The sequence below is a fragment of the Centruroides vittatus genome, unplaced genomic scaffold, assembly GCF_030686945.1.
Source record: "Centruroides vittatus isolate TY-2023 unplaced genomic scaffold, ASM3068694v2 contig_634, whole genome shotgun sequence".
In the NCBI taxonomy this organism is placed as follows: domain Eukaryota; kingdom Metazoa; phylum Arthropoda; class Arachnida; order Scorpiones; family Buthidae; genus Centruroides; species Centruroides vittatus.
Window position 1 is genome coordinate 438,940 of NW_027122389.1, and position 112,145 is coordinate 551,084.

The following is a 112,145-nucleotide window of genomic DNA, read 5'->3' on the forward strand; positions in this document are numbered from 1 at the left end:
ACAGCTGAATTCACAATTAATGCAATATGTAATAATTACGTTTATAGACTATGTTTGTAAGCAGAATTTATTATATATATAAAAATTATAGTAATTGGTTTTTATAACAAGTTAACAAATACAAATAACATAAACATAAATACAAAAATATATAAAAATAAATAAAGGTGTATTCATTGTCTAAAAATAATTATTTTTATTGTGTACCAGACAGAATTAGTATATGGGAGTACTAATAGTGCTTTCATTGTTAAATTATGTACAGTACAGTTGCTACAAAATGTTAACAAGCACAAAAGTAATTGTAATAGGCTAATGGCTTTAGGCAGCTATTAATAATGCATGAATGCTTATTTTCACACACACAACTTCCATCTCTTATTTGTTTCTTCTATCTTGTTTGAGAATCAAACTGAACATACAGAAACTATAATCTATTTCTTGTAAAGCATAATCAAGAATTGTCAAATATATTCTCTTATATGAAAATAAATATTAAAAATTGAACAATTTTTGCAAAGATTTTCTTACCATATTGATTAAACAAATAGAATGTTTGACAATATCAAATTTATATAAAGTTTTGTGCCTATAAGAAACATGCTAATAAAATTGTTAAATTATTACTGGTAAATGAAATTGTCAGACATAATAACTGATGCTTTTGGGCATTCAATGTTTATGTAGGAAAGAAACTGTTTTTAAAATTTTTCATTTGTAAAATTTTCAGGTTTTGATAAATCGATAAACAAAACAACTGTTTAGTACAAGCCAACAGTTTTATTGAAAACCAAGAATGAAAAACTAACAATCCTTGGCTTCCAACAACTAAACTGATACCGAAAAGCATTTCTGAAATTAGGGATAAAACATATATAGTAGAATTTCTTAAAATAACTAAATTTAAATTAAAAATAGATAAAATAATTATAACACAAATAAAGTTTTTAAACGTATAAATATACTGTAAAATTTAAAAAAATAATAATAATAATAAATGTTCATTATGTAAATTTTGAAACAGTTTTTTATAGAAAGAAAAAAATAAGCAAGATGTGTATGACATGAACAATGCTTGGGTATAGTTACCAAGTTTATTTCATTTCTCTTCTTTCTGTAAGAGATTATTTTCAAAATTTGCATAATGGATATTTATTATTTTTTTTAAAATTGCTTACTTTATTTATTTTTGTATTTTAGATGATTTTTTCATATTCTTTCTATTGATATAGAAATTTATTCTGATATAGCATATTCTGTTGAAATTGTTTTGTGTATTTGAATTTATTTGTTCTATTGTAAGAATTTCTGTTGTATGTAATTTAAAATATTTTCTGCATTACTCTAATCTGTTAATTGACTTATTGGAAACTGGTTAGCTACATATTTGGCTGAAATTTTTTATTAAGTGTTGGTAATCTAAACTAAGTACTTAATGTGGTGAAATGTTTTTACTTTATCATTATATTTGATATGTCTTTTTAATCTTATCATAATATAAAATATTCAAATTACACTAGACAATGCAACTTGGTACATTTATGTCTGTTTTCCGTTTTTATTCTCTCGTTTTCCAACAAGTATATCGTGTCTCAAAAATCAAGAAACACATTTAATGAAGCTAAGTTACTGTATATTTCTTAAACTGGTGCTAATCTGATCGGGAGGTAAAAAAATTCAATCTTAACCAGTAGAGACTGCAGCGAAGAGGTCCTCACACGTTTAGTTAGTAGATACAATTAATTTACATTATTATTATTTTTTGTGCTGTGTCTGTTCTATACAATTTATAGTTTGTGATGTGCTAATGTTTCAATGTTTAACTTGAAATTTGAATATTGTAATTTGATTTATATGCTCGGATACATTCCCTCTTACTTTCCCAATCATTATTTGCAAGTATGGGCTGCTGGCTAGTCTTTTAAAGAGCAGAGTACACTGTATGTCACATATTGATCAGAAATCTGCATTGAGTGGTTAAATGAGTATAAAGAAACTATATTTTCTATGAAGTGAAACTACTTAGGAGAGAAATGTTCAGGAATATAGAAATCTATAGTCCTAAATATCCTTTTGAAAACTACTCATTAATAAAATAGTTATTGATGTTAAAAATATTTATTATTATACTGAACTTTAACCAGCAAATTGTTTATTCTTTCTAACATTTTGAGCCATCTTCAGGATATCATACAACTGAACAAATAGACTATTGGAATATAGAACATTATTTTTTACATAAAATACAGGCCTATGTTCAAATTTGTAAATTCAGACACGTAGGAAGGTTATATTACATTTTTAAAAATAAATGTATACATTCTAAAAAGAAAATAATTACATAAAACACATAATTAATACAAGTTTGTATGTTTCATGGACAGTATTACGGTTTTAGGATTGAATGTTACTATGCTAGATACCTGCCATCAATAAGCAATTAGTGTCCTTGTGGTTGATGCATTGGCAGTTCTTCATATGATTGTAGATGGTTTTCTCAATTAATTTTTCCTGTGGATTTATGGTGGTGCGTAGGAACTTTGCCTTCTCAAAATGCCATGCAATTTTGGATACCAAGGATTCCAACATTGTATTCATTTCTATTCTGTAAAGATAATACACTCTTGTATTAGTAATATGGCATTAAATTGTCACAAAATTACTTCAGAATTAAAATATAAGCATTAACTAAGTTTGCAAATGAATGTTTAAATATTTTGGTTATGTAAATATTCAATTTACTAAAAATTTACTGAAAAATTAATGCAACTAATTAAGATTATGCATAAAAAGGTTATTCGTTTTTGTATTAATTATGACGATAAATATCCAAATGTGAATTTATTAGAAAATTGTTCAAGGCAGCCATCGAGTTGTCACTATATAAATAATCTAACTTTTACGTAACTGGAAAGCTTACAAAAATCTGGCAAAACTAAATATTTTTTTTCATTTGATATATTAATATGTAATTATAAATATCTAAATCAATTCAATTTAAAACCTTATAACTGAGTAATAAGTCTGAAAATTTTTTGTTATCCGGGTGATTTAGAATTATTTGTATCATAAACTTAATACGAATTCTTCCATTTTAAATGCCAAAAAGGAACGATGCATAAACGGAGAGAACTTCTCATATATTTAATTAAATTTCGCACCGTACGTTATCGCATCTTTTGCAGTACTTGGCAATTATAATCAAAGTTCTGCTCGAGAAAACGTCAAAAATTTTCGTCCTCACACGCGGGCGTAGCCAGGAAGGGGCACGGGTGGGCATGGCCCCCCCAGTTAACCCGGTGCCCCTCCCCAGAAAATTACAGCCTCTACTAGGTTCCCCCATAAGAAAACCCCGACTACGCCAATGTCCTCACATCCATTTTTATTTAAATCCCAACGAGACAGTCCGCACTAACAAAGTATTTTTGTCCAACTACCTGACAAACGAAAGAAGACCGACCGACGCAGACGGTACGAAGTTTCAAAAGATTTCGGTCGTCGGCACTCTTCACTTTCCCACAATTTTGCCACAAATCAAAAGAACGATCTCGATAATATTACTTTACACCACGCAAACCTCCATCTACGAGACTGTTCGCGGATATTAGATTTCGTAGAAACGCCCAAACTAGAATAAAAAGTCCGAACGGTTCCGCAAGTCCAGATTTCGCTCGTTCTTTCGGTAAACACAGAAGACATTCGTACAGAATCCAATTCGACAACATTGGAACAACAACAAAAGTTAAGCCAGCGGGGGATGACGGCAACCATTGCAATCTACAGTCGTGGGTAGACATCCTTTACCAGTTTAACATCTTAGCACGGAACAAGAAAATTATACGTAAGTGTTTCGCAGTTGCAATAAGTTTAGACGGTCGACAACCCAACGGAAGGAAAGGTGTTTGGGACGTTCACGCGGAATCCTTTTACCGTTTTCCTATGTAATTTAAATATGAATCGATAAGCGAGTTATCGGATAATCGACCAATTAAAAATCTCTTTACGTTATTAATCGATTAATTACCGGTAATCGAATAACGAGTCGTCAATGGGGATCGATTTAAGAATCCGGAAACGGACACGTCACACGGGTCGGAGAGAATTTGCAGCGCGCCACCCGGAAGACGAAACGGAAGGTGGGAAACGGAAGAGAAAAGGCGTCGTTTCGGAGATTTAATCTTATAAAAAAAGAAAAAGAGGAGAAACGGAAACGACTTCGCGCGTCGGAGCCGGTGCTGCCGCGTAGGAGTGTCGGGGGCGCCATGCGCGCCGGGTGTTCGGCGAGGCATGTTGGGTGCGAGAGACCGGTCGTCCCGGAGCGACGAGTTTGGTTTGGATTGAAAACGATCGCCTGTACCGACCGCCGGATTTTTTAAATCGCACCGATCGTTTCCTTTTCTTTTGTTTTTTCTACGTTATCGAGCGCGTTCGACGACGTTACCCGACGAGACGACATTCGAAAAGTATCGGCACGTGTGAATGGATCCCACCATCGGTTGGTACCAACCCGAACAGTACGGACCGGCCTTGGAACTGTGGACGAGAATTTGGGAAACACAACGGGGCCTGGAAAACGTCGATCTGAACGAATTGCTGGACGGCAACGGGGCGATGGAGGTGGACAACGGCAAGAACTCGGCCAATAAGTCGGAGGCCAACGCGTCGGACAATTCCTACTTCAACCGGGCCAAGAGAAAAAGAGACAATCGCGCCAGCACCTACGACTTGAATCGGAATGTCCATCTGATCGAGAAATATGGCGGAACCCCTTGGAGGGTGGAAGGAAAGAAGTACGTCGGAGGAATCCTCGGGTAAGTCGCTCGCCGTCCCATCTTCTGGCCCACCCGCTTCCGTCCTTCCCACCATTTTACTTCCAATTCGGCCTTCCCCCTTTTATCTGCCTTCTCTCCGCTCGCCGGCTTCGTCTTCCGCCGCTTTCTCTCCCTTCTCCCGTCGTCAGCCACGGGTTCGATTTCCTTCCGATTAATTAATTATCGTCTCTCCTCCGCGATAAAAGTTTCCAACCAATTCGAATCGATTCGATGACAGATTAATAGACCAGAAATAGAAATGTGGCAGCCGTTTGCCCCGGGCGATGTGCCTCCTGTGCCTACCGATAACGTTATTACGGATGCCGGTTTCTCCCTTTACCGTTTTCTCCTGCCTTTTTTTCTTTTGTCCCGCTCCTCCGGAAATTCTCTCGAATTTTATTTTTACGCCCAATTCCGAAAATTTTACCGATAGACGTATACGTTTTGTTTGTTTGTTAGTTTTCCGTTTTGACCCTTTTGGATTTTAAATGCTACTCCGTTGTCCGGAGGGAAAGCCGGCCTCTCCGGGGTTCGTCCCGCTCTCCGTCCCGACGGTCCGCAGGGGATCTTCTCGCCGGGTCTGCCAGAACCCGGGGCAACGGTTACCTCACCCGGACTGTGGGATTCGACTTTCTCGCCCTCTCGCCTGCGGCCGGCCGACCGCTCCGTCGGTCTTTCCGGCACTTCGGATTCCATTTGGAGATTACCGTGACCGGCTTTTCGGAAAGTTACGGAATGCAAAATTATTTACGGATTACGTCGGTTCTTACGGGCCGAGTAGAAAAAGTTCTAGACCGTGCCCGTGGCGGTTCCGTCATTTTCGAGTTAAAAATTTCTCTCGGTTTGTTTGTTTCTTCCCGGAATGCTTTTTATCTTAGTTTACGTTTGTCGAGGACGAGGTTTTGCGTCGATTCTACGGAATCCTTGCGTTGCGTGACGACGACGGATTAAATTTATAAGAATGCGAGGCCGGCGGTTTGCGGCGTGTTTAAAAATCGAGTCGGTTTTGTAAGTTTACAAGTTTTTAAATATTGTCTCGGGTTCGGACGGAGCGGGAGCGGCAAACCTCTTGCCGGTTGGCCCGAAAAGCGGCATCCGAGGAAAAATCGTCCTCGGGCGTTTAAATGTCTAAAGGTGAGCGTGCTCGTCGTGTGGCACGTCGGCTCGGAAAGGTTTACCGTTCCCGAGACAGAGCATTTCTCTTCGTCCGAAAGTTAGAATTCAATAATGCATAATAATTTTGGAATTTGTAACGTTTAAATGTGTGGGACTCTGTGCCGAAAATGTTAAATATAACAAAATTATTGCTTTAATTGTGTTGCACTTTGATGTAACGTGTTTTATTAATGCCCTTATGAGATAGGTTTAAGGAATTTTTTAAGTTTTTAACAGTACTGCAACATAATTACAATGTACAGTACATGCTTTATCTAAGTACCTTATCTGTTTATAATTTCTCTTCATTATTTTATATATATATATATAATAAATATAAATGAAATATTTAAAATGTAGAGTTTATTTTATAAATATTATTGTGAAATTGGATTCTAGTTAACAACTAAAAAGGATTTTAAAATAATGGCAGTTATTTGAAGCCAAATATTTACTATAAGCTTATCAGCTGTCAGAATTTTCTAGAATTGTAGCACTGTTTTTAAGTTTCATTAATTTAGTATTATCTCTTTATGTATGTATACAATTTTTATAAGCTAAATAGGCTTAATTGCATATTTTCAGCAATTAATTCTGTTATCTAAAGATATCACATTGACAATTGACATATGTGATTGATAATTTTTTGATTAAAAAATAAGTATTATAGATTAAACCTGTAATTTTAATTGTTAATGTTAATATTTTGTTATATTCATTCAGTAAGTTTTGGTTTGATTAGATATATTTTTTTTTATTGCATAAATTGATAAATTTAATCTACATTAAGCCTACTATTTTTTCAAAATATACATATAACACACTGTTATTTTCCGATAAATTTTATATTGTGATTAATTATAATTTATAAGTTGATTAATTTTTAAACTTTAATATGGAATGTATAGATAAATATAAAAATGTTGATTATGTTCGTAAAATTCACTTCTAGGCCTGATTATAAATTCAAAAATAGTTAATTGAGATGACAGAGTTAAAATTTAATCACTTAATGGAAGATATTATGATTTTTAAAATGATAACAAGACATGATTTTAAGTGTAGTAAACATGAAGCAATGATAACATAATTACTACCTGTTTTTTTAGGACTAGACACACCAAACTGATGTATTTAGTAGGTTTGAGTTTGATGCTAATTATTTCGTGTGTATTTCTTGTTCATAAATATCAAACTATTTTAACGTTCAGTTTCTTTATTTTGTTTAGTTTTTTCTGTATAATTGATACGTCAATATCTTTAGCCTCTGCTCGTTGCCTTAGAGGAAACGTGTATCAAATACTTTTAATTGATTGATTGACCCAAAATAGACTGTTTTCCTATTTGATAGAAAGTAAAACTTGTTATTGTTTTTTCTTCAATTTTTATTTTATAGGAATTTTTAAAAATATTTCCATATTCTGCTTTTAAATGTGCTGCGGAGTTTATTTCTCGATAAATTAATCCTACGCGTATTGTAATATTGTTTGACAATAAAGTTGTAGGTATACATACTAATTAAGTAACCCACTTTCTTAGTTTATATTCGTTTCACTTCGTGTTTGTTTCTTCACTATCTATTATTTTTAAGAAAGGAATACGAATTATAAGATAATTATTTTATATAATTTTTGTGCGGCTAAAATAAAACGGCATTTTTCTAACCAAATTAACCGATTTAAGCAAATTATTAATTAACGTAATCTTTTTTACCTATTATTATTTGAGAAATTAATATTATCAGTAATCTTTTAGTGTGTTGTCTTACTTTTATAAATTATCTAATAATTGTAAGCGAATATGTTAATTATTACTTTCTTCAAATCATACAATTAACAAGCATAAATGTGCATTTGTTTACTTCTTTCCTGCATTTAGTGCAACTTTTCGTCGTTACGAATAACTTCTCTCCGTTATATGGAAATAATTCGTATTAATCCTACGGGAAATATTGCGATCGCACACCTATCAATTTATATGTGAAAAATTGAATTTGATGATGATTATATTTTCTTTATTAATATGAATTAGATTTATTTATGTTATAATAATTTTTATTTAACAAATTATGTAATATTCAGTTACTTTTGTAGGATTATAATAGAAGTGAAGTGTGATTAGAAAAAAAAAACACCTTTCCAACCATGTTAGGGTGATTACCCTAAGTTGCAGGTTAAAATAATTTTCTTCTCTTACTAAGTGTTGTTTTTGGGTAGTTGACTGTTAACTATTGTCAATTGCATCAGAGGCCATAGCTTTTACCATATTGAAAGGGATTTGTCATTTATGCTTAGGTTTAGTTTTGTAATCCTTTTGGAAAGAGTAATTTTCAGCTTTGAAGTGTGTTATCTCTTAAAAATATTATGTAAAAGTACCGGTTTCATATAAGTAATAGAAAATTTATTATGAAGATCTTTGAGTCGACAAAAACAAATGCATTTTATTAAATTTGAAAATGTTGAGAAAGTGATGTTTACAAAAGTCACTATTTTATTAATTTAGTTTTAATTGCATTTTTTGATGATGGGTTTGTTGATGCTTATATGTTATCGAATAAAACAAATATGCTTTTTGGACCGGTGTTTTTAAATATAGTTTTTATATTCTTATTACTTAATTAAATTTATGAAAATATCTAATATTAATTTTTACTTCTTAAAATAAACTATTTCTTTCAAAAAGTAATTTTGTGAGATAAATATATTTTTAATAATAAAAACCTTAGTCAGAATGTTTAATGTTATAAAGAAATGTATCCATATAGGAAATGTTTTTAATGATGCATGCGATGCGATAGGATTCGAATATCTATTTTAAGAAAGTCGAAATGCTTATAACAGAACATCATTATTGGCTAATATTAACCAACCTAATTTTTTTTTAAAGAACATTTAAAGATTTGACCTCAGTCTGCAACTTGTGCTTTTGAGTCTCAAAATCCTTTACTGTGATTTTTTTAATAAAAATTTACACAGTAGCAATGATGCAATTATTGCATTTTTAAATTATAGCATATATGACACGAATTAATTGTTACAGAAAGATTTTCTGTTGCATTTTTATAAAATAGTTATCTTTATACATGTTTGTTGTTATTATTTATAGGAATTGTATTCCTTACATGTTCTCTCTTGGATCATTGAACAAGATTATATTTAAATATAATAATAAAAATGAAGTTTATAATAAGTTTTTGTTTAAATTTAAGAAGAATGTCATAATATTGAGAGAGATTTATATTTTTATGTTTTTAAAATTTTAAAATTAAAATACTAATTTACTTTATTTTGTAATAAAATTGTAGCAAAATGACATTTTATGGATACAAACACTTGTTTTGCAATACAGTATTTGTTTGTGGCAAATGACTTTATCTTTTCTTTTATTACTAAGAGAATTGTTTGTGATCTATAGGCTAATTATCATTATGTATGATTCTTCTAGCAACAAAAAAGAAAAAATTACATTATTGTAAGTTAATATTGGATGCTCCAAAAGTGAAGATGGCGAACGAGAATTTGAAGAAAGTATTTAGTGGTCGAGTATAACGACTAGTAATACCGAGATATGTTAGAACAAATGATTTTATTCGGTAGGAATCTTTTGATGCCTATTTCTTAATCAAAAATACTTAAGCAAAGTCAAAGTATTTTAGTGGTGATTATTTTGCATTTGTGACATCTTTTGAAAGTTTGTTTTTTATGTTAATGGTATTTAAATTTTTGATTCCATATCAGATATTTTGAAATAATATCCATTTGATAACTAAAACCTTCAAAGTTTTGAAAACTTCTTAAGCAGTTTTAAAGAGAATTTTTGCATCAGTATTTTGAATTTCTGCAAATCTTATATGTTTAACTCAAACTAATGCCAATATTTTTTGAAATTAAAATAAAAAAAATATCATGCAATCATTCTTCTTGCATAATTAATTAAAGATTTCTCAATAGAATAATGCTAATATTTATAATTCTAACTCTTTTAATTCTTTTATGAAATTCTGCTGAATAAATTCTAAATAAAAGCATTTATCACCTTTAAACTAAATCTTAGTTTATTATAATAACTTTTCTGTTAAAAGCCATTTTTGAGTTATTGATTATTATGTTTGAAAGGAGTAATTTTAGAGACTGATTTTACTTAGTTAATGAAAGAATTTAATAATGATAGCTTAAAATTATTTTAAAAATCATTTGTTTCCATGTTATGTTACATTATCTACAAAAGAAGAAATCTATACTTTAATTATGATGAAAGCTTATTTGTTTTTTCTAATTTTGTAATTAATATAGCTTGCTTGTATAGAAATTCAAATTTTATTTTATTAGGAACATAAATTTTAGCAATTGTTAAAAAATTATCTTCATAATTATGTTTTCTGTTTGATTTGAAAGACTTTAAATTAGTATATTGCATGAAAAACATTTTTGATTTAAAAAAAAGTCAATAAAAAATAGAGAGATATTGAATTCTGCCGAACAATCTGACACTGATAATTTTCCAAGTGATTCAATACCAATAATTGTTTTTATCCGTAGTCTGAAAGTGTCAATGATAAATGTAACCTGAAAGCTGATTGGTTTAGAGAATATTCACTTTCTTTACTAATCATTTAAATTAAAATGTAAAGAAATAAAAGTATACAGATAGATCTATAGGATTTTTTGGATTCGGATCCTGGGCAGTTATAATTGTCAGGTCTGTCTAGCCCGGACTCTACCTCTGTTTAAAAAAAATTTAAACATATCTTGAATAAATTTATAATAGTACAGAAAAATCTCCAGATTGGAAAAAAATTTCCAACTGGCTTGAAATATCATACAACCTGTCAACATTGTTTTGACGTTGCCCGTCGTTTGCCGAAAACATGTCTGGTTTGAGAATTTTTTTATACAAGCAGATTAAGCAAAAGCATCATTACACTGCTGTGTGATTGGTCAAAATAAGATTGTGCTAAGAATTTTTTATTATGGTTTTTGGATCTGAACTTTTCAATAAATATCTTTATTAATTATAATAAAAATTGATTTTTGTTTATAAACAAATGAATATTTACTATCATCATTACTTATGCAAAATTTCATTTCACTTTCTAGAGAAAAATTATTAGCATTTGGTAGCTTCACAAAGCATTTCTAGCATCAGAGAATATATAGAGAACTTACCTGAACAATGCACTAACTCTAATTCAAAGTCCTATATACAAATTTAAGAACAAAATATCAATGCCTACTGTCGTATGTTACGTATCTTATGAATACGCATAACAATAATCATATCATTTTGCTTGAGCAACAACATGGAGCCTAAAAACACAATATAAATCAGATGATTAGACAAACTTAGAAAATGTACTTTGGTTGTGACAAATTTTAACCAATCATAATGTAAACTGAAGGTGATTTTGCTTATTCTTGTTGTATAAAAAGATATTTGTGTTCAGTTTCTTACAAGCAGCAAACCTACCAAGTTGGCACTTGCCAAAAGTGAGAACAACTATACATCATGTGGTTGTTGGTGGCAAATCACATACTCTCTCTACCATGGGTTAGACTGTTTTGCAGTACAGTATATCCATCACCATGTTTGAATGCCTGACATAGCAAAACAATGTGAAGGATATGCATCAAAAAAAAGGAGAGAGGGTATCAGTTTGCAAAATGAACTGATACTGGTATATCAGGAACATTTCAATATACGATATATCAGATAATAGTCAGTTACATATCTAAAAAAATAAAAAAGCAGCTAAATGATGTTAAAAACACAGTTAAGGAAACTTCTCAAACATCCAGTTAGGCTACAAAAGGTACTTTTCTTAGAGTGAAAACTTAGAAAATCCTAGCATTTTCATGCTGTAGGTTCATATCAAAAGTCTTCCAACAGCCTTTTGTTGAGTCCTGATGATGGGTATACAGCTCAAAAGTGCAAAAATTTTACAAGAAGTAACCATACTAAAATAAACTCGTTTATAAATTTTTTCTAACACCTTGAATGTTTTTGAGATTGACACTCATATTTAGATCTTATCATTAAAAAAAAGACCCTTAGAAAAACTTCTACTTCCACAAAACACTGGGATGAAATCAAAATGCACCCAAACCTGTTACCGGTGTTGTCGAAAAGATGAAAAAACGAAAAATCGTGAATGTTTTCGAACTTAATAGTTCTTCAGATGAAAAACGGAAATGACGAAATGCAGAAAATTAGAACATCAAAGTTTAAACGGAATTTGAACAGATGTCTCGTTAAAATCGTTGTGTTGGACATGCGCATTCGATTCTATTTTTCTGTGTTTTGTCACTTCCGTTTTTCGTCTGAAGAACTATTAAGTTCGAAAACATTCACGATTTTTCATTTTTTCAACAACATGGTAACAGGTTCAGGTGCATTTTGATTTAAGACCCTTAGAGTCTGGAATATTTAGAATAGATTTGAAAGAAGTTTGTTTTATGATCACTGGGGTTGAAAGGTTTTTTGAATGATAAAATCTGAAAATGCGAATTAATCTTGATAATATTAAGGTATGCAAAAACTTCTAAATTTAATAAGTTTTAGGTAAGGAATTATATAGTGGTGTTACATTGTTTTATAAGAAGATTTTACTCTTAGAAAAGCTGCTTGAATTGTATTTATAGTAATATAAATTAACAAATCTGTCTGTAATTGATTATAAATTTGAGTTGTAAAGTTCAAAGTAGTAAAGTATTTAGTAGAAAATTTATAACTAGTTATCAATTGGTAATTAAGCAGCTTGCATGTCATTCATTAGTTTCTTTAATTACATTTTTTATTTATTAAGTTATAACTATAATCAGTTATCAGATATGACCTATTAGATCTTATTTTCAGTTTACATATTCTACAAATTTATTTCATTTTCACACATTAAAATTGCTGATTAAGCTTTTAATAATTGGTATATAAAGCAAAATGATATAACAGCATTATAAAGCAACGATAATAAATTGCAAATGACAACTGGATAATTGTAAAAGTTCAGATTTTATATTGTTTTTAAATTAAAGTGATTGCGTCATTCTGGAAAGGAGGAATTTTGTTCTAAATACTTTTATATAAGGATTCGATGTTTCATCATACATAGCCTAAGGCGCTCTAAATTCGCGTCTGCGACTATGCAGACGCGAATTTAGAGCGATTTAGTTTTTGCAAAGGTAAATGTGCACAAGCGAGAAGCGAGAAATAATGCTGGCGAGAGCGAATTTCTGGTTCTCGCACATATCTGACAGGTTTTGATATTTATCGCGTCTCGCTTCTTCTCGCCACACATTCTCGCTCGCTCGGAAAATTCGCTCTCTTGCGTCTGCATAGTCGCACCCGTAGAGAGTTTTCGGTAGCAGAGATGTTTGTGTATAACATAAGCCTCAATTGCTAGATCATTTGTGGTCTACACAGATAGGATTGCCATACATTCCAAGTTTTTGGGGTTTGTCTGATTTGGAATACGTTTTCCCAATTTAAAACTTTATCCTGGAATATCCCAATTTGTCTATTTCTATCTGAAAATGTTCGGATATATTAAAAGCAATCAAGAGTTATAGTTGGTATGTGTTGTACATGCATACTGCATACATTATCTACCCTTATATACACACCTTTAGGAATCTGTGGCACAAACACAGATTAGTAAATGTTCATATACTGTTGACCTTGTGTAGTGCTGTGTGATAGCTTCAATATTATCGATTCAAATCAACCGAAAATCAAACAAATGCAGAAATCAATCTTTAATAAAATTATTTGTGAAAGAATGATATTTGACAGAACATGAATTTTTGTTTCTTTTCACAAGTTTTGGTTCTTCTGGTCATGTCAACATGTCCACTTGTGAAAGATGTGTTAAGGATTCATAGTGAGAGTCTATATTGGTGATGTCAAGGAAGAATCAAAAAGTACCACTGCAGGCTAATCTAATTTGAATCTGGTGACACATTAAGGCATTGGAATTGGATATTGCTATGTTAAATGAGTGGATGAAAGTCAAATTCTGTATTTGCTCCGAGAACTTTAATCTGTGCGGGTTATTTAGGCAAAGCCAGGTCATGCGTAAAAGTTTTAGTCAGAATTCCACAATTGTTATAGACAGCCCTGATCATCAGTTAAAATGTTTTTGGAAAGAATGTGTTTTGATAGACATTTTATTTCCCTGTTTGAAACATTTGTCTAAAGATTTTTTAAAGAACTTGGCTTTTAATTGTATTGACAGTAAAATTTTAATATTCAAAATAACAACTTTACAGAATTTTAATGTTGTAAATGAAATTATTAATTATCTTAACTATACCAGTGTTCCTTAAATTTTTCTAGTCTACACATGTTCATGAAAATGGAAAATTTCATATATCCCTAAAAATTTATAAATTAAAAAGATACTAAGAATGCCGACAAACCATTTACAATGATTGATAACCATTGATTTTAATTAATTTGCAATTTAAAGTACCATCATTTTTATTTTAGTAATATAAATATGATGTTGGCCAATAGAAAAGAAAGATTAAATTAAAAAAACTGAACTCAGACCTTCAGAAATATATTGTAATATGTAAAAAAAAATTCAAGTTAACAGTTTTATAGACTCGGATTTGGAAATTTCCGAATTGCCTATACACGAGCTTTTAAGTTGCAGATTTAAAATGAATTTTGTAGCAAAATTGAATAATTTGTAAACTGTGTCGTTGCATGTATGGAACGTCTTATTTTGTAAATATTCCGTATCTTGTTCGACACACAAAAACGGCTTTCTTGCCCGACGAAGGCCCCTTAAAGTGGCCAAAACATTTGTGCATTCATTAAATTTTATGTGCTGGAGTAAGTATAAGAGGTGTGAAATGTTTTTAATCAACAGTTCCAGTTTTTGAGTGTGTTTAGAATTTTGTAGCTATTTCTGATTTTTTCTCTTGCGTCTTGGAAATGCTTTCTGTATCTCCGATTGGGAAGATTTATTACATAATTTGTTTTTTTTTTACAAGAAATAATTTCTATTGAAAGTATTGATTTTCCATGCTACTGAATTATAAATAGCAATTAAAGTAAGGCCTTTCGTGGAAACTTTTATGGGTTAGGAATTAAAATGTCTGGATTGTCTGCAGTTGAGTAAATTTAAAATTTTGATTATCTAAGTAAGGTGTTTAGAATTAATTGTTATAGTGTTTTGATTTTATAGATTAAGGACAATCTTTTTACTTTTATTATTCAACTTCATTAATGAACTACAAAAAAGGGCCAACTTCGAGATTGTTTTTAATTGTGTGTAAGTTTTTTGATTGTATTCATCTGTTATTTTTAGAAGTTTTACTTCGAGTTGCCGGCTGTTTTTGTGGTTTTTGGACTGGAATAAAAAGGATAAAAATAGGCAAAAGGACTCAAACTTTGTATAGTCTTAATTTTCATTAATGAAATTGGTCAATATAATCCTGGGCTTGGGTGTACTTTTATTATTGTTTAATAGATTTTTGTTTCATATTGTAAAAATAAAGAAATAATATTTTTGATGTTAAAAAAGTAATATTGCTTATTGTCGATATTTCTTTTGAATACTCTTGTTAGAATAACTGAAAATTTTTTAGAATTACCGTATTTTACGGACTATAAGACGCACCTGAATTTTGGAGGCAATTTTTCAAAGAAAAAAGTGCACCTTATAGTCCGTAAAATACGGTATATGTATTTAAATTCTGTGTTTAATTTGTCAGTATGAAGAATAACCATATACATGCATGTATACTATTAATTACAATTACATACTATTTAACTAATTTTTGGGTATTAAATTAGAAAAAAGACAATGAAAGAAATTTAAATTCAAACATTCTTCTTTTATTTTGTTATTAATGTCTTTGAATATTGTCTGTATCCTTTAAATGCTCTAATTGTTTTAATTTTGTGTTCTTCAGTAATCATATTTCTAACGATGATACTAAAATCAACTAAACTATTTGAATTTAAGCAAGCTTTATTTAGTTTTAATTTAATATTTATGTTTAAGATTTTTTAATTGAAATTTAATCAAAACCAGAATTCATTAAAATTGTAAATATTTTTAAATTCATAAGAATATTTTATTTTCCATTTTAATTTTATAAATTATAGACTACATTTTATATTATTTTTCTTTATTTATTCTTTCCTCTTTCTTGCTGTTGTTTTTATTTTCCCCTAATATAATTTGTATAAACTCATACAAATTTTATTAGTAGAATTATTATTGTACTGTTTATTTCTTTCAATATCTGAAATGCATTGAAATTTTGTTTTTTGCATATATTCTAAATGATCTTTTTTTACAAATATAAACACCTTTACGAAATTTGATACATTACAGTAAAGTTACAACTGCCATACGACGTCGGGCTAAATAGTGACTATAATAATTATAAATTACTGATAAATTTGACCCTATGGGGTGGCATTAGGTGCCGTCTCATATTAAATTTAATAATTATACAGGTACTCCTCACTTTACGACCTATCTGCTTAACGACCGTTTGCACTTACGACCGATCGAGTTTCGACCTGCAATTCGGGGAATCCCCTTTCTCTGCTCGAGTGTCGGTCGGTGGCGAATGGTGACATGCACACTAAGCGTACTATAATAGGCTTGTGCGTACTATAATAGTCTTTTTATGAATAAATTTGAAGTTTGTTGCATAATTGTATAATTTTACGACGATCCTACATTCCCGGCGCAAGCTCCTCGCTTATCGACCAATTCGCTTAACGACGTAGTCGTCGGAACAGAACTCGGTCATAAAGTGAGGAGTACCTGTAATTTAATTGAATAATTTTATAAATCAATTGAAGACACAGTCTGTCCGAAATATCTTTGGTAACCACCATTTATTAACTTCACGTGTTCCAGAATATAAACCTTTGACAACCAGACCTTCCAGACTGTATCTTCAATTGATTTACAAAAAATTACCATTCGACAAAATTATACAATGAATAGCGAGGTTGAGGCCGAAGTTTTAAATGCGAAAACGTGTACGTCGAACGTCGAGCGTTGCTTTCCCGTAAGCCTAGAAGTTTGACAATGGCATTTGGAATGTTCGAGCATGATTGCACTGACTTTCCAAATGCCATTGTCAAACTTCTAGGCTTACAGGAAAGAGGCGCCAAACATCTGCCGTACACATTTTCGTGCTTAAAACGTCGGCCTCAACCTCGCTAATAATTTTATATTAAACTGGAAGAAAAGAATCGTCCCAGCCCGGATGCCGCTTTCTGCGTGGATGCATTGCCAATTATGCTAGTGTCTAATATATCAGTAATTTATAAGTATTATAGCCATGATCTTTTTTTTATATCCTAACTAGTTTGCAAGTTTTATGCAATTTATTAGATTCATTCATTTCCTCATTACCTATGTTTTCTTCATCGTAAGTCTAGTTGTTGTTGTTTTAATAAATGTTTTCAATACTAGCTCTTATTTTCAGTTTTGTTTTTTTGCTTAAAATCAACATTTAGTCAAATGAAGATTGAAAAATTCTATTGTTGAATATTCCATTGTTTTAATCTTTCAAATTTTAGAAAGCCAGAAATTGGTACATTAATTTAAATTATCAGTAAAACATGAACATCTTTTTGTAATCAAACCCAACACATAAGATGAATAATCAGTTCTTTTTGCTTCGAAAATTTTTCTCAAACATATAATGGAGCTTCATTTCATATATCAAACTATCTGCACTTCAAAAAGATGTTTAACCCTCCTACTTAATTTATCATTAACAGTGCATTAAAGTGTAAAAATACAGTTCTTTTATCTTAATTCATCATTTACAAACAAGTGCATTATAGTCTGAATTCTATGGTTTGTTTTCTTGCATTTTATTTTCATTAGATAGCATTTATAAAGGAGTTTCAATGTATCATCATGTTCAAAATTAATTTCAAATCTCCTTCAAATTTATTATTTAAATTTTTTTTAATTCCCTGACAATAACTGTTATTTACTCTGGCTTCACTGATTTTTTTTTTTCCTTTTGAAATGATCATTATTTTATTTTGTTATAGGTTTTGATTTCTAATAGTAGTCTAGAATGTCTTTATATTCTCTCTCTTTTTTTTTTTTAAATTAATGTATATTCAAAATAGATGAAGTTTCTCTTTGTGGTAATGATATATAGCAGGGATGGGCAACCTGCGGCCCTGGGGGCCGCATGCGGCCCGCATTCATGTATTTTGCCGCCCGCGACGCATAAAATGTGAATAAATATATCAATTTCCCAGCTGAAGGAAGTATGCAACTAAATTCAAACGTTATTTTTATAACTTATGTATGTGAATAGTTTTTCCCGCAATGAATTTAGTAAAAATTAAAACAAGAAACCGGCTAACAGACACATCGGAACTAGTTTAAAACTAGCAGTGACGAATATTTAACCAAATATTTCCAATATATTACGTTTACATCAGTTCTAGAAGGTAAATTAAGTATACCTATGCTAATTTCTAATTATATACGAATAAATAATTCTGATTTACCAACATTTCTTCTCTTTCTCTTGTATGCGGCCCGCATCAATTCAAAAGTCTTAAAATGCGGCCCTTACATAGAAAAAGGTTGCCCATCCCTGATATATAGGATAAGCAAAATAAATTTTAATCAAAGTGTAAAGTGATTTAATAATTCAATAGTAGTAATAAAGTACTGTTCAAGTAAAATATATTTATAAAAGAGCTGAATAGAATTCCTAGGGGTTTTTTTTTTTTTTTTTTTGTAGTTTTAGGCCCTTTACCGCTCTGAGAGCACAAAAAGGCCAGAATTCCTAGGGGTTGATTATTAGTTTTCACTAGAGGAAACAAATAGCCTACAAGAAAAGAAATAAAAAGAAATGAATTGACTAACAAACGAAAATTAAATTAGAGTTATATATAACAGATTATAATGAAATTTTAAGCTATGGAAATTTTTCATGAAGAATGGGAATGGAAGTTTGATGCTATATAAAAGCATATCCCACAAAATGGAATCAACCCATGAAAAAACCACCAGATTGCAGAAAAATCAAAAGATAAAACAGCAATTAATAAAGTTTCAATTAGAATAAGTTTGAGGTTTCTAAAATTTTATTACTTTAAATATCTTTTTACATAATATTTGCATAACAGTAATGAACTTAGTAAGACTGATGAGAAATTATTGTGTGTGCATCATGCATCATCCATTATATTGGAAGTGAGTCTCAAAAAAATTGATAAAAGTTGGTAGTCTTTAGCTAGAAAAGTTTGACAACACTGTTGTAAAGCTGAGTTTCTGATTTCAGGATTTCTGTTTCCAGTTAGGAAGAAACAAAAATAGGAACTATACTCAAACATGTTTTGTGTATATGAATTTCAATCAAATTGGCATACTGCACAAAAATAATTGCACGAAACACATTGCACATATAAAAAATCGCACAAAAAAGACCACACAAAAACAAGTTTGAGTGTATTCATTTAGTCTTAATCAAAGACTAGTAATTAATGAAAACAAAATACAGTAAGACTTCTCTGACTGAAATGTCTGTAACTGATATTTTGTTAACAAAGAAAATGAAGCATTCGATAGGTCTCAATGAAACAGCATAGAGATTTAACGTCTCCAACTTGAATTTCTTAACTCAAATTTTCTCTAAGTTGAAATTTTTCGTGGTTTCCTGACACCAATTTATGTTACTTTCAACTCCCCTGACTCAAATTTTAATGTTTATTCTATCCAAAGTGATCCTAATTATAAGATATCCATGAAATTATTAGACAGTTAGGATATCTATTTTCCAATACCAATTTTCAGATAGTGTTTCAGTCCAAAACAAGAGGTCTTCTCTCTCTTTACCTCAACAAGATGTATTGGTACCCGCAAAACTGTTTGATTCCATTGGTTTCTGTGAATGTTTTGCTGAAAGGTATTACAGGGCTGTTTAAAACAAAAGAAAAACTATCAAAGATTCTTTATATAATACAAAAGAAGTAAAAGTACAAATCTATCCAGAATCGACATTTTTTACTCTGTTGTTTTCTAACTCGAATCATCTGTAAGTTGGAAGTTTTTTCTTTCCCCTTGGAGCATTGAGTTAGAGAATTTTTATTGTGTATAAAAGTATTGAGAAAAATGAAAACCAGAATGAGATTATAGCAAAGGAATATATCTTACATAAGTTGGTAACGGTATATATCACAAATGATAAATAAATCAAAAACAAACGATGAAATCATTTATGTAGCCCAAAAAGTAGTCAATGTGCCAAATGATTTTTTACATGCCAAATTAAAAACAGGTAGCCTATTTTGGCACAAATTAGTCAAATCTTTTTATTTGAGGTATAGTACATAATATGCATATAATTTACGGTGGCAGCCATCTTAACTTCTGTCTTCAGCCATTATGAATCTTGCTGCACTAGTGCTATAGTGGCTACCTTAAAGTATCAATAGCTTAGCTTAGCTGTCTTTTCACAAAGTGACTTTACAGGAAATGTGTTCAATGTATATTTTTAAAGATTATAAGTGTATAATAATGGCATCTTGTGACAGTTCTTTTAATAGAAAAGCTTTACAACATTGCACAAATTTCAAAATATTAAAAAAATAAATACATAAAGATCTCAATGTTTTAAGGAAGTTTATGATTTTACATTCATAAACGTCCTTACATTCATTACAATGTAAAAACTCACTACCTTGATTTTCACTCAACTGATTTTTTAGAAAAATGAACGTTTTTGGTCTACTAAGACTTGCTTCAGGTGAAAAATTTTAAACAGATGGAACTTCTAAAGTTTTGATGTTCTAATATGTGAAACACAGAAAAGCTGTCACGTAAATTCGAATTTAAAACTTCCAAAATCTACCAATAGGATGCTCCAAGTGTAGAAGTCCTAAAACCTTTTTTCATAATTACATATCAAAGAGGGCCTGCCACACTTGTGAAATGCACCTTTCCTCTTCAAAGTTTATACATTGTTCCTGCTTCTCTGCTTTAAAAATCTCAAGTGTTGCTAGTACTTTGAGTTGGTCCATGTTTGCTGTTGTTTGCCATTCTAATTAATGTAGCACGTTGTAAATCAGATTTAACTTTTTTGTACTTCTCATATCGAGAGGGCAGTAGGTCTCCCTGTATCTATATCGGCTCCATGTTTTGTTAAGCATTTTCTGAGTGATCTCCAGTTTGCATTGGTACGTTCATTTTTCTGGAAAATCAGCTGGATGAGTATCAAGGTAGTGAGTTTTTGCATTATAGTATAGCCCAGTTTCTGGAGAAGTTTTGTTTTATTTATTACAGTTCTGGGCCACATGTGGGTTGTGGGTTGGACAGCCCTGCCTTAGGAGAACCACCTAGATCCCAGATTTTTCATGTGTAAGAAGGAGATCTCTATCATTGGAAAGAATAGATTGAAAGTGGTGAAGATATGGATAAAAATTAATTGAGTAAAGAGAGTAATTTTTAAAGAGATATTTTCAATAAATGGTATGGATACCTTAGTGAACAGTTTTTTGGATACTGTACATATATTGCGAAGAGGAAATTGGAAAATTCTGGTTAGTATAAATTCAAAGTTGTTGCTAGGATATTCTACCTGTGACAAAGCACGTTTTACAATGTCAAGTTCATTGTTTAGAGTCATAATAGAGTTCATTGAGCTGTAAGCTCTATAGATGTATTAACTAATGGTTTGATTTTTGTATCCATCAGTGTGGTATAACCAGAATGGAATAATAAAAGTTGCTAACCCAAACTTGGGTAGATATTAAAGTGAAGCATGTCATCAACCTATTTATTTACATATCTATTAAAAAACATAATGAAACTAGACTTTGAAGAGAACATGATTTGAAAAAAACAAAATTAACCAAACCAGAGAGAAAGTTAATGAATTTATGTAAAATATAATCTCTAAAAGCAATTATAAGTCACTTGTCATTTTTATTTGAATGGTGCTTAAATTATTTATAATATGAAACCTTAAGTTTTGTTTGTTGTATTATTTAATAACATATTCATAAATAAATTTAAAATTACTCATTTAATTGTAATTAGCTGATATTAAGTAGAGAAAACACTTATATGGACTAGACTTTCAGACTAGAATTTACTATTTCTCTATACATACATAGTGTGTAATGTTTTTGTCATTTTTTATGTAGTTGTAAATCTGTTCTGATGAGACATCACATTATAATGAAACTAGAATTTATTACAGTTTAAATCTTGAATAGTACTTTAATTTTGCAACAGAGTTATTAATAGGTTTACCAGACGTCCCGTTTTGACCGGGATTGTCCCGGTTTGACAATAGTCGTCCCGGCCAGTTTGTCATTTTGTCCCGGTTATTTGGTAAAATTTTAAAAGTGCCAAATATACAAGAAGCAAAAATAGCGCAGTTTCGAGTAAAATGGCGATTTGGCAATTACCACTCTGTTACACTCACTGTTGCCAATCTGAATATTTCGTATCTACATTTAAGTACTTTTAATGTTGTCTAGATGTTTTTCCCAAATTGATAGCATATGGCCCAATGGATTTAGTTGTTTCGTTTTTTCACAGAATTTATAATAGACGTAGCCTAGGAGATCCAGATATTTTTATTTTTATTTCATTTTTTTGGATATTTTGTTTCAATTAGAGTTGGCAACATTGAAACTTACACTAGCCACGTCATTGCTGCGTGTGTCATATCTTAGTCGAGTTCAGATTGCTGGTCGGCATTTTGCAATTATTTCGTACTTTACATTAAGTTCATTTAATCTCTAAAATGCCAAAAAGAAACCATGTTTTTACTGATGATTGAAAAAAGGCTGTGGTCATATTGACCAAGTGAAATATGAACTGTGCTTTTGAGAATTTTCAGTAACTCATGGTGGGCATTCAAACATTAAAAATCACTCAAAATGTGCAAAACATAAGGCAAGCAATAGGAACTTCCTCAAATGTATTGTCATATTTTAAATTTACCAAATTAAGTGACAAAGAATTTTTAAAAAGTTCACACTAGTAATAAATATTAATAACTTAACTGAACTAAACATATATTATTATTATTAAAAATTGCTTTTAACTTGTTTTTGTTAACAACTACTTTATTTAGCCTTTTCAATCAGATATTTATCCCAGTAGGCTTAATTTTCTGTTCAGAGTATTTTCTCAAAATTGTCCCGGTTTGAGAAAAATATATTATGGTAAGCCTAGTTATTAAAAATAGTACAATGGAATTTTTGATTAATTTTAAAATTGACTTACAGAGTTAAAAAGACTTACTAAGGTACACGGTCTTCTCCTGAGGGAAGCATTTTTTTACTCGATCCCAGCAAATCAAGTACCAATATGGCACTTGCACTCCCTGGAATAGAGTAAAAAAAATGCTTCAAATTACAATTGTAAAAGTAATAGAGATATGTTATCTTACACAACAGACCATGGAATGCTTTGATTTTGTACTGTATTCTATAATCTACTTATTTAAAAAAAAACCCAAAAAATTAAATAGTTAAATAATTAAATAGTAAAATTTTTTCACGCAAATTACACCGGTAACAGGTTCGGTATTTAGTATTTCATCCCCGGTGTCAGAGTGAAGAGTAATTTTAGTTAAATAACAGTTTATTGATATAGTTATTTCCTCTCCTGGAAATTTTTCTGCAGATGCCCATGCTGAGGTAAATTAATTTTACTGCTTATTTCAAATTTTGTTCTGATATAATATCAATTCAAGCTTTTAAAAAGAATTATCTTTTGAAATTTTCCCATATACAGTAGAATCTCATTTTAATGGATTTTTTTCTCCAGGTCCCACCAAATCAATGCAATTGATTCTCTTTTTAGCAGATCTGTAACTCAGAATAATGGATTTTTTTCCCTAGCTCCATCTTTAGTAAACATCATATTTTTTTCAACCTTTATTAATTAATAATTGGATGTTTCTGGATATTGAATTCAAAAAATACATTGCCACTGTGCAAACTAAGCACATAATTGTCACGGTTCTCAAAGCTAACATTGCAGCCATGCGTTTATGCCCTCCCGTAGATCATCGATTAGTGGAAGGAAACTACTGGCTTAACACTTCCAGATATGCATGTACAGTACATGCAACGAAGGTGTGCTGCACCTTTGTTGAGACACATGTTCAGAAATAATGCACCTTGAAATCATGCTCACCTAACAATAACATTTTGTACTGATGATGCCACCAAAAGCTCAGAAACATTGCATCATCAAAGCAAACCAAGATGGACAAAGTTTTTTTTAACATATGGTGAAGTGCTAATGATCATATGTACTTTGTTGCCTTTTGGCCTATAATGTATACGGTTTCTGTCAGCTTTGTTATGGCATAATGTATGATCTTGTAATATACAGGGTGTCCCAAAAAGATGTACTCAGTCTTTGATTGTCAAATATATAAATGTTTTTTTGTAAATAGACGTGTGTTGACAAACACACAGTCCTAAGAAGTTAAATCAATAGACAAATAAATAAATACATTAATTTAAAACCTATTACTAAATTAAAAAAACATATTATTAATTGTCTATCAAAGAGTGAGTACATCTTTTTGGGACACCCTGTACAGGTTTATATAAAATAAAGAACAGAAATCTCAAGAGACTGAATAATTTTAAGTACAGGTGTTTCTTACGTAGGGGGTTTAAAAACCGAAAATTTTTCAAAAAATGGATATTTTCCCGGTAGTGCAAGAAATCCGTTGTTTGCGATATAACGGATTTTTAGAACAACGGACAATTTTCGGTGCCCCGAGCGATCCATTAAAACAAAATTCTAATGTAATTATATCATTAATATTTAATTTACAATTTAAACTGCATCCTCCTTATTGTTGCAAAATTTTGTGTTTGTATTTGATCAAATCCAGTGCATTTTTTATAGTCTACTTATAAGTTCAGTTTAACTTACTACAGTCCAAAAAATATTGACACCTGCTTAGACATTCATACAAGACAATCTTTTAACATTTATTGTTGTATCAGTTTTTAATCATCATGTAACGTAGTGATAAAAACTTCTGGTTAAATTTTTAAATTGATATATTATAATTCTTTCTATAATTGCTATCTATTTTTCCTTTTGTCCCATCTCCATGGCAACATATATTTTTATTGTTAGATATATTCTTGAAGACAGACAAAAGCCAGAAAATGTTAAAATTCATTACTTTTTTCATTATTTAGCTGAAATAAGCATATTTCATTTTTCATGGAGTACATTTAGAAAAAAATTAAAAACTGTAATTTTAAAACTTTAATAATGGTGATAATTTGTTAGAAAATTTCTTTACATAAACATAAAAAATAATGTTGAGTAAAATTTTCAGTTTTGGTCTAATTGTTTATTACTTAACTTAATCTCTAAATTTCTTTGTTGATTTGTTACTTCGAAAATTTGATAAAATTAAGAATAAAATTAAAATATTCAGTTTATTTTTTCATATAAATGAATAAGTATTTACAAAAATATGCTAATGAATCAAAATATTGTTTGTTGTAAATCTCAAAAGTATTATTTACTACAACTGATTGTTTATTAAATTGACTTCAAAAGTACAAAATTATTATAAGAGACAAATGTCTTTTTTTGTTTGAATCTCCTTTTCCTAAATACATGTGCCAAAGTTAAATCAGATTTGAACCAGAAAACATCTAAACTTTTAATATAAATTTTTTCAAGCCAGTTTTTAATTTATGATTACTTTGTTTTTTAGTCTTTTTCCATTTTTAACAAATTTAAGTAGAAGTCAGTTATACTGAATTTTTCTATTTATTCTGTATTTGTTTATAGTTTTTGCACTAGTATTCAGCATAATTTTAATATCAATACATCTTTATCTCTTTCAAATTTGTTTATATTATCAACACAGGCTTTTATTATCTCATCATTAATTTGATTACAATCATTTATAAACAATATTTTAGATTTGTTTCATAGATTTAATGTTTCTGGAATAATTTGTTCATAGAGCAATATCTTGCAGTCATTGAAATGATTTACACAAAATTCAGCAATTCGTGTTACAATTACATAATTGTTTAAGAAATAATTAGTTTTAATGATTGAATATTAAAATAATCTAAACTGATGATCTTAAAAGAATCTAAATAGAATAGTGGTTCTCAACTCTTCTGAGAACATAGAACACTGTTCATATACTTTTTAGTATATGAAGCATTCTTCTCTGTACACCATATCATCTGGTTAAATGAAAGAGGGGGGAGGACTCCTGGTATCACTCAGAGGTACGACCAGGAGGGGGAAAAGAGATGAAGGAAGAGGGAGAGTGTTGAAGGCAAGGGGATGAGATTGGGTCAGGAGAAAGATGAGTTCATGGGCACCTGCATTGCATTTATTAAAGCAAAAAACAATTACAAAGTTGAAAACAGTGGTGGTTATGAGTTCAAAATATGTATAAGTACAAAAATACATAGGATAGGCACGACAAAGTAAACAACAATACCCGGTTCAGAAGCGTACACTGCGAGTGATGTGGTAGCTCTGTTGTATCTTATATCCGCCTTGTGCTCTTTAACCTTGGCTTCCATAGAGCGTTTCGTTGATCCTATGTATGATCTTGTAATATACAGGGCACAAAGTAACAACCAAAGTACGGAGGTGGAGAGAATACCCATCACATATAACCCGACCTTGAAATCCATATACGAGTCTATCGCCAGGAGACGTAAGGTCACCGTTGCTTACAGGAGAGGCCCAACTGTTTACAGTTTGTTACGTAACGGAAAGGACCCATCTGACCCGAATAGAATGGCAGGCGTATACCGAATCCTGATAAAGGACGAGAGATTTAATAGGGATCTGATCTACATAGGATCAACGAAACGCTCTATGGAAGCCAGGGTTAAAGAGCACAAGGCGGATATAAGATACAACAGAGCTACTACGTCTCTCGCAGTGTACGCTTCTGAACCGGGCATTAATGTGGACTTTGAGGGGGCCACGCTAATAACCAAAACAACTCAGATGGAACACCTCAAATGGCTGGAAGCGATAGAGATAAACAACTATACATAGTAAACCGCGTACCATCATGAATACTGATTACATAGAGAATACAGTTTGGAATACAATAATGGAACTACAATGGCAAATATAAATAACATTAGTAATGAACTAAACAGCAAAGGGGTGAATACATTAGAGCAAAAATTGACAAATATAGAATGTAGAACTACAGATATGACATTACAACGGGGAATGTAATATAAGTGGGCTGAAATGGTGAACAGAAGGCCATGAGCAGGACATGAAGACAAAACAAAGTGGCCACAAGAACCCGAACAGGCGGATAAACGCTGTGGTGTGGGATACAACTAGGTGGGATGATGGTCATCATTGTTGATTGTGCGTCTGCTGCCTGATGAGTTGAGAACCACAGTCTTTGAGAGAAAGCTCTCCAGTTTATGGTAAATGTCCTTGTTCTCGAGGAGAACGTTGGGGGCGCATGGTCAGTTGAACTCAGCATGCAGTACACTTCCGATGAGAAAGTCCCTGGTGTGATCAAAGATCTTGCAGTCAAAGAGGAATCTTGTCCTAGATCGAGGTGTTGTCACAATGGCAGACATCGTTGCCTTGGATGTGGAACCATTTTAAATAAGCACCAAAGTTGCCATGACCAGTGAGTAACTGAGTCAGAGCAAAGTAGGGAATGAAGTACTTCCATTGGAGGTGATGATGAACACTGGGAATAAAGTTGTAGGTCGTCCTACCACTATTGCCTTCGTCCCATTCTTGCTGCCCTTGCTGCAAGGCGAGCTGATAGTTCCAGAGTTTGATTGAGGATAGCGGGATCCTATTGTAGCTTGTTGGGAGAGAGGAGGTGGCTGCAGACTTAGCAAGACAGTCCGCTGCCTCGTTGCCGGCAACACCTGAGTGACCCCTCACCCACTTGAAGTGAACGTTGTGGCCATGAGTGTTAGAAGAAAGATGACGGTGAATCCGAAGGACGTTGTTGTTATAATGTTGGATCTTGGTTGTCTTTAAGACTAGTAAAGTTTAAGAACTATTTATTATAAACTATTAATTAAATACATTACAAGTGGACATACACGTGGTGAGTTATATGACAGAGGACTGACAACCGATGCTCTTGTTGGCCGCTGGTGTCACCACCAGTACATATCGTAACACGCCCCCTTTTTTTGAAAATACAAACATTAACAATATAGTGTGTTTACAAATTTTATGGACTTTCATCATTCTCACTAAAGGTAAATCTGGGAGGCTTATTTATCTGCCTGCCAGAGCAGGTTCTCAGAACTTGGGGTTGTGCTGAGACAGGTTCAGTTATTTTGTCAGGTTCTGCTTGACTGTTTGCCTGCTCAAGAGTAATTGTACTAGATATAGGCATGCTGTTAACTGTATCTTTTATTTTCCAAGTTGGCATTTCTGTTGTTCTGGGAGTCTTCAATAAATGATGTCTGTTTCTTCTATAGTGAATTCCATCTGGTGTTGTAATGACGTATGTTCTAGGCATTGGACCAACTTTGACAACAGAAGCAGGTGACCAAGGTTCTTTCTATAGTATACTTCATCAACTTCCTTTAAAGGAGATAAGACTTTAGTGTGCTGGTCATAATAGGTTTTTGCTTTACTCACTTCTTCTGCACGGATTTTATTGTAATGTTGTATATCTATGACTCTTGGCCTCAACACAGTTTCACTGACAGGGAGTTTCATTCTCAGTGCTCTAGACATCAGAAGTTGTACTGCAGAATATCCACAAGGCAAAGGCGTATTTCTACATTGGAGCATTGCAATGTATGGATCCGAATTATTTTCACGACACTTATTAAAAAGATGTTTTAATAGTGCCAACAGCTCTTTCGACAAGACCATTGCTCTTGGGATAGTGTGGACTTTACGTTCTGTGAGTTATGTCCCAACACTTTAGGAAAAACCTAAATTCTTCCGAATTGAAAGGTGGACCATTATCAGAAACGATGACTGCAGGAATTCCATGACGTGAAAAGATTGCTTTTAGATTTGTTATGACCAGTTTAGCATTATTAGAACTGACTGAGACTAATTCAAAATATTTAGAAAAATAGTGTATGACTAGCAAATAAATAATAATATTATAATAAAAAAAATCTATGCCTACTTTTTGCCATGGCAAGTCGACATGCTCATGTGGAATAAGAGGCTTTTTATTGTTTGCTCTTCTAAATTTAATGCAGGCGTGACATTGCTCTACTTTGTTTTTTATATCGACATTTAAGTTTGGCCAATATACAACACTTCTTGCTTGTCTTTGGCATTTTTCGATGCCTAAATGATCTTCATGAATAATGTCTACTATTTTGGGAACGAAGACTTAAAAGAATTACAAGTAGACGACCTTTAAACATAAGTTAGTATTAATCCTCATAGGAGGACGTGGGTTCAAACCCCACTTCTGACACCACGTTATAATGTTGGATCTTGGTTGTCTTTAAGACTAGTAAAGTTTAAGAACTATTTATTATAAACTATTAATTGAATACATTACAAGTGGACATACACATGGTGAGTTATATGACAGACGACTGACGACCAATGCTCTTGTTGGCCGCTGGTGTTGCCACCGATACACATCGTAACAGTTGTCTCCTCTGTTTCAGAGTCCAGTAATAGAGCGGATGGCGGTAATGTTGTCAGAGTAAACAGAAATAGTCTTATTACGCGGGAACCAGTCAACAAAAATATAGTCAATAGCCTTGGTAATAGCAAGGATTTTAGCCTGTGAGACTGAACAGTAAGGTCCCAGCTTGAAGATAGACCTGTGAGAGTCTCCAGTTTGATAGTTGTAAAGCACAAAAGCTGCTCCCACCTTATCATCGTCTTTGGATCCATCTGTATAGATGGAGATGTCACAGTTTCCTTCATGAAGTAAGATGTCACTATTTAGAGTGGGGTAGTCTTGAATCGTATTAGGTTCAGTGTTCTTTAAGTCAATTCCAAAGGTGAGGATGTCGTTCTTTAAGTGGTTAAGATCCACAACGATGATGTTTCTGTTGTCGTTGCAAGAGTGATCGTTGATGAACAGATTGTTAATTTTCCAGATCCTAGAGGCCATTCTAGCCTTGATGTACACTGGGAGTAGGCCAGCGATGACCAGTAGGGCAGAGGTAGGGCCATCCAGTAGGCTCTACAGTTTCTGTACACCATATCAGATTCCTGATGTCGATGACACCTGGCGTAGGTTAGTAAATAAATAGTAATGTGCCGAGGTGTATCTAGGGAAAGTTACATCCAGAATGGTTTCCCATTGTCTTCTCTGGGGCGCAAGGTTACGCGAGGGGAAATGCTTTCCAGGAGGGAGTAAGAGAAACTGGCCCTTATTCAGGTGTTACAAACATGGAGAAAACATGGAAAACTCCACATGTCCAGCCCGTCCTAGTGCAGCACGAACCCACGACCGAACTCCCAGTGTTTAGTGACAGAACTGCTCGGCCACTGGTGGGCTATATGAAGCATTAGCATCAATATACTCAAAAATTGATAATTAATTAAAAGTTTACTATACTCACAAAACAATGAAGCAATAAAGTAACATGTTATAGTATTACTTGTAGACAATTTGAATTTGACATTTGAATAAATTTATAATAAAAAAGAAATTTTAAAGTTTTATCTGGAACACTTGTGTTCTGTGGAATATGGGTTGAGAGCCACTGAAATAGAGGATTGAACACAATGTATGGCTTTTCTCCATCTGTCTATAGCTAACATAGCATCTATCTATCTACTGAATTTTGTTCAGTTGTTTTATATTTTCAAACTATTTCTTCTTTATTCACCTATTTTCCTATTTGGATGTTCGAGAGAGTTATCGAGAGAAAAGAATACAGTAGAGTGTCGTTAATTGGAACCCCGGTAATCGGAACGATTTTCAGTCGGATTGTGTCGTGCCGAATCGAACGTTTTTGATACTAGATTTACTTCTAAAGTATAATTTTCATGTTTTTATATTCTTCAATATATTTATTTTGTTCGTACAAAATGAAGAAATAATTTTTAACGATACGATAGCCTCGATTATTATTATAAAAATTTTCATTGGGCTTAAAATCGACGAAAATTCAACACGAAGCGACACGCAACGAAGAAAAATTTGAACATCGGACAGGTTAATATATTTTTTTGTACATAATCGGTAATCCAAACAAATCACTAATCTGAACAACCCCAGTCCCAAATTGATTCCGATTAACGACTCTCTACTGTATCTTCTTTTATCTCAATAATTCTCTAAGCAAAGGAAAATATAAAATTCAACATATTATAAAATAATCAACCAACAGCCAAATTAATCGGGCAGAAATTATGCTACAATTTGTAGAAATTTGTAGCATAATTTTTGCCCGATTAATTCGCCTGTTGGTTGGTTTATTATTAATACATCAGGTTCTTGGGATGTTTATATATTATAAAATATATTTATTTATTTTATTTTGATTTGAAGACAATGTTTATGTCAAAGGAAAGTTTGTTTTCGGTAAAGCATATCTGTATATATTGTATGTCAAATTTAGGTTACTGCAATATGAGAGATACAAGGAGTATCACACTTCTTTATTACTTTTTATTAGAATATAATCAAAAATAAATTGAATACATATGAATTTCCTTAATGTATCATTTTCAATAATTTGCTAATAATTGTTTGCTTTATGAACTTGGGTTTGATTTATGTTTAAGTGGAAGTTAAGAAGTTATTTTTGATTAATGAATGTATTTCTTCTCATTAGGGTTTTGTTATTTTGATAAAAAATATATCGTTTCTTGACAATTTTTAAATTGTAAACTATAGAATATAAGAATTATGAAGTTTATAAGAACATAAATTATTTTTGATTTGAATTGTAATAAATTGTTTATCTGTTCTAACAGAAATGAACATTTTTTTACAAATACAGTTTTTTGATACACATTAAATCAAATTCTTGTTTTATGAAAAAATTAATTTCAAATGAAGAATATATTGAAAGGTTGTTAATGTTAGGTAATAGTCAAATATTTTAGTTTGTCTTTTTTATTATGTAAATAAATATTCATAAAACTAAAGTAAATCCAAAATTATGAAGTAAAAATGTGATATTACTTATTTATGTTAATAAGAATACTTTCCTTATCTTGTTTACTTAGATACTGAAATGTGTGTGTTTTTTGAACTTGACCTTATATTTAGTGACAAGTTTGCATGTTCTATATATCATACTGTATTTAATTAATGAAATTTGATCTGATTACGAGTTCCCCCGTATATTTAAATCTGAAAATGCTTTGAATTGAAAAGATAAGTTACACATAGATTTAAAATGAACTTTACTTAAACCAAATAACCGGAGCAAAAATGTTCTACTATTGCAAACGTTTTCGACATCCCTTCTGGGCTCTTCTTTGGGCTTTTACGTAAATCTGTTGCAAGCTGTTCATTCAGTTTTCAAATTTCAATTTAGAAGGCATTTGATTTCTGATTCAAAATGCGCACGTATTCCAAGATATTTCAAATATCGTATATTATATTGACATGACCACCTTATGTATCCGAGAACTAATATTTATTATCCTACAAACGTTTTCTACCTGCTCCACAGATCATCCTCAGGTATTTTTGAAATGTTTGGAATGTTTCTTTGTATCAGTTCTAGTTTGAATGTTTATTATATGGACCGAGTGCATGCTGTATAACGTATGCTGGGTTATTATCAATCATATACTTCCATGCTGTTGGTAAATTTCTGGCATCTTTATAGTTCAAACATTTTCCTGTACTGCCAGATCTATATATTTCAAATTTTTCTAAAGTCATTGTTACAGATAGTGAGTGCACTTGTCTAATAATCCTAGCTTCATTCCAATCAATCACCGAACCTTCAGTTTGTGCTATTTTGGATAGTGCTGTATTGTAGTGCCCTTTACTTATATCATACACATGTTCCTTAAGCCTTTTATTCAACTTCCTGGTGGTGACACCAATATATTCTTTATTTAGCCCTAGTTGATCATTTTTGTATGGTATTCTGTACACTCCAGACTGCTGCTCCTATTTTATCCTAGCCTTGTCGTTTCTAAGTAGACTATAAATCATGGGAGCCTGTTTATATATTAATCTTATACTCTTGTAGTTGGCTGCTTCCTTTATGATACTGGACATTCTTCTGCTATATGTGAATTTAGTAATTTCTTTGTTTGTATTCTCTTTTGCCTTCTTTTTATTAGGTACCGAGTACGATCTTATTAACTTTTCGACGATCTCTGTTTTAAATCCTAAGGATCCAGCAATGATTCTGATCCTATTTAACTTTTACTACCTGTTGTATATGTTAGAGCAGTAATTAAATGCTCTTCTAATAAGAGCCCTAAATGCTGACAGTTTGTAAATAGGGGATCATTGTATAAAGAAGGAATGTACAATGGGTCGTGTGTAGGTTTAATGTATACCTTAGTTGTCAAGGAACCATTTTCAAATGTAATGTTAATGTCTAAAAAATGCACTCCATTTACTAAGTTGTTCTAATTTTAGTTTTAAGCCATCCTCATTGGAATTTATCTCATTCAAAAAACGCTGTATTCTTCTGTCATTCTTCCATAAAATGAATACATCATCTACGTATCTTTTGTATAAGATTATTTCATCTTTAAAATTTCTAACTGTAATCTGTTCTAATCTATGTAGAACTAATTCACAAAGTAACCCGGACATAGGGCTGCCCACGGGCACACCTTTCCTTTGTTTATATATTTTGCCTTCAAAGCTGAAGAATGACTGGAAACATATCAAGTCAGCAAGCATCCTCATATCTTCAGGGTAGGCCATCACACCTGGGTTTAATATGCATAAGGTGTCCATTAAGGCATGATAACACGTATTTAGTTTTATTGACGGATATAGATTTTCAAAGTCCACGATTGTACCAATCTCTTCATCTATTAAATATATGTTTTGGAGTTCATTAACGAAGCTTAGTGGGTTCTTCGTGACAAAATGTTTATTTTCCATGCATTCCGATAAATGTCCACGGAGGTGCTTTTCAAGTTTATATGTTGGTCCTTTACACTTTTCGACTGCAGATCCGATCTGCTTGTTACTCTTGTGCGTTTTTGCGAATCCGAACAGTCTAGGTACACTTGGGCCTGCGATACTGGTTCCTTTGAGAAATGGAAAGATAGCGGTAATGGGTGATCTCTCTAATTTTTTGACCTTCTTGTCCAATTTATCAACTATGCCGTGATCTACTCTGAATTTATTATGTCTATCTGATCATTGACCACCGTGGTTTCAAAAATTTGCAATAAAACACTTTTTTATAATAAAAATATAAAATAAAAAGATAATAATATAATAAAATAAAAGATGAAGATCTGATTTGGAAATCGTGTTTTCTTATTAACTCGACAACTGCTTTAACATTAAGGATGATGACTCAGCCAAACATTTCGATAGATTTTTGTTTTAAAAAAATCGTAATGGTTTAAAGATGCTATAGGGAAAATAATTAATATAATTTTTTGTGATGAATTCACAAACAAACAACAATATGAAGCTGAATTTAGCATTTAAAGATGTCATTACTAAATTTTTAGAGAATTATAGTAAAATCTTGAAGCCTGTGAATGTTTAAATTAATTAAATTCCCACAGGCTTCAAGTAATCATCTCAGATACTAGAATTATCTAATGCATATTAAATCATTTTTCCAAGCAATGAATAAATCTTTTATAAGATTTTGGAGAATTTTGATTTTAATTTTCAGAAATGCATTATTTGCTTGCCTATGAAAATTAGTTTTAAAGTTTAAAATTGATCTATTAATGCATAGAAGAATAATAAAGCTGCATTTATTAAAACACTAGCAGATTTTACTTTTTAATGCATGTTTCAAGCATAAGTTGGATTCAAAATTACGAAAAAAATCAAGTTTCATGTTTCTTTAAATATTAATTCGTCGTGTAAAAGTTTAGTAAATTATAGTACTTCCTGTATTAAAGTGATCAGCTTTCGGGCCGTGAAAAGTTGAAAAATCTGAAAAAATGATAAAATATGTTATGAAATAGAATAATAATTGCTGTATGTAACTACCCTAATGAACAGGTGAGATTATGTTAAATTTAAAGAATTAAGTTTATTAAACAAGCTTTTCACTTAGGGAAATAAGCTTTACCAATACAGATAAAAATAAAATCTAATCTGATATCAGCAAAATAAGAAGCCTTTGTTTGTTCTGAACAAGTGAGCACCTGAATAGCCTAAGGCTGAACTGGTAGCCAGTATATAACAAACTGGTTACCAATATAGAAAGAACAATACTAAATGGAAAAGATAAGCTTTTAACTTTTCAAAATATGTAAATATAATGAAGGATGTGAAAGTTATGTTATAATTTTTTTTCTGTAATAAAGGCACAAGTAATGATGTATTTAACAAAGTTTTCATTTTTAAAATGCCAAGAAAGACAAACATCACCAGTAACAATATTTAAAAGTTAATGGAACTTTTATTGTAAATAAAAACAAAGTATGAAAACTGAATTCAAATGTTATTTTTCTGTTTTTATTATTTTTAAACATAATACTTTCTTTGTTTAAACTGTCTAGTATAGTGCACACAATAAGTATATTATAGTATAGTGTCTATAATATGTATCATGATATAAAATAAATTTTTTGTAAGTTTTGTATTTTAAATTTGAACAGTTGAAGCAGTCTGTGAGCAACTACAAATAGCACATAGAGTTCATGATATAAATATTTAGTAAAAATGTTTTAGAATGAAGTAATATATAGAAATGTTTGTTTTACAGAAATTACATTTCAGAGTGAAATTTTTAAATATTTAAAGATTTCATTTCAATAAGTCAATTTTCTTTATAATTTTGACTTTTTGTTTACAGATTTCAGTCTACAAATTTACAATCAAGTCATGAAAGCATTGGGCTTTATTAATTTGAATTGAAAAATTTGACAAAACAAATCAGTAAATCAATAACTTATAAAAGAAAAAATTGTATTATTCTTAAAAATCATGGCAGAAAACAATTTGTATACTTTCTCCTTGTAATTGTTGATTTATCTGCCCAGAAAAATTTTAAAAACCATAAAGGAGCAAAACAGTTAAAGAATAACAAATTAGAACATTTAAAGATCTCAAAGCATTTTTGTTACTTATCGTTTCTTCTGAATTGATTGTATTAATGCCATATTTTGTTTGACAGTATATTTTTAGTAGCTATTTTGATACATAAAGAAACAGGCATTTAAATGTATATAAGCAAATTAAAATTTTATTAAAACACTACACTCATGACACCTTATAAATTTGCAGCCGTGTTTATTCGGTACAAACGAACGTTTTCGGTCGTGTTTAACGACCTTCTTCAGGAAATATCCAAAAAAATCGAACACAATGAAAATCTGCAAAAACAAACAAACTTCGGAACGTTTTTAAAAATATTCTAAAGAGAATTGCGTGCAGGCTTCCGCATATCTGCTTTTCTGAGGTTTACATGTCGCCTGAGCGCCAAGCTGCAGATATTTTACTAGCCTCTCTGAAGTTGATAGATTGTCCTTTCTGGCTTGCTTTGCAGATATGCCAAGCTTCTGTATAACAGAGGTGCTTTATGTTGCGAACTGTTTGTACTAATCTTGCTTGGGCCCATTCAGCTTGGACTTCTTGGGGATCTGCCAGGACGTAAGTCGCCAACGCTGTGCATGGTTGTTCGCTTCTTATATTTCTCTGATGTTCCGCCAGCCTTTCCTTGAGTGATCTTCTGGTGGCTCTGATGTAAAATAGCTTATTTTGCCTCTGTGTGTCCGTAATAGGGATCCTGTAAACCCCCGGAAGGGAGTTAGTGTCCATGGCGTCTTTATCCGCTCTTAGCAGCTGGTATATAGTGGGATTCCGTTTATATATTATTCTTTTGTTTGTGGCAGTTCCTATACGCCTATAGATGCTGCCCAGTTCCGCCCTGTATTCCATCAATGTAAACTCCTCTGTATTTAGGAGGTTTTGCTCCTTATTGCGTGTCGTAATCTTGCTAGTAAAAGCCATAGGACTGATCCCGTTCTTCTGAGCTAGCTTAATGATGTAGTTCATCTCTTCGTTTTTGTCTTGGGTACTACTACAGTGTGTGTGCGCTCGTGCAGCGAGCGCTCGGAATGCTGCGAGTTTGTACGCCGGTGGGTCGTGCGAGTTCCATGGGATAAAGATTGGGTTGTAAGTAGGCTTTCTGTATACCTTAGTACGGAAAGCTCCTTGGCTGTCGAGCTGTATAGATAAATCTAGAAAGTGTATAAGCCTATCATTTTCTTGCTCGAGTTCGATCTCGAGGCCGAATTTGTTATCGTTGATGTCCGTTATGAATTGGTGTAAGTTGGGTTTGACATTCCAGAAAACAACCACATCATCAACGTACCTTGCATATGTTAGGATTTGCGTTGCATATTTTGGCAGGAGTGCATTCTCCAGAGTTCTTAGGACCATCTAGCATAAAGTACCTGCCAGGGGGCTACCCATGGCTACACCCTTCTGTTGCGTGTAAGTGATGCCATTAAAGCTAAAGATGGATGAGAATGTGGTTAGGTGCGCCATCTCTAGTATTTGTTTTCTCTTCTTTTCTGGGGACTTGATCACGGTTAACAGGAAATCCCTTAGATGACAGAAGCATGGTTCCAGCTTGACAGAGGGATACAGAGCCTTGAAGTCTAATACGGTCATATATTTAATTTCTTGCGGGTTCATGTTAGCTATTTTCTGTAGAAGGTCTAGAGGTTGTTTTATGCTGTAAGGGCTCTGGGGTAAATATTTATTAACGAAGCCGTTAACCAACCTTTCTAGTAAGATTGTGGGTGCGCATCCTTTATCTACCACATATTTACAAATATTTATTAACGAAGCCGTTAACCAACCTTTCTAGTAAAATTGTGGGTGCGCATCCTTTATCTACCACATATTTACCCCAGAGCCCTTACAGCATAAAACAACCTCTAGGCCTTCTACAGAAAATGGCTAATATGAACCCGCAAGAAATTAAATATATGACCGTATTAGACTTCAAGGCTCTGTATCCCTCTGTCAAGCTGGAACCATGCTTCTGTCATCTAAGGGATTTCCTGTTAACCGTGATCAAGTCCCCAGAAAAGAAGAGAAAACAAATACTAGAGATGGCGCACCTAACCACATTCTCATCCATCTTTAGCTTTAATGGCATCACTTACACGCAACAGAAGGGTGTAGCCATGGGTAGCCCCCTGGCAGGTACTTTATGCTAGATGGTCCTAAGAACTCTGGAGAATGCACTCCTGCCAAAATATGCAACGCAAATCCTAACATATGCAAGGTACGTTGATGATGTGGTTGTTTTCTGGAATGTCAAACCCAACTTACACCAATTCATAACGGACATCAACGATAACAAATTCGGCCTCGAGATCGAACTCGAGCAAGAAAATGATAAGCTTATACACTTTCTAGATTTATCTATACAGCTCGACAGCCAAGGAGCTTTCCGTACTAAGGTATACAGAAAGCCTACTTACAACCCAATCTTTATCCCATGGAACTCGCACGACCCACCGGCGTACAAACTCGCAGCATTCCGAGCGCTCGCTGCACGAGCGCACACACACTGTAGTAGTACCCAAGACAAAAACGAAGAGATGAACTACATCATTAAGCTAGCTCAGAAGAACGGGATCAGTCCTATGGCTTTTACTAGCAAGATTACGACACGCAATAAGGAGCAAAACCTCCTAAATACAGAGGAGTTTACATTGATGGAATACAGGGCGGAACTGGGCAGCATCTATAGGCGTATAGGAACTGCCACAAACAAAAGAATAATATATAAACGGAATCCCACTATATACCAGCTGCTAAGAGCGGATAAAGACGCCATGGACACTAACTCCCTTCCGGGGGTTTACAGGATCCCTATTACGGACACACAGAGGCAAAATAAGCTATTTTACATCAGAGCCACCAGAAGATCACTCAAGGAAAGGCTGGCGGAACATCAGAGAAATATAAGAAGCGAACAACCATGCACAGCGTTGGCGACTTACGTCCTGGCAGATCCCCAAGAAGTCCAAGCTGAATGGGCCCAAGCAAGATTAGTACAAACAGTTCGCAACATAAAGCACCTCTGTTATACAGAAGCTTGGCATATCTGCAAAGCAAGCCAGAAAGGACAATCTATCAACTTCAGAGAGGCTAGTAAAATATCTGCAGCTTGGCGCTCAGGCGACATGTAAACCTCAGAAAAGCAGATATGCGGAAGCCTGCACGCAATTCTCTTTAGAATATTTTTAAAAACGTTCCGAAGTTTGTTTGTTTTTGCAGATTTTCATTGTGTTCGATTTTTTTGGATATTTCCTGAAGAAGGTCGTTAAACACGACCGAAAACGTTCGTTTGTACCGAATAAACACGGCTGCAAATTTATAAGGTGTCATGAGTGTAGTGTTTTAGTAAGATATGCAGTCTACGATGAGTTAAAATTTTATAGCAAATAAAAGGAAATGCAAAAAATAACACTTGTTCACAGTTAACTTCTACTTTGGCCATCTAGCCATCAAATAGCTAAGGTGGCAACCTACCACTCTGTGGATCCCAGGATCAAATCCAGATGGATTGAAAAACTGTAGGAATTTTTTGGTGGGTCTGTTTGGATATGTCAGGCCCTGTCTCTCACCACCTTTTTGCCCCACTGTTAACTTGCTAAAAAGAGACCTCCTTAGTGTCCATAGGGGGGAAAGAGTTTAAAAAAATCTATTTTTTCACTTTCAAATTTATCATTGCAAATTGTTTTTGTTTCCGGTTAATGTTACCTATGGTTCCGAGATGGCGGCTCGTCTCTGATTCCAGCAAATAGAAGAAGGGAAACAGTGGGGATGCACGTTCTAACCTAATCTAACCTATTCTAATAAATTACCATAATTATTACAAACAAAATTATTAGAATAGGTTAGGTTAGGTTAGGTTAGAATGTGCGTCCCCACTGTTTCCTTGCTGGAATCAGACGAGCTGCCATCTTGGAACCATAGGTAACATTAACCTTGTTTCCTGTTATACTTACTTTTGCACAAGTGGGTTTTGACTTTTATCATCATGACAACTCTAAAATTTGACAAAGATGAATCTTGCAATTATTATGATGATGGTGGAATTCAAACCCAAGTTGTGCTGACAAAAACAAAGATTACTGCCCAAAACTGCTGTAGCGTTTGAAGGTTTTAATAAGTTTCTTTTTTTAATAGTATCCTCTAAGGCAGGGATTATCAACCTTTTTTTCAGTATACTTTTAATAATTTAAAAATTTGGCGGCACACACGGTTACTTCGGGAAGTACTGCAGGACAACCGGTGACGTCATAACAGTGATTTTTAAATGCAGTTGGTTATTTAGGTCACATTTTCTAAACGCCTTGGTAACTACTGGCAGTTATCGGTAACACCAGTTACAATTTCCAACTCACTCTAGGGAGGTAGAACTGATTAAACTACTTGTCTGACATCGCTCACGTATGGATATTTGCAGTGGCAGCACACCTCAAAACTCTCGCGACACAGTGGTTGAGAATCACTGCTCCAAGGTTATATGCCTATGTAGAAGAACTAAATTGGAATTTCTCAATTAGTACCACCTTAATAAAGTATTTCTGATGTCAGTTTATCATATTCATTTACCAGTAAGCTTTGACTCATTACTTCCACATTTACGACATCTTTGTCGTAGAAAAGCAATCAGGAATGTATGACTACAGATTTTTTTTATATTGGTAGTTTTCGGCAAATCACGAAATTCCTGTAAAATAATATCTATTGTTATTTTATAAATAGGATCAATTAAAAGGCAAATTTACTAATAATTAATGTTTTGCATAAATATGAAAACCATTTTTGTTTAATTGGAAATTTTTTAATATGTATAATCTGTATTTAATTAAACAGTTATTTGCAGAAAATACAGTTGTTAGTAATGTTATTTGATTGATAGGAAATGCAGTTTTTAGATTACATTAATTAATAAAGTAGGGTAGATGTACCAGTTCTGGCCAGAAAACAAATTTAACTTAAAAATATAATCACCACATATTCAAATCTGTCCAATGAAACAAACTTTTATTGTTAACTGCGTGAACAGTTAACAATAAAAGTTTGTTTCATTTGTGATTATATTTTTAAGTTAAATTTGTTTTCTGGCCAGAACTGGTACTACACTGGCCAAAACTGGTACATCTACCCTACTTATGATAAAATTACTGCATTTATTGTAATAAACAGTACAGTTGTAAGATGAAAAAGTTAGACATCATCGTCTACAAGTCTTACTGTAAACTGAAAAATTGCATGTTCTATTTTGCATTGTCACTCTTACCTTGTGTTAAAATAAAGTGTATGTTGAGTGTTGCTGTTTTGTTCAAATTATTATAAAGTGAAAAATGTTAGATTTTTTCCATTAATAGTTGTCTTTAAATAATTGCGTCCAATTCATGAAGAATGGAAATAATAGTAGCCCTGTAATAAGCAGTGCAGCTGTAAACGGAGAAAAGTTAGTGTGCAGTTTATTAGAATAAATACAGTAAATATATAACATCATTCAAATTCATTTTGTTGATTCGTGTTCAAATATGATTTTTCTCAAATTTTGTCTTATTATATCAATTTCACGAATAATATTGGGTTGGCTGAAAAGTTTGTTCAATTTTTAAATAAAAGTAAGACACATTTTTCATTTCCACTTATTTTCATCTCTATGCCAAATTACTTAACGTTTAATTATTAGTAGTGGCATTAATGTAGCCCAATATAATTCAGCAATTGTTTGGTATATAACCTATATGCTGCCGTATATGTGTGTATATATTAATATATAGAGGAATAGCACTAAAGTTGGACCCCTGCTCCTTATTATTTAGGAGCAGGGGTCTGAAATACAATATATGGGAGCTGCATTAAGCATCTAGAAGAGCCAGTTTGGCCATCACAGTATTTTAGTATGAATTAAAGAATCCTAAATTTTGCCTTTTTATTAATATGATATTTTAAATTTAAATGTTATACAAATTGATATTTAGAAATATTCATAAATTTAAATAAAAAAGAAAGCATCTTTTAAAAAATGATTTATGTGAATATTTATTAAAATTTTTATAGAAAATTTAATTTCTGTTTGTTTTAAAACAGGTTTCTCAAAACTATTTTTTAATAAAAAACAATTAAATTCTCTTTTTAAATGTTTTACTAAACATGAAACAGATTTTTTACAAATGTAACTTTTCAAAATATTGAAATGGCTGTCAATTATCACTGAACAGTAACTTATTTTCTAAAAACATAGCTTGTGTGTCATTATATTAGCAATTGTTTGTTTCCTCTGGATGTCTTATGGTTAAAATTATATATATAATAAACGTATACCTGCTTACTGAAGAATCAATAAAATAAAACATAAAACCATTAAAACTTCAGCACAAATTCTTTAATATTAAGAAGTTTGTTAAGAGGATTTCCGAAAGTAAGAATTTGCAAATCGTTTATCGACACAATCCAACTATATACAAGCTATTAAGAAATGACAAGATGAATTATGATCGTAACTCCTTAACAGGAATATACTCTATACCGTTAAAGGACCATAGGTTCGACTCTAAACTAGTATATATAGAGGCAACGTTGAGGAATTTAAAAAAGAGGATTAATGAACGTAAGCAGTCGGTGAACAAAACAGTTGATAGTACAGCCCTTGCTAATTATGCCAAGCAACAGGGTATCACAGTTTTTTGGGACCAAGCCTCTATCATCAAAGCTACTAGATCAAAACACGCAATAAAGTTTTTGGAAAAATCGGAAATCCACAGGGTGCAGAAGAGCGCGCATTGCATCAATTATAGGGATGCCGACGGGCTTTCCACTGCTTGGAAGTCTTTTTGTGGCGTGTTGACATAATTGTAGAGTTGCGATAATTCTTGGATCATTTTGTTTACTTTAAGCGTACCGTTAATTTTTTGTATTTATCGCATTTATTAATTTTTGTAGTTTTCGCACTTATTGATTTTTATTGTATAACCAATTATTTAAAATTTAGTTTACGTAATTTTTGTTCAAATTTCACATTCGATTTAAGGAAAGTAACTGATGATAGATGCTCAATGCGTTTGAAAACGTTCTTAACATTAAAGAATTTGTGCTGAAGTTTTAGTGGTTTTTTATTTTATTATATGTATATGTGGTGATAGTTGGTTTTTGCAAGACAAATATCAAATTAAATGTATGGTGTGATTTGGATAAAATGTGCATTTTACTTTCTTAAATTTTTAGGACAACAAATCTGTTTTTATTATTCCAGGATTGTGTCTGTTTCTATGTTAATTGCCACTGCAGATTTCTCAGTTCCGGATATGTTTATGTAAATTTTTACCAGTCCTTACATTTTGGCTATTGGTTTTTCCTTTTATCTTCATTTTTTTTTTTTCTGTCCTCTCCATTAAGTAAAGATTTCGGAGATTGAAGATTTAACCATCCATACCTGGATTGGGATATTTACAATTGTCTGTAATTCTTTGTTTTCTAAACAAACTGTCACATCTGGTGACACTTTTCAGCTGCCAGTATGTCAGTTTCACCATGCTGACTTTCTTTAACTGAATTATAATATAGTATGAAATGTTTTATGCATAGTGTTAATATATTTATTATATTTAAATTTTTATAGGTAAGTTGATTATCTGTGAATACTAATTTATCAAATTATTTCTAATTTCAGTTTGCATGAAGAAATAGAAGATTTCTATAAATACATGACTCCGACTCCGGAAGAACATCAAATGAGGCTAGCTGTTGTCGAACGAATTAAGAAAGTAGTGAATTCACTTTGGCCAGAAGCAACGGTAAGTGCATCAAAATTAATGGAATGAAAAACTATTATGGGTTGTAATGAAATTCAGAATGTAAAGAAAGAATTGGAATACTCTACAGAAAATTATTATTATTATTATTTTTTATTTTTTGGAATTTTTAAGTCTATAAATTACAAGGCTGCAGAGTCATTACACAAATGCTTTGACTCTAACTTCAGCTTTTCAGTTTATTATGATACCTTTGACTAATTATTTATATATTAATATAAGATATGACTAAAAAATATACTAATTATATACTTTTTATATTGATTGAATGCATGCAACATTGAAGGCATTTAATCACTGTCAATGTGAATCATCAGGTTACTTTTTGGAAGCATAACCTATTAAAGTTTGCATCTATAAAGGATATAGCTATGCCATTTTGGCTTTTTTAGTTTCCCAGCTGTTGTATATAACAGAAGGAAAATATGGTAATTGGTCAAAAAACGACTCCTAAATTTTACATTTTTGGATTTGGGACCTTGAAACATCAAGAAATGCAAAAAATTTTGGGGGTAATTTCTGTACGTATGGATGTGGCACAATTTTGTTCTCCCTGTTTGAAGCTTAACTCTTGTGCTTTTTGTTGAAAATTTCTGAAATTTTGCAGGGAGGTTTGTTTATGAGGGGGATTGATGCTATTAAATTTTGGCAATTAAAAGTCAAGGGATGGGGAGATAAAGCAGGTCATATGTATCTGAGTAGTCAGACTTAATGATTATTTTACTTGTTATTAGCATTTACAATTTTTTTTATAAAACCCATCCCTACTACTTAAAGAGAATTCAATCCAAACTGGAAAAGTGTAGATATAAATCACCTTATTAAGGTTAATGAGGTAATTTATACCCATCCCTACCCTTAAAATTAAGCTTTTTGCTATTTTATAATAATTAAAAATATAAAAATTTTTAAAAATGAAGTATTGTAACAGATGGTGCCACCAAATGTGCTGGAAAAGTGAAGCAACTCGTTTCTGGATTTTTATTTTATTTACGAAAGAAATTATAAACATTTAATAACTTTAAAGCTTTGAGGAAAAACAAAACTTAGAAAATAAAAACAACAGGTATGTTTTAACAGAAAGAAAGTAAAAGAAAATCAGGAACATCTTTCTCTACCAATTATTTTCTTTTTTGAGATTATATTGTTTGAATATAAAATACTGTATTTACTTGAATAATTCATGCATGCACCAATTTTTTAGGATACTGGTTTTTAAAAAAAGAAAAAATTTGACTAAATTTATTACATGTTAAACAAATTTTACTAATTTATAGTAGTAACAGAATATTATCTGTATTAAATGCTTATTTTTTTTGGTAGCTAACGGTTTGAATTTACCACGAAGGAATTTTGTTGTAAATTTAAACGATTGGCTACCTGAAATAAGCATTTATTATAGATAATAATATGGACCCAGAAACCCATGAGATAATATTTGTTAACATAATAGTAATTTTTATTCTCAATGTTTTGCAGCACTCAGTTTATAACTTTACGTAGTATTAAAAGAGAAAAATATCAAGGAAAAATAATTGAATTATTTGTTTATCTGATAAAGATAAATTATCTGCAACTTGTAGTGGTTTTTTGTAATGAATTAACTCACTAATTAAATGAATGTGATACTTATTTATGTTCTTTCATTTGAGTTGTCAGTGAAAAACTGGTGAGTAACCAATAGCTATGACCAATAGGTTAAATGTAGATACAAAGATTATGTAAATCAGTCTGAGATGTTAACTTGCTTTATTTATTCTTATTTTCGTGAAGTTGCACAAAAAGTTTTATACTGTAATATTGCTTCTAACTATTGGCTACAGATGACCATTTTATTAAGCAAAGTCACCTAGTCAGATGAAATTTACCACTAGCAAAATAAGTAAAATGTGTAGTAACTGGAAACACCCTTTGTTTTGCCAGTTGCATCATCAAATTTGTTTCAAATAAACTGCACATATGACTTTTTGTAAAAGTTTTTGGAAAAAAAATATACACAGATTATTTGAGTAAATACAGTATAATTCAAAAAATAGATTAATTAAATTATCTTTGAAAGAAATAATTTAAACAAACATTATTTATATTACAATTTAAATTTATCAGAAGTTGGAGTCTGTTACTTTTACTCATTCCAACTCTAGTATCTCAAGAATTGCTTATGACTCGATTCCACAGTTCTGATAATTATAAAGAAAATATGCTTATACAACATCAACATCCAAATTACATAACTCTTTTTTTAATGTATTATACTGACAAGCTAGTAAATTAAATGTCAGCTAGGATAGATAACAATCATCCTTCAGTAATGATTTTTTGTTATCACAATTTAAGTTCGATGTGAAAGTTTTTGTGTTTTTTTTAATAATATGTTGGGTGTATAAATAAGAGTTCTGATATTTGTTGAAGTTTATTTTGTTAATGTATGTTTACCCACACAATATAATAAAACAATACTAAAGTTAGTGTAAATACGGGATGATTCAAAAGTGTCTGTAGAGACAGACAGCTGAAGGATGCACTTGTGACGTGTGTGCACACAAAACATCAGGTGTGTTAACACACATTTGTTATGAGTGGGAGGAATGCATTTATAAATGCATTCAATTAAAGAGCACCTACACAAATCATATTCCGTGACTTATAAATAACTAAAGTTAAAAGTGAACCGATGTATGTAAGAAAACTTGTGTTATTATATATACTAAATTTCACTGTTAAATTATACAATAGATACTGTCTTTGTATAAACTGAGTAATTTGAAACTTTCAATGTAATGTTTTTATTTCTTATATTTATTCTTATATCATACATACAGAAAAAAGTGGTAAGAAACGTTTGATTGAGCAGTATTTTATTGTCAAGATATATTCATAATTCATAGAGAAGCATGACATTTATGCATTAAAATAATTTTTGATTCATTTATTGGATAATAGAAAGAACTTTATCTGAACTTGAATAAAAAAGAATTGATGTTTAAGATATAATAATCATCATGTTAAGCATTTTGTTACAAATTATCAGCTCTTATTAGTTTTATTGATATGTCAAATTAAGAAATTACATAATTATATATATAAAATTAATCTAAAAACAATTAATCATTTGTGTCCTGTTATTTTATAATAACTGCAATTTAGGAAACTGTTATTAAGCAAATGTTTTTGTTTTATGCTCTGAACTTCTGTTTGTTTTTATTTCTTTATATTATTATTTTATATTTTTAAAAGCCTGCACTAAATATTATATTCTCATCTTACATAAACCTAAAAATTTCTTTAATATCTATAAAAAAATATAGGCATCAGCGTTTTTTCTCACTAGAGATGTTTCATTACGTTAATCATATTCAATCATTAGTTTGATTCTGGAGTGAGTTTGTAGTACAGTTTAATTGCTTACATTAAGAACAACAATTATTTGTGAACTAGGAAGATAGTAGTCTCGTCTCAATAAAATTTGTTATTGAAACTTATCATTTTTATTTCTTGGTATTTTGCTAAGTTTAATGCATGAAGTGTGAAGCATGTGGTACAAAATGACGACACCTATCTTTTTTACGGGCAGAGATATTTCGGTCTTGGTAATAAAGATTCACAGCCTACTGGGAGATGTATCCGATAAATGGAACTTGGGAAAACACCAGTTAAGCGGCATTGAGAAAGGAATTCAAACCTTCCCTTTGCTTTGTATAACTTGATAACAATTCTTCTATAAACCTTGGCCGGTGTAGCCATTAAATTACAAAAAACAAAACAACTTACTGGAAAATAAAGCAACTAATAAAAACAACACCTTAATATTTCCAGCAATAAATTATTTAGTAAGATAATAATTGCCCCAACAAAGCTATCAGGACTTCTAGATGACTTTTTTACAGGTATAAGCTGAAAGTAGCTGCAATAGGACTTCAATATGACAATGTAACTATACTTAATTGTACTGAAAAATACATAAGTAATATATTGAAGAATATTTTAAAATACTGAGTTAAACTGAAACTGTTGTGTAAAATGAAATTTTGTCAAAGTTTGTTGTGTTAAACTGAAATCATAAATCTGGGCAATATATAAACCCAGCCGCACCGGCAAATGTATTAATTTTAAAGAATGCAATACGATATCACATGCGTGGAAGTACCTTTATGAAAAGTTCAGGCAAAGTTAGTCTATATTAATTCAATCTGTACATTGTAAAATGTATATATGGGCAGGGTTATAAAATTATGAGTTTTAATAGTTCTACCATTGAATTTGATTCAGGTTATTCGAAATTTAAAATTGTTTTTTTGAATAGTATTGTTCAAACGTTCAAATTCGTTAAAAAACCCGACGCAGGCCTTGATGAAGGCCGAAAACGTTCATTTTCATAAATTAGCTGTGTGCTGAATCTGCTTATTTGAATGTATGATAAATTATTCATTTCATAGTTGACATATACAGTATATCATGAGAAGTAATTAAAAAATTATGATGTTTTAGAGTGAATTTTGAAATACAGTAAAACCTGTCTATGGTGATCATACGTGGTTCCTTTCAAAAAGTGGTCATTTAGAAGGTGGACAGGTGATACTATAATACCGTATTTCCACACATATTTTGTGCACTTTTTAGCTATTTCTACTAAGCAAAACTCGAGGTTAGCAAAAATAAGTGAATTTTTTCAATGATAGAGCTATATTGGTACTGTATTTTATTCTTATCAGATAACTTGATTAACAGGAGTCGTCGTGATTCTATAAGACAGATTTAATACCAATATTTTAAAGATTAATACAGTATTCACATTTACTCTATTATAATGCATTCTTTCTTTTTTCTGACTTAATTAATTCAACTTTGTTCTTTTTGTTCACTTCTCAGTTGTCATCAATATAGAAGCGCATTGTATCTCTTCACCACTTCAGTTTTGGTTTTCGTTAGTTTAATCTTATTTTAACTTTAAATATACTATATTTTTTTAAATATTTGATATTTTCTTAAGTACAATAAGAAAAATTATTAAATAAGTACTCACTTTTTGAACCTTTGTATCTGGTACTTTTTTACTCTCCAGAAAACAAACATTTTCAGCCTCACTCAAGGTCTGCTTCAGGTTAAAAAAACAAAAGAACAAAACAAAACAAGAAAACTGGCTTCCCAATTATTTGAATTATTCTTAGAGGAACGTTTAGCTTTAAAATAAATTCGAACATAATTTTCGAATATATGCATGCGCTACGTAGCGTTGTCGTCGTCTTGTTCTTCGCATACGTAACGCCAGGCGTATGAAAGTGCGTTGCCGTCTTTAGAGTTTATACATTTCCCTGCATGGCCAGCCCTGTATATTTCAAGGGCTTCGAGGGCCCTGATGTCTTCCAACTGAAAGGCTCTATTTATCAATCTGGCATTGGATGGTCCGCGTGTATCTCTGGATCGGTGGCGTAGGTGGATAAGGCGGTGGTATAACGAGCATGGTTTATATCATATCTGTGCCCCTTGAACCTCTGTTGGATGGAATGTTTAGTGGAGCCAATGTATACTAATTCCCACCTAAATCTGTCATCTCTCACTGGAATACTGTATACACCTGGAGCCCGAAGATGGTTCATTTTGTCTTTGGCGTTGCGCAATAATTTATAAATATCCGGGGATCTTCTGTATGTCGATCTGGTACCAGTTTTGGTTGCAATTTCTTTATATAAGGCCTGAAATCGCCGGTTATATTCGACAACTGCATATCCGCTGGTTGGTTCTTGATTCTGATCCTCATTTCTAGCCCTTTGAGTAATGGGTGTACTTTGCGTATCTTGTGGTCTGGAATAGGCCTGTGCTAACTTTCGTATTAGTTCTTTTTTGTATCCATGTGCCATCGCGATGCATTCTATCTTCTGTAGTTCAATTATAGTATCATTCCACCTGGAAGGGTGCGTATACGCTCTTACCCAAAATACCGTTATGCCTTGCTCTTTTGCAAATGCTGCCAGTACCGTAGAATAAACATTCTTGTTCATTGACTGCTTATGCTCATATACTCTCTGTTTTAGGCTCCTCGTCATAGCGCCGACATATACTAGATCAGTGTTAAATCGATTATCTTTAATTGGGATGGAATATACTCCTGTTCTGTCATTGTGCTTTTCTTTTCTCTTATCGTTTCTCAAGATACCGTACACCGTTGGGTTACGTCTGTATATTACGTGCAGATTCCTATGCCTCGCTACCTTCTTAACTACTTTACTTAGAAACGGTATAAAATCCAGAACTAAATTTCTCCTTTGCCCAGTTTGGGGTTGTTGCTGGTTCTGTTTACGTTTATGCATTCTCGTAATCAGGTCGTCGATTACTTTCCTCCGGTACCCATATTGAACCGCTACATTTCTTATGTATTCTAACTCATTATAAGTATCACAGACATCTGTGCAGTGCGTGTGCGCACGTTTTATCAAGGATCGAAACGCTGCCAGTTTAAAGTGCTCAGGGTCTATAGAATTGCTCGGTATAAAAATCGGCTGATAAACAGGTTTACGATATATACTTGTCTTGATTTCACCCTCTTTACATATTATCATTACATCCAGTTTACGGAGTACTAATTCACAAAATACTGTACTGTCGACATTGGGCTTCCCATCGGGACGCCTCTAGTTTGAAGGTATGTCTTCCCTTCAAATGCCAGAACATTAACCCCTTCCGTGGCATTTTTTTTTTAAATTTTTTGAATTAATTATGTTTAATTACATTAAAAAATATTAAAAACGAAAAAAAAACGAAAGAAATGTGTTAATTTTGAAGAAAACACTTCAAAGTACAATTTCCTTTTTCTCGCCTTAGCGCGAAACTTGACACTGATGAGTCATTGTTTACACAGCTGGATGACCTTGAGAACAGCTGGTGTCGTGTTTCGCGGGACATTCTCATGAAACTCTCGGGAGGAGAAGGGTAAAAAGTAGGGTGAATACTAGATGGCGGGATATTTCAAAACTTTTTTTTTAAATTACGATTTTAATTGAAATTTCCGACCCCCCCGACTTAATTAAACGTAATTATAAAAAAATCTATTAATTAAAAAAATTAAAAAACTATTGGATGTTGTTTTTTACATCAGAAAATAGCTTTAAATAACTTTACCGAAGTAAAATCGGTGCGCTAGAAGTTTAGAAGGATAAATAAAGTTCTATAAAAAAATCCCATAAAAAAACAATTAAGCGTTAATTGCCCGTCATTAAGGGTTAATTAAAATCGCAATAAAATTTTTTCGCGCGGGAAAAAATTTTTCAAAAAATTTGGGGACTGAAAATACATCCGAAAGTCCAAAAAAACATTTTTTTTTCGCCGATTTTTTTTCTCCGAGGGTCTAAAACACCATTTTCTGTGTAACGCTATGTAAACCGATCGAACTCAGTTCGATTGCGGGTACGAAGGGGTTAACCATAAAGAAAAAACGTTGTAATAACAGCATGGGATAATATCAATCCGCCGGAGTGCCTTATACAGTCTTTGGAATACGACCCCCTCTACGCTCCTGGACCAGCAGTGCAACCAGAAACAATTATACCTAATATTGAATTGCTTGTATCTGGTTTGAGCTCTACTAGCCAGGATTACTTCAGGTGGAAGGCAAGATTCCATGCAGAAAAAGCGAAACGGGAGGGCATGTACTCAAGACGTTTCCAGAACTACATCAAAGAAATGAGGGTTTGGCTGCAAACCAATGACATAGTTCTCTTAAAAGTGGATAAGTCTAAAGGTGTGGTGCTCATGGAGCGTAATTCCTATAACCAGCCGTTAAGCGTTTTTGCGATAAAGTCGTGTAGTTTCATTTGTCACTTTTTTTCTTTCCTTAAGCAAATGTTGGTAGCATCCAAAATGTCTCAACTCCTTTCAAAATCTGGATCATTCGCTACAATTTGATAAATGATTTTGGTTATTGTTACCAAACTTTTACTAAGGAAATCTGTATCGAGTTCTTTGGGTTCTTTCGTTTTCAGAAACACTGTCTTTCTAGATTACATTTTTACTAGAAAAGTAATTGTGAATGTATAGGATAGTGTGATTGTATGCACAAGATTGTTGTTAAAACATTTGTATTGCAAAGATTTGCAAAAATTAACATGAATTATTTTGTAGATATACTGTAAAACTTGGGTGTGTTCTCTAAACGCATAGTCATAAATGTAATGTTTTATAGTTGAGCTTAAATTTCAGCTTTGTTCATAAAAAACGTATGCTAGAAATATTCATAAAATATTAATAAAAAATGGTACACTGATAATACAGTTAAAAAGTATATATACGAGAGTGCAAAAGTAGTTATACAGTTGAGAATCTGAGAAATACAAATGTTTGGTGTTCATTATTATCATCTTTTGTTCATTTGTATTCCTTATTTGTGATTTAATTTGTACATAAAAATAAATGTTTTTTTTTCTTTTTATTTTCACCCTGTGTGTTTTTTCCATAATAACAACTGTGTACCTACTTTTGCACCCCCCATATATAAATTGTCTAATGTGTAAATTTCAGTTCTAATCTTGCATAAATGCATATGCATATTACTTTAATTTTTCTATGTATGATGAGATATATTTACAGTTAATTAACTATATTATAAAGGCATATTATTTCAAAATTGTATGAAATAAGATCACATAATTTATAATTACATTATAATTTAATCTAGAGATAAATGTCATCTTTGTAAACACTCTACCTCTAGACCAAATTTTAATATTGATTAACTACACCAGATAAATATCACATAGTTGTATTTATTTTTATATAACAAAATCACTTTTGTAACATGTAAAAATATCTTATTACTAGGTTTAATTCAAAGCAGTTCTAACTAATAATGGGCGTACCAGTTTAATTTGAATAATAGCTGAGAAAAGCTGAGGTTACTATTTGAGGGCCACTATTATATCTTTTACATAACCCATTTGTGTCTATTATTATTAAAGTATTTAAATACACGTATCCCTCTTAAAACGCCATATATACATTATGAAAAGTGCCATGTTATGTGAATCCATGCTATACGAAACAAAAAACTAATGCAAAACATAGGGTTTTGTTCCAGAAGTTAACAAAAATATACTATTCTTTTTTGTTACTAAGAGAAATATGTTTATTAAAGCAATCAATACTTTATTTCCAATCAATAATTAATTAACAAGCACAATTGAAAGTACTGTTAATATCAATTTTAGTTGAATGAGAGCATTTTTTTCATTTCATTCAAAGTATTGACATCATCTGAGCTTTTTTTGTTGATCTTGATTAGAAATATCAGCAACATCCTCACTTTTTTTATTTTTATCATAATGTTTTATGGATGACAAAATAAAACTGTTATTAATCAATAATTTGTTCTAGTGGGTCACCTTTGTTTAGTCGAGTACTGAGAGATTTTTTTTTTCTTTTCAGAATTTGTGCTTGAATACCGAATTGTTTCAGTTGGGAACAGTTCAAATACTGAGATACCGCTGTATTCATTCATCATTTTTACAAATTATTACTTACCTATGACTAAAAAACAGTTTAATAACAATGTTTAAATAAACATTACTAAATACGAAGATTAATTTATAAAAACAAAATCCAGTGACAGTCTTAAAGGCTAAAATCTGAACACAACAACAATGTCATCTGGTTGATAGGAAAGCTGGGACCAGAAAGAAAAAATTTTATCAGTTTTCATTAAATCTGACAAAAGGCACAAAACAAATTGAAAATTTCAATTTTGTAAAATTCTTGGGCGATTTGAGACAATATGTGTGCTTTAGGGTTTCTCATTTCCCGGTCTTTTGCTTGTCCCGGGATTCTGGGATAAAAGTGAACTGCTTCCGGGGATCCTGGGAAATCCAGGGACAAAATTAATTATTTTTAAGATATACAAAATATCACGAAATCAAATGATATAATTATTTTTCGTTTTTTAAAGTAATTTAATACATTCTGTAACCTCCAAAATCATATTAATAATGCTGTGTAAGATATATATTAAAAATTACCTTTGAATTATATAGAAATTTTCACAAATAGAAAAAATTTATTAAAGTTTGCTGGAAATTGCATACAACAACAACAAAAATGCCTTTGAATTGAGTTGAAAATTAAAAAAAATGAACTTAGATCAAACTTCTAACTTAGAAGGTAAGTTTTGTTTTTTTAAATAAAATATAATACAAATATTGTAAATTTTTATAAGATTTTAAAAATCAAAGATGGTCAATACTCCGATCACTCAATCTAATTTTTATTTTAGTAACGAAAAGTCTCGCTACCGAGAATGCCTTTCCAATTCAATTGATGGGATTGGAATCGTGTTTAATGCATTTAAGAGAAGACAAATAATATGTGTTTTTTCACCCGTATCCTGAAAGATTTCTAGTTCGTTTTTGAGATTGTAGTACTTCTTTTATTCTGCAGTAGTCTTGATTTGTCGACCTCGACTGCTTTAATAGAAATATCATACTCAATAATTTGGCAGTTTGTTCATTTTTAATAATCAGGTTATGAAGAAAAGCTTCATACCTGCAGACTTCGTACTCGTTTGTATCCTTGCCCAATTTGCACAACTTGGCGTTACGCAGTTATCGAAGCTACTGGGCATGGTTAAAAATTAAGACAGCATAAGCACAATTATTCTAGATATTATTCGTAAAGAATTTAGAGAGTCTTGTCACAAATAGGCTATGTATTGATTATTGACCATTTGTGACGTGCCATAACGAGCAAAAATTTAAAAAACTAATAAGTAGGTTTAAAATTAATAAATACAAATGTATTCTGACAGTTTATGAGTTAATTATACTTTCTGTTTGCAAAATTTCCTCAACCTTAACATAAAATAAGAAAAAGGTGAATTTTAAAAAATTTGCGGGATTTCCCGGGTTAAAAAAACAACCGGGATCCCATTTGAGAAACACTAGTGTGCTTGCTTGAATAAAACAAAATATCAAATGATGAAGTTTATGCTTAAAAATTATGAAAGTTTGTGTGGAGGATTTCCAAAACCGTGTTAGTGCGAAACTGTGTTGTTGTAGAAGTACCACATTGTATGAGGGATACGTGTATTTATTTCTGAAAAGTTTGATTTTTAAAGCAAATTATACTTGAAATCACAACTGAACTTGCACCTTTATAATAATTGGTACTTTCTATACTGATATTAAGAAAATGATTAAAAAGTATACATTTTGTATAATGTAAATTTTATACATTTCATTTTCTATTAAATTTTGTTTCTTAAATAATAAATATATTTACTTACACTACTGTAGGTATTGAAGTATTGCACTGTATTCAATTTTAATTTTATTTTATTACTAGATATATATTTAAAAAAATTTATCATTAAGAGTGTAATTAACAAAGCTTATTCTTAGACTATAAAATTTTTGAAATGTTCAAATTATTAATCTTATGATATAATCGAGATGGGTTGATGATAATGATAATATGCGCAGATCCCAAATGGTGAGGAGTTGAAAGTTGGAATTTGGTACACAGTTAGGGTATGTGATGACAAAGTACACTAAGAAGGGATTTTTCAAAATCCCCACGTGGGGGGGGAAGGACAGGATTAAGACTTACTGTGAAGAACTTGGATTCTATTATACTATTTTAGATGTGGTTTTTTTGTGTTTTTGGTTGCGTTTTAATAGGTTATGCCATGAGAATGCACATTAAGAAGAGAATTTTTGAAATTTCCACCACAAGGAAGAGGGTTAAAGATTATCCTGAAAAACTCAGCTTCTACTGTGCCATTTTACATGTCTTTTTTTGCATTTATGCAGGAAATTGAACATATTTTTAGACCCTTCTAAAAATTCTCAACAATATTTAGTGTTCCATTGTATATAAAGTTGGCATGGGAGCATGTGCACATAAGTTCGCTTTTTCGAACTCTTTGTCTTAATGTTTGATTTTATGTTCAACATTTATATTTATGAATGATTCTGAAAGATCCAGTTCGTTTTTCAAATTTATTAAACCCGAAGAAGAACCCAGAAAGAGTTATGAAAATGTTTATTATTCATCACTTAGTGGTACTATGCACCAGTCAGTGATTGCAAGTGAGTCTATTTATCATTATCTTAGGTGTGTAAGCAGATATCTAAAAATTCTCTAACTAGTTTCAGAAGAGAGGTGAAAACAAGTAAGATTGGCTATAATCTAATAATACTTAATCTTTGTATCGTTACTTTTGTCTAAGCAATGCCCAGGGCTTATCTGCTAGATTCCCTTTTGTGTTCATTCTTTTTTACTGCTATATTTTATTATATTATTCCATCTTTCTGAGCCATACTTAATTTGTTTGAAAATCATGATTTAATCAGTACTAATTGATATTAAAATTATTTCTTAAAATTAACTAATAATTATTATTTAATTTTTCAGGTAGAAATTTTTGGCAGCTTTTGTACTGGCTTGTACTTACCTACAAGGTAAGAGAATATCAATTTTGTTTCTAATGTTTTAAAAGTGTAAGATAGTGATCTAGTGAAATAATTTTCAACTACAAGTTATATAAAAAATTATTTCACAAAAAGTAAAAATAAGTTGTTTATTAAAAAAGGTTTAAACAGCTACAAAAGAGAAATATTAACATAAAATGAAACACATATATCCCTGTTGGAATTATGAGAAAAATCATTTATTTTGCAAGTACTTTCAACAGTCTAAAACTGCCCTTTTCAGACAGAATCGTTATTAGAGCTTCCAGAGAACAAGATACAGTGGTACCTTGGTACTTGAACATAATCTATTCCAGAAAGAGGTTTGAGTACCAATATGTTCGGACTCCAAATCATTTTTTCCCATTACAAATAATGTAAAATGGATTAATGCGTTCCAATCCCCAGTTGATTCGCTAGTAACATAACAGATTAGAGTATAAATGATATTTAGTTTTTAGGCAAGCAGTAAATGACACATATATAACTCTCAATAAATAGTAAAAACATTAAAGAAGTTATTTTAACATACGAAAACTTACCTTTTTGATTGCGATATGATGGCATAAGTGGATGGAGGTGTGAGGAGGAAGAGCGGGAGTTACTGTTGAGAAGGGGAATCCCCTTCCATAAAAACATCTGGTAATGGAACTTCGGGGGTGCTTCTCTTTTCTGTCACTTTCGGGCAGGTAAATCTTTAATTAAAAACTTATCCATTGTCTGTTGCTTCTGCCTTTTTTGCAGAATTTTACGGAAATGAGACATGACATTTTCATTGAAAAGATTACAGCCCTGTTGGCTACCATGGTATCAGGATGAGATTTTTCATCAAAAGCTTGCACATCCCCCTACTTAGCACAAATTTCTTTAATCACTGAACTTGGGATATCCTCCTTTCCTCTCCTCCCTCACCTCGCCAAAGTACATATCCTCAGCCAAAATCCTTTGTTGCTCATTTTGAAGGCGCTCCAACTCTTCTGTAGTAAGCTCGGTACTGTGGTCTTCCACGAGCTCTTCAATATCCTCATTGTCAACCTCCAAGCCTATGCTTTGTCCAATAGAAACAATGTCATCCACAATTTCTTCATTAAAGCCCTCAAAATCTCGCTTTGGTATACAGTCGGGCCAGAGTTTCCTCCATGCTGAATTCATGGTGTGGTATGTCACTTGGTTCCATGCATTGTCAATAAGATGAATGCAATTAAGAATATGGAAATGATTTTTCCAAAATTCTTTCAAAGTTAACCGAGTGTCATTAGTGACTTCAAAACACTTTCGAAACAAGGATTTAGTGTACAATTTCTTGAAATTAGAAATGACCTGTTGATCCATTGGTTGTAGCAAAGGGGTTGTGTTAAGTGGCAGATATTTAACCCAAATAAAGTCGAATTCTTCGACTAAATCCTCCTCCAAGCCTGGAGGGTGAGCAGGAGCATTATCTAATAGGAGAAGGCATTTTATTGGCAAGTTCTTTTCTTGCAAATATTCTTTCACACTTGGTGCAAAAACTTCATGCACCCACTCAACAAAAAATTTCCGAGTCACCCAGGCCTTTGAATTAGCACGCCACATAACAGGCAATTTACTCTTCATAATATTGTTCCTTTTGAACACCCTTGGAGTTGTCGGAGTGATAAACCAACAATGGCTTAACCTTAAAATCTCCACTTGCGTTACCACACAGCAAAAGAGTAAGCCTATCTTTCATTGGCTTGTGCCCTGGTAGTGCTTTTTCTTCCTTTGTAATATAGGTTCTCTTCGGCATTTTCTTCCAAAATAGCTCAGTTTCGTCTGCATTGAACACCTGTTGAGGTGCATAACCTTCTTTCATCATAAGTTTACTAAACTCGGCAACAAATTTCTCAGACCCTTCCTTGTCTGAACTAGCTCCCTCTCCATACCTTACTATGTTATGCATTCCACTTTGGTTCTTAAAATTTTCAAACCACCCTCTACTAGCCTTGAATACAAAAGCACTCATACTTGTACCAGGGGTTTTCTTCACTAAATCGTCATAGATTTCTAGCGCCTTTTCACAAATAAATGTCTCACTAATGCTATCACCTCATAACTGTTTCTCATTTATAAAAATAAGTAGCAACTTCTTCAAGTATCTGAGGCCTTTGCTTTGTCAACGTAGTCATTCTTTTTGCAACATTAGCTCTTTTTATTGTTTCTTTATTCTTTAAAATAGTCGATATCGTTGACTTAGCCATAGAATATTGGACAGCAAGATCCGAAACACGCACTCCATTTTCGTGTTTAGCAATGATTTTTTTCAGTTTGATTGTTGTTCTCACTGTTTTCCTTTTCACTTGGCCACTTTCACTTTTATTCTTCTTGGGACCCATCTTTAAGGGCTAATAAATCAAAAGAAAAGGATGCTAATCCAAAAAATATAGCACAGCGTAAGTTAATGTGCATGCGAGACAATGACTCTCTCGTAACTGACGCCGCCGCCGGCTTGGCAGGCTTTCCCGTTCGAGTACCAAAATTTTGTTTGGGAACAGGGGCATTTTTTTTCAAAATTTTTGGTCGGGTACCGATTTGTTCGAGCTTTGAAACATTCAAGTACCGAGGTATGACTGTATTTGAATTCAAGAAAAAGTATCCAGACATCAACTAATTTTTTTTCAAACTTGTTTGTTGCATTCACACATGGAAATTTAAATTATACATTTACAGTTTACAAAAATTATACATTAATACAAAATACAATGAAATGTAAAGTAAGACATCAAGAATAAATGGATTAAAATAAAGTAAATAAATAATAATGAGTTAAATAGTCAATAAATAAATGCATAAACATATAGTGGTGCTACATATATTTTTTAACTAATAAGATTTAATTTATAGTCTTACTTCAAAAACTGATCTCCATGCTTTGGAGAATGTATCTGCTTCCCTATAATTTATGATCGTGTCTTGAAAATTAGTTTTGTAAATTTTGATCTCTGGATGTTTTAGATAAGTCCAGTTCCTACTAGGATGTATTAATCTTGTAATAAGAGAAGTACTCTTATATAATTTTCAGATGCAAATGTCACTAAGTAGTGGTGGTAAGACCCTTTTGGATAGAATAATGATGATTCTTGATAAGCTTGTGAAGAGATCAAGCCATTGCTCTTATGTAGACCCATTTCTTGTTGAATCTATACTGGGGATAGAATATACCCCACGATGAATTGTGTGTTGATAGGGTCTTTGGCGTTTTGTAATAAAGAGAATACAGTTGGGTTTCTCATGTAGGAGATACTAAGTTGGTTTGTTCTTGCAATTTGTTGGTATACCTTAGAAAGATGTTTTCAAAGCTAATTTTTGGGACAAGGCTGTAAATTTAGGGAGGCAGATACATTCTCCAAAGCATGGAGATCTATTTTTGAAGTAAGACCATAAATTAGATCTTACTATTCAAAAAATAATCATTATTTTTGACATTGATGTTTTCCAACCAATGATATGATCGTTCCTTGCATTTTAAAGTAAAGTTTGAATTTTCATATTGACATTTAACTGGCTTTAATCTGAAAATGATAATTTAAAAATTGTCAAATGCTTGTTTTTCATTATTACATAGGCTGTTTTTTTTTCTTCAACCTCCGATGGTCCATAAAAAAAAAGATAAGTGTAAATAACAAAATGAATTTATTACCAAAAGTTAGGTACAAACATGGTTACTTTTCGACATAATCACCTTGAAGATTGAGGCATTTGTCTATCTGTGGGCGAGCTTTGAAATTTCGTCTTCATAGAATGTTGCCGCCAGCGATTGAGATGGTCCTTAATGATGTTTTGAAGATCGTCATTAGTCTCAAACCTCAGCTCTGCTAGCCAAGTCTTCAGTTCAGGAAAGAGGTGGAAGTCTTCACATTAAAGGTGTGAAGACTTCCATCTTTCAGACTTCCACCTAGCTTGGAACTTTTTAAACACCCAGCATATAGTGCCGATTTAGTGCCAAGCAACTTACACCTCTTTCCTGAACTAAAACGTGGCTAAGAGGGCAGAGATTCAAGACTAATGACAATTTTCTTGACAATGACATTAAGACCCAACTCAGGTCACTGGCAGCAACATTCTATGAAGAGGGGATGAAAAAGCTTGTCCACAGATATGACAAATGCTTCAATCTTCTTGGTGATTATGTCGAAAAGTAACCATGTTTTACCTAACTTTTGGTAATAAATTCATTTTGTTATTTATACTTGTCTTTGTCTTATAGTCCAACAGAGGTTGAAAAAACCACCCTTGTATTTTAGTAAGTATAATTCATGTTGGAAATTTCTCGGATAATTACTTGCATTGTCACTACTGTTGATGCATTGTTCTTTCAAAATGACTTTAAAAATTTCTAACATCTCTACTGTTCACAACTTATGTTTATTTATTTGGCTCCATTGAAATCTGCTGATACTCTGGATTCAGTGACACACTGGGAAGAGTGGTAAATATACTGTAATAATACAGAAGGTTGATTGTGTTCCATAATGCCGATTTGCATATTACCCATAGTTCCAGTTGTAGGAAGTAGAATAGAAGTAGAAGCAACTGGCCCATATGCTGCTGTATATTCTAAGTTTTACTTTTGGTAAGTAAGGTTTATCTATCACAAATATGCTACCTAAAATTTTGGACTTTTGGGCAAGTTATGTAATTGCGCTTTCTGACGCAAAATATTCACAAATTCAAATTATTAAAATGTGGAAAAATTGTGGTTTTAACGTTTCACAATATGGAATACAGTGAGTTCTCAAAAGAAATGATTCTCAAGAGCTGTTATCAAGTGTTTCAATTCGGCCCAGAAACAGGAACACCCCAAGCTGCACACCAGAGATGATAGCAAAAGTACAATGACTGATCATTGGTTCAAATCCAAAAACCCAACAAAGTGTTGCCCAGAGTGTTGGAATAGTCCAGTCTGCAGTTCATGTTATCATTCACAAGAATTTGTAACTGGAGAAATGCCATAAAAGGTTGAGTTCACAAGCTGCTGTCTCGTCACATCCAAGAATGAAAGACCAACTGCCGAAAACTGTACGAAAAGTGTGTTTCGGTAAACAAGTGGCAGTTTGTAGTCATGCTAGACGAAGCATGGGTGTACATGAACAATTGTAACAAATCAAGGGCAATTTACTACAGACCATCAGATGGGAGACCATACCAAAATGGTTCACGGAATGTCACAAAAGTTTTCCGTCAGGCTTTATGGTTATTGCGGTGTATTGTTATCATGGTAAACTAAACATCAGAAAAGTTGAAAAAAATGTTAAAATTAATTTGACGTACTATCAGACTAATGTTCTGGAACCTCTATACTGTGAAGAGATCCCTGCTTTGTACAGAAATGACCAAACAAATATATGGATGCATCAAGGCAATGCTTCCAGTCATACCTCCAAATCAACCTGAGATTTCATCCATGTATTGGAACAGGAAACAGAAATCTATACTATCCCTTTCTAAGACATTTCTGTGAAGTCACTCGATGCAGCTGCAATGGACTACTATGCGTTTTGTCTATTGAAATGAGCTCTGGGAAGCCATCGTCCACAAACAATGGCTGGCTTATGGAAAGCCTGTAAGGAGGAATGGGACCATTTGGACATGAATGTTCTTCAAAGAAGTCTTCTTCAGTGGAAACATCGATATAGGGCTATAGCTTCACAACATGGCCATCAGATCGAACATAATCGAAACTGGTGCTGTGGCATTTAGGTTACTTTACAGGCTTCTTAATTCTTCATTATGTAACGTGATCAACTGTCTGTATTATGTTTGTAAATGTTGTATTCATGCTTGCTGATTCTTTGTGCTAATGATTTATTAGTTTGAGCCAACATGCATACGTTGTCTGTTGAATCTATAGTTGTGAATTGGGGGAGTATATATTAGTGATGCCACGAATAGTGATTTTGCCAAATACCAAATATTCGGTGGCCGAATGTTCGGCAAAATATGTGTACATTTCGTGGGTGACAGGTTACAACCTGTCTCATTGCAGTGGATGTGGTAGCGACACCGCAAGCGCATTTGTTTTATTTGCAAGTAGATCGTGTCACGACACGCATTATGTTCATTGTTACATCAAATTGTGTTACTAATAGTCCTTATGACTATTAGTAACACAATTAGAGCTTGAAACTAAAATTGAGCTTGAAACACGGTTCAACTTTGATGAGAATGACAAATATCTGGTTGCCACTTTTCTTGACCCGTGTTTCAAATCCAGTTTCTTGGGATTAGTTCAAATGCAAAGAGCAAAACAAAAAGTTCTTTTAGAAGCTCTGAAAATTAGTTGTGATGAGTCTACTAGTACTGATGATGATTCTTCTCCACTTTGTAAGAAAAGAAATATCAATGAAAATGATAAAACCATTGAAATACACAACAGTTTCTGGAACTGTTTTGAGAAAGTCGCTACAGAAAATATGTAAAATGATGAGGATGTGGAGAAAAAAGTGCTATTGCAAATGAGATTGATTTTTATATGAAAACTGTTCGCCTAGATCGGATGGCAGACCTTTACAAGTGGTGGTCAGCAAACACAAAACAGTATCCAAGCCTGACAGAATTTGCTAAGATTTATCTATCGTTTCCTGGCAGTAGCGTATATAGTGAGAGGCTACTTTCAGAAGCAGGTATAGTTTATAAGGAAAAGCGCAATTGTTTGCTATCAACAAATGCTGAAAAAATTGTTTTCATTCATCACAACTTACCACTTTAGATTTTAAGTATTAAATGTATTAATTTGTAATTAAAATAAATACATTTCTGGGTAATATGTGCATTTTTTTCCATGATTTGGTATTCGGTGTTCGGCTGAATAGTATGCAACATTCAGCCGAATACCAAATATTAAAAAAAGTAGCCGAATAGGCTGAATACCGAATAGTAGCCGAATATTTGTGGCATCACTAGTAAATATCCCAGGGGCTTTATTTATGTCTATTTTATTTTTACTATCAGTTAATAATTTGTGTGCTGTTGTTCCACACCTGTATGCTATATGCTATACCTCCATTGACGTATTTAGCAATTAGTGTATATGTTGATTTCTGTCTATTATCATAATCCAAAATTATGTGTGTGTGGTTGTGCTACTTTATCTGTTTGACATATGTGTTCTCTATTTTTATGCTAGGCTATGAATAAATTTTTTACAGTACCAGTATTTGATTGAAAAGTCCTCTATGTGCTGTAGTTCATTCATTGTATCTTTGGTGCTTGAACAGTGTGTGTATGCTTGTTCCACTAATCCAGACTATTTTATATGCTTATGGATCATTAAAAATTGCAGGAATGAAAAGTGGTTGGTAGCTGGGGTTGTAATAAACACTTTTATTTATATCCACATTTTTGAACTCAATATTGATGTCCAAGAAATGGGTTTTGGTTCTAAAATATACACCCAAACTGCCGTAAATGATTGGACTAAATTTTGATATAATGATTAATTTAAATTAATTAATTAAATATTATAATTATTAATTTTAATATGAGATGGCACGTAACGCTTCACTCTTGTTCCAAATTCATTTCTAATTTATAATCATTATCCAAAACGCTCTAACCTGTTACCGGTGTGCACTCTCTAGATGACCATCAACACAAAATCAATGATTTTCGTTGATTTTGTGTTGATGGTCGTCTAGAGAGTGCACACCGGTAACAGGTTAGAGCGTTTTGGTTAATACGTTCCGGTGTTGAGTCGATGATATGTTATAATCATTATATCCAAATGTAGCCTGATCATTTACATTAGTTGTGGGTGTATATTTGCTTAATATTGGGTTTTGTTTGATGTGTGGTTTTGGTTCTGTCGAGTTAGTCTGGCTTTAAAGTCAAACTATATGAGTTGTTGAATTCCTGTAACAGCTTGTTTATATCTGGTTTTGACAACTATAAAGTTAATATGTCATTGACATACTGGGTGTACAGCAAAATATCACGCCAAAAATTTTTGGAGTTTTTTGGCTTCTGGTTCCCCCACCACTAATTTACATAAGTTCCCTGAAAGGGAACTTCCCATGGTCACACAACTTTTTAACAATCAGACTTGCCTGAAAAGACATGCCAATTGACTCTGCTGCCTAAAACAGAGGAACATACAGTAAAGTCTAGAATTTCTATATGTCTGGAAGAGACATAAGTGGGTGTGTTTGCCTTGATTTATGATTAATAGGTCTATATCCACCAAAAATTAGTTCAGAAGATAATGATAACTTGTGGAATTGTTATTCTTACATCCCTTAACACTATTGTGTGCATTTGTATCACAGTCAATTAGAAAATGAAGGGGGGGTGAGTGGCAGAAAACTCTGCCACAAATCTGACCTCTCCAGAAGGGTTCAGTAAATCATAATGGATATAGACAGAGGAGACTAAAAGCTCCTTAATGCCATTAACATCAACTATTGTGCATACAGCAACAACTAGATCTCTTGTCCAGAGACCCGAGTTGGAAAATACAGGAATCTGTTTAATAACAAAACTGCAAGTTTGTATTGAATGAGTGGTAATAAACAATACCACCTAAGTTAGACAGCCTCTAACCTGACTTCTGAAAACTTGGATTCTGTATCAGGGCTAGATTGATGTGTTCCTTCACTACATAGTGACTCATCAATTCAAAAGCTGCATGCAGTGTTGGAGGTTAATTTGGATAAATCTTAATATAATGATTTATCCTTAATGGGACAATATATTATGATGGAGTGTCCTTTGAGTCAGCAGCAGCAGCAAAGCCTAATATTAAGCTATGAAGCAGTACATGACAAGTCAGTAGCAGTGGGCCTACTAAGCCCAAAAGCTGCCAACCTTAAATGTGTTGGAAGTTCTCCAACAGACACCTCCTCACATGCTATCTTAGAGACAAAATCCAAGTGTGGATTATAATATAGAAGAAATATATGATTCCAATGTTAATCCGTCTCTGTAATCCAAACAAACACTTTTGGTAGACGTATTTCACAGCAATTCCTGGTTAGCAAAACTATTTTTTATTTACAGTTGAACTACATATGCATTTTGGGTTGGTATAATGTACTCCAACCCCTCTTCAGTGCTCCAACAGTTTTTGCCAGTTACTTGCTACTGAACTACATCTTGGATAATTTGACACTGTATCACTTTTCTTCAGTTTCATTTTCTTATTTTGAATTATGGAATTTTTCAATTTCCTTTTTTACTGTTTTTTTCTTCATTTTTTATCATAGAATTTTCATCACGGAGCCCCCAATGTAAACAAGACTGATTACAAATGGGCTGTTGCTAGGGATTGCAGTTGCTGGATCCCTCATCCAGCAATCCAGCTGGATCCAGCGCATTCTTTGGCCTGCTGGATCCAGCGCTGCGGATCCGCAAATACTCAATTAACTTTCTAAATAATTGCGCAAAAGTCTACGTCGTTGCGTTGCCGCTTTGCTAACTACTAGACTGCTACTAATTACTTACTCACTACTTTACTAACACTAATAATTAAATTACTTATAAATAAACTATACCTTAATCAATCCAACAAAATTTAATAAAGATAACGTATTCAATCGCTTTTAACGATCTTCCTCAGTTACAAAAAAATACAACATTAACTATAGAACATAAAATGTGTTTGGAATAAATGTAAAAAGAGTAGTGCTTAATTACATTCCATTTTTAAACAAGATACATAGATGTACTGCAGGTCTAATAATTTTCGTATTGTATACCGACGTAATCCCACTGTTTTCAAACTTTTAAGAAACGATAAAAAGAAAGAGGATGGGAATTCAACGAGTATATATTCGGTGCCTTTACACAACCAACGTTTCAATTCCAAGCTTGTTTATGTGGGTGCAACAATGCGCAGTTTAAAACAAAGGCTCAAGAGCACAAATATACAATCGGTAAGAACCTTGACAACACTGCGCTGCCATCATACGCAAGAGAGAAGGATGTTAACGTCCAATGGGATCAAGAGGCAATTATAAAAATGACGACGAATAGGCAAACGGTCAATCATCTTGAGAGATTGGAAATCTGCAAGGCGCACATGACAACTGGTTGTATAAACCATAGAGATGCAGACTCATTGTCTACCATGTGGAGATCCTTTTACATTAATTAATGTTATTAACGGACAATGCTGGTTTCATTGGATCTTTTATACAGGGTGTTTTTTTTTTAAACTGACGGTACTCAGAGACATCTGTAGAGCAATCTAACAGCCGGACTGTCGCCAAATTTGGAAGAGTGACTAAGGACGACATGGGAAAGAGATTCCGCGAAGAAAAAAGTAGTACCCAAATTTTCCGGTGGGGGTGGATTTGGTGCTGTTGTAGCAAAACAGCTAAGAATCTGCATAAAATCCAGCTGCAATTAACAAACACACGAATGAATAATCAGACAGAGGTTTCAGTGTAATAACGAAAGTTTAATTAATCAGCAAATAACCTTCTCCCTTCTTCAATGTGATCACCGTCCTGCTGGACAACTCATTGCATGCTGAACACCGTGTTCTCTATGGCCGAACGTAACATGTCCGCAGGAATGTTCATCACAGTTCGAGAAATGTTGTCCTTCAAAGTCATCAAGTTTGGGACACTACCAAGATAGACCTTGGACTTTAAGTAACCCCACAGGAAAAAGTAACACGGGGTTAGATTCGGGGAGCAAGGCGGCCATGCAAGTGGAAAAAAGCGACCGATGACCTTTTCTTCAGTGAAGTGCTAGTAGCTTTTTCGCTACAACAGCGCCAAATCCTCCTCTACCGGCAAATTTAGGTACTACTTTTTTTCTTCGCGGAATCTCTTTTCCATGTCATCCTTAGTCACTCTCCCAAATTTGGCGACAGTCCGGCTGCTAGATTGCTCTACAGATGTTTCTGAGTACCGTCAGTTTAAAAAAAACACCCTGTATATATTTTTTCCGCTATTTATTTTGTTTATTTATCTATATTTTGTCCGTTTGGGCATTTTCCGTTAATTTTCATATTTATTCCGAACACATTTTATGTTCTATATTTAGTGTTCTATTTTTTTTTGTAACCGAGGAAGATCGTTAAAAACGATTGAAAACGTTATTATTTTATTAAATTTTGCTGGATTGATAAAGGTGTAGTTTATTTAACTTATTCTACTTCCAGTACATAGTTTTATATACTTACAAATAACTACAGACTAATATGTAGAGCCTATATATGAAAACTGGTAAGACTGATAGCCACTTAGCCATTGATTATCCGTCCTTACATTATTATAATATATTAATATAAATTAATCAGTAGAATTACCTTTGCTATTATTTAACTTAAAGATTACATTATAATTATAATCTAACTAAACATTTAAAGTTAATTATCATTATCTCGAATGTTAAACCGAACCAAAGTTAAGTTTACTATCTAAATGTGTAAGAAGTTTTACTGATTTATAGTGACCAGTCTAAATAATAAAAGCTTTTTAAGTATTTTTTAAAAAATGTTTTATTTCATTAAAAAAACATAAATTGCAGGATAGATAGATAGACAGATAACACTTTATTGCACCAAAAATACATCCGCGCTGGATCCAGCTGGAATGATTTCAATCCAGCAAAAATCCAGCTGGATTCAAAACACTGCTGGATTGCAATCCCTAGCTGTTGCCTGGAGCCACAAGGGGATCATTTTATGTCACCTATTATACTGCCCAGGTACCTTCCAGTACTTGGCATGATGCCTTCTGTCTTGGCATTGGCAGGTGTCCTTCTTAGTTGGATCCAGCCATGACATTTAGATGAGAAAACCCACCAAAACACCACAGCACAAATCATCAAGCCCCCATCACAAGGTAGAGACATGACAGGGATACACAACTATAGTAAATATTTTTGTTTGCGATGATGCCAAGGATAACTGAAATTAAATAGTGAATTAAAATAAAAATAAATCTTGTTTTTTTTCATTATTGTGGAATTTTATCTATTAATTTTTGGTAGACCCCCTACTTACTCTACTGGCTCCCTGTTACTATTGCTACAAATTTACAAAAACTTCCATATTAAAATACTGCATTTTTTATTGACTGTCTCTATGTGATAATATTTAGTTCACACTATTTCTACAATAGAGTATAAAATTATAACACTGAATTTATGGGAAATTAGAATTTGATTAACAACAGCTTGCTTAATGGTAGTTTAACAGAAAATATTAGATAATAAAAGTGGACATTTATTATAAAAATTGCAGATGTATAATAATAGTAATAATAATAATAATGCAGTACTGAAGTTAATTTTGTAGATAGCATTGCCTCATTATCTATAGAATAACATTAAAACTGGAATTATACTTTCTTTTCTAGTCTCACTTAATATCCCATTTATTCTTCATATTTAGTAATGTATCCTTTTAACTAATTTAGCTAACAAATTAATTTTCATTCATTTTGTGTTTGGTGTTAAACTAAGAAGCTTCTAAATTTTCAAAGGAATTTAATCTTGTCCTTATCATTTAAATTAATAAAAGATGCATAAGTATTTTTATCAGCTTAAGCTTTTTTTCCCTCAGTTGTTTATCACTGCTGCAATTTTGCTGGAAATTTCTGTTTATATTCATATTTTCAAACTTATTATCCAGGTTATATATTTTGTCAACATGGACATTAATTATTAATAGGACAATTATACTGGTTTTAAGCTTTTATGCAAGAATTGAGAAAAAAGTTCTTAAAGAAAACAGACTTTCTTTATAAAGTCGTGTTGTTTTATAAAGATAAACAGTGGAGCTCTAAATGAAATTCCTGTTTCTGTTTTCATTATACATACAATAAATAACAATAATAAGCAACTTCATTCATACTAATAATATGTTTAATGCAATATAGTTTTTAATAACCATAAATTTTTATTACCATTCACTTGTAAAAGCAAAAAAATCCAAAATTACTTTTCATCAAAAATTTTCCCCAAAAATTATTGCACACAGAATTAAAACAACAATTTATGAATGAATTAATAACTATTACTACACTAGAAATTTCCCTGTCAAGCATGATGGAATACTTTTTATGAGAAGGTAGAGATTGAAGAATTGAGTAGAGTACATATTTCAAGAAAATTTGCTAATATTCCTACAAATTAAGTAGTTTATGCTATCTGTTGTAATATAGAGTTGTTTGTTTTGTTATGTAAAGCAATGCAACACTTCGGCGATCTGCCTAGTGGGGATTGCCTTCCAAAAGGTCATTTAAGGGTAACTGGCTCCTATTTAGGCATTAATTATTTGGAAAAAACCCAGAAAACTCCATGTGACTAGTCCATCTTGGCAAGGTGCAACTCACAACTTAACTACCGGTGTTCAGGGAACGAAACTGCTTGGTCACTGGTGGGCCTGGAATATAAGGAGCAACAAAGCAAAATTTCACTTTGAGTGGAGTAGTAGAGAATTCACTTACACACACAACCAGATAATTATCCTTATATTAAAAGAAATATTAAAATCTTTTTTTATAAAATTTTTTTTATACTCTATATTCTGAGTAAACACTCTATTGTCTTTTAAAAGGTTTGCTTGCTGTCTTCTTTTAGTAATATATACGTAAATATTGTTTCGGTTTCTTGAACAGGATAAAGCAACATAGAGTTGACCAATTTTACTCTTACTTTCTCCTAGGCATTTTTTACAAAATAGTGAGTCATTTTAATTCCACATAGATAAAATAAAGATGAATTGTATGTACTAGTACATTAGTTGGATGAGTGATAACACTAAATAACAGGCTCATTAGGTTTTTATTTCTGATTGGAAAATAGAAAGTCATGTGGTCGCTATAGAAAGATTATTTTTTTAAAGAAGTGACTTGATGCAGCTATCATTTTTAAGTTTAAATTTTAAATTTAATGAAGTAAGTTTAAAATGCGCCATTTGCCAAAATATTTAAAAATGTAACTTAAAGGAAATTCCCTCGATGAGCATGAACTCCACATGGTCAATGACATCACTGCAACAATAGTGCAATCACCGAACCAAAATCGATAAAGCGTTTATTTTACAGCTAATATTTTCACAAAATAATTAGTCTATACTTTACGTCAGAATGTAAAATGAATATAATCAAAATTTCATCTGGATTGGACAAAAATTGCAGGAGTGATAAGGAATTCCACATACACAAACACACACAGATAATGGCTATTATATTAGTAATAATTTGTAACATCAAGTTAAATTGTGCAAATAATTAAATAGTCCTATTGTATGATTTGCTGCCCAGCATTAAATATAAAAATATTTTAATTTAAGCATGTGTCATTATCATAGGAAAGCCCATACAATTGTAAACTTGATGTAATATATTGATTAATAGAAATGAAATTAAAGTTGTCACAGATGCCACAAATGACTATTTTTTAGCACTGGGGAATCGAGTGACTATTTCATTTTAATTTGAGCCGATACAAAATTTTACTCACTCATTAGTAGTGTCAAAAAGAGTTTTGAAATAAAACTGGATTTTCCTTTTTGGTCCTTTTTAAAGCTCTATTCTGGGTTTGGTTTTTATAAAATTTGAAATTGTAGTTTGGTAAAGGAGACTGCTTGTCCTTACTGCAAGCACATAACTGTGTAAGGAGACAGAAATGTAATGCATGACCAAACTGATTGAAAACAAAGTAAATAACATTTCAGTTTTAATTTTAAATTACAAGATTACACATTTTTGTGATTTTTTCCAATTAATGTGTATAGGCTTAGTTAAGGCTCTACTTCATTTTTGTGGCACTTACTGTAATATTTTTCTACTGCAAATTTCCCCAAACCTCATTTACATGATCAGACATATATTCTACACCTCTGTAAATTAGCAAAATGTAGTTGATTTTACATTATGTGAATTATTCAAATGGCAATGATCATGGTATAATTTTCTAGAAATACAGTAGAGAAAGTTTAAAATCATTCTGAACCTCAAATTAATATAATGTAGATCTAGATTAGCAGTGAGCAACCTTTTTTGGATATGGACCACAGGTGAACTTGGTAGCTTCCAGCAGACTGTATCCAGTTTTTCTTATGGAACTGCTGGCTTTTTTCCTGCTAAGTACCAACATATTCCATAATCTCCAGTTTACAAGATACAAAAATAATATATGCAAATGATATGCAAACTAGTAATATGTAGTCTATTCTCATCTTTTTTACTGGTTGAGTTTAGTTTGAATGTTTATTCTTTTTATTACAAATATTAGCCTGGGTATGGTTGTTAGGAGTTTCCTAAGTGACCACACAGTAGTTTACGAAACACCAAGCAAGAGGTATGAGAGGATACTGGAAAGAGGCTGCCTGCAGGGGTCCTGCATAGTGCCCCTATTGTGGAACGTTCTAGTGGACACAGTGCTGTGACTAGTCCTTCCGGATGACATCCAGCTGCAGGCCTATGCAGATGATCTGTTGCTAGTAGTTGCAGGCTACAGTTGACGCAGAATGGAGATTTACGGCAACGAAGCAACAGAACAGCTCATTCGCTGGGGAACTGCACAATCTGTCCTTCAGCCAGCCCTGAGGAATCAGAAGCCCTGACAGTGGCCTGGACTGGTGTGTTGGCTTGCCCACCAATATACCGGATTAGGGGCAACCCCCATCTGAAGGGTGAATGAGTAGCACCACTATCGAGACTAGTGAGACAGGACTACGGTCTTAGCGGAGAAGCAATTTGATCCATCTATAACAGGCATGTCAAATACGCGGTCCACCAATACATAGGCTGTGGCCTTCCAAGACTTTTTAAAAATTTTTAAATGTCGAGCTTTTATGCTTGAAGTTGGAAAGTTCAAACTTTTTGGTTGACACTGGCGTCACGCATGATTGCACGGGACACTACACGCTGGTGCGAGGCACCAAATGAAAAGCAGTGGCCGAAGTCAAACGGAGATAAAAACACAAAACGATTACAAACATGATAGAATGTGGAGCAATCTAATCTGACACACAACACATATTTGTGTGGCCGTCAGCCGTACTGATATTTGTATATTTTTATATTTGTACATATTTTATTATATTATGTTAGGCTTAGGAATCTTTCTGTTTTTTTTCTAACTGTTCTAGAAATTGTTGATAAAAACTTACAAATGCAGGCCTCGGAGTCGCTCACTTTTCTGAAGTATCCTCACTTTTCTCACTTTTCAGGTCATTTTCTCACTTTCCTCACTTTTTTGGTCATTTTCACGTGCTTAATTAAGATGTGGGACAAACCAAAAATAATTTTAAAGCCAAACGAATTGCCGAATTATCGGACTATCGGAATAGAATTTTTTAGAAGAAAATACGCGGCCCTGAGCAGACTCAAAATTGCAACTGCCCGCTCAGTGTCGTTAGGTTATAGGAAACAAAAATTTATTTAACGTATTTGAAAAAATCTTTTATGCACTTAAAAAATCCCTCTCATTACAAATTCAGAAGCCAGTGTTGAGTAAAGTTATGTACTCATGACATATTTTCATTATTCGCCAAAATCCACCTTATCCGAATTGCATTTCCTTCTACAGAGTTTAAAAATAAGTATTCTAAGCATCCCTGCGGTTTTGGCTGTTTTCTAAGAAAATCACTAAAGTCCTTTTGCAGGGGAAAACACATTACGCAGAGGGATTAATCTCTCAAGCTGACAACACTGCTGCCGCTTTTAAATTCAAAATATATAATTATTAAAATTAACACTAGATAGTAGCGTAACCTCCTACCACTAAAAAAGATTTCGTTTCTGACCATTTAGTTATCCTGGTTATAGCCCAATAATTTGGCAGATTATTTGGTTTTAATTAACAATCGGGTTATGGAGTTGTCGTTTACAAAAATATTTTTTTACTTGATTTATCTTTAAATAATTTCATAAACTTGAGTTTAATAAAATTACTTTAATGATTTCATAGCATATTGTTAACGTTAAATCACATCTACATCTTCCCATAAATGTATGTTTAAATTGACTAAAAGTATAATTATTCCATATAGCAAGTGTTATTTTCATAAAATGTGTGATTACTTTGCTTGTGAAATATCCATTTTTTAATCTTCTCTTATGCCGATTATAATTGTGCATTAATTGAGAGACTAAAAAAGTAAACGAAAATGTAAATTCATATTTACATATAAAATTTACCAAATAAATTAAAATATTCGAAGTGTTGTAAAAAGTACAACACGTAATTGCTTGTGAGAAAGATTTTCACACGCTTCCCAAAAGGTTAACAACTTTGCAACGATGTTGGTTTTTATTCATCTGCAGGAAAAAGTTCCTTTTTATTTATGAAATCATTAATAAAATATTATTTTACTTATATTATTTGGAGTACTGTATATTTATTTCAGATTTATTATTTTATTTTGAAATCAATATTTACACATCTCGAAGCATTAAAAAATAAACAGTTTCTGATAATGATAAATATCCGAGAATAGCCAAATTAGTGAAATCAGCATCGAAAATCCCGTTCCCATGAAGGAGAGGATCAATTTTATGCCGGGCACTTTCTCCTGATAGAGCATCAGTGTTGGAAAGAATGCTTAATTCACTTTTGATTGTTAAGGAGGGACTGAACATGTATGACCAAAGCCCACACCTTGTACCTATTACAAAGGACGACTGAAGTTAGCTTCCTCGGTGCATAGAAATTATCAAGAACGATTGGAAAATGAAAAGAAGTTAAAAGAATAAGAGAAACGGAAAAAAGAGCACAGAAATGTTTTGAAGAACAACAAAAGAAAGCTGTTCGTAACATGAAGATTATGGAACTGCAACTGAGTTTAAACCAGAAAAATGTAGAAGAAAATGAAATACATGCGACAGTCCAAGTTTTGTTAGAAGCAGCAAACAAAAAAACTGGAGAAGGCTATTAACAGCAAGAACATGAATGAAGTACAAGCAGCACGTGTGATGCTTATTAGTGTTAAGTGTTCAAAAGCAAGAGGAAGCGAAAAAGAAGGAAGCTGATAACATGCAGAATAATCTTAATAAAAGAACATCATCTTTCATGACTGATTATTTACAGAAGCCAAAGACTTTTCAAGTATTCATGGTTTACTGGAAATACAGAAGCCACTGGTTATCGGGAGACAGAAAAAAACGCGATATAACCGAGTAATAAAAATTCTGGGCTTTTACTAAACAGATTATACATGCTATGGAATCTCTATTCTTTCATCAGCAAGTGTTTCTGATATAAAATAAGCTTAGTTTTTCAATCCTGAATTTTATTCGTAGGTTATATCGAATTAATTGACGTTTACGTAAACATCGAAACCATGAACGCCCATTTAGCATTATTGTTTCTTTAACAATGACATTGAAAGACAAATACTGTCGATATAAAAACAAAACATCAATTGCGATTTTATTATACAGTACTATATAAATCGCTTATTAGAAATTCGTGTAGTTTATATTTTTCAATAAAAATTATAAATGCTGTAATTGAAAATTTAAAAAAATAAATATTGAATATATAATAGAACATCAAAACTTATAAAATTACAGAGTAAAAATTCTCTAAAAAGCAAAATAAAGTTACTACTGTATAAAAATTTTAAAGTTTTCGTTCATAATTAAAGAGATCTTTTCCTTACACATTATGCGGTGAATTCGAAATTTCACACCTTTATGTGAATTGACGCAATACCGTTAATTCACATAAAGGTATGAAATTTCGAATTCACAGAAACTTGTAAATGAGGAGACTGTACTTAAAACTAATAAATAAACAACTTTTATATCAAAAGGAAACAAATGACAATCGATCTATCCACCTGTTCTGCATATTTAGCTTTTTCTCGTATTTCGTTGCAAATAGAAATTCAGTGGCAATTGGTAATTTAAAATTAATTGACTCAAATGCTTTTAAAATTTGGGGGACCAAAAAACGCGATATAACGAGTGGCTACTATATTACAGTATATACAGAAATTTTTAAAATGTGTTTAACCGTAACAGAATAAAAAGAAAATAACAATTTTTACCGCTATTTTGCTGAGTTTTCCTTCTGTGTTTTCACTTTGTTTTGTCACTATTGCACTCACTTTTTATTCACTTTTTTCTGTATTTCAACTCACTTTTCTCACTTTTTCAAAGGGGAAATAGCACTCCTAGGCCTGCAAATGGAATTAAATAAAATTCAATGCAATAATTTGCTGAAGCAAAAATGTATGGAAATTGGAATTCTGGATTCTAATAGGCCTACACATTTATCTGTAGATCGGTTTCCTAAAATGTTATCGTTTGTTACGCGTTTACTAGTTATGTTCGGAAGCACTTATTTATGCAAGCAACTATTTTCTTTAATGAAAAATAACAAAAATTCATAAAGGTCAAGATTAACTGATCAACATTTATCATCAGTTTTAAAAATTTCATCAGCTGAATATATTCAACCAAATTTTAATGACTCGCTTTGTGAAAAATGTTGTCAAATATCTTCTAAAAAGTGATACTAAACTGTGATTTTGTTTATTTCTTATTATAACTTTTATTTTTGTTTTTTATAAAAAATATAAAATATTTATAGTTTAAGCTTAAAAAATAACATGAAATATAAAATGTCTATGTATGTATAAAATACAATACATTGAGTCTAATAAATACATAATACATAATATAATCATTCTAAAAGTCGTATTTTATTATTTTTTTTGGACATTGAAAACATGCGGCCCCGACTTAATACAAAATAGATCACGTGGCCCGTAATATCATATGAGTTTGACATGCCTGATCTATAAGATGAGTGTAGAACGCATTATCTGCTATGCCTGTGGTATCTGGTGGAAGGATTCCACCAACGTCAAACAGAGCAGGACGCTGCTGACGATACAGAGACCCCGCCGCCTTGCGGATCACGAAAGCATACAGAACTGTGTCCACGGAGGTGGCTTTGGTTTTGGCCAGGCTGCTCCCATTGCCTCTGGTAGTCAGCCAAGAGGCGGCCTTCTACAGAACAACAGTGGAAGGTATAGATAGAGGCAAGGCATTGTGATCAGATGTTACCCAGTCAGACTTAGACGTCAGACAGATGTGCTAAAGGTCCATCCAGCCTACAGGATAGGACTCAACTGGGATGTCAGTGAACTGACAGGAATCGGTGTTGAAATATACACTGATGGCTCTAAAGACGGTAGCTTAGTAGGTGCCGCGTACTACGTCTTTTCTGACGGGGTACAAGTGTACTGTCAGTCAGTCTGACTTTATGAGGAGGCATCCGTGTTCCAGGCAGAACTGGTGGCCCTGGAGGGGGCGTCCCAGTGGATCCTACAACATCTGGATCCAGAGCTGGTCACGGTTTACTTAGATAGCCAGTTGTTACCTCAGCCCTTGAGTGATGGTACAGGTTCGATGAGTTGATGAGTTGATGGTACATCGATGAGTTGGTACAGGAGATCAGAGGTAGGGTACTGAGGGCAAGGCACAAACAATACATTGCTTTGAGGTGGGTCCGAGTCACATCGGGATCTCAGGCAACAAGCGTGCCGACCAACTGGCCAAGGCGGGGGCCAGAGCCCCATTTGTAATGAGGACAGTGGAACCCTTGACTACGTACATAAAAGGTACTCTACTGCAACAATCAATGACAAACTGGCAAAAGTGCTGGACTCAAAGTACAGTAGGTAGGTCAACCTATGCCTTCGTGCTTGAAGTTGGCCTTATCCCAGTGTGTTGTAACTGGTTGATGACACAGATACCGGCCGGCCACAGGAGGTTTCCCCATTTCAAGTCCAAGTTTGGACAAGGAGATGGTTGCTGCTCCTGTGGGTGTCCTTGCGGCAATGCGAGACACTATGTACTTGATTGTCCTCTCACTGAGGATTTCCACCGAGGGACTAGCCAAGTCGTCTGGACCAAGCCTCCTGAACAAGTACTTAGAACGCTAGCAGCAAGTAAAAGAAACCTAAAGAAACTAAAGGAATTGATGGAAAGGTTCATAGATCTTCTTGATCTTTAGACTTAGTGGATGCACTAGGGTGGGTCTCTTTTCTTGTAGGGGGACCCCACTGCCCGATAAAGTTATTTATACGTTTAAGTTAATTGAGCTGAGTTTTAGTTTGTGGGTTTTAAGTGCAGAACAGGCTACACAATATACGAAAGTTATGCCAAAGTTAGAGAGTTGGACCTAAGCGAGCAGATGGGAGCCCGAAAGAAGTCCTTGAAGGTCCAACTAAAAAGAGTCTGAGATTACCCATCAGGTATGAGAACATACGACCCATGATTAAGGCATAGTCTCTTTAACCCTGTGATGCCAGGGGCAGGAAAGAGTTCGCTTTATGAGGTGGGGTTGTTTAACAACATGAAGCAGAAAATGGAAAAATAAAATCTTATTTCTGAAGCTTCTGGGCCACAGGTTACTTATGACTGATCTAGTCCAATGTGTTCCAGATTTCTTTTTTTACTTGCGTACCCCTTAGCATCCCATTTTCTTAAGTTTTATTTTGCATGTTAGTCAATTAATTATACGACACTGTATGATTACATGTAAAAAAAAAACATTTTTTTAAAATCAAAAAGCATTGGAGAAAGGGTACAGATAAATATAAATATAATAAAAATGTGATATTTAAAAGTAAGCATTGAGTGCTGTGATGTCGCCAATGATCTCATAGCAGAATCTGAATATTTTCATAGTACGTCCAACATTATTAATTTGTTTTGCATATCCCTAAACCACTAAGCACCTACCCCCAGTTGGGAATTGCTGGTCTAGACGAAGACCAAGAGGATACAGAATTTTGAGACAGGTACTGTACACGTGACCCATTCAAGTTCATAAAAAAAAAGTAAGAACAATAATTAATTATGTAAAATATACTTACTTGATGCAGGGTAGATTGCCTTTTCATTTTCTTCAGATAATTCATGCCATTTGCAAATAAATTCTTCAAACTGTAGTCAATGTTTTTATCCAGAGGTCTCCTAGTTACTTCTGGTGGATCCCCTTCCATTGTAGGAGGATTTTGACTTTTTTTATTATTATTATTATTATTAATGGGAGAATTGATCTTTGGAATTCTGCTTTTCAAATTCCAAAGATCAATTCTCCCATTAATAAAAGAGGAAAACAAAGTCAAAATTCACTTGCAATGGACAGGGATCCACTAGAAGTAACAAGGATTCCTCTGGACAGAAAAGTTGACTACAGTTTGAAGAATTCGTTGGTAAAATATACTTTGAGACAATGAATAATCATTTGTTTCTTAAACTTTTTAATGTCGTAACTTTTAAAATGTTAGAATTGTAGAATGATTAAAATTGCCTTTAAGTTTATAAATAATTCAAATGTAATCAAAGATTTATTCTTCTAATTTTTTCTTAAATAAAACTCTTAGGTTGGGATTTAGACCACTGCTTGGCGGTTATTGTTAAAATTAATAATAATTTTACAAGGATTTTGAATTTTTATTTAATATATATCTTATTAAAACATTTATTTTCACAGTAGTACCTTGACTTATGAGTGTCCCATCTTACAAGTTTTTCGAGCTATGAGCCATGCCTTGGCTGATTTTTTGCTTTGAGTTTAGAGCTAAAATTTGGGTTATGAGCCATCTTCTAATACCCCACTGCCAGTTGGCCCAGCAACCATAGATTAAGAAAAAGAAGATGGAAAGCTGCTGTAATTTTGTCATTTTCATTACTTTTCCATGTCTGACAGTCTAGCTTATAGAAAAAAACACAGTTGAGTGACAGCATTAGTTCACCTTTATGTTGTGTGTAGCGCCATTGTCTTCCAGCAATTTCTTGAATTTTCCATCTTTTATTTTTTTAATCTATGCAGCAAACATCGCAACATCTGCAAAACCAGTTTATTGCAGTACATTCATTTGTGTTTTTATACAATATTTGTTATTTATAAGTACATTTTTTTTATTTAAAAACATGTAACAAAAAAATTGTGGTGTTTTGGGGGTCCAGAGCAGATTAATGGAATTTCAATTCATTTTAGTGGGGAAAATCGATTTGACATATGAGTAATTTGAGTTACAAGTTCCGTCCCGGTACGAATTAAACTCATAAGTCAAGGTACCGCTGTATTTGCTTTTATTTAAACCATATTTTGTTCTAATAATTAAAGAGAGATTATATTTTTCAGTGATATTGATTTGGTTGTCTTTGGAAAATGGAATAAAACTCCATTGTGGGACTTAGAAAAAGCTCTACTTGATCATAATATTGCTGATTCTGATAGTGTGAAAGTGTTGGAAAAGGCATCTGTAAGTATAGTATTGATAGATTATATATTTAAGTTATAATATCTTTATTTTTTTCTTTTGTTCAATGATTCTCTCATAAATAAATAACGACTAACCCGTTACAAAGCTTACATCCACAAGAGCCGAATTATCGGGCTAGAGTTGGCTATAATAAATAAATAATTAATAAGACAATTTGGCACCAGAGCTTGGCGTTAGGCGCCATCTCTTACTAAACTTAATAATTATAATAATTATAATTAAATTAAATAAATAATTTTAATAATTTGGAACTGGAGGAAAAGAAATCGGCCTGAAGCGGGACTCGAACCCGCAACTTTTGCTATCCGTGCAGACACGTTACCAGTTACGCTACCCGGACCTTCAGTCCGATTGCCTCCTCCAAATTATTAAAATTATTTATTTAATTTAATTATAATTATTAAGTTTAGTAAGAGATGGCGCCTAACGCCAAGCTCTAGTGCCAAATTGTCTTATTAATTATTTATTTATTATAGCCAACTCTAGCCCGATAATTCGGCTCTTGTGGATGTATAGATTCTCCCATATTTTCATTTTAAAATGCGTATTGTTAAAATGGAGTGCTACTGTTTGTAAATTATGATTGGTAAAAATAATGTTGGCAAGTGATATGTTTAATATATTAAAACCAAAAGGGAGAGAAACTAACAATGAATTTTAATAATTGTAAGTTCATTGTTAGTTTCCCTCCCTTTCAGTTGTAATATATTTAACAATATTTCATCATTAATAGTGGAACCATCTACCAGAATTTGGAAAATGTGGGAGAAAATAAGTGATATGTTGTTTGATGATGGAAAGTTTGACAAGAATTTATGATTTAAAAAATATATATAACTTAAGAATCTAATCAAGAAATTTTGGTTTACATTTAGCATTCCGTACTAGTGGTGCGCAAACCATGGGTCGCAAGAGAATTTTTTGGGGTCGCCACATTCAAAGAAATTTATTCGACAATAAAAAATATAAGGCTTTTTTTCAAAAGTATCAGGTACCAGTAAAATAATGAAATTATATTATTTAAAAAAATAGAACTATATTTTTTATGAAAACAATTGTCCGTATTAGTACCTAAATTGTACTAGCATCTGTATTGTCTGTATTGGAAATTGTGGTTTGTGAGTTTATGGTTTGTTATTTCTAATACAGATCCGGACATAGAAGCAAACACGAACTCTTTGCAAGTGCATACCTCACATTGAATTCTTACGATGTAGAGCTTTTTTAAAATATTTTTCATTAAATCAATATTTATACCCATATGCATAAATAAAACTGTTGTTTCGTAAAATTATGTGTGTTATTCAGACCTCTAATAAGGCAGAAACATAAGTGAAAATCCCAGAAAGAATTTCACTTTAACTGTGTTGACAATTCAAAAAAACATCTACTGTCTATCCAGGAGTTGCGACAAAATTTTTCACAAGATAGGTGGTCAGGAATGAAAATAGTTTGCACATCACTGTTCTATACCAGTGGTGCGCAAACTTTTTTCGACTGCGACCCCTTTTGTAGAGAGAAAATTTTTGGCGACCCCTAGAGATAAATGTTCACAAATACGATGTATATTTCGCGCATTTCTTTCGTTTCATCAAATAAAAACATCATCATATCTGACTCATATTAATTTTATATATAATTTTAAGAAAATACTTTTTGTATAACATAAAAATCAGTAAATTGCCCTTTAATGAGATGTATGTGGCTGCAAGTTTCTAATTATTTCATCGTTGTTTGGATGTATGTTGCTAATTGCAATTCGCATATCATCTTCAGGGTTTAAACGCAAGCGGTATTTAGTTTTTATTGAAACTAGTTTGCTAAATCCAGTTTCACATAAATACGTTGATGCAAATTGTATTAAAACCCTGATGGCATTCTTGCATAAAACGGGATATTGCTTTTCCACGGATAGCCAAAATTTTTGGCAAGGCTGAGTCTTAAATTGATTTCGAAGAGTATAATCACTAATTAAATCTATCAATTGCTCTTTCTCACTAATTTGAAGAGTTGAACTGCATATGTCGTTGGAAAATGGATCACGAATCCAACCAGGATCGTTTTCAGAAAGATCCTTGAATCTTCTCGAAAAATTTTCCTTTAACTTTTCAATGTGATTGGAAATGATGTTTTTAAATGTAAATATATCTATATTATTTTCCTTGATAAAATCGTTAAAGCAAGGGAACATGTCGGTGTTGTTTTTATTCAGTTCAGTTTGCCAGAGACTAAGCTTATTCTTAAAAGCTTGAATTTTACTGGCTGAAGTTATGATAGTTGAATTCTCACCCTGCAAGCTCAAATTTAAGTCGTTAAGTTTTTCGAAAATATCAACTAAATAGCTCAGCTTCCCTAGCCAAACTTCATTGATATAATAACTTGCCAATCTATGTTTCTTTTCGATTAAAAACATGAACACTTCATTTCTCAAATCAAATATCTGTCGTAGTATTTTCCCACGTGAAAGCCATCTGACTTCAGTGTGTAACAGTAATCTCTCATACGTTGAGCCCATCTCATTGCAAAGTATTGAAAAGAGACGGCTGTTGAGGCTGTTGCATTTAATGTAGTTAATTGAACTAACAGCGTCTTGTAATATGTTGTGCAACTCTTCATCCATATGTTTTGCAACAAGAGCTTGCCGATGAATCATACAGTGATTAAATACCATATGAGGCGCCACTTTCTGAATTAAGCCTGTGAGCCCTTTATTCGAACCTGTTAATGCTGCAGCACCATCAGTACAAACCGCAACACAGTTTGCCTAGGTAAGGGACTTTGCTTCAAAATATTCATTTATTACTTCGAATATTTTTTCTCCAGTTGTTTTTCCTTCCAAACTTTTGCAACATAAAAACGTTTCTGTTATATCTTCATTAAAAATAAACCTAACGTAAATAATTAGTTGTGACATTTTAGTAATATCGGTAGTCTCGTCCAGTTGTAAAGCAAATACAGATGAATTTTGTGTGCGTTTTATGACTTCTGACTCGATATTTCGTGACATTTCGGAAATCCGCCGAGACACGGTATCTCTTGATAATGGTAATGTTTTTAGTTCATTTCCATATTTATCGCCATGCATAATTGATGTCATCTTGGTTGCTGCAGGAAGGATAAGGGATTCTCCAATTGTATGGGGTTTCATTGTTTTTCCTACTAGAAAGAAACTTCTAAAGAAGCTCGTAATGCTTTCTGAGGTATTGTTGTAAATTTCTTTAAATGTGCACTTTGAATTTTCAGCTTTTCAGCTTGTCTTTGAAAAAAATTGGCATGTTTATTTTGAAGTTCTTTATGTTTAGTTTCCAGGTGCCTTTTTAATTTAGCTGGTTTCATGCTCTCATTTGCTAATTTTTCGTTGCAAATGACACATATCGGGCATTCTTCACCACCAACAACACAAAATGTAAAACCATACTTAATAAAATCCTCATTGTATTTTCTTATTTTTTTAGATAGGGCATTTAGTTCAGTATTTTGCGACTCCTCATCAGTATTTGTTCGTTTGTTAGCTGAAGATGTACCTGGTGTACGTATTACCCATTTATCCATTATGAAGATAGGGGTTAAATTTTTTTAACTAAAACAAATAATATATTTTTTTTATCATTTTTTTCAAGAAATTCAATAAAAGTAACAGAGATCTTTCTCTAATGATAGTACATACCTGATAACAAAGAGTAGTAAAGCCCGATAAAAATATACAAAATCATAATTACACAACGTCGCATGAAAAAACTCGAGGAGAAACTAAAACAATTGCAGGCCAACTGCTACATGCTACAACTTTACATAGAAACGCGCAGTAAAACATTCAGCGATAATTTTTGGTCGTTTGGTTGGCCTTTGAGGATTGTGGCTTTGTTTGGCTTGGTATGCTTAATGCTTCACTTATCTTATCTCTTCTTATATGGCTTGGTTGGCCTTGGCTTGGTACGCATGTCTACAAAATGACTACCACAGCCCTTGATTACCACTCCATCTCATACGGCGCTCATGCTCAGTGCGCACCGTTCGACACAGTACGTATAACATCAATACGTTGGACAAATAGGCACTTTTTAGTAAAACTGGCGAATTACTGCGAAGAGGGTGCCATCTACCGGAGTGAACACCGGCGTTTTCACACTTTACATACATTACGCATTACGGTCAAAGAAAAAGCGGACAGCATGAAATTGCAATTAAACAGTGAGTGACGGCACTTCACTCTTTATATGTACACTGTATGGTATGCAGCATGCAGGCATAATGCATTTCATAAAAATTTGGCAACCCCCAAAAAACTTCTGGCGACCCCTAGTTTGCGCACCACTGTTCTATACTATAAGAGAATCTTGTAAGGCAGGGTTTCCCAAGGGAGTCTTGTAATGTAATTTGCTGACTGACCCTAAGGGTCAATGAGTAACTTTCATACATATTGTACAGTATAATATTTTATTGTTGTTTTATTATTTAGTAAATACAGTCATTTAAAAATTATTTAAAATATTTTTACTGTTATTTTCAAAACTTGCCACATAAAAATGTATTTAAAAATAATGTATATGTACAAGGAGATCACCGGGAAAAATTTTTTCTTAAAAGTGGTTGAAAAGATTGGGAACCCCTGTTGTAAAGAAAATCTTATTAGAGTATTACTTGGGAAACAATTTTATCCATAAAGGAAGTTATATATAAGAAAACAACTTTTTAGAGAAATCTGCATCACATTCGGTTAAGCTTCACCTCTAAAATATGAATATTTTATATTGTACTTTAAAATAATAAGTTATTTTTACAAGAATTTTTTATGGCTAGATTAGTATTTGCATAAAGACATTTTTCCAAGTCATTTATTATTTTCTTAAGGTGCCAATTGTAAAACTGACAGATGCAAAGACCGATGTTAAAATTGACATTAGTTTTAACATGACTAATGGAGTTAGAAGTGCTAAATTAATAAAAGTAAGTAATTTATAATTTAGTGCATTTAGTATATTGATATTCTTTTAAGATATATATACACATATCTTTAATTTTGTTGTTTTAATATTAAGAATTGTTAAATAATAATTTGATACCGGGAACTTGTTCAGAAAGGAGTTATTCAAAATTAATGATGGTCAGCAATATATAGTTAAATATATTAATTGATTTAAATTGAGATGTAAGTGAATACACCTAATTCTGTTTTTATGCAGTATGTATGTTCTGAAAAAATTTGTGTAAAGAAAGATACCATCCTTATGGAAAAATGAAACCTTAAAACCCAGTAAAAATATGTTAAATCAATTAATATCATAGGATCTGTGTGAAGGAAATATTTCAATTTTATTTAATTAATTGGAAGAGAGACAATTGTAACTTACTTGCAAAATTTAAAATATTTGCACTAGTTGCACAAATTTTAATTTAATATTGTTATTTGACTTTTACAATTAAATAACAAAATATCTCTAGGTTTTAACGCCAAATATCATATAAAAATTATTCCCTATTGACAGAAATCAGAAAAACCGCAGTTATACAAACTGATCGTCGGACTTTGGATTAAATTTTTTCCAATTGCTTCAATTGGCAGAATAAAGTCAGAATGAAAGACCAATTACAGCTTGTTGTTTAAATGCCTTTGAGTCAAGTTTGAATCCTGGTGACTTGATGGACAAATCCCATTGTCTCAAGTTGTTAGCAGTCACATTCTACAGCTCATTCATGCATTGGTTTACCGTATGTCTTGGTTTGATCGGAATTGTCACAGTTTTAAAGCTTGTCCCAAAGTCCGGCCGGTTTGACGTTTTGTCCCAGTTCACCTTGTAAGAGTACATTGATTAAATCTCTTCATTGTCAACATTAATTATTTTACTGTACTGAAAATGTCAAACTGTCTTTGTGAGCTGGTCAGCATTTTTTAAAACAGCTGATCCAGCATGCAAAGACTATTTAATAGCTTATAAAATCCATCTTAAGAAACAAAGCATTGATAAATATATCACACTAACCTAATGAAGCTTTACAAAATTTTAACTTATCACGAATGTTTTTGGTCCCCTTAGGACCTTCTTCAGGTGGAATTCTAGTAGAGAAAACCTTTTCGTTCTGATTTCCGTTTCGGATTTGTTCCGATTTTTCGAATTTTCTTTTAAATTTAAACATATAATTATGTGCACGTGCATCGGCAACTATAATGTCGGGTCATACAAAAGGGCATAGCCTGCCATGCCCTTGAAAGCTGTTTTTTATCCTTAAAATTGATTGAGAGGCATTGACGTTCTACTTTAAAGATCTCTAATGTCTCCAAATTCCTAAGATGAGGTATCTGTTGAGTTTGCTGGATCACGGTTGCCTGTTGTAATTCAGGTGTAATGCCATTTTCACTGGCATATATAGCCAAGGCAGTATTGTTCTTCTTCTCAATATCAGTTTTATGCTCACGGAGGCATTGTTCTGCCGAGATATACGGTATTCCAATATCACTTGACAAACCGAATGAGGAATTACAAAAATCTTCATTTGTAACTATTTTAACTGATACTTCTAACAGAAAAGAAAGTACGATTGTATGATATTTCATATCAAAAGGGGTAAAAGTTAAACTTTTGGATTTTCAATCAATTTCAGGTGAAACGTCAAAAATATTAACCATAGGCTTGTTGTCGGTTATCAAAAAGCATGATCTAATGAAAAAATTTATCAAATTCTGTGGCAATAACTGCAATACAAATTTCAGGGGTGTAAAATGCAATGGAGTGAAAAATGTATTTTGTTATTTAAAAAAAAGATTGGTAGAAATATTGTGGGCATAGGTTGGGAGCACACGTCCATAATTGTCTTCAAATTAAATGGTGTTACACTTGTTATCTTCGGTACATTTCATGAGAGTAATATTTGTCTGGCGTCTTTTGACGGAATCTTAATATAAGAAAGATATTAAATTAATAAAGCTAATTAAAATGTGTATTGAGGAAAGAATGATGCCACTTAGTAACATTTTTTATAATCATTTATAGTGTGGATGTGTTGCCGCTTACGCTACCTGGACCTTCGGTCCAATCTTTTCTTCCAGCATATATAAGACTAAGATTTAACCATCCACAGTTATTACAGCACCAACTGGGGATACATTAAATATTAATTTTAATAAGAGATGGTGCCTAACGTCTAATTCTAGTGCCAAATTTATTTCTAATCTATAATAATAATTTATATTTAGATAAATTTGTAGTGTGCAACATGTCCTTTCTATTTATGTTTTTAAGAAATAGTTGATTAATCAAGATAAACTATTTTTGTTTCAGGAATTTATTAAAAATTATCCTACCTTACCAAAATTAGTGTTAGTTTTGAAACAATTTCTCTTGGAGAGAGATTTAAATGAAGTGTTCACTGGTGGAATAAGTTCCTATAGCCTTATTTTATTGACTATCAGCTTTCTTCAGGTATGTAAATATTTTGAATTATTTTATTTTTTCAAAATTCTCTGTATAATGACTTTTGTTTTTATTATTGTCATACTTGAAGTCTGATTATCATAGTGTTTTGTTACAAAATCTGTATTTACCTATTATTTTAGATTGCTGAATAGTTAAAGTAGTATATCAATCTAGCACAACAGTAGCTAATAAAATTTGACTTAATTTATTAGAAGAATTGATTATCATTATTGTTAATTCATTACTTTTTATATTCATAAATTTAATATAATGTGTGTGTGTGTGTGTGTGTACTACCAAAAATTAAGTTGTGTTTTGATACAGAAGAGAAAATTGCAGTTGATAAATGTTAAAAACAAATATTTAAGAAAACTGCAAATACTTTCAAAGACATACAATTTTCATCATCAGGCAAAAAGTGAACGTAAATTTTTAAACTTAAGAATAGAATAGAACATAATATATAACATTTCTTTTTAAAATTACATAAAGGCATAAGGTTTGCTTAATAAATGTTCATTAAAAATTAGAATAGTCTAATAAAAATAATAATTGTGCGGAATTATCAACAAAGACATAATTCCCCAAGTATAAAGATTTTTTTTGAGCATCTTACAGTGTGAATTGTTTAAATAATTTTATCTATAATTGCAGAGTATTAACAATAGGAGAATTAAGTTACATAGTGAAAATGATACAATATAAAGATTTTCCTATAAGAACAATGTTCTTTTGTCCTAGCACTGCCTCAGTAATCTAGTATGAACCCAAAGCAGCATGTAGCCATGCCCTAATACTTTTTTGAAAGCTCAGTTGTGGATTTATTATTTGCAATATCCTATTGGTGGTCTACTACCTGAACTTGCAACATTCTAGCTGTGGCTCCAATGTACATTATTGAAGCTCTTGATAACAGAGTAGAATTTATGTATTTTACTTTTTTAAGGGCTGTCCATTAATTACATTTGTATTTTTCTTGAAATTTGTATTCCCCTCCCCCTCTTGTCCCAGTTTGTCCAAGTTTCCATAACCCCCCTCTTCTCTTCAGAAGTTCAACAAAACTCTACTCCCTTTTAAAACTCTTATCATTTTGTGAGTGATATATACCAAAAGTAGAAATGAAACAAACAAGAAATTTTTAAATAAATATCATAAAATGCATAAACTGTGTGAAATTTAAATGAAATAAATGGACGTCCACTGAAACTCAACCCCCTTGTCCAACTTGTCATAACACCTTCCCTCCTTTCCAGTGCAGATGTCATTTATGACAGCCCCTTACATACATGTTTTTTATTATCATTACAATTAAAAAGAATTTCTACTGAAGGGCAATGGGTAATGTCATTCATTGTTTTCATTCAGGCTCTAGGCCTATACACATTCAGTAATCAAGCATTCTTGATTATCTGGTGCTCCTCTGTGCAAGGAATTGCCAGTTTAGCGAGAGTCTAGTGCATATGTATATAATGTATGTATTTGTTTCTAGAGAAAGAATTGCATATAAAAATAACAAAGAATGTTATCATAATGTAAGTAGCTATCTACCCACCTACTTCTTCATTCCATCCAGTTAATAAATGTTTTTGAGAAAGAACACTTACGTATTGTCAGATTCAACTGTTTTAATACTGTTCTAATCTGGTTTGTTTCAATAGATAATCTGTCTTCAAGTATGATTTCAGTCTTGTATAATAAGAAAAGAAGGAAAAAATACTATAACTAATTTGATATAAAATTTTTGAATTAGCTTCATCCACAAAATTATGATGTGTCTGCCTCAAATGCCAATCTGGGTAAATTGTTGATAGAATTCTTTGAATTATACGGAAGATTATTTAACTATTTTAAGACCGGGATACGAATAAAGGATGGCGGGGCATACATTACCAAAGAAGAACTCCAGAGAGATATGATTGATGGTTACCAACCTTCATTTTTATGTATTGAAGATCCTTTGTTGCCAGGTAAGATGGTTTGTTTCAAATTAAAGTTTAAAAGAAAGAAATTAATAGATAATGGCATGAAAATTCATTAAAGTATATAATTTTTGTAAGTGTTTCTCATATACAATATTATTTACTTGTTGTAATCCTTGATATTGTTATGAGTTGATTAATGATGACAAAATTAGCAAATTTCAAAAGATATGTAAGGAAAATTTTGTAAATTTATTTGTTGTCAGCATTCTATCTGACAAAAGTCTCTGTAGATTGTAAAGTTTTAGTAACAGGCTTTATTATAAAAAATCAAGGTATGCACATTGCACCTCTTGCACCTTTTTGTAGTATTATGTCATATTATCTCCCAGATGTTGATGTGAAGAAGGCATTGTAAAATTAAATGTTTCAAGTTACGTTTTATTTTGTTGTTGTTGTTTTTAATAACTCTTTTCTCCTGTGGGCACTAAGGTGGCTTTTTTTGTTTTTTTTCTTTTGCAACCCCATTATGGGTTTGGCCAGATCCACAATGGGGCAGTCAGGTGGTGAGAGACAGAGCCACGTATCCAGTCGGATCTTTCTCTGAAAAATTCCTCTGTTGACCCATCCAGATTCCAATCTGGGTCCCCTAGAGCAATAGGCTGCCACTTGACTGCTCAGCCACCCGGCTTGTTGTTTCTGGTTGAAAAAATATAATTATCACAGCAATGGCAATAATTTGTAATGTTTTTATTTAGTTTATTTAAGATATGAGGTAAATGACAATTGACTTATAAATTGCTAATTGGAATTTCAATGTAATTAGGATTGCAAATTCATCATTGATGCAATCCTAATTACATTTATATTGTTAAACTACATTTTCCTATATTTAAACAAGATTATTTTTTATAATTAAATTAATTTTCTTGTATATAATGATTTAGCATATATTTTATTGTCAAAAAGAAAATTGAGCTGCATTTATTCTCTCTTAATTTTTCTTATTATTTTAGATTATTATTGATATTTATAAAAGATTTAATGTAATTTCATTATTTTTGTTAGGCAATGATATCGGAAGGAGTTCGTTTGGAGCCCTTAATGTAAAAAAAGCTTTTGAGTATGCATATCTCGTACTCAGTCGAGCGGTTCAACCACACAACAGTTTAATAGTAGACAGTAACGAGAGGTAACTTTTAATTATTTCTTAATTAAGCCAAATGTAAATAAATAATTAAAATATAAACAAATGAAAATTTTTTTACAATAGCATTTTGGGACGCATTGTTCGTGTGACAGATGAAGTTGTTGACTACCGTCAGATGTGTATATTGGAATCCCAAGACATAATGTCAGTATACTTTTCAATTATCCAGTCTGAAAAAATAATAATTTATATTTTGTGTATTTTACAAATTATAAGTGAAAGGTTAAAATATGACTTAAAATTTAATTTTATTTTTAGATCTATATCAAATGATAGAGCTACAACTAAAGATAATGATTCGCTCAGTTCCACTTCTTCTCTAGATAGTCAGTCGACATGTGTGAGCAGCACGGCATCTAGTTCAAATTCTAGTGTGACGAGCGATACGGTGAGTTTTGTTTATCTTTTTTTAAAGTGAAACAAAAAAAGTGAAGTATTTAATAAGGATACTGATGTAGTTTTTTCTTGTAGGATTCTGATGCAGTTTCAGAAATGGCACAGAGAAATAGCACAAATACAAAATATCAGAAACAGCAACCAGATGTCAGACAGTGTAATTACAAGAACGAAAAAGACAACAGTGACAATAGATCTAGGGAACAAAAACATTATCCTACGATAAATAATTTCCATGCCGAGAGGACAATGCACAGAAACAACGTGGATGTTAATCACATGGCGGGAGTTCCTCCGCCCACCATAGCCCTTGCAAATTTAGTCAGGAGATTAATATCAACAATAACAATTGGACCAAACAACGGAAATATTCGATACCCAATTTTCCTAGTGTTCCACATCATTATCAGTATGCAACACCTCTGAACGGAGACAATAATTCATCACACTATCGTAACTTTGGCAAGAAAAAGAAATTACACGGTAGAAGAGATATTTCGCAGACATCCGGAGTGCAGACTCGACGGTAGTAGGAATTTCATTATCCGAAGTCTTCCAGTTGCCTTTTTTTGTCTGATAAATAGATCATCTCGTACGTGTAGTTTGTTCTTTGTCATTTCAGCCAAACATCTCATTCCAATATTTTTCAAGATGTGCTAACTCATCATGTAAAGTTAGGAATAACAAAAATTGGAAACAGAGAAGTAAAGTCACTGGCAAAGAACAGACGAGGTTCTATTTAGTGCCAACATTTCGTTTGTCGGGTATTCGAGGAAATGTATCCATTTAGTTAACTAGATTTCCACGGCAAGACGTGGAATATCGAAAACGGTGATATAGAATCGACACGGCTGTGATCATATCTATTGGAGGATATCGAAGCGGGGAGATTGCATTTTTACCTGTTAAGCTTGTTTAATATGTTTTTTTGTACATATTTCGAGAATGTGTACATTTGTAAATATATGTATATTGCATAATCATAGCGAATCACACCATAGTCTAGCTGCAAGAATGCACAAGAGTACAAATGAAAACTGTGTCGTCCCACGCACCTGTAAATGTTTGAAAGTGTAATTGTTTAACGAGAAGAAATTTCGAATGTACGAGTGAATGTAAATTTAAAATCGCATGTCTGATTTCAAAGACTTAATTTTAGTGCAAAATATTATATTAGGTTAAAAGTTCTGAATCCAAACTGTTGACAACTATACATTGCAAAACGAAAGGGCAGACGACCCGTTACCGTTATTCGATCAGAGAATCGGATCTCCCGTTCGAAATACCCGTTTTATCTGTAAGATAAAAAGAGGGGTTAATTCTTTAAACCGTAATTTAACGACACGGGAAGAGGAGGCATCGCTCGAAGAAAACGCTCGTTAGAAGATTCGTTTCGATACGTAGATAGATAGCAGTGTACGTTGTCAAACCGACGGTGCTAAAAGAATACTAGTCATTTACGGAGTATCGGAGTTCGGGAACTCGCGCACCACCCGGAACCGAACCGTCGAAGAGAGAATCCAACAGTGTAATAATAATCAGCACTGCCAGAGTAGCCCAACGATCAAGCGCGATTGGAACTTGGGCCCAAATAAGACGTCTGCTGTTACTTGCATCAAAATACTTAATACATAATCACGATCATTGAAAAAAGAAGAAAAAAAACAAAAAAAGAATCATTTCATTCAACATTTCACCGTGAGAAGAATCATCTTGCTGCATTGTTTTCAGTATGAAGAAAATGTGCCTTGTGTTGTTGACATGAATTTGTCCGTACGAAAATTAACATTATAATGCTACTATATATATAAATATATATATATATTTCAGTGCAAGTTTGTTCATATAACAATAAATCAGATTGCTCTTAAGGCATGACGAAAAATCTCATTATTACATCATGCGGTCTCAACAAAATTACTGTTAAAGAATACATCGTGCAGTCTCAAACGGATTACAACAAAACGACTAAAAAAAAGGTGACATACACCAAGCCTGCCATTTCTAAATCAGTTCTGTGTACCATGGTTATGAATACAGTCAATAAAGGTGTGCAGAACTGTCATTTGTCCTTTATTTTTTAATAACAAAAAAACGTTTAAAGATCTTTAATTATTCTGTATATTTAAGAATGGAACGACGACGTTGGTCGTGCCCAGCAGTATTCGATAACAGAGTTAAAAAAATAAAGAATATCTTTTGTAAACAAATTAAATAAAAGTGTATCGAAAAGTCTGATTGTATATTTAAATGGAATGATTTTTAATTGAAATTTGGTTACTGAATGTCAAAATTTCTTTTAATCGGATCTCATATTGTTGAGTCAAAATTCTCTCTATTGTGCCATCTCGAATTTAAGTTAATAAAATGTCACTTGTAAATAAAAAAATGCTTGGTTTTTCTTAGTTTTTAACATTTAATTCTTACCGAAATTTTGTAATTTTACTCCCATCGTTCCACATAAAATACAATTTTGCTAATTGATATCGACATTTTTCAGTCGTGAAGTATCGATCTCGATTTATAAGTCGACATTTTTACGTATGGGTAACAGCTGCGTGTGCGAGTTTATATAAACGGAATAGGCCTTCCTGCCGATATATTAACTGGAACTTACTGTAGTAGGAAGACGATATAGTGGAATATTTGATTTTATATTGTAGCGACGGTCTAAGAACTCGAGACGAATTGGTTAGAAAATGGTGATGCTGCTTTAGACTTTTTAATGTGATATACGCCTATAATAGCGTTGCAACTCTGGATGCATGCCGATCTTAAGACGATTCACTTTCCTCCGTTTGTAACCATCGTACGAACTTTTCCGGAGATTTAATCAAAGAGAAGATAAGCTGTTTAATTGAATGTAAATTTTGCTAGAATATAATTGTGTCGAGCGAATCGTATTCTTTCTAAGCGCTTCCAAGCATTCAACGAAGCACGGAGGAAAGATTGGTTATTGGAAATCGTCTTAAAGCGTGACGTCCTCTCCCACAAATATAGCGTGGAAAATTAAGATTCCGTTCCCGAAACGAATGCCCGGAAGGAGAGAACGACGGCAGTAGTAAAAAATCTATAATTGCGAAAGCGGGATCCGAAAATCGATAGCGAGTTTCGGCTGACACCGGCCACCGCGGTGGAAAGGCTCGAGGATATTCCAAGTAAGAAATAAAATCTGCCTTCTTTGCTCACGTAGCGGTTTAAATTTTGTACGAAATCGTACAAGAACAATTTGTAATTTGACGTAATACGTATATTCTTTTCTGCTTGTGGAGATTCGACCAGACGAGTTTCCGAATTTGTCCGGTAGGTGGTGCCGCGTCGAGGTGGTAGGGCGAAGTTTTTGTTATGGTCGATGTGGGTGTGTTTACGATGACGTTCCCGTCTTAAGATCTAGTGTTGCGTTGGACGTTGGACCGCGATAAATCGGATATGTGTATTGCACCCGACGTTTTCGGAGGTAGAATCGACCGGGACGCGGTGAGTCTAGACGATAATTCGTCGGTGTGGTCGAGTAAGTAACCAGAAGGGGTAAGAGCCAACGATCGGTGGCAGGGATGGTCGAAAGGCTCCGTAAGAGCCACGCAACGCGTATCAGAAAGACCAGAGCTGCATTCTCCATTGAAACTGTACATAAGTGGTATATACGGTTAATATTACTGTTATGTTAACTAAGAATGCCTGCGTTAATTAGTTATGGTGTATAAGAAACTGCACAGAGTTTTGAAAACTGATTTGTATAAATATATGGGAGCCGCGCTCTGGCCGACGTGGATCCGTGCCGAAGATGTGTTATTTTTGGACTTGCCGGATTTTTGCCGTGTCGAATCCGGACGGAAGACGGAAGCGCCCTTCGCTTTTCTCGTTGCCGTTCGACGTGCTCGAATTGCCGACGTTTTTTTTTAGCGTGCCGCCTACCTTCGGAGTCTGGCGATCGTCTCGGCAAACCTCTTCCGGTCTCCGGCGGTTCGTTTTGGTCCGTCCGGTGAGTGCCTCCCCGTCGTCCGGCCGTGCCGTCTCGGTCTTCCCCTTCTTTTCTTTCTACCGTTTTTCCTTTCGGGTGCGGCCGAAGGACGCCGTGCTCGGTAGATGTCCTAGATTGGCCGTTTTTCCTCGTTCGACGACGTCGATCGGCTCCGTTTCTTCCCGTATTTTCCGAAACTTCCGCGTTTCTCGTTTTAGTCGTCCGTGAGTTACGTGGCGTTTGTCCGTACGTCCCCGTCTCTAATGCTTTGAGTCGTTTAATCGTCTCCTTTAATGTCCGAGTTTCTACTCCGTATAAAGGCATAGACCGTACGTAACGTTTTGTCGTTTGGAGTCCGCCGATTAATTTACGTAAAGTTTTGGTGCCTTTCCTCTAACCGGGACAAAATTACAATTTGGCCGGAATTCTCGGACGAGGTTCCAAAATTGGGATATCTGGCAAAACTATTTTCTTTGTAGGACGAGCACCGTGTACTTGTTAACCGTATATAATAAATGTTGTTCTACTTACGTACGGTTACGTTAGTTATCGAGTGCGCCTAATATTCGTTTATAACAAGGGTAGTTATTTTATGACACGTGCGTTGCTTTGACAAATTTTGGCAGTTTTATGTTCTGTCTTACTGACGGTTCTTGTCTCTGCGTAAGTTGTAAAACCTACTGGCAAAAGTCTGGTGGAAGGTGTTTGCTTTGCCAATTAAGGAACTACTTTGTCATTATGAACTTCTTTAATGTTCTTTGAAAGTTTTATAAATTATTAATTTGTGTGAGTTTAATATAAAAAAAATTATTATTTCAGGTGCAGGCTAATCATTGATTATTGAGTCAGTTACATTTGGTAAAGCCAGAAATGGGTAGAAGTAGGAAAGACTCTTTTAACCAGTTGCCCGTTGACCAATATAGAAAACAAATTGGTACTTATCTCTGTTTAACTAATTAAATTTGCAAATAAATGTCGCTATATATGTCATTTTTAACAGTGTAATATTTATAACTAGTAAAGTCTTATTGAGAATTAAAATTAAGTTCAATTACTTTTTATTCTTTTATGCTTAATACAGGGTTTGTACTCAAATTTTTGTTTTAAATTCAGTGACTTTCCCCGACCGACTTTGTACAAATTCTCCGACCCTCGCGTCCCTTACAATATGACACATTAACAAAACAAAACATCACGTGACTTACTACACACACACATTATTGCTTCTCCAACTTTTTAACTTGTTATTTTTTATTAATATTTTATTGAGTTTTGAAAATTTATTAAGGAACAAATTTAATAAATTTATACTTTATTACATGGATTATACAGAATTTTTTAATAATTAATGGCTTTTTTCTTTTTTTAAAGCCATGAAGTTTTACAGTTATGAGTTAATAACAGGATAAATTATTTTTATTTAATTTGTTGTGAAACCATGTATTATTGTAGAAGTGTTGAACACGAGATTGTGTTTGTAACAATCACATGGCTTTTTCCACCTTTATTTAGTCGATACGGTATTTTCCTTATACGTTTCGGGCCTTGTGCCTCTAGCCGGTCAACAGTTTTCTCCAGTATGGCACTTGCACGCTGTAAGCTTGTATATTACAAACCCGAGAATGAGAAGGTTATGAAGACGTAGTAAAATTTTTGTACATTATTGATTATCTTCTTTCTCCTATCAGAGATGATTAATGTATGTTTTCCAAGTTTATTAAGCACTTCCGTTGGTACATTTATGTTGGCATGAATTTTGGAATTTCCTTTAGACAAATTTCTAGACGAATCTTTTGAGTGTAATCCTTAGTTTGGACTTTCTGCTATCAAGTGGTTAGATTGTGTGTTGGATTGTGCCATGTGATTGTTACTAACACGATCTCGTGTTCAACACTTCTATTTTTATTTAATTAAACATTTTAGTTTTGTATAGAGAAGATATTCCATAATTCTGTCTGTCTGATTTTAGCTTTAATTTTACTAATTCGTCGATTATAAAAAATATATATAACTGTTGAAATTTTAAAAAAACATTTTTATTGACATTAGATTATTAAGAGTATTAGATTTTTCTCTCAAACTTAAAATACTGCATCATTAATACAACAGTTTTAAAATTAAAAAATAACAATTGATATTGTTGTATGCTTGTATATTTTGTGTGTTATAATTTTGAGGAAATTTTTTCTGTATGTTTTGGTGAAATTTTGGATCTTGAAAACATTCTGTACCTCCTATTCATAAGTTGCATTGTACCACAATACTTTTTGCTGCCTGTATAGAGCTACACTTCGTCAGCCATACTGTCTGCAAACAAAATCAACAAGGTAACCAATGAAACAAATTCCCTGACTTTTAGACAATTTTTAACAAATTCCCTGACTTTTCATGACTTTTTCTGAACACTAATGAAAATTCCTGACTCTCCGGGTGCGTAGGAACCCTGTTAATAATACTGTACTTTTAATAATATATGGATGGGTTTAAAGATGATGTCTGGCATTAAGGTACTTGTATGTATTGGTGAGAATAAAGCTAACTCGTGAACTCAAATATACTAACGGCAAGCAGACTTTTTTAAAATGCTGAAAATTTATTGTGCTGTGAATTTACGTAATCGTTACATGATAAAATATAAAAAACTTTGTTTGTATGTTTTTTAGTAATATAAACAGACAAAATAAATGGATTAATGCAGTGAAAAGAATTTAAAAAAAAGGATTTAAAGTTGCCGCCACAAAATATATGTATAATGAACACTATTTTGCATAATTTAAGCCATAATAATTATTATAAAACATTATTAGAATAGCAAATAATCCCTTTTCAATATCTCTTTGTAAAGATGACAATTAAGGATTTCTGCATTAATCTGTCATTTGGTAGAAATTAATATGGAATCAAAACATGCTCGTCACTGGTATATTTGAAGTTGTGTCAGTTTTGTTTTCACCCATACTTCCCGATACGTTAAGATCCTATGTCTTTGTTGAGCGTATCCATATATATGTATTTTAGAATGCATTATTTAGTGAATAGATTTTAGTGTTATATAATATAAATAACAATCGTTGACATTACAGGAAAACAAGACAGTAGAAAATCTAAAAGTTCCTTAAAAGAAAGTAGAGATAAAGCCTTAATAAAGAAAGGGTTTGGTGAAACATATAAAGTAAGTTTATTATTATAAAAACTCATTAAAACAAAAACCTAATACATAGTGTTAGATGTAAGACAATAGGTTCTGTTTTCAAAAATAAACTTTTTTTTACAATACTTTCCTCACAAAAACTCTGGAGTTATTTTTGAAAATCCTCATTATATATGAACAGAATCAAATAATTTTCTGTTTAATAAATGTTTTAAAATTATAATTGTTTTCAAGCTATGCTTGTTTCTTTGGCTTTGAAACTTCCCAAGGTATTTGATTTTTGAAATTGTGTAAAGTAACAATTCTACTTTACCAACAAGAAAGGTTAGAAAGAAATCTCATGCTCAAATACTGCAAGAAATTACATTGGATCATCAAGGAACAACAACAAAATAGGAACAACAACAACAAAGGATGTACAACTGATTTGTTGGGACAACATGTCACCCCCTCCTTCCTCCTCGACACCTTCAAATGTAGACCTATGTTTGCACCCAAACCAAGGTATTGCTACCACAAAGACGTCGTACCAAACATTGAGAAGCTCATCGTTGGCATGGATGAATGCCAAAAAGAACTTTATCGACGGAAAGCGGCTTTCAAGATAAAATCCTCTAATGAGATGAGCCAGGAAGAAATCCCATGGAGTCTTTTACAGCAGAGCAAAAAATGGATGTCAGACAATCATATCATCATACTAAAAGCTGATAAAAGTAGATTGATTGTTTTGTTAAAAGAAGAGAGGTATAAAGCCCTTATAAACCTTTATATCAGGGATACCTGCTGTGAACAGATTCAAGGTAATTACATCGACAAATTACATAGATGCAGTGGCGTGCCGTCATTGGAAGCGATGGAAGCGCCGATTCCATCTTCCAATGACCTTCCCTTGTATTTTATAAAATATAAATTTTCATATTTTACCGTACTTTGAATTAATTAAAATGAATATTTTATTATAACTGCATTATGTATCTTTTACAAATTTCTATACTACATGTGAAAAAAAAACGATAAGATTGCTATTGTATATTCGAATAATTCGGTGGCGGAAGGAATGTCAAAACTGGGTCAGTTTCTAATCAGCCAGATTATATAGGCATTAGCACATGCGGTTTACAGAGCACCAACCTCACCCGGTTTAGCTGGTAGAAGCGACACACGCGTACGGAGTCCAACTTTATAACCCGGACCGGTTCTGAGCTGTTAGCCGCCTGCCTGTCAACTTCCAAGCAGCCAGATTATAGGCATTGGCGCATGCGCTTTACAGAGCACCAACGTCACGGTTTAGCTGGTAGAAGCGACACACGCGTAAAGAGTACGCGACTTTATATCCCGGAGCGGTTGTGGGCTGTTAGCCGCCTGCTAGATATTCGGCCACCTTCGCCCAATTATGTGAATCATAAGCAGACTAGATCAACGGCGGGCAACCCGCGGGCCAGCTACGGCTGGCGAAAAGTTTCTATCCGGCCCGCGAGATCTTTAATAGATTATTAAATTGGAAAAATAACTATTAATTAGTTATTTTTCCAATTCTTTGTAATTTTCGAAAACGATAAAAAATAAATGTAGTAATTAACTTTTTATTTATTTATTTCATATTTGCAGACTAAAAAAATTACGAGTCACAAGAAGGCGTCAATTAACTACTACGGCGCGGAAAAAAACGTAAAATTTATTCTGGCCCATGTTATAAAAAGGGTTGCCCACCCTAGACTAGATTTATAACAACCCAACTGATAGGAGTTTACTGGCACGGTTTTATGATAGTTCTGTATAGTTGACGGGAGTTTAAAAAAACTCCATTAAAATATTTGATATATTTATTCTGCGTTTATTCCGCTCTCCCATCTTATATTACTTACGGATTTCGATGTTAAACCGGTGATATTACGATTTAGTATGTCCCATCTGTAAGGGGATGCAGAAAAAACGTGTACAATTCTAGTACAATGTTAAAAATTAACTGTTACTTTGGCAGCATCATTTACAACCAAATTTAATGAATGAGACGTACAGTACATACAATGGTACAAAAAAAGCTCTAGAATTTATTTTCCTTAAATTTACGATTTATATATCCGTTGTCATAAAAATTTGTCTTTCCACTGTTTTCCCAAGACTACAGATATTCAGGTACAAAGTAACTGGTTTCGACTTATTTCTACTTAAGAAGTGACTAAATAATTAAGAGATTAGGGAATGGGGACATAAATAAAATCCTGTTGAAAGAGCCAGAATTTTACTTCAACAAAAGCTTAACAGAACCAATCACTCGCTCAGTACAGTGGGAAACTGATTTCCGTGTACACCTGGTATTAAAACGAATTAGTTAGAAAACGAATGACTATTAAGTTTAACATAGTTAGATTTTTACAGCTACGGTGAGAAACGTTTAAAATTTACAACAGCCCTGTGGCGTCCTTTGAGATATACTAGTGATGCGACAAAAGAGGCATTTGACATTGACCGGTATCGGCACCCTCGGGATTTGGCACGCACACACTCACTACACACCTACCCGGACCGTCACTAGTTCCATCCATTAGCTACTCGTATCAAGATATTTGACTAAGTGGATTGTTTTAAGATTTAAAAAGTAAAGAATATTTTATGTTATTTTTATGTACGTTTCTTTACAAAGCTATATTTTAATTATAATTTTCTTTAAAAGTATATTAATACAATCGAACAATACATTGTACCAGGTATGTATATCCATCGCACATTTTATTTCACCGAGTAAGTTTTTATAATTTATTTTTAATTTTAGCCCTTATATCGTGGTTAACGATTCAGAATGTAATTGTGATATTAAAAATACATTTAGAGAAGTCTACAGTTTTTACTGGCTTATCGAACAAATGAATACGAATGGACCCTAGACCAGTGATCCTTAACAGGGGGCCGCGGCCCCTGGGGGTCCATAAGAAGTTTGCCGGGGGCCGCCAAATTATGCAAAATTTCCTTCAGAATATAATAAAAAGAAAATTGATGTATAATCCGAATATCGTATTGAAAAGTGAAATAAGAAAGATAAAGTTTTCCTATTTAGTTTTTATTTATTTATTTTGTATTTCTTCCTACATACAACTTTGTTAGTACAGAAGAAATAAATGTAAATATGCTACTTACACCGCAGTATTTACTTCTTTTATTCCAAAGCAATTTTAAGAAACTATTAATGCTTGGAATTTTAAAAATAATTAGGAAAAATAGTAGGCTTTGAAAATTTAAATATTTTTGCAAAAGTTATGCAAAATCCTTACGACAAGTGGGCGTTTTAGTTTTAGTTTAGTTTTAGCATCGACATTGGATCGATTTATCGACATGTTTCTTATTTTATTTTCTGTTAAAAATTAATGAGTTTTCGTGTTTAATTGTGAAGTTTGAATGTTATTTAAATAGATAATGAAATAATAAAGTTATGATTTACATTTATTATATAAAAAATAAAGCAATAATAAAAAAATCAATTTATTATAGATAAATTATCAAATTATCAAATATAAATTATTATTAAAAAATGGGGGTCACAAAAAAATTATGAAATATTTGGTGGGCCGCGAGTATAAAAAGGTTAAGAACCACTGCCCTAGACCATCACTGATGCGCAATTAACTGATTGCCCCTGGAAGTCGGCTTCTTACAGAAACACAGCTTCCCTGTCATCAAATGTCACGGCACGCCACTGCATAGATGAGTCATTAATTTCACACGTACGGCAAGCACCAAAAAATTAAACATTAGCAGGGCTATTATGACTTCTCCAGATACCCCTAAACTATTTGCGTTTGCAAAGAGACGCAAACCAGGGCACACCATAAGACCTATTGTCAATAAGGCTAAATCACATACTAAGCTATTAGAACAATGCATACATGATTTGTTCAAAGAACATTTAAAAGCATTTAGCTTCTCCATTAGTAACCCTGAGCAGCTTATAGTGGCAGCTCTAAGTGATGCAGAGTGTGTATGTAACAACATTAGATTTTATTTCTTTACACCCATCAATACGCTTACAATCATGTTTTTGCACACTTAGAGATTTTTTGTTAAGTACAAACAACAATGAACCTACGCATCGCAAACATATTTTAAAATTAGTGCATATGTTATGCTATTCCTCCTTTTTTCAATATGATTATGAAATGTACTAACAGAAAAGAGGTGTACCGATGGACAGTCCCCTATCAGGTGATCTTTGTGAGATGGTTATTAGGTTATTAGAAAAAACAATCCTACCTTCTTTCCTTTCTAATATTATCATATGCAGAAGGTATGTCAACGATATTTTTATATTGTGGAAAGAAAAACCAAATATAGAAAGTTTCTTAGAACATATGAATAACAACCCATATGGACTTTCCATAAAATTAGACCAAGCCAGCAATTCAAGGGCACACATTTTAGATCTCAATATCAGTATTATAAACAGTTATCCGTACCAATATTTATCATAAACTATCTCACCTTCCATTGTTTACACCGGCGAACTCATACAACTCATATATCTACAAAATAGCTGCCTTTCATGCCTTAACCAAACATGCTTTTACCCACTGCATGAATTACAAGGACACGTTAAAAGAGTTTAAATGTATTGAGGACATAGCTAAAAAGCATGGGTACAAAAAACACCTTATTCATAAATTAGCGAACACCTATTCCAACAGGGGGTACTCCTACGCTCAATAATGTTGTATCGCAAAGTGGGAAGCCTCACAACACGTGCCACATAGCTCTAGATTATAACCACAACATGAAAAGCTTATATAAAGAAATTGTCTATCACAGAGGTGATAGAATAGCATATAGGCATGTTCCCACTATCTATAACATTTTTAGAAACGGAAAAGACAACACCAACATGCTTAGGATTCCTGGCATTTATAAGATTACGCTAAGACAATAGATTCCAGCATGATCTCGAGTACGTCGGCGCCACCACACGATCTCTCAAAGTAAGGCTGGCCGAACACAAGTATGATATCAGTAAAGGAAAATACACCGCCCTAGCCAGGTATGCCGCAGACAACAACATTCAAGTCCATCTAGACCAAGCTTCCATCATAAGACGATCTAAGCACGACGACCAAATAAGGACACTCGAAGCTCTTGAAATATTCAAATCCGTAAAGAGCGGACATTGCATTAATTTCAAAGAGGAAGGACAAGTATCTTACGCATGGCAATCATTATACCTAAGGGACAGGGCCGGATTAACCCACTTTGGGCCCTACACATTTTTTTCTTACTGGGCCCTTTCCCTCTCCCACAAGAAGAAACATAACACATTTTCTTTAGATTTTAGAATTCACAATAACCATATAAAAAGCAATATATTTTTGTTTATTTGTTTATTACATACAGTTGTTCAACAGAAAAGTAAACTATCTTATTTACAAATCTTTTCAAAATAGACAGTTTGACCAGGCCCTTCAAAAAACTGGGCCCTAGACATTTGTCTCATTTGTCTATGCGATGATCCGGCCCTGCTAAGGGAGCAGTCAAATTAAAAATTATTTTGGAGAAATTTTAATTTGATTTAATCGATTTAAAATTTTTAAGAGAATTAGTCGAAAAATTCTAGTTTACACGTTTTTAAATAATTTTTAAAAACGTTCCAATTTCCGCATTCCAATTTATAGAATCCCGAGGAAGGTCTCTCACATAGATTGAAAACGTTAGAGGTTGCAATTGATTATCCTGGAATTACTTTAAGGTTCAATTTGTTGCTATTTAGATTCTTCTAAGTGAACAATCTTTGGTTGTCCATGCCTGTCTTTGATAGTTGATTGCATAGGAATAAACCCAGGAGTTCAACTTATTCCAATTCATCTCGGTTTGTTTGCAATTCTTTCGTCAGTCAATCTTGGGACAAACAGGATGGTGGTTTTTTGTTTCCTTTTATGCTGAAAAATATGGTCAGTATAGATATAATCGAGTAGAGATATAGTTCAGTAGATATATACTGAGTGGATGAAAACTTCCCATACCACTCTCTCTTGTCCACATCTTCAAACTAAAGCATCCCGAGATGAAATGTCAGAAGCAAAATTGACAGTTGTTAACTAACTCTTAATTCCGAGGAAAACAAATTCCTCAGATCTAACTGGAAGGAATGATGCCAACTATTGAAAAACTTTAATTTTTGATTTCTGTAAGAATTTCTTTCTAAAAATATAAATTTAAGATTTTAGCATTTAAATTAAAAATTTAAAGTTTATTTGAAAACAGAAATTTTACATTATAAACAAAACAGTATAGTGAATATTCATGAGTCTGCATTGTGGATGATAAAAGTTGCATCATTAGATAAGTAATTATAATTATCATGTCTATAATTTTTTACTTAGTCAACAGAATATATGCTGATAGCAATATATAAAGTATAAAGATATTTTTATTAATAATTTTAAAATTAACATATGATGCAATATTCTATTTACTGTATTACTATTATAAGAGATGAATGCTTAGAAACAGGTTGAAAATTAGATTAGTGTATTTTTCTTGTTACTCTATGCTCCAAATAACCACTCTCTCATCCATACCTTGAAGCCAAAACATCCTAGGATGAAATATCTGGTTCCAAGACCCCCGGAGAGGTGCAATTAAGTGTCAAAGTCCAAATAAGAGAGGAAAAAAAATTAAGATAAAGAGTATGGTGTGAAAATAGGAAAAATATTCTATTTTGCATGTGATAATTATCTCTTATCGACAAAGAAATATAACAGATGTCAGAATGACAAGTAAATTTTATAAAGGAAATTGTCACTTGCAAAATTTTTATCATATATACATAATTTCCTTTATTACCTGTTATGTGTATTATTCTGAAAAATAAATGAACAATAACAATAATTGTTGTCGTCACATTGAAATCATTATTACTATTAAATGTGATGCACAATTGATACTGTGCCAAGAGTTATGCTGGACAAAGTAAAGGATAGCTTCTAAAAGCAAATATCGTATCATGTTTGTGTCCAGTTTGCAATGATATAGTAATAAAATTTGACATTGTGATGAAAAGTAATAAGGTCTTTGATACATGGGACATTTTGCATAAGGTGTTATTAATCAATAACTCAGAAAATATGCTTCTAATAAAAAATTGATAAGAGTAAAAAGTTTAATATTTTAAAGGGACCTTTTAAATGCCGTAGAAATAAAGCTCATTTGTCTTTCCTTTGGTTTTGGACAGGGGACAACTTCAAAATTTCAAATGAAACCAACTCAGTTTTTTCGAGTTCTGTATTTTGTATTTAAAAACCAATAAACTTTTATTGAGAACGTATTTTTTCAAAAAACTTATAACTCCAAAAGTTATAAACATATGAATTTGTAGTTCGTTCTAGACTGCATATTAAGCAACTTACTACGACTACCATGTAAACTTGCAGCCAAATTTTATTACTTTCAAACGTTTTTGTTCATGTTTAATGAACTTTCTCAACAAAAAGAAAAACAAACAAAAAATAGAAAACAAACGATTAAAAATAACTGCAAAATTCGAACTCGGTACAAATGCAAAAAACGCACGGGCCTTTAGAAATTTTTGAAATACGTTCCGTTATAGCTTATGTATGTCATCCATAGTCTTGCAATCGGGATTATACAACGTATAAACATACATAAATTATAAATCAAAAAATAATATGCGCCGATTTATGACTCCTGATTATCTTTTCTAGATAAATGCATTGTTTGATAATGCATATTATCTTTCTAATAATACAGTTTATATTAGGCTAGAGGACCATGCTGCCGACGTTTTTGTAGACTCTCGAAAATTGATTGCGAGGCCTTTGTGGTTGGCTATACAAATTTGCCAAGCTTCCGCATAGTATCGGTGTTTACGGTCTCGGACAATCTGCAGTAGACTTGTTTGAACAAACAAGTCTACTGCAGATTGTCCGAGACCGTAAACACCGATACTATGCGGAAGCTTGGCAAATTTGTATAGCCAACCACAAAGGCCTCGCAATCAATTTTCGAGAGTCTACAAAAACGTCGGCAGCATGGTCCTCTAGCCTAATATAAACTGTATTATTAGAAAGATAATATGCATTATCAAACAATGCATTTATCTAGAAAAGATAATCAGGAGTCATAAATCGGCGCATATTATTTTTTGATTTATAATTTATGTATGTTTATACGTTGTATAATCCCGATTGCAAGACTATGGATGACGTACATAAGCTATAACGGAACGTATTTCAAAAAATTCTAAAGGCCCGTGCGTTTTTTGCATTTGTACCGAGTTCGAATTTTGCAGTTATTTTTAATCGTTTGTTTTCTATTTTTTGTTTGTTTTTCTTTTTGTTGAGAAAGTTCATTGAACATGAACAAAAACGTTTGAAAGTAATAAAATTTGGCTGCAAGTTTACATGGTAGTCGTAGTAAGTTGCTTAATATGAATTTGTGTGTTTTGAACTCTAATAGTGTAATTTAAATGCAACTTTTTTATGAATAATGAATTGAAGCAGAGTTTAAAGTTGTTAATGGTTAATTTTTAATCAATTCTTAATGCAGTTCAACAACAGTAAAATTTTTAAAAAAATTTTCAAAGTTGATTTTTGAATTAATTTTTAAAATGAACTTAAACAATGCGAAGGGCCAATTTTGTGGCCATCTAATTTGCCAAACCTGGTGCCATATGATTATTTCCTGTGGAGATTTATAAAGGATTGAATTTTATTTCAACAAATGACCACAATTGATAATACAAAGCAAAGATTAAGCAAAGCAAGTGCTAAAATATCAACACCAGAAACATTAATCTGTTTAGCAAAACTTTGTTACTGGATTATGAAATGTCTAGAAGTTAATTTTTTTAATACAGAATCCAAAAATGTAAAAAAATTGGGGTGGCTTCATTCAAAATTTGAAAGTTGCTCTCTACTCCACCTAAACAATAGGATGGGCAAGGTCTTATTTTTATGACATTAAAAATATCAAACTTTTATTCTTATCAATTTTTTTTATTATTAACATATTTTCCAAGTTATTGACTTGTAACATTTTACACAAAATGCCACATATACGCATAAATGTATATTTGAAGGTGCTTTTTACATTTTTCACGTATAGTTTGGGGAAAGTAATTAATATTTATTTCATAAATAGGAAAATATTGATCCTTTTGACTAGTTGATGCCTAAGTATGACCAATGTGCCCAAGACCATATTGGCCATCTCTCACTATACCACAGTATTATGTATCTGTCTTTAAAAAGTTTCTGACTACGCAAATATATTTAATATTGCTGCTTTCTGAAATACAGTGTAAATATGATTAATGTTTACTTTTTCCAGACTTTTATCTACATGGTAGGATCCAAATTTCAGAGACTTAGGATGTAGTTCATTGCCTTGAATAGTTTAAAACACCATTGCACAACCACCCTCAAACTAATCCCCATGGGTGACAACACAGTTTGTGACCATTGTATGCAGGTACAGTGTCATGGAGAAAGTACCATTGTCCACTTTTCCACATATCCGGACATTTTTACATTTTCACGAGTTCATCTGCCATAAATGGCCCGAGATGCATCCGCTTCTTTACTACAATGTATTTGAACATTGGTCTGTAACGGTCAGAGTTTTTTGCCGGAAATGGTACTAATGTGTTTCCACATACCACCTATTCACCCGTCATAACCTCTGTAATTTTTACCTTTTTCCACTGATGAAACATCTGCGGGGATGTTGTTTTGAGTCGTCAAATGAGGTAAATTTAAGAGGCATTATGGGTGGTTGCAAAAGATGGCTTACAGCAATGCTTTCAAGCTAATAACAATTGTCAAAACACTGGCTTAATAAGTAAATAAATCGCACCAGCAAGAACGTGTTTTTGTTTTTGCTGGTTATTGGTGTGATTTATTTTATTCCAGAAGCTGCACGAGTGCTAGAGAAAGTATTGTCTCTCAAGTTTGAAGATGATTTCGTGACATTTTACACTATTAAGGGCAAGGAACTATACATCAAGTCTCCAAATGTTTGGATTCTACTATGTATAACATACAATATAACATCTGTGGAATGGAAAATTGCATATACAATAAACATTTTATCATTTTATTTCTTTTTCACAAGTTGTGTTTATCGGGCTGTTTTGTGTACTCAATTTTACCAATGTAGTTGTTATTATTTTGTAAATTGTGTTTATATTATAAGTGTTTGGGATTGATAAGTGTAGATGAATGGTGTAAAGAAAATCTATTTCTCTGCTTATTTAATACATATATTTTAATATAAATATATTTGTGAGATTTGTTTTACTACTGGACCACTCGTCGTATGGCTAGTAACCAGACACGAGGAACTTTAATATTACTTACAAGTCTCAACGAAACAGAGAGCGGACGGATAATACGGACGGCGATATACGACAGAGAACAACGAATAATCGCAATTGGAAGAAAGATAACATTGTCGGGTATGCTACTCGGAACGTTCGAGGCATTAATGGGAAAGAGGAAGAATTAGACTCTGTATTCCAGAATGGAAAAATTGGCATAGCTGTCACTTCATAAACAAAGAAAAAACTAAAAGGAACAAAAGAAACTAAAAATTATACACTTATTTATAATGGAGTAAATAAGAAAACTCATGCCCACGCAGATAAAATGATTTGGATACATAAATCTCTTAAGAAAAATATCCTTCATTACACATGCTGTACAGTGAGAATCATGGAAATTCACTTAAAAATTAACAGAGGCAATTTAACCATTATTGATACATAAGCTCCCGAAGAAGACCGAGAAGAAGAAAACGAAGATTTTTATGTAAAGTTGCAAGAAATTCTTAATAAAGTTAACAAGAACGATTACACCATAATAGCAGGAGATCGGAATGCAAGAGTGGAAAATATTCCGGTAAATAAAAATATCGGAACCTTCGGAGAGAATACTCGTAACAGAAATGGTATTAGACTCATTGATTTTGTTGTTTATAATGATCTTAAAATAATGAATATGTTTTATAACCATAAAAATATACATAAATATACTTGGCAACGACGGCAGTCTAAGTCAGTTATTGATTATTTTATTGCTAATGAAAAAATGTCAAAATTATTCCTAGATGTCAGATCATACACAGCATTTGAAGTAGGTTCGGATCACTTCCTAACCCAAGCAAAATTAAGAATCCCACCTAGATGGCTAAAAAAGAAACCGAACGTTAGACACTAACCCGAACGAAAATTTAAAGTAAAATTATCATACGATAGTATCAAACGGTTATATACTAAAAGAATTGAACAACATATGGAGAAAATCCCAGAAGACAAAGATATAGAAAATGAATGGAAAAATATCAAAACAATAATAAAAGCAGCAGCCGATAAGTCTCCGGGCACAGTAAAAGTCAATTCCCGTAGAAAAAAGAAATTGAAAATATGGGACAATGAAATCGAACAACTAATATTACAGAAAAACACGGCATACAAAAGATTTTTAAGTGCAAGAAAAGCCGAAGCTGCATTAGAATACAAACGCTGCAGAGCAATTGCAAAAAGAGAAATAAGGAAAAGACAACGAGAATCGCGGACAAAATTTATTTCACAGCTAGAATCAGATCTTTACAAAATAACACCAAATGCCTTCAAAGTATTAAAATTTATGAATCGAGAAATTAAAGAACCCATAAAGATTAATTGTGGTGTGACAAACGACCAATTTCTTAATTATCATCAAACACTTTGGACAGATCCTACATATACTAACAAGACTTTTGATAGCAACAATGAAAATAGAACTGAATTATCAAAGGAAGAACTGCTTGAAAGTTTAACCAAAACAAAAAATGGAAAAGCAACAGGAGATGATGGCATAAATGGAGAGTTATACAAATATGCTGGTGATAAATTCCACAAGAGATTATTAACATTCTTCAATAATATACAGGGTGTTTCGAAACTAATGGGCAAAAATTTAAGGGGTGATAGAAAACATCTAAACAAGTGTTGTGACCCCGAAACTAGACCGAGGTTTACCGGTCTACAGTTAACAAACAAACAGCTTACAGAAACGTATTTATTTATATTATACATTATAATATATATATATATTATAATATAATAGGACAAATATACATTATAAATTCAGCTTCTAAATAACATAAAATTCAATACCATGCTATTTGCTGATGATCAGGTGGTTATTGCTAATTCTGAAGATAATTTACAAAAAGGTTTATTTACCTTAAATAAAATTTCAAAAGAATACGACATGAAAATTTCAACTGCTAAAACCAAAGTAATGGCATTTAGAGGCACAGAACCAATACGCAGCAAAATCGTAATTGATAATACAACTTTAGAGCAAGTTAATTTCCTTTATCTAGGATGAAATATTTCTTACGAAAGTGAGAATGACATAAATAATAATCTCACAAAATTTTTACAAATATTAGGAATAATAAATAATACTCTAAAACCACACCTTGTACAAAAACACTCCACACCGAAATTATATAAAACTCCGGCTGTTCCGACTCTCCCGTACGGTAGTGAAATCTGGTTCTAAAGAAGAAAGATATCAAAAGATTATAGTCAGCCGAAACGAGGTCTGTGTGCCAAACTGCTGGATATACGCTCCCGGATCGTCGTCGGAATGAGGATATTTTGGAGGAACTCCACACGAGACCATTAATTGAAAAACTCTCCACATATAGAGAAAAATGGCTTCGACGTGTATCTCAAATGTCGCAGGGTAGGATACCTCGCGAGTTTTACGGTATCGACCACGAGGACGACGAAGATCTGGACGTCCACAAAAACGACTCCTAGATCCCGTCTAGCCGAGACCGAAATGGGTCAACGTGATCTAAATTCGTGAATAGTGTACGACGATGACGAAGTCTAGATGAAAGTAATCTCGTTATTTCTGAATGAATATGTTATTGCGGTGGATTCTTATATCGGTAATTATATCTTTGTCATATTAAATTTTGTGATATTTTTTAATGCTATCTCTGATGTACAGTACGTTTGTAGTTCGGTATTTGAGTGCTTAATAATTTCTGTTTGTATGCAAGCCTTTTATTGCTTATTGGGCTGCAATTTGAAAAAAAATGTAGACCTATAAATTTTCACTGTTATCCACGTGTTTGTCCTTCCTTAATCTCAAGAAAGGTTTGATAATCTGAAATCGTGTCGTGACTCTTCTTTGTTACTCAACCACTATGTAGTGTAATAAATTCAAAACACTTGGCATTCTATCATCTTTATTTTAGTTCAATTGAACTGAACTGTTTGCTAGTTATTGCTTTATGTAATTGAAATTAAAAGTATTACAAAAGTAATCTATATTTGTAATTTAGGTTTGTTTATTGACAAAGCATTTTATTACCTCTCTCTGTTCGGGCAAAAGTCTAGTTTTTTTTTTTTTTTTTTTTTTTGACAGATTTTGGGTGATATTTGAACTTTTTTTTATTGTTCTCATACTATAATAAAATGTCAAATTACATTATTAACACAATAATTTAAGTTATTAATAATGGTATTAGTCGTTATATTGATGTTAGATTGTTGGTGTTTTCTTTTCAGGAGATATCTTTGATGTTGACTGCTCTAGTCACGATGACCATATCAGTCTACCTTCTGTTTTATCTTTATTTGGCCAAGAGTCCCGAACCGGAAGAGATCAAGATGCCAAGACGCGAGTGATCGCTCTGTCACGCTCGCTCGACAGACGGCCAAACGGACTTCCGTTCGACGGTAATCGTCCCGAGCAGTTTTACGCGCTTTGCGTACGTCAGAATTCCGGTTGCCGTCGTCCTCAAATTTGGACGCAGACATTAAGCGAGCGCGTGACAATAATTACAGGCAGACGGCAAAGTGAACTAGCAATATCTCGAGTAGTTCACATACTTGGGATATTAATTGATATTCTCGTGTTTTATAAATTTTATATTTTATGCCATAATTTTTGAATAAAATCTTTATAAGATGGGTGCAAACTATTGTTTTTCCATTCGCTCGGACTATTCCAGGATGGTTACTCGATGGAATCACCACCATTACACAAATGTACATAAAGGCTAAACTTTTGTATAAAAATTAAACTGTATTTATATTCAAACTGTTTTATATTTTATTTGCTCGTGGAACTATGCAGATTTGTTTCTTTCGGTGGAATATTAATACAGTAGGGTCTTGTTGTAAGCAGGATCGGTATTTGTGTTTTGCGGAGGCTAATGTTTAGGCTAACACACTCCTAGCGTGACCGGATCCGACTCCGAAGATGAAAAACTGTGCTTCCGATATTCCAAAAATGAAGTATCAAATGTCACTCGCTGCAGCGAATAACCTGCTATATTTTGCTCGAGGACCATACATACCGTGTATTGTATAATAAAATTCTGCTTTTATATTCAGAGACATTGGATTAAAATGTCCGTTGCGGTAAAAAATGCTCTAAACACGTTTTACGTTTATTCGCGAATCATTTCACGTGTCAAGGTAGACATTGGGAACCACTTTGAGAAGAGCACAAATTTATAC

At 32.7% G+C, this 112,145-nt stretch overlaps 2 protein-coding genes and 1 long non-coding RNA gene across 4 annotated transcripts; 2 read left to right on the plus strand and 1 right to left on the minus strand.

Moving 5' to 3' along the window:
* Positions 1-2,099: 2,099 nt before the first annotated feature.
* On the minus strand, positions 2,100-4,302 carry LOC136979754 (uncharacterized). Its single transcript, XR_010881439.1, has 2 exons — positions 4,025-4,302; positions 2,100-2,605 (listed from the first exon to the last, which is right to left on the minus strand). It is a non-coding gene; the product is annotated as an uncharacterized lncRNA (long non-coding RNA).
* LOC136979746 (terminal nucleotidyltransferase 4B-like) lies at positions 4,247-92,571 on the plus strand. Its single transcript, XM_067275769.1, has 11 exons — positions 4,247-4,811; positions 43,749-43,872; positions 56,284-56,330; positions 79,428-79,548; positions 84,421-84,516; positions 86,847-86,987; positions 88,732-88,948; positions 89,969-90,092; positions 90,174-90,254; positions 90,369-90,498; positions 90,582-92,571. The coding sequence occupies exons 1-11, from the start codon at positions 4,480-4,482 to the stop codon at positions 90,930-90,932; spliced, it is 1,764 nt and encodes a 587-aa protein (XP_067131870.1). The 5' UTR covers positions 4,247-4,479; the 3' UTR covers positions 90,933-92,571.
* Positions 92,572-93,738: 1,167 nt separating this feature from the next.
* LOC136979727 (triple QxxK/R motif-containing protein-like) lies at positions 93,739-111,723 on the plus strand. 2 transcript variants are annotated; one of them, XM_067275751.1, is made up of 4 exons: positions 93,739-94,017; positions 95,287-95,401; positions 97,551-97,639; positions 111,189-111,723. In XM_067275751.1, exons 2-4 carry the CDS (start codon positions 95,338-95,340, stop codon positions 111,306-111,308), a joined length of 273 nt encoding a protein of 90 aa, XP_067131852.1. In that variant the 5' UTR covers positions 93,739-94,017; positions 95,287-95,337; the 3' UTR covers positions 111,309-111,723. The 2 variants fall into 2 exon arrangements, with proteins under 2 accessions (XP_067131852.1, XP_067131853.1); XM_067275752.1 differs by having other exon boundaries at positions 93,739-93,983.
* The last annotated feature ends 422 nt before the right edge of the window (positions 111,724-112,145 follow it).

Excerpts from the sequence above, each read along its gene's own strand:
- LOC136979727 (XM_067275751.1), top strand. The coding sequence starts at position 95,338 with ATGGGTAGAAGTAGGAAAGACTCTTTTAACCAGTTGCCCGTTGACCAA. Across the intron at positions 95,402-97,550 it reads CCAATATAGAAAACAAATTG|GAAAACAAGACAGTAGAAAA; the intron begins GTACTTATCTCT and ends TTGACATTACAG. Across the intron at positions 97,640-111,188 it reads GGTTTGGTGAAACATATAAA|GAGATATCTTTGATGTTGAC; the intron begins GTAAGTTTATTA and ends TTTTCTTTTCAG.
- LOC136979746 (XM_067275769.1), top strand. The coding sequence starts at position 4,480 with ATGGATCCCACCATCGGTTGGTACCAACCCGAACAGTACGGACCGGCC. Across the intron at positions 79,549-84,420 it reads AAGTGTTGGAAAAGGCATCT|GTGCCAATTGTAAAACTGAC; the intron begins GTAAGTATAGTA and ends TATTTTCTTAAG. Across the intron at positions 84,517-86,846 it reads GAAGTGCTAAATTAATAAAA|GAATTTATTAAAAATTATCC; the intron begins GTAAGTAATTTA and ends TTTTTGTTTCAG.